The 144,179-nt window shown below is 46.6% G+C and overlaps 1 long non-coding RNA gene across 2 annotated transcripts; it reads left to right on the top strand.

Annotated features, from left to right (window-relative positions):
• The first annotated feature begins 43,547 nt into the window (after positions 1-43,547).
• Positions 43,548-97,719, top strand: LOC146025670 (uncharacterized). Of its 2 annotated transcripts, none has more exons than XR_014454262.1 (5): positions 43,548-43,813; positions 57,947-58,047; positions 62,945-63,108; positions 64,827-64,982; positions 97,658-97,719. It is a non-coding gene; the product is annotated as an uncharacterized LOC146025670 (long non-coding RNA). The 2 variants fall into 2 exon arrangements; XR_014454261.1 differs by lacking the exon at positions 97,658-97,719 and adding an exon at positions 69,852-71,169.
• Positions 97,720-144,179: the final 46,460 nt, after the last annotated feature.

The raw sequence follows: 144,179 nt of genomic DNA, 5'->3' as shown, positions 1-144,179 counted from the left end.
CGTTATCAGTTACCTGCACTTGCAATTCCACTACCAATATTACTGTCTTGTAAATTCTTCAATAAAGACTTATTTATTATTTCATCCGGTTGTCCTGGTCACTCCTTCGGGCCCTCCTTTGTGTATGAGTGGATGCCTAAAACCCTTTACGGGCTCCCAGGGTAATACGCCTGAGACTTACCGCCTCAGGGGTGACACAATGGTAGCCGCCTCAGCGTACCATGGCCAATCACAGTGCAGGCACTGCGGCCAATCACAAAATAGGGGTCAGAAAGGAATTTGAAGCGTGCCCGTGATGTTCCTGTATAGAAGTCCTGTATGAGGGCACACATGTCCTTATTGTCCCATTTGGGTATGTCTATGCTGCAGGAAGGGTCAGATGCCAACTAGACAGTGTCACTGTGCGCCAGACACAGCAGTCAGCATAGTGCAGCGTCCCAATACTCACTAAGGCTGGCTCCCGGCTCCGCTGCCCATGGGACCCGGCCGCATCACTAAGGGTGTCCGGGCTCCAGCTACATCTCTCATTAGTACATAGCAGCGCAGCCAGACCACACCCCCTGTCACTGTAGTCACGCCGGTCACCGCCTCCCAATCCGATTCCACACCGTCCCCTCACTACCATAAGAACTGCTTTGTGCTGGCTGAGCTTGCTACCTCCAATTAGCAAGCAAAGATGTAATAGTAGTAAGAGTATCTCATGTATAGTAATATTATAGTTTAAAAGTACCGCCAACAAGTGCGCAAACAGCTGTACAGGCAACGGGACCGGGGGCAACTGACCGCACCATCAGCATAAGTAACCGGGGGAAATCCATGGTCGGTGCAGTAGTTGGTGCAGTGTAGATTACACATTCGGAAAGGGGACGTGGTTAGACTCCTTTTGCCCATGACCACGCCCCTTCCTTCATGGCCATGCCCACCTTCCTCAATGTGTACCGATTTCTTCTCTTCAAATGTTGGAGGGTATGTGTTTATCATTTTATGACTTAGCCCCTGGTGCACTGAGAAGGGCCTTTTGGTGCGAAGGCAGCAATAGTGAATGAGGTCACAGAAATGTGATATCAGCCTTCAGTTATAGCTTCTGAGATAAATAAAATAACGGAGTGTTCAGGAAACAGGTAACAACAAGCAGATGTTCCTGCAGAATGATCTGCTGCCTACTTACCTGCTGTGAATCAGAGCGTGCCGCTGTATATTTTGAATAGATTATTGCAGTGTAATCATTTTCCCTCATTTCTCTCCTGGCATCCTGGGGATGTGGTTATATTAATAAGGCTTGTTACATTATACTCATATGCTCATTCCTGGGCTGACTGGGATGGGAGCAAAGCTATCATTTGGAGAAACTGTACACCTCTGACCAATTTTGGGGCAGATGTAACATGTGCAGAGAGATTTAGGTGCATCATCGATGTTGTTTCAGGGACTAAATAATAACAAATGCCTGATGTGGGCTCATTAGATTCAACCAGGCCATGCTGAACTTTCCCTGACTTACATTAATCTGATGCAACCAATCCGAAACAACAGCTCTGCAGCTGCAGGAAGCACATAGGGGGCGGTGCGGGGGTGTGGTGTGGTGAGTCTTTGTTGGAGGTGTGGCTTCAAGATAGCATCATTTTGGCCACTCCCCTGCTATTCAGTGCTGAGATTACTTGATGTGATAATATCCGTCCAATCCGCAATGCGATAATTGATTACATAGCGTGGATGGATGGAGCTTGAGGGAAAGCTTTGTCCCTGCGATGCCACTATGAAGCCAAATTGTGGAATTTTTGTATGAAAAATGTGCTTCGCAAGCGACACCGCTGGACATCTCTGCCACTACCACTGCCATTGACGCACCTGTCCCCATTGTGAGAAACACGGAGCGCCATGATCCCCTCAATCCTGATCATACTTACCAACACCTGGGGATCGGTGATTGGACCTTTTTCACATTATTTTTGTAAACAAAATAATAATACAAATCTGCCCATATAAGTAAGAGATCATTTTATACAGTATGTCTTGCCTTATGTTTTAATACAACTATCGCTGTCACCACTTATAGTACACTCCTCACAACTAGAGATGTGCTCTTTTCGTGTTTTGGTTTTGGAGCTGGATCTCCCATTGTGTTTTGGATTTGGATCGGTTTTGTTCAAAACCACCCATTTGGGTTTTGTATCTGTATTTTTTTTGGAAAAAAATCATAACAACTGCTAAAATTACAGAAGTTGCTTTTTTCTTGCTCCTACGCTATTATTAACCTCTATAACATTAATTTCCACTCATTTCCAGTATATTGTGAACACCTCACACCTCACAATAATGTTTTTAGGCCAAAAGGTTGCACCGTGGTAGCTGGATGAGGCCCTTTGGGTGACCATAGAAACAGGGGAGAAACAGGGGAGAAGGCGATTCTTCGTATAGGGATGATCTACAGACCACCAGGTCAGGAAGAGATACTTGACACGACCCTATTGCAGGACATCAATAAAATTACGTAGTTACATAGATTCCGTTACAGCGTCTTATATAGCGCAGCATATTCCGTTACAGCGTCTTATATAGCTCAGCAGATTCCGTTACAGCGTCTTATATAGCGCAGCAGATTCTGTTACAGTGTCTTATATAGCACAGCAGATTCCGTTACAGTGTCTTATATAGCGCAGCAGATTCCGTTACAGCGTCTTATATAGCGCAGCAGATTCCGTTACAGTGTCTTATATAGCGCAGCAGATTCCGTTACAGTGTCTTATATAGCGCAGCAGATTCCGTTACAGCGTCTTATATAGCGCAGCAGATTCCGTTACAGTCTTATATAGCGCAGCAGATTCTGTTACAGTGTCTTATATAGCGCAGCAGATTCCGTTACAGTCTTATATAGCGCAGCAGATTCCGTTACAGTCTTATATAGCGCAGCAGATTCTGTTACAGTGTCTTATATAGCGCAGCAGATCCTGTTACAGCGTCTTATATAGTGCAGCAGATTCCGTTACAGTGTCTTATATAGCGCAGCAGATTCCGTTACAGCGTCTTATATAGCGCAGCAGATTCCGTTACAGCGTCTTATATAGCGCAGCAGATTCCGTTACAGTGTCTTATATAGCGCAGCAGATTCCGTTACAGTGTCTTATATAGCGCAGCACATTCCGTTACAGTGTCTTATATAGCTCAGCAGATTACGTTACAGCGTCTTATATAGTGCATCAGATTCCGTTACAGTGTCTTATATAGCGCAGCAGATTCCGTTACAGTGTCTTATATAGCGCAGCAGATTCCATTACAGCGTCTTATATAGCACAGCAGATTCCATTACAGCGTCTTATATAGCGCAGCAGATTCTGTTACAGTGTCTTATATAGCGCAGCAGATTCCGTTGTGCTTTACAATAGTAGACAGTGATAAAACAAACTGGGTAACAGACAGACTTGGAGGTAGGAGGGCCCTGCTGCAAGCTTACAATCTATAGGGATATAGGTGGGAAACACAAGGACAGGCACCAGTAACAGCACAGCAGTCCCACCAAGTTACAAGTCCAGACGAGAAGCTATATTATACATAAGTGCCTCAGAGGGTTATGTGTGTGGTATATATAAATATGATAGGCTTGCCTGAAGAGTTGAGTTTTCAGGGAACGCATGAAAGTTTGGAGGCTAGTGGAGAGTCTTATTGTGCGTGGAAGGGCATTCCATAGGATGGGAGTAGCCCGATGAAAGTCCTGTAATAGTGAATGGGAGCTAGTGAAAAATGACCTTCAAAAAAATGGCTGCCCCTAACAGCAGACCATAAGGTGTCTGCTGTAAGGGGGCACGACGGCGGTGAGCAAGGGGGGTAATAGGTAAGCAGGTCCGACTGGCAGTGCTGCACAGCAATAGCCCCGCAATAGCAATAGCCTATAGTTACGCCACTGGACATGGGGTACACACGAAGTGTATGGTCGGTGTACGCTTTGCTAAGGAGCTTCGTCAGGTCCCATACCCCATTGAATGCATTTTGATCTGTCTTTGCTTTTAGTGGTGTGCTCCAGCGGTCTCGGCATCCACGAGTCCGTCTGGCCAGAGGTGCGGTGCATGACGTCTGTCACCGTGACCTCTGATGCTCCGAATCCCAGGCTGATCAGCGGTGTCTCAATTGCTGCACACCTCATTCTCCCCCGGGCCGGTCAGTGATGCTCTGTGTCGGCATCCCGATCTGCCTCCGGGCTACACGCTGATAGTGGACCTGTGTCTATATCAGGCAGGGTACCGGTATGGAGTAGGAGATTACCTTCTATAGCACACTATCATCCAAACGCTCTGGCATTACAGAGTTACAGTTAATCTGCCCATATACTACAGTATATATTCTATACTGATTGTGGGGATCATAGCCTTAGTTGCTGAACCATAGGAATACTGGTTTAACAACCTTATATTCTAGTCCATTCTCACTTTTCCCCTCTCAGGGGAGGTGATTCCAGGAGTTAATTGAAGCCTGCTATACCATCGGAATCTATATGGCTGGCCTCAAACTAAAGACTTAATAAGTACATTAAGACAGATCTAAGCATCATATACACCACCATTTAAGTGAAATATAAAGTCTATCAAAAGGATATTGGGCCCCATAATTAAAGGGTAGCACTGGTGTTGGTGCACTTGTTTTTTCTTCTACGTGTTATACTCTTGACAATCACCATTAAGGTAGCATTTAGCCACTAAAAACCCTTTGTGCCCTAAAACTTTTTAGAGCTCCTGTTTTCACCTAATCCGGACAGTGGTGTAACATAAGCCCCACAGACCCCACAGTGGCAGGGAGGCGCTGAGTAAGTGTGGGCGCCGGGGGTCTGTGGGGGCTGATGATGCACCACTGCCAGGACCTGCAGATATACTTGTATGCGGTTCCGGTGCTCCTTCTGCTGCTAATGAAAAATGGCCCTCATAAAATGTCCGCCACCTTACAGAAGACAGATTTTGAGGATGCTAGAGGAGGCGGCGGCCTCCTCTAGCATCCTTAAAAACGGTCTGCTGTTAGCGGCAGCCAATTTGTATGGGGCATTTTTCATTAGCGGCAGGAGGAGCAGACAAGTAGACTTTTGCAGGTCCTGGACACAGACCCCGTGGAAGTGACATATGGAGGGGTGAGAGGGTTTTTTGGGGTTATAACTTTATTGGGGGGGGGGGGCGCTGCCAAACTCTTCTGGTGGGTGGCTCATATTTTGTAGTTATGCCACTGAATCCAGTGACTAACTTATAACACTAAATACTGTTGTAGTTTAATGTAGTTTAATAAGTCAGTGAAGGTCATATTAAAAATATCAGTAACATACAATTCATAAACTGTGTCAACGAGTGTTTGATACACAGTGTTGCAGTTCACTTATGCCCCGCATGGTGTCTACATGAGACAAAATCTGCAGCTGTCCAGCAATTGGCAGACGATCTCATAAAGGCATTAGCCTGGGGTTAGAACAAGGGTTGGGGGGTGGGGGGAGGGCCTGTATGTATTATTAAATAAAGCTGTTTTCTCTTTATTTTATTTTTTTCCTTTTTTTTTCTATTTGGTACTTAATATATGTTATAATAACCACTGAACTCAGTGGTTCCCAAACTTTTTTGAATCACGACACCCTATACTGTAGTATCAGAATTCTGTTCAAAAGTTTCTTATTGGAAAATGTAGAAAAAATATAACAAATTAAGTAAATTGTGTGTATACTGTATGTCTTCCTTAGGGTCAGTTACAGTATATGGTCAAAGACAGGATTCACTTCCTCATACCTCCCAACATTCGCAGTGCTGGAAGAGAGACGGTGCTTTTTTCGGGGGCGTGGCCTAATTTGGGGGCGTGGCCTATACTCGCGGCTCTTCCGCGAGGCCACGCCCCCATTTTGCCGCTATGGGGGCATGACCCAGAGGCTCTGTGAGCCTCTAGCCATGCCCCCAGTCCCCTGGCTGCGGGAATAGACGCTGTGCGCATGCGCACAGCGTTTATTCCCCGCTGTTTAGCAGCTGACAGTGGGGACTCCCAACAGCCCCCCCACACCGCGGGACACTGCCGCCCGCGGGTGGGACATCGGGACAGGCCCTGGCAATCGGGACTGTCCCGATAAAATCGGGACTGTTGGGAGGTATGTAGTTTGTCCACAAATGTTTGTTATTTTGGTTCACTCCTTCTGGAAAATTCCTTCTTAGATGGACAAAACCTTGTGCACTGCAGGTGGGGTAGATGTTACTTGTGCAGAGAGAGTTAGATTTGGGTGGGGTTTTACTTCAAAGTGATATTCTATCTACAGTATATTGCAGTGTAAAAAAAGAGCAGTCAGTATTTTCCCCTGCACAGAAAAAAATACCTCACCCAAATCTAACTCTCTCTGCACATGTTACATCTGCCCCCCCTGCAGTGCACATGTGTAAACACCCCAAAGGGGAAAGAGTTACCTTATAGGACGCGGTGGGGGCCGTGCCTCCCCAAACTCACGGATCTCAGTCTGGAGTCTTCTCTTGATACAGGAATGGGCACAGAACACTCGACCACTGGGTTAGGTTGACCTTTTATTTTCAAAGCAGTCACTATGGACGTCAACCTCTTTTTGTAAGTGCGTCACAATATTTCCACTACAAGTGGGCAACAGTGTAGAAATGTTCTACTATGCAATAATCATGCAAGTAACAGGAAATGTTTTACGGTGCAATAAACATTCAAGTAAAAGGAAATGTTTTACAGTGCAATAAACCTTCAAACAACAGGAAATGTTTTACAACACTTTTCCCTTGCCACACCACACTTTTCTCTAACATACGGACGGCACTTAGGTGTGGTTCAATTACCTGAACAATACACAGATTTACTATTAACGTATCCAACCTAAGCTAAGGTCACCGGTAACCACATTAACATGTCATACATGAACCTATCAAAATACCTATTGTCCTGAGTTACAGGTCCTAAAGACCTGACCTGTGCACAAGGGTTTGGCTGGGGCCCATGGTGGTGCACATATCCAGTCGTGGTACAGGGGTAGGGTCTGCCTAATGTCTTGGGTATTTACTGGCCCTCTACCCAGGGTATCCTGCATTGGGACAAAGAGTACTCCACGTAGTTCTCGGGGAAAGAGGGTAGGCAGTCCTAGCAGCAGTGAGGAGGCCTTCTCGGCCCTTATAGTGAACGAGTTTCCTCACTGGGTAGGGCGGCCCGGGGAAAGAAAGACCGATGGCCTGGAAGTTGCGGGCAGGCCACTAACGGGGGAGTGTCCAACTCCAAGGATGCGGGGGCTACCTCTGTGTTGGGTATGGCTCTGGTGGGGCTATAGCAGGTGCAATGTCGGATCCCTAAAGGGCCTCAAAGGCAACACTCACGTTTAGTTGCAAGATGGCGGCAAGTCCTTCTCCCTCCTAGAACTTCAAGATGGAGGCCGTCTCCCTCAATGGCCTCATGGATTTAGCCAGATGAGTGCGGCAACCTGCAGGGCCCCTCTCACTTCTTTGGCTGGCTGCGGCAGTGGAGTCAGCGCCTTCTGTGCGGCCTCTCTGTTGCTGGGGCAGCACACTCTTGTGTGCTGTTCTGTCCTCTGGTGGATGTCTGCGGTGCAGGGGTCGGTGTAGGGGTCGGGCGCCTCCGGGCTGCTCCCGGCGTGTCTCTGGCGCTGCTATATCGGGGAGGTCAGCGGGGGTCACCACCTCTCCCTCTGTCTCCTTCTGGGGCTGATGGGTAGTGGGGTCAGCGGGGGTCACCACCTCGCCGCGCTACAGGTGCGGCTGGTGGGTGCTGGGCGCTGAGGGATTCTTCCCTCCTCAGCCCCTCAGTGCGTGGCCAGCGCGGTGCGTGCTCCTATTTACTGTGGGGGTCAGCGGGGGTCGCCGCTCCATGCAGCGCTGAGTAGCCCGGCTGCCTCCCGCCCTCCATATATGCCACGTCAGCTTCCTCTTCCCGGCGGGGGTCACCTTCTTCTGGGCGCACCTGCGCCTCGACTCGGGAGTGGCTGCCTCCGCGTACTGTCGGTGCGGCGGGACAGGCGCTGCTCCACCGCGCCTCCCGTCTCACATCCCCGCTGGAGGTCGGCGGGGGTCACCGTGACGTCACCCGCTTCCTCCGCTCTCCTCCGGCGCTGACTGCGGGCACACTCTCCAGCTGGCTGGAGTCCACGCTTCCTCCTGACCTTCTCCAGGAACCCCTCCTCCTTTTTAGCCTGCCTCTTCCTGTCACCCTCGCAGCGCTGGGTCGGGGTGCATTAACCCCTTCTTTCCTGGGGCTTACATCCGCCCGTACTTTTTCGTGGTCGTGTCCTCACGCCACGTTACCGAAGGAACCAATCCAAACTGTTCAAAGTCCTGAATAAGTAAAGTCTCTTTCTCACACAAGGGTATAACATCACAACAACTGTAAATTAAGAGCGGCATCATAAATAACAGTAGAACATATCTATATACAATAATGACAGGCCCTTAGGGCTTGGGAATTTATTGTTGGTATCGGGCTGGTAGTGTACCCTTAGTACTTCGGGAGAACCGCCTCACGGGTAACGCTGGCGCTTCTTCTGCTGGCGCCGGGGTCACGTAGTCTTCTACAGGTTCTGTGGTCAGTATAGCCGGGATGGACGGTATGCTCCACCCTACGTTCAACAGCAGTTCCTGCGGGCCCCTGGGCATGCTCCTGGGGGCGACGGTAGGGGCCTCCGTCTGTCGAGAGTACGACTTAGGCTGGTTGCGATGTACCCAGTGCAGTCGAGTCCCGTCCGGTTCTCCGCTTTGGTGGACTTCGATTTCTGCTGTCGGGCTCTTGGTGGCCATGTAGGGCTCGGCCTCCCATTGATGGTGAAATCTACGCCGTGGGTGACTGTTAACGATAGGGGCGAGGGGTGTCCATTCCTTTTCTGCAGCCGGCTTCTCTTCTCTATTGGCGGAGGCAGTGTTCACTCCTGAGGGTGGATGCCGTGGTACTGGGCTGATGGGAATTGGCGCTCCTATCTGCCAACTGACATCCTCCACCGTTTCCCCTGGGTGTAGAGTCCAGTGGGAGGGGGCATTGGCGTTGGTGCGGTAGCGCCCACCTCGACACCGGTAAGAGCGCCTGCGGGAAGGACGCCTATCGGGGACAAACCGGTTTCCCTTTTCCGGCACCCCACCTGGGGCAGTTACGTTCACCGCTTTGGCACCCTTTTCTTCTTCTACCACATCGAACTCCACCGCCTCGCCCTCTCTGATACTGTGCAGGAACCTCCTTGGGTGGTTCCTCTTCATGGCCGTCCGATGGACAAAGACATCAGCTCTCGTGTCATTCCGGTTAACAAAGCCATATCCCTTTCGGACATTAAACCACTTGACCGTTCCTTGGATACGTGCGGTCAGTGCCCTCTTCTCCACCTGGCTCCCCTGGACGCAGATGATGTGTTGCAGGTTGATCTCCCCAGCCTGATCTTGGTTCACTTGCTCTTGCTTTAATGCCGCGATCAGCTCGTCAGGGCAATTTCTTAGTATGTTCATCCCCAGGATGATGGGGGCAACCCTTCCTTCCCCACAGGTGATCACTAAATACCCCTGTTTGGGTAAGTCTGTTCGTCCGATCTTCAGGTCGGCTTCCCAGTACCCGTTGCAGTTGACCTCTCGGCCGTTGGCAGCGACCACTTTTACTTCCGTGGGGGGCTGTCTAAATGGTACTTCTTTTCCCCAATACTTTTGGAGAATGGGTAACTGTATCATTGATACTTGTGACCCGGTGTCGATCGTGGCCACTGTCTCTATCCCGTTGATCGCCACTTTGATCCTCGGGCATCGTCCTACGTATTGGGCCCACCATTCCTCCGGGTCTGAGTCTACTCCCGGTGTTCTCCCCGAGGTTCGCCTCCTATCTTCTCGTGGTGGGTCCCATCGATTCCGGTTCGACTGCTGTCCTTCCGTCTTCCATCTAGCCTCCCCGCGGTTAGACGCGGTTTGCTGTGTCAGCTGGCGTATGTCTCGCTCCATTGCGGCCATCACGAGGGTCAGGTCTTCCACCTGGCGCTGGAGGGATTGGTCTGAATTTCCCGCTGGCGGTTGGCAACTCTGGATGGTCCGGTCTTTTAATCGGCCGACTTGTTCAGAGCTCGTGGCCACAGATCCTCGATCCCCCGCCATCTCCGGATATTCTGCTTCGGGGTCAGCGTGATTCCCGATGGTCAGGATGGCGGTGTTCTTAAAGTCGGCAAAGGACTTTCCCGGCATCTGCATCTTTAGGATCCGTAGCTGGGTCTTGATGATGGGGTTCGACGCTCCCTCCACGAACTGGAGAGTGAGAGCCTCGTCACTGTTACGAACCTCATCTTTGTCGGCCGCTTGGATGAGCTTCAGGGCCTTCTGTAGGCTAAGGGCGAAGTCCCGGAGGGTTTCGCCTGGTCGCTGTTTCCGACCGTAGAGTTGCATCTTCAACTCTGGGAGGGTGGCGGTCTCGAAGATCGTGGCCAGCCGGTTCAAGATCTGTTCGGTGTCTGTCTTTTGGTCGTCTGCCCACGATTCGACCTCGCTGAGGGCGGAGCCCGTGAGTTGGCCGATGAGGATCTGTACCCTCTGCTCTTCTCTCGGGGTGTAGAGTTGGGCCATGGACTTCATCTGGTTCTTGAAGGCCGTGAATGTGGCGCCCTTGTTGGGGTCCCCACTGTATGTCAGCATCCATGGGGCCCCGAAGTAGTAGGGTAGTGTAATGGGAGCGTGAGGTGCCGTTGCGGGTGCAGGTATTACCACTGGGGCGGCCATCTGTTGATCGCCGCTGGGGGCCACGACGGGTGGTTGTCCACCTCCGACCTGTACTGCGTCCATCCTGGTATCGGATTATACTCCGCGTTGACTAGATCCTGTTCGTGACGCCAGAAAATTGTAAACACCCCAAAGGGGAAAGAGTTACCTTATAGGACGCGGTGGGGGCCGTGCCTCCCCAAACTCACGGATCTCAGTCTGGAGTCTTCTCTTGATACAGGAATGGGCACAGAACACTCGACCACTGGGTTAGGTTGACCTTTTATTTTCAAAGCAGTCACTATGGACGTCAACCTCTTTTTGTAAGTGCGTCACAATATTTCCACTACAAGTGGGCAACAGTGTAGAAATGTTCTACTATGCAATAATCATGCAAGTAACAGGAAATGTTTTACGGTGCAATAAACATTCAAGTAAAAGGAAATGTTTTACAGTGCAATAAACCTTCAAACAACAGGAAATGTTTTACAACACTTTTCCCTTGCCACACCACACTTTTCTCTAACATACGGACGGCACTTAGGTGTGGTTCAATTACCTGAACAATACACAGATTTACTATTAACGTATCCAACCTAAGCTAAGGTCACCGGTAACCACATTAACATGTCATACATGAACCTATCAAAATACCTATTGTCCTGAGTTACAGGTCCTAAAGACCTGACCTGTGCACAAGGGTTTGGCTGGGGCCCATGGTGGTGCACATATCCAGTCGTGGTACAGGGGTAGGGTCTGCCTAATGTCTTGGGTATTTACTGGCCCTCTACCCAGGGTATCCTGCATTGGGACAAAGAGTACTCCACGTAGTTCTCGGGGAAAGAGGGTAGGCAGTCCTAGCAGCAGTGAGGAGGCCTTCTCGGCCCTTATAGTGAACGAGTTTCCTCACTGGGTAGGGCGGCCCGGGGAAAGAAAGACCGATGGCCTGGAAGTTGCGGGCAGGCCACTAACGGGGGAGTGTCCAACTCCAAGGATGCGGGGGCTACCTCTGTGTTGGGTATGGCTCTGGTGGGGCTATAGCAGGTGCAATGTCGGATCCCTAAAGGGCCTCAAAGGCAACACTCACGTTTAGTTGCAAGATGGCGGCAAGTCCTTCTCCCTCCTAGAACTTCAAGATGGAGGCCGTCTCCCTCAATGGCCTCATGGATTTAGCCAGATGAGTGCGGCAACCTGCAGGGCCCCTCTCACTTCTTTGGCTGGCTGCGGCAGTGGAGTCAGCGCCTTCTGTGCGGCCTCTCTGTTGCTGGGGCAGCACACTCTTGTGTGCTGTTCTGTCCTCTGGTGGATGTCTGCGGTGCAGGGGTCGGTGTAGGGGTCGGGCGCCTCCGGGCTGCTCCCGGCGTGTCTCTGGCGCTGCTATATCGGGGAGGTCAGCGGGGGTCACCACCTCTCCCTCTGTCTCCTTCTGGGGCTGATGGGTAGTGGGGTCAGCGGGGGTCACCACCTCGCCGCGCTACAGGTGCGGCTGGTGGGTGCTGGGCGCTGAGGGATTCTTCCCTCCTCAGCCCCTCAGTGCGTGGCCAGCGCGGTGCGTGCTCCTATTTACTGTGGGGGTCAGCGGGGGTCGCCGCTCCATGCAGCGCTGAGTAGCCCGGCTGCCTCCCGCCCTCCATATATGCCACGTCAGCTTCCTCTTCCCGGCGGGGGTCACCTTCTTCTGGGCGCACCTGCGCCTCGACTCGGGAGTGGCTGCCTCCGCGTACTGTCGGTGCGGCGGGACAGGCGCTGCTCCACCGCGCCTCCCGTCTCACATCCCCGCTGGAGGTCGGCGGGGGTCACCGTGACGTCACCCGCTTCCTCCGCTCTCCTCCGGCGCTGACTGCGGGCACACTCTCCAGCTGGCTGGAGTCCACGCTTCCTCCTGACCTTCTCCAGGAACCCCTCCTCCTTTTTAGCCTGCCTCTTCCTGTCACCCTCGCAGCGCTGGGTCGGGGTGCATTAACCCCTTCTTTCCTGGGGCTTACACATGGTTTTGTCCATCTAAGAAGGAATTTGCCAGAAGGAGTACAGAATAACCCCCATAAGTTTTTGATAGCAAGCCACAAGTACTGGTCTTGCCTATTACATTAGCCACAAATAATTTTAATCAGTTTGGCTCCTGCCTTTAGACTTAAGGGGGGCTGCAATTTCCTGGGTGCTGCTTATTGCAAACAGTCATTCATTATTTGCGAGTTATTAGTTTGATTTGCTCTGTACCAGTGTTTGTGTGCAATTACTATAAATAAATGATGTACTCATATGCACACAAACACAGGTACAGAGAAAAATACACACTTTTAATAACTTTAATATTAATTAAAGTGCACAAAATGATACTCTTAATAAAGATCTACACACAAATATTATAAAAAAAAAAAAAAAAATTCCAAGCACCTCTCTGGTGCAATGCATACCTTCCTTCAGCTGCATCACACTAAGGGCCTTATTATAGTCCACTCTTTCTGACAAAATCCTTCTTAGATGGACAAAACCATGTGCACTGCAGGTGGGGCAGATGTTACTTATGCAGAGAGAATTAGATTTGGGTGGGGTTTTTCTTCAAAGTGAGATCTATATTGCAGCGTTAAAATAAAGCAGCCAGTATTTACCCTGCACAGAAACAAAAATACTCACCCAAATCTAATTCTCTCTGCACATGTTACATCTGCCCCCCTGCAGTGCACATGGTTTTGTCCATCTAAGAAGGATTTTGTCAGAAAGAGTGAACTAGAATAACCCCCTAAGTGACTCACTGTAGTCTGGGCATGCTCACTTCAGAGGAATTGCTTCTGGGCTGCACAGACAGCAGCCCATAGAAGCACTGTAGCTCTGGAGATTTGCACAGAATGGCTTCCTGTTGGAAGCGATTGCTGTCATCACTCCATGTACTAGCAGCCCAAGAGGGGGAGGAGTTTCCAGCTCTGTGTATGATGAGCAGTAGCAGCTGCCAATAGGAATCTACTACATGCTGAACTCCTCCCCACAGGGTTGGGCTGTTGCTCTGTCTGCCCTGCTGCTTCATGGAGCCTGGTGAGAGGAGGTTACCAGCGTGTCAGAGACACAGACAACCAGCACCAGAGCTCCGGAGGTGTGTGGGGGAGGGGGGGGGGGGTGCCCATGGGGGGAAGCATCAGAGTTCTGGTGCTGTCTGTCTGTGTCTCTGGTGTTGTGATTTTAACTGGAGGGGCTGCAGTCCTGCAGCCCTATAGCAGGAGCCGCCACTGATTTTAATTTTTCTTGGACAACCAATCAAAGGCACCCCTTGCATGTGTCCCAAACACCCCAGGGAACACAGCATACAGTTTGGGAACCACTGACTTAACTGAAAATATTCCACCAACTTGTTGATTTTTTTATTAACACGTTATGTAAAAAATCGCTATTTAAACCACATTCAGTACCATTTATTATAAATAGGCAGATGCTCATACAGCAGTTTGGCACAGCTATAGTGCACTGTCGTGATGACTGAAGCCGGCTCCATCTGTACTAAGCCTTGGAGAGAGATAAAGTAGAGAGATAATGCACCATTCCGCCGGGAGTCGGGACCGCATATCTACTACTCTGCATCCCGGCCCCTGGCTCCTTATGAGTCCAATGTCCATTACAAAATGGCCACCTCCTTACAGCAGACCGTTTGTAAGGATGCTAGAGGAGGCCTTCGCTGCCTCCTCTAGCATCTTAAAAAACGGTCTGCTCTAAGAAGGCGGCCATTTTGTAATGGACATTGGACTCATAAGGAGCCAGGCGCCGGGATGCAGAGTAGTAGATATGCGGCCCCGACTCCCGGCGGATTACAGACGCGGCAGGGGAGGCAGGGGCCGGGCACAGTAAGGAGAGGGTAGGAGGGCAGTGGCCGGTGCCAGCATCCGGCGCCCACGCAGCCCCCGCTCCCCCAAGCAGCAGCGGGGGCTGTCTTACGATATCTACGCCACTGGGCTGCACTGATACTGTACACCAGCTTCTTGCTATAAACTGACTGTCCTCTCACCCCACAGTCCTGGGAAGGGGTGTTCTCTGTCTGGGGACCGGAAATGCTGACCCCCTTATTGGATCCCAAGGTATTACTGACTGGGGTGTGCTGAGACCACACTGCTCATTATTATTCATTGGCTTAAGCCCGTTCCTACAGGCTGCGGATTGATCAGATCCCACTATGGCTCTTGCAGTGTTCATTGTGGAATCTGTGCAGCACCTTTCACATTCAGTCATTGTTCTCACTGACTGTGCGTCTATTCCCCCAACAATTAAATCTTAATTACTAAGAAGGGTTCTATGTACTACGTCGTGGAGAGAGATAAAGTGGACAGAGATAAAGTACCAGCAAATCAGCGCCTAACTGTCATGCCACAGATCATGTTTGAAAATTGACATTTAGGAGCTGATTGCTTGGTACTTTATATCTCTATGTTTTATGGCTTAGTACATACAGTAGACCCCTGATTCCAGTGGTGCAGTGGCTTCGGGGAGCTAACACCGCGTGTGCGCAGAGTCTCTGCAGATTCCATGCAGTTTGGCCATCTGCATGGAATCTGCTGAAATGTCCCTTTAAAAATGGCCGGCGCCTTGGAGGAGATGGATGCTAGAGGTCCTACTGGACCGGTGCATTGGGGGTCCCAGTGGCCTGAGAAAAACAGAGGGCCCCATATCCGTTATTTTATACTTGGGCATAGAAATTGACACGTCTGCTGTTCGCCTTCGTTTACCAGCGGATAAGGTCAGTAAGCTGTAAGATTTGATAGGTGACTCTTAACATAAAAAGCGAGTCAGGCTGCGCCAGGTGCAGCCCTTGCTGGGGTTATTTCATTTTGCTTGTCGGGTAATCCCCATGGGGAGGATTTTCTGCCGTAAGTTTGCGGGGGTCAGAGATCCTCATCATATCATTACATTGTCCTGGGAGATTCGCGACGACCTGGCAGTCTGGTCCACTTTCCTGGTTCAATTTAATTTAATGGTGAGTTGCTGTGGCCTTCTGAGCCGTCCCCCAATTCCAGACTGCAGCTGTTTACTGACGCTGCAGGATCTTCTGGTTTCAGGGCATTTTTTTTCAGGGCGAGTGGTGCAATGGCCCCTTCACAGCGTAGCATGTCTCTAGGGTTGGTAGTGGCATTGCTTAAGCTTCAATTTTGCAAAATTTCAGAATTGGACCCCTGGATCTGCACCCTTCGGTCTCACTAGTCCACGTTCTGTATGGCAAATTGTAGAGCAGGTATGACGGAGCTAGCCTTGAAATCCCTGGCCCCTTCGGCTATTAGGGCCTATTCGGCTGCTTAGCATGACTGGCTGGCCTTTCAGATGTGTCTCAGAGGGCAGCGGTAAGTCAGTCGATGACTGTTTGCTGACTTTCGTGTGGGCTTACTACACAAGCGGTAGGTCCAATTTGGCCATCGCGGGTGTCTTTACCGGGATCTCCTTCCATGCCTGGCTGCGATCAGAGCACGACCCTACAAGATCTTTCGTACTCACAAAGGCTAAGGAACGGCCAGTTGGAGCAGACTCTCGCAAGCCTATTGATTTGCAGCTGTTTCGCAGTTTAATAATGGGATTACCCAGGGATGCTGGGAGTGAGTTTTAGGCAGCATTTTTCAGGTTGCTTTTTCCTTTGTGTTTTTTGGCGCCTTTTGCATCAGTGGCAGCTAATAAAAGGGTCTGCTGATGGGTTGGGATCATTTGGTCTACAGCATTATGGTCGACAGTCATTAGGTCGACATGGGAAAAGGTCGACATGGGTCTAGGTTCGACATGGGAACAGGTCGACATGGTTATAGGTCGAAAGATCATTAGTTCGACAGGTCGTTAGTTCGACAGGTTATTAGTTCAACAATGTCTAGGTCGAAAGTCAAAAGGTGGACATGGGGTTTTTCACTGTTTTTTTACCTGAATGTCAACACAGTTTAAAGTGCACCGCATCCCCTTGCATCGCTAGCTGAACTCGCAATGCGTCGGGCACACTATATTATTCTCCCACCACTGCCGGCACATGTCGACTCAAAAACAGTGAAAAAACCCCATGTCGACCTGTCTAACTAGACACTGTCGAACTAATGACCTGTCGAACTAACGACCTGTCAAACTAATGACCTTTTGACCTAGAAGAACCATGTTTCCCTCCTCTCATGTCGACCTAAACCCATGTCGACCTAATGGTGTCAACCTAATGACTGTCGACCATCATGCTGTAGATCAAATGACCGCATCCCCTGCTGATACGGGTCTTTTGTTTGAAGACACAGTCTTGTAGGATGGGCTGGTGATGTGCAAGATCCGCCATTCCAAGACCGGTCAGTTAGGCAAGTGACCCCCCCCCACTCAAGTCCACTGTAGGTTTTTTTTAAGGTGTTCACTTTCATTTGGGTCTTGTTTCTGTTAAATAACATTTTTTAATTGTGTATGCTAACTTTACAGTTTAATTTTTCTGATGTTCACCGATTAGGGTTTTTTTTTTTCAGCCCCACCTTCAGTACAGTAGGTTACCAAGATGTACCGTAGTGAAGCACAGTAGGTTACCAAGATGTACCGTAGTGGAGCACAGTAGGTCACCAAGATGTACCGTAGTGGAGCACAGTAGGTTACCAAGAAATACTGTAGCAGAACACAGTAGGAGGATGGGACAATCCAACAAACATGACTTGTGGTGCAAGTTACTGGAATAAAACCAGATTGAGCAGATATGCACAGCAGAAGACCAGGATGATCCGTCTAGCAGAGCAGGAGGCCAGGATCATCCAACAGAGCAGAGCAGGAGGCCAGGGTGATCCGGCAGACAAGACTTGAGGTTTAGGCTTCCAGAATTGAACCGGATAGACCAGGGTTGAACAGCAGGAGGCCCGGATGATCCGACTAGCAGATCAGGAGGCTGGGACGATCCGACAGAAAGGACTTGTGCAGGATACCAGGATTGAACCAGATTGAGCAGAGGAGCACACCAGAAGCCCGGGATGATCCGACAGAGCAGAACCAGGCAGTGAAACAGGTGGCTATGCACAGGATTTTTTAACAACCAGGAACTGGACACAAACTGCATGCAGGTAGTACAACATCAAAGCACTGGCAATTCCCCAGTGTACAGATACTGAGTTAAATACCTCTGGATAATGATTGCCCATGGTAATAAGGTGGCAGCTGAGTGGTTCTGGATTGGACCCAGACCAGTCAGCTGATCTGGACTGTTTTTAGTGACACCATTGGTTTATGCATATGCCCCAGGAATTGGTAAGTCTTGCTATACCATCTTCTTCACCTTTCATTGAATGAAACACAATAAAGAACCTGAGTAGTCACTACAAATGGTGTAGGATGATCACAAAAGCCAGGAGCTGCAACCAGACAAAGATTTACAAGAAATCTGATGGGAATGTAACTCTATACTGTAGGTCTGGTTTGTGGAAGCACAGTGCAGCCTTTGACGTTACCCATTACATTATGCACAAGGAAGACGCACGGCATAAATCTGTCACCTATCCCAGTAACCGCAGCGGCTGATTCTCCATTTTATTATCACTAGATGTAATTATGAAACGCTCTGTTTTCCTCACCCAGCCTGAATGACAGCCAAGCACATTGTGCTATAATCTCTTCATACTCGCCGTTAGGAAATAAATACAAGGGAGTAAATTATAATAAACAACGCTGAGCCCCTGGGAGGGGGAGAAACACATTCACATGCGTGGCAGACGATTCAGCCGCAGCAGCTGGGAACGGCTGCCAGGGGGTCCGGCAGATTTAGCAAAATAAAAAAAAAGAAAGAAGGGAAAAAAAGCAAAACACCTGCTGCATTTCCAAATGTAAAATTGTTTTTGTTCTCTGACATGAATTTTAAACTTAATTTTAATAGTTAATATAATCTCCAAGGTGACGATGGTTTTTTGCTCTGGAACCGTGCAGAGGCTTGCACTTGACACAAGCCCAGGTAGAACACCTGCTTCGTTTCAGTATATTAGATTGCTAGAGGGCTAGGGCACTTTCTGCACCATGTCCCGTCTTGGCTTGCACCCAGGCAGCCAGGACATGTTTAGCATGTTTCCAAACCGCGCACTGAATCCCCTTCTTCAGGAACCGGTATCAGGTTATTGGATACAGAAGCACCTGCAACGCATAACGGATAATTGCACCGCATTTCCACTCTAGCAGCAATTCAATGTCTTTCATAGTCGTCTTATCAAACGTACCTTGTAGTAAATGAGCAGTAAAGCTCATGAGTGGCCAATGCATGCCAATATGTGACGGAATACAGATTTATTCAAGCTGTTACTGGGGGCCTGATGTAAAGCATAATCACACAATTGCAGCCCTATGTAAGTTTCGAGCTGCAGGAAGCTACTCTTGAACTTACAGGGCCAGATGTAATAGGGTGTGGTTTGGGATAGAATGAGATTTGTTACAAAAAATGCGGGATGACATTTAATAGGATGCGAGTTTTAGTAACATTTCAAAATCTCAACTTATCGCACCTTATTGCACCGTATCGCAGCTTATTGCACCGTATCGCAGCTTATCGCACCGTATCGCACCTTATCGCACCGTATCGCACCTTATCGCACCGTATCACACCTTATCGCACCGTATCACACCTTATTGCACCTTATCGCACAAAATCGCATCTCATCGCACCGTATCGACAGTGGCATGTGGGGAGTTTGACTGGGGCTGTACACCTGTCAAACCGTAATGCAGGTGTCCTAAGACGAGCTCAAGGAAGACAGAAACCTCCGTGGAGCAGGGAGCATTTTTTTCTCCAAAACCGATTATTCAATGGGATGCGCTAATGTGGCCAAAAAGTGCGGTGAAGTGCGAAGAGATGCAATGTGGTGCGATATGGTGCGATGTGGTGCGGTTTTATGACACATTAATGTGCGTTTTCCGGTGCAGGTCATGTGCGATTTTATGACCAACTGGAATGTGACTTACAACACTGCCTCCGCATGCCAAATAACCCACTAACCTATTGGCCCACCGAAGTCCCCTACAATATGCATCACACCCCCTATATAAAGGGGTACAGGTGCCATTTTGACATTTGAAAGGTAGTAAGGAGCATGGAGACAGGGCCGGAAACAGAAATATTAGGGCCCCATACATTGATATTTCTGGGGGCCATCCACCCCCTTAAGCACTAGTAGTTGTGTGTAGCAGGGAGGGATGGTGGGCATATTGGTGGCAAGAAGTCCCATTTAATAGCTGCCCCCAGTGCAGACAGTCTCACTTCTGAACTGACAGCTACTACACATTATGCCACACACCGTAATGTCTACTACACATTATACCTCACACCATAATGCCCATTACACATTATGCCACACACTATAATGCTCATTACATATTTTTCCACACACTATGATGTACATTACATACACCATATGTAATGCCACACACCATAATACCTATTACATATGATGCCACACACCATAATACCTATTACATATTAGGCCACAAACCATAATGCCCATTACATATTATACCATACATGTAAATGCCCATTACTTATACCACACACCATAATGCCAATTACACATTCTGGGTGGGATGTATCAACATACATCTCCGCCCTTCGCACGGCAGCCGCCGCGATGCTACCGCATATGTACTAACATATGCGGCCAGCATCGGGCTGCGGTAACGGAGACCCCCGCGATACCTGTGATGTGGGCTGCGGGGGTCTCCGTCACCTCCCGGAGGCTGCCAGTGTCCCCCTGCGTCTCCTCCTCCCCCCTGAAGCCGGATGTCCTGCCGGCTGTGACACCAGGGGGAGGAGGAGGTTAAAGGAGGACGGGAGGGGGGGGCGGCGCGCGGACGGCGTACGGCGGGCGGCGAAAGAAGCCCGTAGGCTTCTATAGGGTATCGCCACCCTCTGGGTGGCGATACCCTGGCCAGCGAAAATGGGGCGAACCGGTGATGATACATAGGAAAATGCGGTAAAACGGGGGTTTTACCGCATTTTCCCTTTAGTACATCCCGCCCTAGGACACACGCCACCATGCCCATTACATATTATGCCACACGTCGTAATGCCCATTACACATTAGGTCACACACCATAATGCCCATTACATATTATACCACATGCCATAATGCCCATTACATATTATGCCACATAAGTGCCACTTACCTACATGCTCTTTGCCAGGGGTTGCATGCTCAAAGCCAGAGGTTTCTTGCTCAGTGCCAGGGGGGTTACATGCTCGGTGCCAGGGGGTTACCCTTGCCTGGGTTTTATGTTCCTTGCCATAGGGGAGTACATACTTGTTGCCATGGGGAAGTACATGTTCATTGCCCAGTAGGAATTACCCATTCAATGTCCAGGGAGGATTACATGCTCATTGACAGATGAGTTAAATGCTGGTTGCCCAGGGGGATAACATGCTTGTTGCCAGGGGGGCTTAAAGGTTTGCTCCCAGGGGAATTTACATGCTTCTTGCCCAGGGATAACCTGTGCATCAGAGGGGCCCCAAATTCAGCCATGCGTCCCTTCATTCAGCTACCTGGCACTGGACTGCTGTGGGCAGCTGGCACTTAATATCCCCCCCAACAAGAATTTTTGCGGCCTCAGCACTGCAGGGACTCAGGAGGGGGCGACTGACATATAAACCACCCCCTAACAAGAATTTTTCCAGCCGCAGCGCTGCAGGGACTCGGTAGGGGGCGACTGACACATAAACCACCCCCCTAACAACAATTTTTGCGGCCGCGGCACTGCAGAGACTCAGGAGGGGAAGCTGCCTGGGGACGCCTGTCAGGACGCACAGCTTCCGGCTGCCACTTACACACACTGACATGAGCCGGCACTGCTGCAGCGCTCATGGCAGTGTGTGTAAGCGGCAGCCAGAAGCTGTGCGTCCTGACAGGCATCCCCAGGCAGCTACCCCTCCCGAGTCTCTGCAGTGCCGCGGCTGCAAAAATGCTTGGACAGGGGGGTTGGTTTATGTGTCAGCTGCCCACAGCAATCGAGTGCCGGGTGGCTGACTCCAGGGAGGAGTGGCTGATTCTGGGGCCCCTCCAATCATTGTGGCCCGGGTCAGCTGTCACCTTTGACCCCCCCTGTCGCTGGGCCTGCATGGAGAGGAGGAATATCAGGGAGTAGAGGCATGTCTGGGAGTGCAGGTGGTAGAGGCAGCAGGAGGCCAGTGACAGTCAGCACTAGCAGAGGAGCCAGGGGAGAGCCAGCAGAGGCACAGCAACACCAGCAGTGTGAGAGGGAGAGGCAGCACTTTGGCAGTAGGCATGGCCACATCAACGCCTGGGCCAGGGCGGACCCCGGAGGAGCAAGCACAGCAGGAGGAGGTGGAGGACCCTCTTGCCTCCCCATCTTATCCCCTCACACAGGAGGACCTGTTCACCACACAGCCAAAGGAGGATCTGCAGGAGGGCCACATCTCTGAGGTCGACTAGCCTGAGGTGGAGGAAGATAGAGGTGAGGAGGAGGAGGGTGATGTGGCCCTGGAGGAGGAGGGGAACATGGCCACAGAGGATGTTGAGGACTAGCCAGAATGTGCCCGCACCTAAAGTGGCCGTAAGGTGCGTTTCTCCTACGAGGAAAATGCGGCCCTTGTCCGCACCATAGTGCCCATATTTCACAGGCTGCTGGGGAAACATAGCAACAGGAATCCATCACTGGTGCAGTCAATGCCACTAGCAGCCCCAAAAGAAGCCTAAGAAATGTCAAGAAACGCTTTAATGACATCAAAAGGCTACTCAAAGCCAAGATGGCCACCGTAATGAAAGAGGCCAGCCGCACTGGAGGAGGCACCACCCAACCGGCCACATATACGTCCTACGAGAAGCAACTCAAAAGAATAATCCCACCAAAAGGTCCTTCCTGGGCTCCATGTTGCCAACACTGATAGGCCACCTACACCGCCGCAAGCTGGTTTTTCATGTACATCAACCGTTGCAATGTTTTATAACTGTAATGCTCTCTTGTAATGTTTGCATAACAATAGTGCTGCTGTGGAACTACATATCCCAGCAAGGGTAACTTATGTAAATGTAATGGTCATAAATTGCAATTGTTGGTGATGCTGGTCATGTAGTTCCACACCTGCTGGTGTTGGTAAAATGCCCAACAAATTAGGTTACAGGGTTAAATTGCTCAGGCCCCAAACATACTTGTAATGTTGTCATAGCTAAAACGCCTCCATACAGCATTATTGTTTTAAGTTTATAAAACCCTGACCCTGTCGACCTAATGATCCTGTCAACCTAACCCATGTCGACCATGACTCATGTCAACCTTTCTACATGTTGTCCTAGACACGTCCACCTAAATGCATGTCTACCTAATGATGTTGACCTACTGTAATTACTGTCTAACAACTTGCTGGTGACCCAATGACTGTATCCCATTGCCAAAGCATTAACCCCCTATACTAGTCAGTCTTGGTTGGGATCCTTGGGGAGTGGGGACCCCCACAATAAAGGAGTCTGAATTCCAGGGCACCCAAGCACCAGAGTTGAAGCCCAGGACTATCCCGGCATCACTGGGCTGTAGGTGCAAATTGAAAGTCAATTTAGTGCAAAAAATAATTAAGATTGTCTATTATGGGGGGACCTACAAGTCCCAGCAAGCATCCCCCACATGCTGGTACTTGGAAAACCACAAGTAACAGCATGTTGGGCATAATAGGGCTCACTGGCACCATACAACATTGCCCCAAGAGGAGGTTGGGCCCCCAGGCTTTGGGGCCCTTTGGGTATTTCCACTGTGCAACTGTGACCCAGTCCAACCCTAATGCCCCCAACTGTTCACGTTTTCCAGGTCTCCACACAGAATCACAAGTGAAATAATTAGCTCCAACTGTTTCAAAATGCATCAGTGAATAATGAGTGCACCTGTGCACCTGCTGGGTGACCTGGAAAATGTGCACCGTTATGGATAGTTGAGGACAAGCTGGGAACCACTGCTTTAGCCCAGTGGTTCCCATCCCTGGTCCTCAAGTACCCCCAACAGTGCACATTTTCCGGGTCACCCAGCAGGGGCACTCATTATTCAGACACATTTTAAAAGATCCACAGGTGGAGCTAATTATGTCACTTGTGATTCTGTGTGGAGACCTGGAAAACGTGCACTGTTGGGGGTCCTTGAGGACCAGGGTTGGGAACCACTGCTTTAGCCGATCAAAGGTCACCTGATTATGTTTCAGTAGACCATACCTCCCAACATGACTCTTTACAGGAGGGACACAATGCTCTGCTCCTGGACTTCCTCTTAATTTAGAATTGCCATCACCTGTTTTAAACAGGGTCGTTGATAAGAAAGGTGTTTCACCACAGGTGATGGTGATCCTAAATTAAGAGGGAAGTCCAGAAATAGAGCATTGTGTCACTCCTGGAGAGGGTCATGTTGGGAGGTAAGCCGGAGACCCAGAAAAAAATTGGTGGTTGCTGATCTGTGCATCCCGTCATGTAGGGGGATTGTGACCACTGGTGTGTGGGCACCTTAAGAAAGGCAGCTCTTTTTCACCAGTAACTGGCATATAGACCTGTAATCGCTTCTCAGACAATGCAGAACATAGCACGCACTGGGACACTAACAGATGGCAAACCATTAATAGAAAGTGAAGTACAAAACCCCCTAGTAGACTAAAGATCTAACCCTAAGGGAGCTGGATCCCAGGTTTTATTATGTGAATTATTGATTTTCACAGAAGACATTGAGAGATAAATTATCTGCCACCTGTAAAATGCCAGCCGGGCATAACGTTGATAAATGAGTCTCCTTCCCCCAGCTGTTGGGTGGTTTGTTCTATGTATGCTATGAATGTAGATGCACATTTGACTTATTAATGGCTATATAACACATCCTAGCATGACCTATATCAGCTGGGGTTTAAAGCACTGCGCCCTCTTCTCCCACAGACTTCCCAATGGGATCAGCCTGAGCTGAATTATCTGATTTATAAAGGGATTTCCTAAATATTGCTGTTTGTCTGGGAATGACTCCCATAGGGGACATGTATCAAAGTACCAAACAATTAGCCCCAACTGTCATTTTTCAAATACAGCCTGTAACATGATAACGCCCAACTGATTGGTCAGTACTTTATCTCTCTTACTTTATTACACAGAGGGGTAGGTTTATTAGGCTCGGTGAAGTGATAAAGTGTCTGGTTTTTATCATCTGCCAATTAGCTCCTAAATGTCAGTATTCAAACCAAGCCTGTAACTTCCCAACTAGGAGCTGATTGGCCGGTGATAAAAAAAACAGACACTTTGGGGGAAATTTACTAAAGGAAATTTGTAAAAAAATAGGTGTATTTGTATCCAGAAATACACTTATTTTTGACATTTACTATCCCGAAAATACGGCAATTTGTAGTCGAATTGATGTGCTATCAATACGAATTGCCGTATTTACGGGATAGTAAATGTCAAAAATAAGTGTATTTCTGGATACGAAATACACCTATTTTTTACAAATTTCCTTTAGTAAATTTCCCCCTTTATCACTTCACCGAGCTTAATAAATCTGCCCCTCAAAGCTTTGATACTTTCTGTTACTGTATTAGCCACAAATAATTGTCTAATAGTTATATTGATATAATTGAACAGTAAGATTGAATACGATTTTGCGCTGTGTGATGGAAGGATCATGTAGTCATGAGGTCTGGCCACCTCTGAAGAATCTGCGGAAAGCGGCCCTCCAAAAAATGGCCACCGCCTTGGAGGAGATAGATGATAGAGATTCTACTGGGCTTCTACCATTTGTCCTATGCTGGTTTCAAATCAAAATATTTGCACTGATGGATAATGCTAATAAAATATGGTCATGATGTTCAAACTATGGTGGAGTTTGTATTGTCTCCCATTGTTTTTGTAGGTTTCCCACACGAGTTTTTCCCCACAGTTCCAAAACATAGTTGTGGGTTATTTGGTATACATTCATTTGTCTACGTGCAGCAATGTTGCTGCATGGCGTTAATAGGGGAGCCTCTGGCACTGTTGATTAGTCCTGATAGATATTGAATGGCAGTCAGTCCTGCTATACCAGGGCTGGGCAATTGCGGCCCTCCAGATGTTGATGAACTACACATCCTAGCATGCCTTGCATCAGTTTCAGCATGGCCACATAGCAAAACTAATGCAAAGCATCCTGGGATGTGTAGTTCATCAACATCTGGAGGGCCGCAATTGCCCAGCCCTGTGCTATACCATGGTTGCCTACCTGACTGTCTCCTTCAGGGAGAAAATGCTCTGTTCCTGGACTTCCCTGGTAATGTAGGATTGCCATCACCTGTGGTGACACCTTTTTTTTATCAATTACCTGGCTCCCCACAGGTGATGGCAATCCTACATTACCAGGGAGTCCAGGAACAGAGCATTTTCTCCCTGAGGGAGAGGGCAAGGTAGGCAACCATGTGCTATACCCTGCCGGTTTTAGTGTGTGCTTAAGTACAAACTGCTGGTCCATATTCCAGATGCCCTTATCCTGTACTCATCCTGTAAATGCTCTGCCGGATTCAGTAGCTGTCAGAAGTCATGCCTAATGAGTCAATGGAGATCCTGACTCTGACTTACCTCATTCCCAGTGGCACTGATTATTGGGGGGTAGGTACTATTTACCTTGACCGGGATCTGTTGAAGGGGCCCAGTAGCAGGTCATATTGCTTCTACCCCACCTCCCCATCCCACCACCTGCCCATTACAGGAAGAAGCACTTTTGGCTACTCTCCCCTGCAAAGTGCATGTTACTGATGCTGTTGCAGAAGCAGTAACTCCTCTCTTCCATTATGATATGCGGGAGGGGTAATCGAGCTCACTCCACCACACCACTCCCGATACACAGGTTATTCCACTGGCATCACCTCCTGTGCAGCACACGTGGCCATTTTGAAACCTTACATACAGTATAGTTTAAATTCCTCCCAGAGTCGACCACGCATGCTCTCAGTAATGGGGCCCCACCGGAGCTGTCGGAACTCCTGTCATTTCCTGTGCTCAGTCTGTACCTCTTGTGTTATGTACTCCAGCTCATAATCTGTTACCTCCAGCCATTTGTGCAACCCCATACAGCTAGATGTATAAGTACTGGTGGCAACCTAAGTACCGGTGTGCAAATCAAACACCTGGTGGCTGTTATAGGCCCAAGACCATGTTCTGGCTTCTAGGGGTCTTACACAATTGAGCTGGAGTTCCCAAACAGTTGGGATATTAAGAACATGATATATCAAGCACTGAAAAGATAAGAGGACCAGTGGAGAAGTTGCCTCTAGCAACCAGGTAGCATGTTTTACATCCTCACTATAAAATCATAGGTTGACGATGATTGGTTGCTGTTTTCTCCTCTATTCACTGCTGCAGTGGAGTATGCACTGGGGAGTATATTATCTGTACTAAAATTATTTTATTAGTTTTAAGTAATAGTAGTTATTATTATTATCAATAATAATAATAATAATAATAATAATATTTACCATTTATATATGTGTGTGTGTGTGTGTGTGTGTGTGTGTGTGTGTGTGTGTGTGTGAGCCTTTAGCTAGGCTTTACTCACTGCCAGCAAAAATAATTCAAAGTTTCTGACAGTAAAGCAAGAAAATAACAAAATAATTTAAAAATAAATGGAAAAGGAACTTTTCAGGCCTCTTTCCGCCATGCTTCTTTACGCCCCATTTAGCATTTTACTAATGTGCCAATGTGTTAAGTGTTTTGGTACATTTCTTGCTTCTCGGATGGGCTCTCTGCAGCACATTATGATGAAGGCAGAACGGCATGCTCAGACAAACGTGTGCCTCTGGTACTAGAATGTCTAATACAATGAGACACCTCTAGAACGGCACAAGGGCCTGAGTCTGCTCCGTGTCACTGTGTTTGCCAGAGAGAGCTTAATTCAGCTGCCAAAGATTTCCAGTTTGTGTTCTGCAAAATTCATATGTCGCACAGATTTTGTGCACGGGGCCTCCAAGTCATTCCTGCTTTATTTGCTTAAAAGTACCTGTCAGCATGTAAATTGCCTGCTTTATAAAAATACATTTTCTTTTGAAAGGATACTGTTCACGAACCAGGAAGATACAGTACATGTATCAAGCCATGATTGCATTTATTTACATATAGTCGGGGCGACAAGGTTTTTTAGGGTGGGGTGGCAATGTATCCTTTCATTTTGGTGCCCTTAAACTCCTGAATGTCACCCCACAGAGGCAGCTGGACTTACTTCCCACTTACCTATGTTTCGGCACCCCCCATTGTAACTTTTCCTTCATCTAGTAATGCCCCTTAAGGTGCCCATACACACACCGATATGTGTGCTGTGAGTTTTGTACATTATTAGTGCCTTGCGATTTTGGCACTTGTAGGGGGATGCGATGCGATGTACTGTACTTTGCGGGTGCGATGCGATGCGATTTTAGCCACTTTTTTTTAAAGTTAATAGGTACTAATCGCATCGCATCACATCGCATGTACTCCTGTACTGATGCGATGCAATGAAGCACAAAAAGTACTGCCTGCAGATACTTTTTGTGCTTTACAATATTGTACCTGCGGGTTTACTTTAAAAGTACAAACCGCATGCCATAATCGCAGTGTGTATGGGCACATTAACACTTTATACATTAACCCCTTCACGACATATGACGTATATATACGTCATATGTCGGTTGCGGGGGAATCAAGCCAGCTCACGGAGTGAGCTGGCTTGAAAGAGAGCAGGTAATGGCTGTATATTACAGCCAGGTCCCTGCTCTCACGGCCACGAGCGGCGAGTTCGCCGATCGTGGCCGTTTAACCCTTTAAGCACCGCGGGCAAAGCGCCCGCAGTGCTTAAATAGCTGATCGGAGGGGGGGCGCCCCCCTCCGGCGCCGATCGGGGCCCCCCGCAGCGAGATCGGAGGGTGCCGATCGGTTGCCATGGTAGCCAGGGGTCTAATGTAGACCCCTGTGCTGGCCGTGTATGCATACCTATTACATCCTGCCTCAGGCAGGATGTAATAGGAAGTGCATAAAATCACTACGTTCAGCCATAGAGCTCTATGGCTGAACCTAGTACAGGCGATCGCGCCCCCTAGTGGTCAAGTACACTAGGGGGCCTTGTAGTAAAAGTAAAAAAAAAAAAAAAATAAAGTTTAAAAATAAAAAAAAAATAAAAAAATATTAAAAGTTCAAATCACCCCCCTTTCCCCATTTCCCAAATAAAAAAAAATAAAAAAAAAATAAATAAACATATTTGGTATCGCCGCGTTCCTAAAAGTCCGATCTATTAAAATATAACATTAGTTATCCCGCACGGTTAAAGGCGTAAACGGAAAATAATCCCCAACGCCAAAACTACGTTTTTTGGTCGCATCGCCTACCCAAAAAAAAATAGCTAAAAGAGATCAGAAAGTCGCCCATATCCCATAATGGTATTAATTAAAAAGTACACTTCAGCCCGCAAAAAATGAGCCCTCACCCAGGTCCGTAGGTGGAAAAATAAAAAAGTTATAAGCCGCAGAACATGGCGACGCGACGCAAATTCGAAAAACCGTAACATATTCTATTTTTTTTTTAGTCGTAAAACGTAACGAAAACTATATAAGTTTGGTATCACCGGAATCGTAACGACCCATAGAATAAAGATAACCCATCATTTTAAACGAACTATGAACTCCAAAAAAACCGTAACCAGCGCAAAATTGTGGAATTGCGTTTTTTTTTCTTTTTACCCCACATTGAATTATTTCCTGATTCCCCAGAATATTATACGGTATAGTAAATGGTACCATTAAAAAGTACAACTTGTCCCGCAAAAAAAAAGCCCTCATGTGTCTATATAGCCGGAAAATTAAAAAAGTTAAGCTTATTTGAACGCAAGGAGGAAAAAAAAAAAAAATTACCTTAAAAGGCAATGTCGTGAAGGGGTTAACATTTAATAAACATACATAAGAAAATACATATATAGCATACGAATTAAAAATAAAAATAAAAAATTTAAAAGCAGCGGTGCATTTTTGAGTAAATAGTCACCCGTGCCTTCCAATTCTGACTTGTGCAATGTTAAATATGAGTCCAAAAATAATGCTTTGTTTATGTTTATGTTATTTATGTTTATGGGAATTGCAGCAGTCTGTTGGTACCAACGTATTGCAAATTCCTCAAGTGGGTGGCGAGGTGTCGTTCCTCTGGTGAGAAGGCAGAAGCTGGATGGTAGCAGCAGGCTGGATATGCCGGCCTCACTATTTGTCAAATGTTTGAGGATAAGTTCCTGGTGCAAAAACCCAAATGTTGGTGTAGATGAAGTTGGACTCTTTCGTAGTTAGCAATAGAGGGCAACAATATCTGGGTGACTCAGTAGAATAGCACCTGTCCACCGATGCGTTTTGCTGTATAATGTAAGTAGCTTTCTCACACCTTGAAAAATCTGTTTATACAGCGAAACACGTAGGGGTACACAGCATACCACCCCTTTTCTTTGTATTATATTATTGTTTAAAAGGACTTAACACCCCTTATAAATTGCTGCTGCTTGATTAAGACCACTCACTTCCATTAGCGCCCTACCGATATCTTGATATCAAACCCCTGCTCCCTTACACATTATGCCACACCATAATGCCTATTACATATTATGCCACACACAGTTATGCCAAAGACACAAATGTACCTTTCAATAAGGCTACTAATTACTCATTGTCAGGGGATTCTTGGCAAAGATGCCACTCTCTGTATCCTACCCAGGGTTCCCAGCACTTCCAGGTAAAGTTATACATGCAAATGCATAATTATAAATCATAATCATAATTATAAATTTTGAGCCCCCTATCTCATGTCATTTTAGTGCCACTTACACATAATGCCTGTTGGAGTGCTGTTTACATACATAATGCCCCACATAGTAGTGCTCAAACAAATAATGCCCCCTCTAGTGCTGTTAACACACATATAATGCCCACAGGAGTGGAGCAACCTAATGCCTATCCAATGGCTTTTTAGTGACGCTTACACACATAATGCCCACAGGAGTGGAGCTTCTAAAGCACATAACACTCACAGAAGTAGCGTAGCCTATACATATTATGCCTACAGGAGTAGCGTCGCTTACGCATCTAATGACCACATGAGTAGCATATATAGTGCCCACAGGATTACAGCTGCTTACACACATAACACCTACAGGAATCTGATGGTCACTGCTCCTACAGACGGATGGTGGGTGCTGCAGCTGCAGAGTATTATGAATGGCCCCTGTTCTATAAGGATAGAACAGGGAACTAGAGCAATAAAGTACCTAGAGCAGTTGCAGGATGATCCGAAATAACAAATGGGTAAAACTAAACAGAATATAGGACTCACAGTTGACATGAGTAACTGGCAGTAACCAGGAGCATAGAGGTGAGAATGAAGATCACATGACTGGGGTATGGATGTATGAATGGAATATGGGAATAACAAAAACCAAGATGCGACCAATGTAAGGAAAAGGTCACAGCATCCTACTCTAACAGCTAACTCTATTATTTACCTTAAAAACCACTGGATACCTGCTGTGCTACGGCTTCCCATTTAACAGCCAGTTTGAAGGGGCAAATTAGGTCCACCCCAATTCTGGTGCCGCCAGGTTTTACAGGGAAACATGGAACCAGTGGAATCTAAAGGAAGACAAGAGGAAAACTAAAAGGCTACCTGAAAAACTAAGGAAAAGTAAACAATAACAATGCACACAAAAAACAGACACGACCTCGTCACACACCACAGAACAATAGAATTCTCATTGCAGATAAGAACCAGAGGAGGGCTAATATACGAGTACCAGAAGCGACCTTGTTGCATACAAAAGAACATTAGTGACCTCACCAGGCATAAGAGCCCCTATTAACAAGCAAACATAAAATAAACAACCCAGACACAAAGTATACATAGAACAATATACAATAGAACAGAACAGAAGACCAAGCGCAATGTGCTTTAGGCCGGCAGTAGTGACTCGTGGACCGGAGCTACAGATGACCAAGAGCACCAGGAAATGCAGCTTGCTGTAGTGGATACCAGCTGCAGGTGTAGAAATTCCAGGTTGGGAACTCAAACAGCGAATGCAGGCTGAGGTATGCTAGAAACAGAAGGCTTGGCCGCAGACACACGGCTTGGAGCTCAGGCTGGAAAAATGAACCCAGGAGCTGCACCTTGTACAGCTAATGCTGAACACTCACTAAGAGCTAAACAGGAAGTATCACCAGTGGGGAGCAGCTGATCAGAATCCCTAATGAAGGGTAACTAGCTAATGAGATATCCAGTGCAGGTGGACTACTGCACAGAGAACCCAGTCCAGGATGTTGTACAACAGCTTCATAACAAAACCAGCAGCAGCAGCACACCTGGCACAGAGAAATTGCGGGTGCCTGAGCATACTTTTTGCTGCAGTTGCCCAGAATTGAATTGACCGACTTAGGATCAGACTTCGGATCAGACCAATAGTGTAAAGGGTCCACTGTAGGTAGAATGTGATGATGAACCAGCCAGGTGCTGGTTAATACATTCTCAATGTATCTTATTATTGCCGCCTGCTGCCACAGGAAATTGTGTTTAATAACACAAATTAATTTTTTTTTGTGTTTTTAATCAAATTAATCTTTTAAATGGTGTTTTTCTCTGTTGTATGCAAAGTATAAATATTATACAGCTACCCAGAATTCTGTGACATATCAATGCCTACAAACCTAGGATGCTCTGCAGGAATAAAGTCTAGCATCTGTACTGTAGATAAGTCTATCAGTAGTTACCAGTAGTGACGGCTCCTAACTTGTCTTGTTGGGGGTTTGCACACCTCTCCTCCCTGCTCTTCCAGGGATTGATGGCTGATGTTAAATGCCAAGAGCGGGGGGAGGGGTACTAATTACCCTGGCCCGGGTCTGATGGAGGGGACGAGTGGGACCCACATTACTTGGCAGCAGCCGCTCTTAACAGTTTCTTCTGTATTTTATGCTAAGTGTGCATGATCACGCCTCTCACAATTATGCTATAGCGCCTTAAAAGTTCCTGGGCCTGGCCAGGCTATCTACTGCCCAGACAAGGAGGCGGGGCTTATGTAAAGGGATATTGTCAGTGGAGCAGAGCTTAGACCAGGTGTGGGACGTGGAGAAAAAAATGTTCTTTATTAATATCAAATCAGATAAAATGAGCAGGCTGTTCCACCATTCCTGGGCTGACTGGCTTCTCAGGGGTCCAGGTGTGGGACGTAACCAGTGATGGCTCCTGAGGTGGGACTGCAGCAAACAGTGGCGTAACTATAAATTTTGCTCCCCCCTGCCAAAAAGTTTGTGGCGCCCCCCCCCCCCCCCCCCCATGGCATTTTATACATACATACATACATATATATATTTATATATGTGTGTGTGTATATATATATATATATATATATATATATATATATATATAAATATATACATATATAAACAGTGCCAACAGAGAACAAACCCAGATCGCTCCAATATATATTGTAATAACAAGTAGTGAGTGACTGTCGGCGGGCTCCCTGCTCCCTCTTTACTGGCTTCCCGGCTCCTCTCCAGCATGTTTCACTCTCTCCTGCGTGTGACGTGATGATGTCACACGCATTACGGAGAACCCGGAGGGAGGCAGAGAGACCTGTAGTAGTGTTCACTCTAGGATTTTTTAAGGGCAGGGTGCTGACCACTGTGCACGGCACATTTTTCAATTGGGAGGGCACAACAACAAAAAAAAATCATATATAAAAAAATTGCACACACCGTAATGCCCATTACACATGATGGCACACACACCGTAATGCCCATTAGACATGATTGCACACACTGTAATGCCCAATACACACAATGTCTCACACCTTAATGCCCATTACACATGATAGCACATAATAGCCTCTTATTTACATGATCGCTGCCAGGGGTTTCTTACTTGATGCCAAGGAGGTTTCATGCTCGTTGCCCAGTGGTATTATATGCTCATTGTCAGGGCCATATTAAGCCTTCAGGGAGCCTGGGGTACTTAAGACAGAGGGGCCTTAACCTCTTATTGGCTCGGTCAGTTAGTCAGTCGCTCAGTCAAAAAGATAAAGGTATGAGGTTACTACATGTTCTGAGCAAGATAATATTAAGACACAAACATGTGTAAATCTCTATATTACAACTATATTGAGTGTGGGCTAAGTAAATAAAGAATGAAAAATAAAATCCCATAAAAAATAAGAAATAGTAAACTTGAAAACATAGTAGGAGAATATCTCAGTCACCTTACACTTATATTATCTAGTACTCTCCCAAAAGAAATCATGTAAAACAGTTCACAGTATTCTCTGCATCACTGCATGAGTTAATATAGTAAGGACAGGATGCAAACCATATACCGGACAAAGCAGTGACCCACACATACCCATACAATAAATATATACTATATACACATAACACAGGCCCCTGCCCCTCCCGAAGTGTAAAGAATGCAGTTAAAAATGCCAGTAATGGGGTGCGGTGTCCAAAATATTGGCGACAGAATCCTAAACGGAGGCCACAACACCAACATTAGAATCCCCATTGTAAATATGTTGGGTGTTGTAACATTAGGCCTGGAAGGGTTAGGGCTGGTTAGGTTTTGGCCCTAGGGTTAGGGTGCGATTGGAGTAAGGTTAGGGTTAGGCTGCGAGTAGGGAGGGTTAAGTTCTATAAAGGGGGGTTAGGCTGTAAAATAGTGGGGTTAGGCACTAAGTGGGGAGGGCTAGGTTGTGAAGGGGGGATGAGTCAGGGTTAGGCATTAGGTAGGATGAAATACAGTGTAGGAGGGTTGGGGGAGAGGGTTCCGTTTAGCGGGATGCTACTGCTGTCTACTGAACACTAGCACTCCGCCCACAGGTCAAACATACTGATCCCAACTGTAGCAGTGTAGTAAGTGACTGTTGAGGATAACGCAACACACACACATTTATACCATACCCACATGGGCACCCTCTACCACCATACACACACACACACACACAGGCACCCCTCTCCCACATCATACACACACAGGCTACCCCCCTCCCTCCATACTCATACATACAAACACACAGGCACCCCCTCCCATCATAAACACACACAAGCACCCCCTCCCTCTACACACACACACAGGCACCCCCTTCCCACCCACTCCCCCCCCCCCCCCCCCACACACACAGAGGAACCCCCTTTCCCACCACACACACACAGGCACCCCATTCCCACCATACACACAGATAATCTCCCCTCCCCCCTGCAGTCACAGCTTACCGGGTTTCTGAAGTTCTGAAATCAGCCATGCATATGAGCACAGAAAAGACAGGAGACACAGCCTGGAGAGGACGCTGTGGGACACAAGAGGGCAAGATGGGAGGCAGGAGAGGCGAGGCCAGTCTGTAAAGAAGTGCAACTTATTGGTGGCTGGTCCCAGGGGAGGGGCCAGCCACTGTACAGCACAGCACTACTGGGAAAGGAGCTGCTGGGTCTCTGGTGGATAATGCTGGTCTGGACACTGACAGTAGCAGTAGCAGCTGTTACGTGGCAGTGATCCTGCCTGGAACCTGCAAACTCTGCCCAGCGCTGCACAGCCAGAAGTAGCCCTCCCCCTGCTATACAATGGAAGAAGGAAGCTGGGAGCCCTGCCCAGGGCAGCCGAGAGGAATGCCGGGCCCCGGTAAAATGTTGGGGGCGTGGCCTAAGTGTGTGTGTTGTGGGAACCTCCCACACTTAGACCACGCCCCCCAAATGTTTAGAGGAGGGTGAAAGAAAACTAAAAACTGTAATCTCAGAAGCAGCACACACCTACAGCATGTGCTGTGCTGACTGCAGGCTCAGCATGACCTCTCACGCTGTCAGTGAGACACTCATGCTGAGCCTGCTGTCAGCACAGCACATGCTGTAGAAGTGTGTGCTACTGTTGCTACCCGGGAGGGATGGAGGGGAAAGGGAGGGGTCAGACCAGGGCCCCTGCGGGGCCCCTTCAGCAAGCCTGGGCCCGGGTAATTAGTACCCACTCCCCCCCTCTCTCGGCTCCCCTGGCCCTGCCTGTCAGGAGCAGAGCTCCGATTGTGCTGTAAGGAGAGCAGGGTACATAACCCCTAACCTACCCCTACCTACTACCACCTCCCTCCCCTGCCCCCCCCCCCCCCCTCTTCCCGGAAGCAAAACCCAGTCAGCCCTACCTGTCTGTGTGGGGAGAGAGCTTATCTGTGGGGAAGAGCCGACTGACAGCTGCTGCTAGCAGAGAGCTCAGCGGAATGTCAGTGCGGTGGGGGGCGTGCTACACATGCTGCTCTCAGGACTTCAGCATTGTGACAGCGCAGCGGGGGTCGGGCTACAGGTATAACAGCAGCTGATACCATGCTCTCAGCAGAGAGAGAGGAGTTCACAGTGCAGTGTCGGCTCAGCCTGCGGCGCCCACCACAGACCCCGCTGGTGCTGCTCCTCCAAGCCACCGCGGGGTCTGCCACATGCTAGCTACGCCCCTGGCAGCAAAGTTGAAAATTCAAATATGGGAGTAGCACAAATGGCCACCAACTGACATTTCTAACTGACTCACTGACAGTTGGTGTGGATCCCCTATTTGAATTTTGAACTGTGCTGCAGCCCCACCTCTGGTGCCTCCCCTGGACTTAAGGCTGCATCTACACATCGCCTTTTAGCAGGATGCAGTTTCTTGTGCCTGCACATTGCATTTTAGCAGGATGCAGGATGCAGTTGAACAGGATCTTGTTTAGCAGGATGAAGCTTCTTGTGTCTACACATTCCGTTTTAGCAGGATGCAGTTTTTGGCAGGAAAAAAATCAGTGGGGGTCCCCCATATTTTAGGAACCAGCACCAGGATCCACTAGCAGTGGGCCAGGGGACACACTTGATGGGGTCCCATGACCAAAGCATTTCCCACCCTAACTAGTCAGCCCAGGCTGGAAGTTTTTGGGGAGGTGGGAACCCTCCAATTAAAAGGCTACCCTAGGCCTGGACTGAAGCCTGGGGCTATCCTCCGCACCCCTGAGTTGATAGCTAGTTTATAAAGTAATATTGTCCTCTACAGTGGGACTACAGGTCCCAGCAAGCCTGCCCCACATACTGGTACTTTGGATAACCACAGGTTCCAGCATATGGTGCATTAAAGGCCCGCCAGTACCTAAGCCACCTGTAAAGGAAATACTAATATAAAAACACAAACATGGATTTTAAAACATTTTATTAAACTGCTTTTTCTTTCTTAGCCCAGGCTCCCACCCCCAGGGCGGGTGGCTGACATCACATGAGGTCAGTGCCCACTCCCTATTCGGCCATCTCCGACAGCAATAAAAGTCAGTTCTCGTATGTCCCCTCGAATGGTAGAGAGAGCGGTGACCTGTTTGATAGGTTGCAAGAGTAACTCTGCCTGATTCTAGTTATGCTGCACAGAAATATACTGTACATGTGTTTTATGCTTTAGGACTCTTTATACCCTTGGTATAATAGTATACAGTAGTGTCATATACATAATGAGATAATCCTGCAATAACATAATGCGTTCCACGCACCATTAATCCAAATATTGGGCACATTCCACTTCTAGATCGGATGCACAAAGTTATCCGATCTCAACATATGAAATGGACACGCGTGATGTACAAAGTAGACGCAAGAGAAATGAAAGTAAATATTTTTAAGAAGCACAAATTGTGGAAAAGCCACAGACTTGTTATAATTAAAAAAAAAAAATAGCATTAAATATTATTTCCCAGAAGCCCAGGCAATGTAATTGGATTTGCAGAAATTGAGAAGGAACAGTAGGGGCTCACTGGAATGATATTGTTCTTTTCACTGGAGCTAATTTTCAGTAATGACTTTTCATTTTGCCATTTTCTGTTTCCTGGTACTAAAGGGACTCTTAAAAAGTTTTGTCCAGAAATTGAAAGGTTAATAAAGCTTTTGAGCACAAAAAAAAAAAAAAAAAACATGAAGAGCCACTGACAGGGCAAAGGTTAAATGGTTTGCTGAATTAGAAAAATGTGAATCTATTCTTGCAGACCTAATTATCACATATTGAAAAATATGTTTGAAGTTTTGATTAAATGAATGTAAACACCAGGAGTGTCCATATATATATATCACTACTGAGATACTCATGCATAGGATTAAATGGGGGGGGGGGGGGGGTGTTAGTCGCCCGGGACCCCCCCACACCCTCTTTGCAGCTGGTGAAAATTATGTCACCTGTGGCTCTGATATATGATTTGGGTACCAGAGCTGCTTATGACCATTGGTGGCAGCTTCTTCTACCAAGTTTGCTGTGTGTGTTTGTCTGAGTCCTCAATCAGTGCACTGGACCAGAGAGCAGCTTCCATGAAGAAGAGACAGGAGCCTTACCACGAGGTGGGAGAATGTGAGCTTGGAAAGTGCAGTATCGGTTCTATTATGTTTGTTTATTTATTATAGTATGTTTAAACATTTCCTAGTCACTTATTTATATAATTTAAATGCTAGATACATCCTATACTATAGACCATAAATAGTGTTACATATTAATACTGTATTCCCTACAATATCTAGTGTATAAAAAGACCACGGCTTACTAGCATGTATTGCAGCATGTGACTTGCAAGTTTTCCCAAATGGACAAAAAAAATAATAATCTCACTTCTCACTGTGCCTGGTAGCTGGAGTGTCATTCTATGCTACCGCGGCAGGATATCCGAGTTTAGGCATGTACAGTATACACGCTTTGATGTGGTGCCCATCGATACCGATGGACACTGGGACCCAACATTGAAAGAGAGGGAAGACAAGCAGAATAGGACTGACAGTCTCCGGCTGCTGTTGATTAAGAGGAATCTCGCAAGAACTACCGACCTCTCGCAAGAATTCCCCTGTACTTGACTCCCGGCAAAGCCGCCAGGTTAGTGGGCGGGCCACTAAGACCGGCTACGGGAGCCTGAGGTTCCCCACCCCTGCTTTACGTGTAGGTTTTCTAACTATAATAAAAAAAGCCCCCTTTATTTTCCCCCAAAAATAAGTTATAATGGGATGATTCAGACTGAGAACGCAGTCTTGGCGATTCCTGTTTACAATGGTTGGCTGACGCCACTTGCCGGCAGCACCCACAATTCAGCGGATAGTGGCCGGAATAAAAAGGCAGTCTAGGCTGACATTTATTACCGAAGCGGAGAAATGATTTCTCTCCCGTTTAGCTGCTTACGAAGAGATGTGTTCGGGTCACTTGATCGCATGCTAGCGAGGGGATATGTGCTCCGGTGGCAGGCGTTCGGCCGGCATTTACCTGAGATTACACCCAGCCTAGCAAACAACTCTGAATGAGGCCCTAAATGTACACATCCCAATAAAATCCACAGCATTTTCCAATCATTTCCGCTATGGAGGCTTTTATTAACATTACACATTGGTGGTTATTCTGGTGGATTCGCTCTGATGCGAATTTGCACACTTGCGAGTCAACCAGAACCGGCCCTGCGAATGCGTACATTCGCACTGGCTGCAAATGGATGTTTTACATAAACATCCATTCACATGCCAGGGGGAACCTCCCACATCTTCCGATGGTCGCCAACCATCGGAAGATGTGGTACGCGCACGCATATATAAAGGGATTTTCAGGTCACTTATATATGTGTGCACATTCAGGAGGAAATGGGCGGGGCAGCTGTCATCCAGTGATGTCAGCTGCCTGTCCACGTTACCCGGTGATCTCCATGGCAACGCCCAGCGTTTTCATGAGAAGTTGGAACTATCCGTCGCCGCCCCAAACGCCCCACTTGCAGTCTTGGGTGTCACTTCCCGCTGTATATTGGGGTTATTACTGTACAGGTTTAGACTCTGGCTGATATTTATTATATCTGCAGTGACCGGCACTTTTTATTTTGCCAATAAAGCTTCACTTAAGGTTCAAAAGATCCATCTCCAGCTGTGATGAGGAACTGGAGCAGAACGTCAGCTACTTGTCGCCCTCTTATACAAATGATAAACACTTTAAGGTTGTGTGAAGAAGCTCCGCACAGCAGGTCGGTACTTAACGTGCTCGGCTGTCATCATTAAGCCCGTGTCTGGGAAACTCATTCTAAATGGGCTGATTCTTCACGTCTGTGATGCACTATACAGATACTGCAGGCCCCAGCACTGTACAGCAAAGCTTGTCATGCTTTAAGGCCAGCTATGTTCATTTAAGTAGATGTCAAAATCAAAATCATTTTGCCAAGTGTGACCAGACCTATTTGCCTTTTAACGTGGGTGTATTTGCATTGCTGAAGGATGAGCTACTCTACTATTGAAAAGTGACATAACCGTGATTGTACGGAATCGGGACATCTGTCAGAATGAACTTAGGTCTACAGTCATTAGGTCGACCCCACTAGGTCGACTGGCAGGAAGGTCGACCTGACTTAAGGTCGACATGGGCCAAGGTCGACATGACTTAAGGTCGAATTTGCATAAAGGTCGACATGAGGAAGGTCGACTGGTCATAAGGTCGACATGGGTTTTTCACTGTTTTTTTGATCCGGATGTCGACACAGTCGACATGGACACAGTTGGCAATGAGAATCGGACCCTCGCATCGCTCGCTTCGCTCGCAATGCTTCGGGCACGGAGCCTCGCTGCGCTCGGCACACTATTTTATTCTCCCACCACGCCCTAGTGGATGGTAGGGCATGAAATACCGCCTGTCGGCACATGTCGGCTCAAAAAACAGTGAAAAACCCATGTCGACCTTATGACCAGTCGACCTTCCTCATGTCGACCTTTATGCAAATTCGACCTTAAGTCATGTCGACCTTGGTCCATGTCGACCTTAAGTCAGGTCGACCTTCCTGCCAGTCGACCTAGTGGGGTCGACCTAATGACTGTAGACCTAAGTTCATTCTAATAGATGACCGCTTCCCGATTGTACATGGCTGAGATGATAGAATTATGATCAGGTGATTATAGTCAGATTTACTTTAAAACAAAATAAACCCTATTCTAATCAGCGGTGTAGCTAGGTGCTATGGTGCCCGGAGCAAGGACATATTTTGTCGTGTCCCCCCCCCCCCCCCCCCCCGGTAATGAATTGGGGGCGTGGCTAACATATGTAGGCATGTTACATTTGAAAAGAAAAAAAGTAAAAAATAAGACACTATATAAGACGCTGTAACGGAATCTGCTGCGCTATGTAAGACACTGTAACGGAATCTGCTGCGCTATATAAGACACTGTAACAGAATCTGCTGCGCTATACAAGACGCTGTAACGGAATCTGCTGCACTATATAAGACGCTGTAACGGAATCTGCTGCGCTATATAAGACTCTGTAACGGAATCTGCTGCGCTATATAAGACACTGTAACGGAATCTGCTGCGTTATATAAGAACAGGGGCGGATTGGCCCACCGGGAAACCGGGCCATTTCCCGGTGGGCCGGCCCATAAGTGAACAAAATTGGCCGCTGGTCCCTCCTGCACGGGCCGCGGACCGCGATCTCGGCGGTTTAGCGGCCGCAGCATCTTGCCCACACCAGTGCCAGTAGTTAAAATGGCTGTGGGAGGGCTGCTGCGCATGTGTGGCCGGAGCAGCTCCTCCCGCGGTACTTTCGTGTGGCAGCAGTACTAGTGACAGGGCTGGAAGAAGAGCAGCTCCCCCCTGCATCGAAAATATATAAAGATGTGGTGGCCAACATCGCTGAACTGCCAGTGTCTTCATTTCCAGTGTCTCCCAGATTGCTGCAAACTGCATTCTGGGAGAGCACTCAGAGAGGACGGAGGAGCACTGCAGCCAACAGCTGAGAACGCTGCTGCTTCCTCCCAGACTGAGTCTGCCTGCCCCCGGAGGACTCAGAGAGAAGACCTTACTGGCTGCTAGCAACTTTAGCAGGTATTGGGTGTCTCATGTGCCGTCTATATACACTGAGACGTGGTGTGAGGACAGGTATTTGTGTCGAGGAGGGGTTTTGTTTATGTGGGTTTTGGGCTGTCGGTGAGTAGGGAGATATACATGTGATGATGTGAGAAGTTTGAGGTGGGGGCCGGGGTTGTAAGGTTGTTGTCACTGTCAGGGGGAGGGGAGGAGGATTTATGAGGTATCTGTCTGAAGGAGATCTTAGGGGGTATATGTGTATCTGTGTTACATTTGTTTGTGTGAGGGTGGGCCCCTTCCTAATACATACACACACCACTTACACCACTACATTACTGACCCATACCGCCCACTACATTACTGCCACTGACACACTCATACATACATGCACTGACACTCATACATACAGTACATACAGTCACTGACACTCATTCATACCTACATGCACTAACGCACTCATACATACATACATACATACATACAGTACATACAGTCACTGGCACTCATACATACATGCCCTGACACACTACATACATGCACTCTTACATACATTAACTTACACACATACATACATACTGTACATGCACTCTTACGTACATTAACTTATAAAAATACATACATACATACAGTACATACAGGCACTGACATTCATACATACATACATACATGCACTGACGCACTCATACATACATACATACATACATACATACATACTGTACATGCACTCTAACATACATTAACTTACACTCACATACATACATACAGTACATACAGGCACTGACATTCATTCATACATACATGCACTGACGCACTCATACATACATACATACTGTACATGCACTCTTACATACATTAACTTACACTCACATACATACATACATACATACATACAGTACATACAGGCACTGACATTCATTCATACATACATGCACTGACACTTATTTATACAAACATATATTGACACTCATTCACAAATATCTTCTGACCGCTAGCATCCCCGTCGCCTGTATTATGTATGTATCCCATGATAGGGGTATGGGGGATGTCAGCGGTAAATCCCAGAAAAGAGATGTGATCTCACTACAAGGGTTATAACCTCATAGTATATGCCATTGTCATGATGTACACCAGTTACCAGAGGGGTGTATATAAAAACACAGGGTGATAATGGGGCATACACACAGGGTGACAGAGGGGTATATATACACACAGGATGACAGATTGTCATGTACATAGGGTGACAGAGTGGTATATATACACACAGGGTGACATAGGGGCATATGCACAGGGTGACAGAGGGGCAAGTCTACAGGGTGACAGAGTGGTACACACAGGGTGACAGAGGGGCACATACACAGGGTGACAGGGGTATATATACACACAGGATGACAGATTGTCATGTAAATAGGGTGACAGAGTGGTATATATACACACAGGATAACAGATTGTCATGTACATAGGGTGACAGAGTGGTATATATACACACAGGATGACAGATTGTCATGTACATAGGGTGACAGAGTGGTATATATACACACAGGATGACAGATTGTCATGTACATAGGGTGACAGAGTGGTATATATACACACAGGGTGACATAGGGGCATATACACAGGGTGACAGAAGGGCATATACACAGGGTGACAGGGGTATATATAAACACAGGATGAAAGGGTCTGTGATCACTAATCCACACCGACACCCACAATTAATAACCTTAGGTGAGCAGTGCTGATAACTCACCTTCCCCTGAAATTAGGACCCCTGTTGTACCCTGCACCTCCTGCTGCCGCACATGTAAATAAGCACCTTTGTGAGCAGCAGAGATCCTTACAATAACCACATCAGCTTTCACAATGTTGTTATTCCTCCATCTGTTTCTCATAATCAGTCGCCAGGGGCGGATTGGCCCACCGGGAAACCGGGCCATTTCCCGGTGGGCCGGCCCATAAGTGAACAAAATTGGCCGCTGGTCCCTCCTGCACGGGCCGCGGACCGCGATCTCGGCGGTTTAGCGGCCGCAGCATCTTGCCCACACCAGTGCCAGTAGTTAAAATGGCTGTGGGAGGGCTGCTGCGCATGTGTGGCCGGAGCAGCTCCTCCCGCGGTACTTTCGTGTGGCAGCAGTACTAGTGACAGGGCTGGAAGAAGAGCAGCTCCCCCCTGCATCGAAAATATATAAAGATGTGGTGGCCAACATCGCTGAACTGCCAGTGTCTTCATTTCCAGTGTCTCCCAGATTGCTGCAAACTGCATTCTGGGAGAGCACTCAGAGAGGACGGAGGAGCACTGCAGCCAACAGCTGAGAACGCTGCTGCTTCCTCCCAGACTGAGTCTGCCTGCCCCCGGAGGACTCAGAGAGAAGACCTTACTGGCTGCTAGCAACTTTAGCAGGTATTGGGTGTCTCATGTGCCGTCTATATACACTGAGACGTGGTGTGAGGACAGGTATTTGTGTCGAGGAGGGGTTTTGTTTATGTGGGTTTTGGGCTGTCGGTGAGTAGGGAGATATACATGTGATGATGTGAGAAGTTTGAGGTGGGGGCCGGGGTTGTAAGGTTGTTGTCACTGTCAGGGGGAGGGGAGGAGGATTTATGAGGTATCTGTCTGAAGGAGATCTTAGGGGGTATATGTGTATCTGTGTTACATTTGTTTGTGTGAGGGTGGGCCCCTTCCTAATACATACACACACCACTTACACCACTACATTACTGACCCATACCGCCCACTACATTACTGCCACTGACACACTCATACATACATGCACTGACACTCATACATACAGTACATACAGTCACTGACACTCATTCATACCTACATGCACTAACGCACTCATACATACATACATACATACAGTACATACAGTCACTGGCACTCATACATACATGCCCTGACACACTACATACATGCACTCTTACATACATTAACTTACACACATACATACATACTGTACATGCACTCTTACGTACATTAACTTATAAAAATACATACATACATACAGTACATACAGGCACTGACATTCATACATACATACATACATGCACTGACGCACTCATACATACATACATACATACATACATACTGTACATGCACTCTAACATACATTAACTTACACTCACATACATACATACAGTACATACAGGCACTGACATTCATTCATACATACATGCACTGACGCACTCATACATACATACATACTGTACATGCACTCTTACATACATTAACTTACACTCACATACATACATACATACATACATACAGTACATACAGGCACTGACATTCATTCATACATACATGCACTGACACTTATTTATACAAACATATATTGACACTCATTCACAAATATCTTCTGACCGCTAGCATCCCCGTCGCCTGTATTATGTATGTATCCCATGATAGGGGTATGGGGGATGTCAGCGGTAAATCCCAGAAAAGAGATGTGATCTCACTACAAGGGTTATAACCTCATAGTATATGCCATTGTCATGATGTACACCAGTTACCAGAGGGGTGTATATAAAAACACAGGGTGATAATGGGGCATACACACAGGGTGACAGAGGGGTATATATACACACAGGATGACAGATTGTCATGTACATAGGGTGACAGAGTGGTATATATACACACAGGGTGACATAGGGGCATATGCACAGGGTGACAGAGGGGCAAGTCTACAGGGTGACAGAGTGGTACACACAGGGTGACAGAGGGGCACATACACAGGGTGACAGGGGTATATATACACACAGGATGACAGATTGTCATGTAAATAGGGTGACAGAGTGGTATATATACACACAGGATAACAGATTGTCATGTACATAGGGTGACAGAGTGGTATATATACACACAGGATGACAGATTGTCATGTACATAGGGTGACAGAGTGGTATATATACACACAGGATGACAGATTGTCATGTACATAGGGTGACAGAGTGGTATATATACACACAGGGTGACATAGGGGCATATACACAGGGTGACAGAAGGGCATATACACAGGGTGACAGGGGTATATATAAACACAGGATGAAAGGGTCTGTGATCACTAATCCACACCGACACCCACAATTAATAACCTTAGGTGAGCAGTGCTGATAACTCACCTTCCCCTGAAATTAGGACCCCTGTTGTACCCTGCACCTCCTGCTGCCGCACATGTAAATAAGCACCTTTGTGAGCAGCAGAGATCCTTACATCAGCACCAGTCCCTGCTCTCCCTGTTAACTACAGGGGGACACGCACCGCAGGGGTTCCCCCTCAGTGAGGGAACACAATGCGCTGCCCGTTTGTCTTCCAGCCTGCCCTCAGTAAAGCTACGATCCACCCGGTGCTCAGGGGGGACATGACCGGAGACTAGCCAGCAAAAGGGGTGGATATAGCGGGGTGGGGACATGGAGGGAGCGGGGTGTATGGGTCCAAAAAACTACTATCTAGCTCACCCCAGCACCAGTCTTCTATGGTCCCTCCCCCCAACACCATCAGGAACCGGTGATTGGCAGCACCTCCTGCATTGTCCAATAGCGGAAGGAATGTGGCACTAGTTGAATCCCAACCAATGGGAGTCGCACTTATGAATATATATGCTGCGGCTGCTCCGACTAAGTTCAGATCGGCAGCCTGGCAGAATCTCTGTCAGCAATGCATCAATTACAATTTAAGTTCCGCCTCTGTGTACAGGGTTAATACTGACCTGCAGATGGTCGATAGTGAGATATAGGGGCAGCCACACTGACATTGTAGAACACTCCTGTAGAATGATGACAGTGACTTGGAGTGGGGAAATCCCACAATGCTCCGTGAATTAAGCATTTTGAATTTGGCGGTGCCACTGAAGGACCACCAGCCAATCAGAAGTGTCCACTTTTGATTGGCTGGCTGTGTGTGAAGTGATACCTCCATTCTCCAGGGCTGGCTGGCTGCAGGTTTCCAATGTACTGCCGGGCCTGCTGTCAGTGGTAGGGCGTGGGAGGGGCTCACGGGAGATGGTCAGCAATATGGTCAGGTGGTGGGTAAAATTTTTGGCAAACCCCGTCCCCGCTCCCAGCTCGTGCGTGCTGCAGCGGCTATGCGGCTAAGAAGCCCCAGTGATGTCTCTGCAGAGCATCCCACAGCAACATCACAGCAATGGATCTCCCCGCAGACTCCGCCAGTGCTGGCTTCCTCAAGTCACCGCGGGGTCTGCGGGACCATTGTCATGCTACTGCTTGGGCCGCTAGGATTATGGGGCCCTTGGGCAACTGCCCATCATGCCCATGCGTTAAGAGGGTCCTGTGTGAGGGTAATATATGTTTTGGATGATTTTCAGTTGGGGGGGTGGGTTCATATTTTAGTGTTTTAATATTTTTAAGTTAAGCAGGATTCTTCATCTGTTTCATACACTACTGATGATGGGGCCACGGCAGTGGCGCAAATACCATCAGGCAGTCCCCTAGGCAGTTTAAAGGAGGTAGCGACAGCAGGGTCTGTGGCGAGCGCCCGGCGCACTGCATGAAGCTGCTGAGCTGACAGTCAGTGACAAAACAGTCTGATGCCCGGCCACGGCAACGGTGCACAGCATGAAGTTGCGCTGCCGCTGGCCTGGGCATTGACTGACTGTCACTCAGACAAATTGGGCCAATCCCACTGTGCTGCTGTACACAGCCTATTGGCTACTGTGTACAGGTTAGGTGGGCTGGCTGGGATGAATGGGAAGCAGCTGCTGTGTGTGACGTCATCAGGTCACACGCAGGGGAGATACGCTGGACTCGGAAAGTATGGGACCTCTCGTGTGCGTGTGTGTAGTGGCGAGTATAGCGGGATCAATGTTGTAATGGCAGGTATAGTGGGGTCAGCAATGTAGTGGTGGGTATAGAAGGGTCAGTAATGTAGTGATGGGTATAGAGGGGTCAGTAATGTGGTGGTGGGTATAGAGGGGTCAGTAATGTAGTGGTGGGTGTATAAACCAACAGAGTTATTATTATGACGCCAATTTATCTATTGCAGAGTACCAGGGCCAACTGCATAAAAATTGAATGAAGTCCGCAACTGCATGCAACTCTATGCAACTCTGAATCAGATTCTTTTAGTTGGGATTCGCCCCCTCTTGACAGACTCCACCCCCTCAGCAGACCCCGCCCTCAGGGCTGCTTCCGTATATTTCCCGGGCTGGTTTTGCATCCCAATCCGCCCCTGTATAAGAAGCTGTAACGGAATCTGCTGCGCTATATAAGACGCTGTAACGGAATCTGCGGCGCTATATAAGACGCTGTAACGAAATCTGCTGCGCTATATAAGACGCTGTAACGGAATCTGCTGCGCTATATAAGACACTGTAACGGAATCTGCTGCGCTATATAAGACACTGTAACGGAATCTGCTGCGCTATACAAGACACTGTAACGGAATCTGCTGCGCTATATAAGACACTGACGGAATCTGCTGTGCTATATATATATGTATATATATATATATATATATATATATATACATACAGATAAAGAATAAAGATAAAGACAGCATGGCCGGGGTGGCAGCAGAAGCCAGAGAGATTCACTCCCCCCCCCCCCCCCCCCCACAAATCCCAAACCCCAAGTTTATTATGTTTATTTCTATTTTTAACGACATTAATTAGCTGTATAAAAAAAAATCCACCTTCAATAAGGAGTAACAGGGCGGCAGCAGCAAACCTTCTCCTACTCCAGGCTACAGCCAGCTCTTGGTAAGGCTGATGATGCTGCTGTAGCCAGGGAGGAGGGGGTGAGTCTGGGAGGAGTCAGTCTTTGGTGCTGCTACGCTGCGCTGCCCGGAAGCCGGACCGGGCAGCAGCAGCAATTTAGAGAAGATAGAGGATTCAGCCCGCCGCCCGTCCTCACCGTCTGTGACGCTTGGCGGCAGGGGCCGGGTGTGCAGGGCAGGACGGAGGGAGGCGCCGGCTAGGGCAGGGCAGCCACCGGCGCACGCTGCCCTACCCGGCATACTTGAATGTGTGAAGGTATCATTTGCAGAGGGGGGGCCGGTGGCGCCATTCCACCAATCGACGCCCGGAGCAGGAGCTCCGGTGGCTCCGCCCTCCCTACGCCTCTGATTCTAATGGTGCCCATACATGGATGCAATGCAACATACTAATGAGATATCTCATCGCATCTAATCTCCACTTGGGCGCCCCAAGTGCTTTTTTCCAGCACCTGATGCCGCAGAATTTGAAAAATACTATTTAAAACACTGGGCAGCCCTCTGATTAGCTGAGAGAGCTCTCTCAGCCAATCAGTGGGCTGCCCAGTGTTTTAAAATGTCTTTTCAAATTCAGCCGCCCGCCTGCACAGCTCTGCGCTACAATGACTCCCGTCGCCAGCACTCCTGACGCCCGTTAAAACCGACAAGCGATTGCTCGCGCAATTCGATACATATTATGTGCACCACATAATATCTATCGACGCAACATTCGGGCCCGCGCATCACGTCGGGTGACCCATTCGACGTGCACGCAATCCCTTGATTTATTGCCCTACTGTATGGGCAGCATAAGGGGTAAATTTACTAAGGATTCAGGATTCGTGTTTTTCGATGGTGAAACCATTTGTGTTTTGGTTGCCGAGTTTGCCGGCAGCCTGTGGGTGAGCATCCACATCATTCGATGTGTTCACCCTCGGGAGGAAGTGGGCGGGCAGCTGACATCCGGTCAGACGTAACACGTATTTCCACAAATAGGCAGAGATAGCGCTAGACCTGGGCCAGGTATGAGTCATAGGGTTGACAGTAATAAGTCAAATGGTCGACCACTATTGGCCGACAAATCACAGGTCGACACGTGAAAAAGGTCACATACATTAGGTTGATATAATCAAAAGGCCGAAACAATGAAAAGGTTGACATGGAAAAGGTCGACATTAAAAAGGTTGACATGCGGTTTCCTATTTTTTGTTGCCTATGTCGACATGGACATTGTATAAGTATATCCCGACTGATCGCCAGGATTCGGGCGCGGTGCCTCGCTACACACTATTATATTCTCCCTCTACAGTATGTTCACTTAGATGGTAAAGTACAGTATGAAAAAAGTCCCTTTTTTTTTAAATAAAAAAATGTGAAAAACTCATGTTGACCTTTTCCATGTCGAACTTTTGCCTGTCGACCCTTTGGCCATGTCAACCTAAGCCAGGCATGTGGCTCTCCAGCTATTGTGAAACTACAAGTCCCATCATGCCCTGTCACTGTTTTGCTATTAGAGAAAGCTAAAACTATTGCAAGGCATGCTGGGACGTGTAGTTTAACAACAGCTGGAGGGCCACAGTTTGAACATGCCTGACCTAAGCTATGTCAATCCATTACACGTGTCGACCTATTGACTGTCGAACTGACGACCTTCCACGCATCCCCCTGGGCCTGTATATTGTGAAGTCCCCAAAGAGACACACTAGTATTGCCAAAGTTAGTTTTCTGTCCCTTTATTACATGCCAATAACATACCTCCCAACAGTCCCGATTTTAGCGGGACAGTCCCGATTATCAGGGCCTGTCCCGCTGTCCCTCCCGCAGCCGGCAGTGTCCCGCGGTGAGGGGGGGTTGTTGGGAGTCTCCCCTGTTGGCTGCTAAGCAGCGGGGAATAAACACTGTGCGCATGCGCACAGTGTCTATTCCCGCAGCCGGGGGGGGGGCTGGGGGCATGGCTAGAGGCTCACAGAGCCTCTGGGTCACGCCCCCATAGTGGCAAAATGGGGGCGTGGTCTCGCGGGAGAGTATAGGCCACGCCCCCGAAATGAACGCCCCCCCTGCGGCGCGCAACAACTGCGTCCCGCCTCTGTCTCCTCCAAAGTTGGGAGGTATGCAATAAGGGACAAATAAATGACTGTGCTATACTGTATTTTACATAATTCACCTTTTTCTGCCATAGCGACAGTACTGTAGGTGTACGGGCCCAGGGATATGACAGGGGAACTCCACTTGACATTTGCCGTCAGTTAATTGTACACATTAACATCAAGCGATGCAGATTTAAATGTCATAGCTCTGCCTTACCTGAGATTACAATGATCTTCTCCTCCGCCCAGTATGTGTAACTGCTAAGTGCTCGAGTTTTTCCTGCATTCAGTTAATGATTGCATTGTGTGTTTTTGCCATTCCAGCGGTCACCTAGAAAGTTTTTCGTACATACTGTACTGTATAAAATTGTTAAAACCAGCATGAAAATGATTAGCCTTCCCGAATGCCCAATTTTGTGAGTATATATTTGCGATGCTCATCTACTGAGCTAAAGTTATTTTACTATGGTATAAAAGCAGCATACACTACCCATTGCTCAGATCTCCTAGCGGCATTTATGATGGTATGAGCATCGTGCTAGATGCCGGCTTCTTAATCAGAATATATGGGGTCCATTTATTTCCTCCGCCAGAACGGTCCTAGATTTATCCATTTTAATTTGCTTTACCTGGCACTGCTTCAAGGCTTTTTGGATTTGCAGCTGATTCACATCTGCCGGCTGTGTCAGGTATTGCTTAGATTTGCATAAAGTGCATTCTGGTGAATAAGGCAATGCCTGTCGGGTGCTGGGTGATAGGATGAAGGCCTTTGTTTTATTGGCTGTGGCAAGTTCATGATTGCTGTTCTCGGCTTCTCACTCAAGTGCTTATGAAATAAATGTGAAAAATAAAGCACCAGCCAATCAGCTTCCGCCTTACATTTTACATGTTACATTTGACTCTAAAACCCATACCCGTTATTGCCAGCTGTTTATATAGCGCACACATATTCCACAGCACGTTACAGAGAATATTTGGCCATTTACATATTTCCCTGACCTAGTGGAGCTTGCAATCTATATTCCTGACCACATGTACGCTAGGGTGAATTTTCCTGGAAATAAACCTACCAGTATATGTTTGGAGTGTGGGAGGAAACCCAAGTCCTTAGACCAGTGGTAGCCAACCCTAGCCCTTGAGAGCTACCAATAGTTCACATTTTCCAGACAACCTAGCTGCTGCACAGCTGCACTCATTAATCACTGACACATTTTAAAAGATACAGAGATGGAGCTAATTAGCTCACTTGTGATTCTGTGAGGAGACCTGCAAAACATGCACTGTTGGTAGCTCTCGAGGACTAGGGTTGGCTACCCCAGCCTTAGAGGAAAGCAAGTACGGGGAGAATATACAAACTCGGCACAGTTAGGGCCATGGTGCGAATGGAACCCATGACCTCAGTGCTGTGAGGCAGTAATGCTAACCATTACACCGTCCGTACTGCCCCGTATATATAACACATGGTGGGGATAGAACCCATGACCTCAGCGCTGTGAGGTAGTAATGTAACCATTACACATCCGTACTTCCCCGTATATATAACACATGGTGGGGATAGAACCCATGACCTCAGCGCTGTGAGGCAGTAATGCTAACCATTACACCATCCGTACTGCCCCGTATATATAACACATGGTGGGGATAGAACCCATGACCTCAGTGCAGTGAGGCAGTAATGCTATAACCATTACACCGTCCGTACTGCCCCATATATATAACACATGGTGGGGATAGAACCCATGACCTCAGTGCTGTGAGGCAGTAATGTAACCATTACACCATCCGTACTGCCCCGTATATATAACACATGGTGGGAATAGAACCTATGGCCTCAGTGCTGTGAGGCAGTAATGCTAACCATTACACCATAAGTGCTGCCCCGTATATATAACACATGGTGGGAATAGAACCCATGACCTCAGTGATGTGAGGCAGTAATGCTAACCATTACACCATCCGTACTGCCCCGTATATATAACACATGGTGGGAATAGAACCCATGGCCTCAGTGCTGTGAGGCAGTAATGCTAACCATTACACCATAAGTGCTGCCCCGTATATATAACACATGGTGGGAATAGAACCCATGACCTCAGTGATGTGAGGCAGTAATGCTAACCATTACACCGTCCGTACTGCCTGGAAACTCTGTTTTTGTATGCTTATTTAAAGTGATTTGGATGTACTGTATATTGCATAGCGATATTTACACATCCTATTTCATGCTTTCAAGAAATAGATAGATAGAGACAAAGTTGTGATTAGAATACAAATGACCATTAAGTAGCCATTTATATTAAATGTCAATAATGAATGCATTGCATAAAACTAACACAGAATAATAATAATAATAATGGAATAATGCGTATGATAATCTCTTATATATTTAGCCAGATCTGTCACTCAAGGCAGTGTAGAGAACGGTGGGCGGGGTTACACAGGTGATTGACAGGCCCGTCCACCGTTATCCACACTGCAAAACCTGCGACCTAACGTTCTACACAGCCCTGAGTCCTACACAACACTACTCCCACACTATCCGCCCCCTCCTCGCCCACCACTCCCCATGTCCGCCCAAGTTCCTGCCCACACTCACGCACAAGGGCCGTCCCCCCACAACCGGGTGATTGACAGACTGCCTTACACACATACACAGATCCGGCCCCCCGCACAGTGTTACCACCCCAGCCACCGCCACTTCCCCTGCCCAGTACCTGAGCAGCCGGAAATCCAGCGGGACCTCCCGGAGACTAGCCGGAGTACATCCTCTTCATGCCCTGAGAGCAGGGAGCACCGCGCCTGATCATAATGCAGACCATCTGACTGCATACCTCCCAACTCTCTATTTGCTGAAGAGTGACACCCGCGGGAGCGCCCGAAAAGGGGCGTGGCTTATGCAAATTAGTCGTGACTTATGCAAATGAGGCCACGCACCTTTTACGTTCAGTTTGCCTCTGATTTGGCACTCCCCACTGCCACCCCCCCCCCCCCCCCCCTACAGTGGAACACTGCTGGACACTGGAGGGACGTTCCCATAACGTTCCCACGGGTATGCGCCTTCCAAGTAACACACACACACACATACACTACAATACATATCATACATACATACACACACACCTACCTACCTACATACATACAACACTGTGCAATACCTACACATACAGCTGTGTGTATATCCACCACCAGCTACCACAGTCCCTCATCAATCCACCAACAGCACCCCCACCACCTTCCCCTGTCCCCAGCAGACGCAGACCCTTAATCCACCATCAGCATCCATAGCCGCTAGCCCCCTTCCCCCCCCCCCCCCCAACTCCCGGCAGTGTCCCCATCCCCTCCTTAATCCCCCAACAGCATCCCCGGAAGCACACTCCCGAGCCTTCACTTCTTCCCTCCTGCCCCACCCCCACCACGGCTAGTGTCCCTAGCACCTCATCCTCTGCAGCAATCACCATACTGCCACACAGCCCCATAAACAGCACCCGTCCCGCACTGCCCGCTACAGCCACAGTCCGCCCCTGCTGCCTGCTGACACTCACCCCCTGGAAGCGGTAGAGAACACCCACATCCCTGCCTGCCAGTGCAGTGAGCCTGCGCTACACAGCCCGCCTCTCCTCCCTGCTGCCACAACCAGACCAAGCGCCACCCCGCACTGCCTGCAGGAAACAAAAGGCAACACCATCCTGTATTGCCCGCCGCCGCAAACACAGGACCTGCTGCCTCTACAGAGCGGCATTACAAGCCTACAGAAGGTAGGAAAACCTCTGCGGGACTCCAGCTCTGTAAAGGACGGTAAATATTGCACACTGTGTATGCTGACACACTCTTGCACACTGCACCTTCCAAGTGACACAGGTGCAGTGAACACTCACCCCTACCACACCCACAGTACCACTGTACACTGAGCCACCTCGCATACCACACTCCCACAACCGCGCTACTAATGCACCCACACCACCCCCAAAACACCTGCAGCACAGCCAACCCTACCACACCCGCAGGTCCACTTTACAGTGAGCCACCTCGCATACCACACTCCCCCAACCGCGCTACTAATGCACCCACCCACACCACCACCACACCCAAACCTCCTAACACCCCAGGACCCCTGCAACCAGCCGCCACAACACTGCACCTGCCCATCCCCCAACCACATTACACACCCACCCATCCATTCCTCCCACGCCGCCACCGTCCCCACACCAATAAGCACCCTCCCCCACCCACAGCACACGCCTGCACTACACTCACACCCCCCATCCAACTGCCTGCATCCTTTTTTCCGTTCCGCAGTACCCCTGCAACCAGCCGCCTCAATACAAGATGGCCATTCCCCTCCTACATTACACATGCACCCATCCGTCCCCCCAGCCACACAAACCACCACCACCCCCACACTTCACACACCCAAGCAACTGCCCATAACGCAACCAGTCCACCCCCCCACCTAACCAACATACACCACCCACACCTTACGTGGTACTCTAACACCAACAGAATCCCCCCACCTGACACTTTCCCACCCACAAACACCCTCACTACACATGGTACACCCTCCCTCACCCACCCACAGCAATAACCCCCCCTGCCACTCCACCACCAATGGTACAGCGGACTTTACCACAGCACACCAAAAACCCCTCAACCCGCAGTATCCATGCACCCACCCATGCCAACACTCGCCCATCACCCACCCGCACTACCCGCGCACCCATCCCTCTCCCAAAAGCACTACCCTTGCTGCTACATCCGCAGCTCCATCGCATATGCACCTTACAAACACGGTGCACCACCGCACCTGACCAACCCACATGGCTCACCTCCCAACATACACTTCACCACACACAGTATCCCCACACCCACCACTTCACAACACACACCAACCGCTAACACTTTTCAACACCCCTAGCACCCTTGCACCCATCCCTCCACCACACCTCCACATCCCCTGCATCGCATACTCTCCCAGCTACAGCTCACCTACACCTGCCCATCCCACACACACAGCATCTTACTAAAGTTGCAATAAAAAACACATCCTTCGTAATGATAAATAAATTATATTTAACGCAATAAAAATATTCACAGTTTAAGAGGGCGCAGCCCCTTACGATGGTGTGAAGAGCACCCGTAGGGCGCGATGAATCACCTAGTAACACATACTTGGCTAGTTTGCAGTTATGTACGTCACTGTTATCTGTTGTGAGTATTGTTTTTTTCTCTTGAAATGAAGAAGAGAAAATCCTCATTCACTGCCAATACTAGGAAACAGCAGTACGTAGCAAAGTGGTGTGATAATATCCATGTAGGGCAGTAGACCATCTGGCACTCTAGACCATTAAAGACCACTACAGCATGGCGCATGGGGCGTAGCCAGAACTTTGTGGGACATGGCAACATTTATAAGGAGACCCATCCCAAATGATTCTACAGAATCCACAGTTGCTCATTTATGCTCCATAGTAGTGTCCTGGTTTATTTTATGTCCCCACAGAATAGCCATAGTTCATGTAATGCCACATAGTAGTGCCCTCATTCATGTTATGCCCTGTAGTAGTGCCCTAGCTCATGTAATACCAAATATTAGTGCCCTAGCACATGTCATGCCACATACTCGTGCCCTAGCTCATATCATGCCACATAGTAGTACCGTAGCTCATGTTATTCTACATAGTAGTGCCCTAGTTCATGTCATGACACATAGTAGTGCCCTAGCTCATGTCATGCCACATACTCGTGCTCTAGCTCATATCATGCCACATAGTAGTACCGTAGCTCATGTTATTCTACATCATGGGTCCTCAAACTGCGGCCCTCCAGATGTTGTGAAACTACAAATCCCAGCATGCCTGGCCACAGTTTTAACACTCCCTTATAGCAAAACTGTGGCAAGGCATGCTGGGATTTGTAGTTTCACAACATCTGGAGGGCCGCAGTTTGAGGACCCATGTTCTACATAGTAGTGCCCTAGTTCATGTCATGCCACATAGTAGTGCCCTAGCTTATGCCATGCCACATAGTAGTGCCCTGGCTCATGCAATGCCACATAGTAGTACCTTAGCTCATATCATGCCACATAGTAGTGCCATATCTCATGCCATGCCACACAGTAGTGCTATAGCTCATTTCATGCCACATAGTAGTGCCTTAGTTAATGCAACACCCCATAGTAGTGCCCTAGCTCATGTTATATCCCATAAAAGTGCACTAGTTCATTTTATGCCATATAGTAATGCCCTAGCTCATGTTATGCCCCATACTTGTGTCCTAGCTCATGTTATGTTCTGTGGTAGTGCCCTAACTCATGGTATGCCAGAGAGTAGTGCCATATCTCATTTTATGCCCCATAAGAGTGTCCAAATAAATGTGCATCACAATAGTCTCTTAGTTATTTTTATGCTACATTATAGTTGGGATGGGCAGGTTCGGATCTCCCCCCCTCAAACCTCATGAACCAAGGCGAGATCCAAGCCTGGCTCAAGGTTTGCCACCAGACTGCCAGATCAATGCAAAATGCCATCATCCCACTGTTGGATTCTCACTAGTTTTGGATCCTATATACGTCCCTGCCAATTGGGGCCATCTTCACTCCAGCAGAGGAGAGTGTGGGATATAGACCTCTGTCTGTCTGTGGGTGGTAGCATCGGGTGGGTCCATGCTGTGTCTGCTGTCTTACTCCAGGGGTGCCCTGTCTGCCGTATAATTGGGTGCAACCTGTCTGCCCTGTAACTGGGTGATGCCACTGTCAGCTATACAATTGGGTGCTGCCACCAGCGGCGTAACTATAGCACCGCAGACCCCACCACCGCGGGGGGGCGCTGTGCATGTAGGGGCGCCGGGGGCTGCGGTGCTATAGTTAACCCCCCCAATCCCCCGCAGACTTACCTATCGCGCTGGTCCCGGCGGCTCCGTTCTTCCGCTGAGGACCACCAGAAAATGGCCGCCCCCATATAGCACACTGTTCTCTGAAACTGTCTGCTGTATGGGGGCGGCCATTTTCTGGGGGTCCTCAGCAGAAGAACGTAGCCGCCGGGACCAGCGCGATAGGTAAGACTGTGGGGGATTGAGGGGGGGTTTGCATGGGCGGCGGCGGCGGGGCAGGGGGGGTAGGGGTGCTTAGCGGGGCGGGGGGACGCCCAAAACGTAGCTACGCCACTGGCTGCCACTGTCTGCCCTATAACTGGGTGCTGCCTGTCTGCCCTGTAGCTGGGTGCTGCCACTGTCTGCCTTATAACTGGGTGCTGCCACTGTCTGCCTTATAACTGGGTGCTGCCACTGTCTGCCAAATAATTTTTGTGCTTCCACTGTCTGCCAAATAATTTGGTGCTGCCACTGTCTGTCAAATAATTTGTTGCTGCCACTGTCTACCCTATAACTTGGTGCTGCCACTGTCTACCCTATAACTTGGTGCTGTCACTGTCTGTCCTACAATTAGCTACTGCCAATGTCTGCAATGTAACTGAAATGAAATGAAAAAGCCCATTGCCATGCCTGGGCAGAAGACCTCTCCGGTCTGGAATTATTTCTATCCAAGTCTGGTCAACAACTGTCTTGCCACATGTAGCCTGTGTAACAGCGTAATAAGTAGGGGTAAGGACACTGACCACCTAGGAAGTTCCTCCCTTATACAGATAGAGCCATCCTCATATAGCCCTTTAACAGGATTAAGTGAGCCCGGGCTGTCAGACGTAATCCTCTGCTAATCCCCCACTGTATTGTTCTATGTATTGTATTGCAGCTGAGAACAATAGAGGATAATAAACCTTGGTGAGCCATGGCTCTCCAGAGAAGTCTAGTTGAAGAAGACTCAGTCTGTATGTCACCTTTAACACATTCATAGTAAGTAATTTTCAAGTTTCTGAACTGGCGTAAGCAGTCCAGTGACACCTTATTTTTTTTTCTTTTCTTTTGTATTCAAGTGCCTACAATACACACCACCAACTCCCGACTTGTCAGTTTCCATCTCAGTCAGGATCAGGAGTAGTCCTGCAGGTCATGTCTTAGGTATAACTGACTCCTCCCCCATTCGGAATTCCTCCAGTGAATCCTTAAGTGCTACGAATACTGCTGCTGCTGCTGGGAGTCAATCGTCATCCCAGATGGGGAGTCTGACTCGGGATTGAATATCCCCTTAAAGTGTCCCTACACCCCTACATTATATTGTTATGGTTTATGCTAATTGTCTGCCCCTTGGTAGTGACTTAGTTTATTTTAAGAACCATAGCAGTGTCCTGTTTTATTTTACACCACAGATGGCCACCAGTTTATGTCATTCATTTTAGGGGTGCCAGTACATATGTCATGCGGTGCCCCCAGTTCACATTATGCCACCTAGTGCTTAGTAGGCAATTCAGGGAACTTGTTAGACAACTTTAAGTCCTAGGTTCAGTTGATTTACGCTCCAGAGGCGGCACAAATAACAACCGTCACTTTTGTTTTGAGCTGTGGTACAGAGGGAACCCTAGATGGGTATTCAGTATTGTGTATTGGTTTTGGGAAAACCACACCCAAGTGTATTATGTTTTGGTTTGGTTAAATATTGATGAAAAAAATCAATAATCATTGTAAATGATACGATTTATGCAAACCAAAAACCTGAAACTTGAGTGTAATATCCAAATTCTGAACTGCGGAAAGTTCCGAACCAAGTCTCCCCAGATCCACAACGTTCGGGTGGATTTGGATTTCTGGAGAACCAAACCAAATATTTCTAGCATAAAGATGTAGCGCCGCTCATCCAGCGCTGGGGCTCGCCAGACCACCCCCACTGGCGAGCGGACGCACACACACAAGCGTCCCAATTTCCTGTCGGCAGGGGACGGGAACCCTGCCCGTCTCCGCTTCAGGGATATGGGTAGAGTTAGGGGGGGTGAGGAGTGGCGATGGGGGACGGCAACGAGGCGGCGGGGACCTTAGAAACATAGAAACATAGAATTTGACGGCAGATAAGAACCACTTGGCCCATCTAGTCTGCCCCTTTTTTAAACATGTTACCTCAAACCATATTTGATCCTTATTTTTTTGTAAGGATATCAATATGCCTATCCCAAACATGTTTAAATTGTACTACTGTATTTGCGTCTACCACCTCTGTTGGGAGGCTATTCCACTTATCTACTACTCTTTCTGTGAAAAAATTCGGTACTCTTTACCTAGAACGGCGCCCGCGATTGGTTTACCTGTGAAGGTATCCGCGTCCCCTCGCTGCGCTCGCCACGCTTCGGGCTCGCCACACTATTCTATTCTCAACTCCACGCCGACGTGGATAGTGGGGGTATGAAAAGGTCGGAGGACGCGTACCGCCGCCCCTCGCGGGCTCGCTGCGCTCGCCACGCTTCGGGTTGACGTTGATCGTGGGGTGGCGTTAACAATTGTGGGGGCCATTTCAGACTTTAGGGTGACTATTTGGGCTCTGTGGCCCATTTAACATTGTTTCCTATGGAAAAATCGCGGGCATTGAGGCATTGAACACTAAAATCGCGTCCAATCTGACTTTTAACATTGATCCCTATGGGAAATCGCGGCCATCGCGGGCATCGCATCGCACCCGTTTTTTAGTGCATACGATGGTCGCGATGGTCGCGATGGGCGCCGATCTAGGTAAAGAGTACCAAAAATTCTTCCTCACATTTCCCCTGAATCTTCCTCCCTCTAGTGTCAGTGCATGTCCTCGTGTTCTGCTGATCCTCTTCCTGCGAAGAATGTCTCCCACCTGTACCTTGTTAAAGCCCTTGATATATTTGAAAGTTTCTATCATGTCCCCCCTTTCCCTTCTCTGCTCTAAAGTATACATATTAAGATCTTTTAGTCTTTCCTGGTACGTTTTGTGATGTAGGCCATGCACCATTTTAGTTGCTCTTCTTTGTACAGTCTCTAATGTATTTATATCCTTCTGGAGATATGGCCTTCAGAACTGAACACAATACTCTAGACGAGGTTGCACCAATGACCTATACAGTGGCATTATTACTTCTTTCTTTCTACTGCTGATACCTCTCTCTATGCAACCAAGAATCTGACTTGCCTTCTTCATTGCTTTGTTACATTGCCTACCTGCCTTTAAGTCCCCTGAAATCAGTGGCGGAGATACCGTAAGGCAGCCCCCGCCGCTGCTTGGGGGAGCGGGGGCTGCGTGGGCGCCTTGTGCCAGACAAGTGAGTGTGTCACGGCACTCTCAGAGCCGAAAGCAGGCATCCTGCGCAAGCTCTCTCCTCTGCTGCTGCCTGCAGCAGCCAATACGTCCTGTCCTGTACTACTCTGCCTCTGACTGTCTGTCTGTGTGAGGGTGCTCAGTGACCCGGTCACTGAGCGTCCCCACACAGACAGCCACAGAGGCAGCTCCCTCTTACTCCATGCCCACTATTCCTCCTGACTGCGCCAAAGAGCAGCGTCACTCACTCAGCATTGGCTGAGCTCCCTGCTCCCCTTAGCCGGAGCCCGCTCACCTTGGCCCGCCCCCCTCTAGCTGCAGCGCATCCCTGCGTCCATCCTCTCACCCTCCTGGCCGGCTTCCAGAAGTCCCGCGATTCGCGGACATTTAGGGGGCGTGGCCTAATGCCGTGAAGTCCCCACCCCCATAAGAAGTCCCTGGCTGACCTGTGCTCCCACCGAGGCTGCTGTCTGGTATAATGAAGTATTATAGGTATAGGTATTATAGTATTTTAGGCCCCCACTCTCATGTTCTGGTGCTGCCCCCTCCCCCTCTCTCTGACGCTGTCTCCTCCCTCTCTCTCTGACGCTGTCTCCCCCCCCTCTCTGATGCTGTCTCCTCCCCCCTCTCTCTGACGCTGTCTCCTCCCCCTCTCTCTGACGCTGTCTCCTCCCCCTCTCTCTGACGCTGTCTCCTTCCCCCTTCTCTGACACTGTCTCCTTCCCCCTCTCCCTGACGCTGTCTCCTTCCCCCTCTCCCTGACGCTGTCTCCTCCCCCCTCTCTCTGACGCTGTCTCCTCCCCCCTCTCTCTGACGCTGTCTCCTCCCCCTCTCTCTGACGCTGTCTCCTTCCCCCTTCTCTCACGGTGTCTCCTTCCCCCTTCTCTGACGCTGTCTCCTTCCCCCTTCTCTGACGCCGTCTCCTTCCCCCTCTCTCTGACGCTGTCTCCTTCCCCCTCTCTCTGACGCTGTCTCCTTCCCCCTCTCCCTGACGCTGTCTCCTCCCCCCTCTCTCTGACGCTGTCTCCTCCCCCCTCTCTCTGACGCTGTCTCCTCCCCCCTCTCTCTGACGCTGTCTCCTCCCCCTCTCTCTGACGCTGTCTCCTTCCCCCTCTCTCTGACGCTGTCTCCTTCCCCCTCTCTCTGACACTGTCTCCTTCCCCCTTCTCTGACGCTGTCTCCTTCCCCCTTCTCTGACGCTGTCTCCTTCCCCCTTCTCTGACGCTGTCTCCTTCCCCCTCTCTCTGACGCTGTCTCCTTCCCCCTCTCTCTGACGCCGTCTCCTCCCCCCCCTCTCTGACGCCGTCTCCTTCCCCCTTCTCTGACGCTGTCTCCTCCCCCTCTCTCTGACGCTGTCTCCTTCCCCCTCTCTCTGACGCTGTCTCCTTCCCCCTCTCTCTGACACTGTCTCCTTCCCCCTTCTCTGACGCTGTCTCCTTCCCCCTTCTCTGACGCTGTCTCCTTCCCCCTTCTCTGACGCTGTCTCCTTCCCCCTCTCTCTGACGCTGTCTCCTCCCCCTCTCTCTGACGCCGTCTCCTTCCCCCTCTCTCTGACGCCGTCTCCTCCCCCCCCTCTCTGACGCCGTCTCCTTCCCCCTTCTCTGACGCCGTCTCCTCCCCCTCTCTCTGACGCCGTCTCCTTCCCCCTTCTCTGACGCTGTCTCCTTCCCCCTTCTCTGACGCCGTCTCCTTCCCCCTTCTCTGACGCCGTCTCCTTCCCCCTTCTCTGACACTGTCTCCTTCCCCCTCTCTCTGACGCTGTCTCCTTCCCCCTCTCTCTGACGCTGTCTCCTCCCCCTCTCTCTGACGCTGTCTCCTTCCCCTCTCTCTGACGCTGTCTCCTTCCTCCTCTCTCTGACGCTGTCTCCTTCCCCCCCTCTCTGACACTGTCTCCTCCCCCTCTCTCTGATGCTGTCTCCTCCCCCTCTCTCTCTGACGCTGTCTCCTCCCCTCTCTCTGGAGCTGTCTCCTACCCCTCTCTCTCTGATGCTGTCTCCTCCTCCTTTTTTGTTTAACATATAAAACCAGTCACTGAGAACATTTTATAAACAATTATTTTATAAAAAATTACTCAGACCTAAAGCCTCGTTAAGACCTTGTGGCCGCAAGGTGCCAGTTTTAGACATAACATGGCCACGCTTAAATATAAAATCATAGATCATGTGCCCCCAGCGTTAGAGGGGAAAACAGAGCAAAAAAGTTGCTACAGTTAAGAGTCCCATTGGATATATCATTTAGACACCTTGTGGCCGCGAGGTCTTAACGAGTCTTTAGGTCTGAGTAATTTTTTATAAAATAATTGTTTATAAAATGTTCTCAGAGACTGGTTTTATATGTTAAACAAATCATAACTCTGAACCATTCTCCACATAGGATCATACTGTGTCCCTCAAGGTGCTATCCATGATTATTAAGATATACAAGTAATGTCAGCGTTAAGTGTAATAAGTTTGTCTTTTTTCAAAACATTTTTTTACCTATATTATAATCACTGTAAATGGAGCATGTACGCTCCTCTTCTTTAAAGCACTGTACACACGTTTTTTGCAATTTTTAATTCACATGTTATGTGTGCACTCTTGTTAGATGCTGCCGAGGAGATGCCGGGAGAAGAGTCTCTGTATCCCTGACAACGCAGCCACCTCCTGCACGATACAGTCGCCGGGTTATGACGTCATCGGCGCTGGACGGAGATGGAGGCGGGCAGCATGGATGGCCGGACGGATGGACGGCTTCCCCGGCATCGATTGGTGAGTATCCTTATATCTGTAATGTCTTCACTATTGTGTGCCATCTAATGAAGGGGACTAGCTCCCCGAAACGTTATTAAATGCACCCAGTTTCACCTTGATCCGCCGCCTGTATTAAGTCTCAGAGTGCTGCCCCCCACGCCATAATGTGCAATGGGTATTACGTTGTGGCGTAATGTGTATTTGGCATAACTGTGTTATGGACATTACAGTATGTGGCATAATGTGTAAGGGTCAGTATGGTGTGTGGTATAATGTATTTATGGTACTTGTTTCCTAGAACGGCCACAATCGTGAGTGATCGTGGCTCTTAATTAAGGGACACGATCCTCACGATGTGGCCGATTTTTTACAATTTTTTCACTTTGATTGACAGAAATCGGGTCAATCGGTCGGTCGCGACCAATTAAAATCGGCCGCGATGCGACCGACCGATTGACCCGATTTTTCCATAGACTTCAATGTTAAAAAATCTTTTAACATTGAAATCGGTCGGTCTTGTGCCATTATAATGGCACAAGATGAGATGGACTTGATTAAGTCCATCTCACATAGGGAAAAATGATAAAAAAGGTGAAATGGGCCAATATGACCCATTTCACATTTTTTATGTGCCCGCCATGACCCCACGATAGACGTGAACCCGAAGCGTGGCGAGCGCAGCGAGCCCGCGAGGGGCGGCGGTGCGCGTCCTCCGACCTTTTCATTCCCCTACTATCCACTAGGGCGTGGAGTGAGAATATAATAGTGTGGCGAGCGCAGCGAGCCACCGAGCCCGAAGCGTGGCGAGCGCAGCGAGCCCCGCGAGGGGACGCGTATACCTGTGAAGTTAGACGCGTCCCCTCGCGGGGCTCGCTGCGCTCGCCACGCTTCGGGCTCGGTGGCTCGCTGCGCTCGCCACACTATTATATTCTCACTCCACGCCCTAGTGGATAGTAGGGGAATGAAAAGGTCGGAGGACGCGCACCGCCGCCCCTCGCGGGCTCGCTGCGCTCGCCACGCTTCGGGTTCACGTCTATCGTGGGGTCTAGCACACTTATTAACATTTGGGGGGGCAATTTAAACAAATCTGGTGTAAAAAAAAAAAAAATCGGGTGAAAAATCGGCAGATCGGATCGGTCGCATCGTATGCGACCAAATCGCATGCGATGCGATCGATCCAATTTTTTATCTTACGACCACAACGATCTAAATCGTTGTGGCCGTTCTAGGAAACAAGTACCGTATTTATTTATAGTTTCTTATATAGCGCAGCATATTCCGTTGCGTTTCACAATTGGAAACAACAGTGATTAAAAAAACTGGGTAGATACAAACCGATATGGAGGGAGGAGGGCCCTGCTCGCAAGCGTACAGTGTATGGCATATTGTCTAATTCATAAATTCTTTGTGTTTTTCTTTAATTTGGGGGGTGGGGGGGGGGGGCATATTTTTACTGTTCGCATTGGTAACCTAATTGCTAAGAAACGGTTTTTCTTTTAACAAAAATGGGAGGGGGGGCGCCAGAATTTATTTTGGCAGGGGGGAGCAAAATTTCTAGTTACGCCACTGCCTGAAATAGTGACACCTAGATCCCTCTCTTCCTCAGTAGTTTCCATTATAGTGCCATTTATACTATATTGAGTCTTTGGATTTCTGAGACCCAAGTGCATGATTTTGCATTTTTTGGCATTAAACTGTAGTTGCCATTCTCTTGACCATTTCTCTAATCTGCCTAGATCCTCAATCAGCTCACACCAAGTGGTCCTTTGAAGCCAACAAAACGGGGTGCTAGTGCGTCTCGTGCGCGCGCGCATCCACTTCCAGTGGCTGGCGGGTGGCGAATCTTCCACCAGCCCCTGCCTGAATGAGCCCTGCTCCATCTGTACAAACAGGTATGTTGTGCACCGTACGGTTAGTTCGGTCTGTTCCCTGTACAGTTACACTACACGAAAAGATTGTTAGGCTGAACTGTTATTATGCATTAATTCTATAAGACTAGCCCAGGTGTTAGTATTAATGGGTATTAAATCTAAAGTATTATAATCACAACATACCCATACGGTAGCTGGATACAGGCCGCGCTGAAGTGCTAGACTTCTCCTTTCCGCACAACATGGGGAGTAGCGGACAAGGCGGCTGTCTGACACATTCTCTTACTTCTGTTAATTGAATCTACAACTCATTTCACATAGATCACGATCTCCTTAGCTCGCAATGATTTTCTGTCTTTGTACCCTCACCTATATAGACAATGCCATTCTGTTCACTTACTATCAAATTACTGCAACAATTGTCTTTTGTACTTACTTCAGGAGAATATTAAAAGGCAACTCCTTAAACTTCTCCGAAACAGATGATAATAACCACGCTGATCTCCCTATATCAAACAGTGTGATGGATAATTAATGGCCGCAATAATATTCATGCAATTATGGGAGTGGTAATAGCTAACGAGAGATAAACAGGTTCGGATCTCAGAGAACAGAGGGTATGGGTAAAAACCGGACCAGGACAAGACCGCCGGACCGGACATAAAATTCTCTAGTCCCGAGCTTGTAGTGTCCGGTCCAGGGGGTGTCCTGTCCGGGGGTGTCCTGTCTGGGGGGGGGGCTGCCTGTGACACCTGTCAACAGGGAGAGGAGGAGGGGGAGAATAAAGCCTCCCTGTATGGTCCGGGCAAGTAGCAAAAACCGGACGTCCGGACCACACGGGAAGGCTGTAATCTCCCCTCCCCCATGTCCTTGATGATAGCTATCACAGGGAACCCCCCCGGACAAGAAACCCCCCCGGACGGGACACCCCCCGGACCGGACACTACAAGCTCCGGACTGCAGATTTTGATGTCCGGTCCGGTGGTCCGGGGTTTAGTCCGGGTCCGGTTTTTACATAGTCCCGAGAACAGAGTCCAATCGGACTCCGGGAACTGAAGGAATCTGGGTGGAGGTTTTTCCACATGGCACAGATTCTAAAGTAGAGGGGGACAGAAAAGGAGTGCTCTAGCATCAGCCTGTGCAGATTTCTTTCCCCCTTCCCCCTTCTCCCTTGATTAAAACAGATTCTAAAGTCAAGGCAAAACATATTATCCCACCACCTGAGTTTGCTGGTTTCGGAATTCAGGCACCAATTTCAAAGTCTCATTAATGGGCTGACGGCGGTTGGCTTTCAGCCTTATGGCTCCTACCCGTAGGCTGCTGTTGAGCAAACCTGGTATGACAGGCACTAAAAGAGCGCTGTGTATGCTGCAGTGCCCAGTCCATCATCATCATTACAGACACCACCTTGGGGCATTTATCATTGGGGTGCAATCTCCGGACTGCTATCACAGTAAATACACCGTTACTTGGCTATACCTGGCATGTCTGCCCATACTGTAATCAATCTGCACATTAACCCAATGCTATATCAAACCTGCACTGTATCCAGCCAACATTGTATCCGACCCGTTCTGTAACCCACACAATATCCGAACCACCCAGTATCCAGTCCACCCTGTAGCCAACTTGTACAGTATCCAACCCACACTGTATCCAATCTGTTCTGTAAACTGCCCTGTATCTATCCTGCTCTTTAACTCACGCTGTATCCAGCGCACACTACTGTATATCCAATCTGTACTGTAACCTGCACTGTATCCCTTCCACCGAGTATACATCCCACATTGCACCTAATGCTGTATCCAACTTATACTGTATCCAGCCCACACTGTCTGACCTGCACTTTAACCCATGCAGCAGTATATCCAACCTGAACTGTATCCAGCCCATACTATATCTGACCTGTACTATAAACCCACATTGTATCCGACACCCCCCAGTTTCCAGCCAACACCGTATCCATCATTTGCTTTACCCCCGCTGTATCCAACCTGCACTGTATCCAACATTTACTGTAATCGGCACTGTAGCTGACACGCCCTATATAAAACCTGCATTGTATCCGACCCACGCTGTATCATACCCACTCTGTATACAACATGTACTGTAATCGGCACTGTATCTGACACGCCCTGTATCAAACCTGCATTGTATCCGACCCACGCTGTATCATACCCAGACTGTATACAACATGTACTGTAATCGGCACTGTAGCTGACACGCCCTATATAAAACCTGCATTGTATCTGACCCACGCTGTATCATACCCACACTGTATACAACATGTACTGTAATCGGCACTGTATCTGACACGCCCTGTATCAAACCTGCATTGTATCTGACCCACGCTGTATCATACCCACACTGTATACAACATGTACTGTAATCGGCACTGTATCTGACATGCACGTTTTATGATTGGGGGAATTTTAAGGAACTTCTCAACAAAAACGCTGATTGGGGTTTTAACTGGGCACAGATTGCCAGTCATTAGTAGCCCCCAGGAGGGCAGTATAGATCGGACACTACTGTGACTATGCATGTACTGAGGGCATGTGCACCTGTGTAGAGGCATCCAGGTCTGCCGGTGCTATTTTACACATAGTTTAGGGATTTTGTGAGTAATGATATTCTGTCACGGCTGGTGTGTTGGAAAGTCCTGACCGCTTTTTGCCCTCTGCGTCGCAAAATCTATTCCCCCAGAGATATCAGTGTATGGGACCCAAAGATTTCTGTTGCCGGCCCTGGAATAAGGTGCCTTTTAAATAAACATTTGATTACATTTTCTGAACAAGCAGAATGATACATAGGGGTATAGTTACAAAGATGGGAGTTCTGACGGATTCAGTATTGAATCCCGGCGGTCGGGATCCTGGCGTTCAGAATCCCGACCCCGGAATCCCGACAGCCGAAATGCCGACAAGGGGGGGACATGGATCACCCCCCCCTTGCGGGCTCGCTACGCTCGCCACGCAGCGGGCCTGGTGCCTCGCTACGCTCCGCACACTAATTTATTCTCCCTCCAGGGGTGTCGTGGACACCCCAGGAGGGAGAATGTGTCGGCATTTCGGCGGTCGGGATTCCGGCGTCGGGATTCTGAACGCCGGGATCCCGACCGCCGGGATTTTAACTGCATCCCGTTCTGACATATGGCCACTGTAAGAATACATTATTTTAACATGTACTCTAAATCATTACCTGCTATTTATTTCCTATTACTCCTACTCTACTTGTGAGAACTCATTTATAAAGTCTAAAAAGTGTAAGAGAAAGTCTAAAACTCCCCCAAAAAAGTAAAGACGGAATTCAAACCAAGCTGTGTAATACATTATTTATCCTTAGCAAAATTACAAGTTGCTAATGAACTTAATGATTGGCATATGAAGGAATCTCAGAGAACTTGGATATTCGGAACAAAAGATATTCTCCGAGTGATAGTTTTACGGATACAATGGAACTGGTATGTGCACAAAGACAAGAAAGGGAAAGACTCTTGACAGACTAATCCTTTTTAAAATTCAAAATGTAAAATTAATTATATTTTGTCCTACGGCAATGAGCGCCTACAAAGCGAAGTCATGGAAAGGTCTTAGAGATTACGGTTAAGCGTTTGAGTTGAAAGAATCTCACAGGACGGTGAGAGCAGAATTAGGTGTAATCTTACACAGTTGTTTTAGAAGGGGTATGGGGTGAAGTTTGAAACATTCAAGACTTTGGAGTCAATTTATTGACTGGTGTTTAACGTCTGTCTTAGTTACTAAAGTCAAAACAGTCAACATACCATCATGACGTAGGTGAGGGAATAGGAGAGAACGCGGTTTGTTATGTTGTTATTAATAAAATACAGCATTAGGGTTTTTTTTTCCTTCCATATATCCATATACTGTATATATGCTCCTGAGACTTCATTTAGTGCTTAATCTTAGTTGATGATTTTACATCAGCATCAGTGATGTAACGATGCAACTGCAGCCATAACATCGGTGGGGCAAGATGGCGCCACAGGGATGCAGGGTCACTGTAAATTCCATGCTATCTGCCCACCCACAAGGAATCTACTGAATATGTCCATCTAAATATGGGCACTACCTTGGAGGAGACAGATGCTAGAGGACCTTATGTCGGGGAGCACATATAGCACAAGTCGGAAGTTCCAGATTCAAGGAGCACTGGTGTGCTGTTAGCAACAAACATGTTACCCCTGGCAACGAGCATGAAACCCCCGGCAAAGGGCAAGAAACTCATTCCAATGAGCAAGTAGCACCTGGCAATGAGCATGCAACCCCCGGTAACAAGCATGTATCCCCCCAGTAACAAGCAATAAACCCATGGCAGTGAGCATGCAACCCCAGTCAATGAGCAGGAAACCACTGGCAACAAGCAAGAAATCCCAGGAAACGAGCATGTTACCCCTGGCAACACGCAAGTAACCCCTGGAAATGAGTAGGAAACCCAGGGTTGCCAACTCTCCTGGATAGGTGAAAAACCCTCCCGGATTCTGGGGGACCCCCGCTCCACCCCCTGATCGCGGCTTCCTCCCCCGACAGTGGCCTTCAAATACCACAATCCGCAGGTCTCTGAGAAGGGGGAGGGGCTAAAATTTCATAATCATGTCATTTTAACCCCGCCCCCTCCATGTAGATCTACAAACTAGAAAATTACGCAACCCTGAGGAAACCCCTGACATTTTGTATTTATATGAGTTTTTTACAATTGTTTACTTTTTTTTAACTTTTTTTATTTTACATCCACATGGACTAGGATTGCATGGCGAGTGAAGCAATCCAAGCAAAGGGGAAGTGGTACACTATCTGGGCATCCACAATATAAATGTCGACACACCCCAAATACTACTAAACTCATGTTGACATTTTCACTTTTTTCCAGGTTGACTTTCTGCATGTTGACCTAGACCAGGACCGGCTCCACCATTAGGCAGCTTTGAGCAATTGCCAATGGGCTCCATAATTTGGGGAGTGCCCATGAGTCACAAAATTAAGGGAGGACTCGGAGAGAGGCATCATTGTTGAACTTAATGCAAATGGCAGGTTTTGTCCTACTAAGACGCCACCTCCACACGTTCACCTGATGGTCTGGAAAGTCGGTATTGGTGTGTGCGGTGCTGGGAGCAGGAAGCTGAAGTTTTGCCCACAGAGTCAAAAAACCTTGCCCTGGCCTAGGCACTGTTGACCTTGTCATTGTCAACCAAATTAACCAAACCCCATCTCCTGTATAACCAGCTGTGCAGCCAATGCTTTTCTAATACCCCGTTCTCACTGCAGGCAAATTCCCTCGTCTATCATGTCGACCCGGTAATTTGCCTTATAAAACAGGTTTTTCTGCAGTGTGAACGGGTCGCATACCCGGATCTCATACACGGGTAAAACCCTTCTATTTACCCGTGTTTGAGATCCAGGTATGCAGACACGGGTTGACCCGTTCACACTGCAGAAAAACCCGTGATAAAAGGCAAATTACCGGGTAGAACTTCTTCACCCGGGAATTTGTCTTGTAGTGATAACGGGGGTCCGTCCCTGCAGTCCCCGGCATTTTAATGCCAGGGAAAAGCTGTGTATTTCTCAATGGCAGTGAGAACACGGTATTAGCTGCAACATCGTTGGTGGTTTTCTGGTGGTTTTCTGCCACTGAAGTTAAAGGGGCAATCAAATTAAACAAAATCATGATCCCGCTGTTCGTTCTTGATATCATTTATATTATTGCAAATTTACACTGAGCACTTCTTCATTGCAACCTTCCTATCATATAAAATCATATGCCAATGAAACACAAAAAATAAAACAAAAACATGAGCAGAAAAAAAACCATTTTCCACATGAATAAAAGTCCTCAGAGTAGAGAGTGGAAATATTTTGATGCCTGCTAAATCAAAAATGAAAGCGCTTATTTGCATATCGTTATGAGAAACCCTGACAAGACGGCATGGAGGACTGGAGCAGGGATACTTTGGGGCTCGGCCTAGTCAACGTTTTCTTCAGTAAGCCAAAGACCGGATTTCATCATGAGTCATCTCCATCGTAAACCACCGTATGTCATTTTCCACTTACCCCGATGTGACATGTAGATAAACAAACCCTTCAAATGTCACGGATTGGAACTGTCCATGATTTCCTTTTTGTATGTCTGGTATTTATAGCGAATCTTTGCCAATAATTAAACAACAGAAGAAGAGGAAGAGGAGGGGGGAGGGGGGATTATTATGTGGACTGTGGCTATGTTAACAGTCATTAGGTCAATAATGAAAAAGTTGACACAGGAAAGAGGTCTACGTGCACTAGTTCAACACAGACAAACGGTCGACACAAGCAATGGGTCGACACGGAAATGGTGTACATGGGTAAAGGTGAACATGCATTTTTTTTTTTTTTTTGTGATCTATGTCGACATCTGCCAATATGGACGACCAATTAGTGTAATACGTACTTCGCCCACTGTACCAGTCTCAGTTGTAGTAAAGTATGTACGAGTTATCTGAAAATAAAGAAAGCTTGAAAACCTCATCGTTCTTTTTATGCATCGACCACAGCGAGGCGCCATGTCCAAGGCAGGTACGTATTACACTATTTGGTGGTCCATTTGACAGATGGTCGACATATTGCTTGTGTCAACCTTTTGTCACTATCAACCTAGTGCATGTCGGCCTACTGATCATGCTGACATTTTGCCTGTCGACCAATAGTTTACATTTTGACTGTCGACCTAGAAAGAGTCGACCTAACAACCAGTATCAGGAAGAGGGGGCGTAATTAGGATATTTACAGAACTGGGGAAAATCAATTTTTTGGTCCTCTCTCACATTTTGAAATTACACCTGTTCTACCTTAACATTTTCTCTCCGTTGGGGTGTGGAGGCTGGGGGGGGGGGGGGGGGGGGGACATATGTACAGGTACACAGTGCTCCCTTTAATTAACTCCCTAATGGATTGTAAGGTTGCAGCAGGACCCTCCTACCTCCAAGTCTGTCTGTTGTTACCCAGTTTGTTCTATCACTGTCTACTATTGTAAAGCGCAACGGAATCTGCTGCGCTATATAAGACACTGGAACGGAATCTGCTGCGCTATATAAGACACTGTAACGGAATCTGCTGCGCTATATAAGACACTGTAACGGAATCTGCTGCGTTATATAATACACTGTAACGGAATCTGCTGCGCTATATAAGACACTGGAACGGAATCTGCTGCGCTATATAAGACACTGTAACAGAATCTGCTGCGTTATATAATACACTGTAACGGAATCTGCTGCGCTATATAAGACACTGTAACGGAATCTGCTGCGTTATATAATACACTGTAACGGAATCTGCTGCGCTATATAAGACACTGTAACGGAATCTGCTGCGCTATATAAGACACTGTAACAGAATCTGCTGCGCTATATAAGACACTGTAACAGAATCTGCTGCGCTATATAAGACACTGTAACGGAATCTGCTGCGCTATATAAGACACTGGAACGGAATCTGCTGCGCTATATAAGACACTGTAACGGAATCTGCTGCGTTATATAATACACTGTAACGGAATCTGCTGCGCTATATAAGACACTGTAACGGAATCTGCTGCGTTATATAATACACTGTAACGGAATCTGCTGCGCTATATAAGACACTGTAACGGAATCTGCTGCGCTATATAAGACACTGTAACAGAATCTGCTGCGCTATATAAGTCACTGTAACAGAATCTGCTGCGCTATATAAGACACTGTAACGGAATCTGCTGTGCTATATAAGAAACTGTAACGGAATCTGCTGCGCTATATAAGACACTGTAACAGAATCTGCTGCGCTATATAAGTCACTGCAACAGAATCTGCTGCGCTATATAAGAAACTGTAACGGAATCTGCTGCGCTATATAAGACACTGTAACAGAATCTGCTGCGCTATATAAGACACTGTAACAGAATCTGCTGCGCTATATAAGACACTGTAACGGAATCTGCTGCGCTATATAAGACACTGGAACGGAATCTGCTGCGCTATATAAGACACTGTAACGGAATCTGCTGCGTTATATAATACACTGTAACGGAATCTGCTGCGCTATATAAGACACTGTAACGGAATCTGCTGCGTTATATAATACACTGTAACGGAATCTGCTGCGCTATATAAGACACTGTAACGGAATCTGCTGCGCTATATAAGACACTGTAACAGAATCTGCTGCGCTATATAAGTCACTGTAACAGAATCTGCTGCGCTATATAAGACACTGTAACGGAATCTGCTGTGCTATATAAGAAACTGTAACGGAATCTGCTGCGCTATATAAGACACTGTAACAGAATCTGCTGCGCTATATAAGTCACTGCAACAGAATCTGCTGCGCTATATAAGAAACTGTAACGGAATCTGCTGCGCTATATAAGACACTGTAACAGAATCTGCTGCGCTATATAAGACACTGTAACAGAATCTGCTGCGCTATATAAGACACTGTAACGGAATCTGCTGCGCTATATAAGACACTGTAACGGAATCTGCTGCGCTATATAAGACACTGTAACGGAATCTGCTGCGCTATATAAGAATCTGTAACGGAATCTGCTGCGCTATATAAGACACTGTAACGGAATCTGCTGCGCTATATAAGACACTGTAACGGAATCTGCTGCGCTATATAAGACACTGTAACGGAATCTGCTGCGCTATATAAGAATCTGTAACGGAATCTGCTGCGCTATATAAGACACTGTAACGGAATCTTCTGCGCTATATAAGACACTGTAACGGAATCTGCTGCGCTATATAAGACACTGTAACAGAATCTGCTGCGCTATATAAGTCACTGTAACAGAATCTGCTGCGCTATATAAGAAACTGTAACGGAATCTGCTGCGCTATATAAGACACTGTAACAGAATCTGCTGCGTTATATAAGACACTGTAACGGAATCTGCTGTGCTATATAAGACACTGTAACGGTATCTGCTGCGCTATATAAGACACTGTAACGGTATCTGCTGCGCTATATAAGACACTGTAACGGAATCTGCTGCGCTATATAAGACACTGTAACGGAATCTGCTGCGCTATATAAGACACTGTAACGGAATCTGCTGCGCTATATAAGACACTGTAACGGAATCTGCTGCTCTATATAAGACACTGTAACGGAATCTGCTGCGCTATATAAGACACTGTAACGGAATCTGCTGCGCTATATAAGACACTGTAACGGAATCTGCCGCGCTATATAAGACACTGTAACGGAATCTTCTGCGCTATATAAGACATTGTAACTGAATCTGCTGCGCTATATAAGACGCTGTAACGGAAGCTGCTGCACTATATAAGACACTGTAACGGAATCTGCTGCGCTATATAAGACACTGTAACGGAATCTGCTGCACTATATAAGACGCTGTAACGGAAGCTGCTGCACTATATAAGACACTGTAACGGAATCTGCTGCGCTATATAAGACACTGTAACGGAATCTGCTGCGCTATATAAGACACTGTAACGGAATCTGCTGCTCTATATAAGACACTGTAACGGAATCTGCTGCGCTATATAAGACACTGTAACGGAATCTGCTGCGCTATATAAGACACTGTAACGGAATCTGCTGCGCTATATAAGACACTGTAACGGAATCTGCCGCGCTATATAAGACACTGTAACGGAATCTTCTGCGCTATATAAGACATTGTAACTGAATCTGCTGCGCTATATAAGACTCTGTAACGGGATCTGCTGCGCTATATAAGACTCTGTAACGGAATCTGCTGCGCTATATAAGACACTGTAACGGAATCTGCTGCACTATATAAGACGCTGTAACGGAAGCTGCTGCACTATATAAGACACTGTAACGGAATCTGCTGCGCTATATAAGACACTGTAACGGAATCGCCCCTGGAGGTGTAATCCTGCGAGAGCACCTCCCAGGCTGCGTCACCAGCTGACGTAGAGCTCTGTGGAAGAGAGCCAGTGAGCCTGCGGTGCACGCAGGTCCCGGACGAAAACATCAAATGCCGGGGGACAGAGTGGGATGACAAGGGACATAACCACCACACAGCCAAGGAGACCCAGCCCCTAACCTCCAGGAATACTCAGAGGTGCACTGCAGGAGGGTCGGGACGCCAGCCCCCTGCAACACCTCTCTGCTGACTATTCTCTTTCTCTCCGCACTCCGGCTATTGGACATCTGGGGTCCGGAAACGTGGAGATATTAACCATTGCATGCCCCCTTTATCATTTGTTTCCACCAGTTTTGTGTACAATTTTTATGCATAGCTCAATTAGGGGCAGATTTATTAAGCTTGGAGAAGAGATAAACTGGAGATAAAGCGGAGAAAAGGTAAAAGGAGATAAAGCACAGCCAATCAGCTGTGTTTGAAAAAGACAGTTGGGAGCTGATTGGCTGGTGCTTTATCTCCTTTTACCTTTTCTCCGCTTTATCTCCAGTTTATCTCTTCTCTAAGCTTAATAAATCTGCCCCCGACTGTTAACCCTGCTGTAAATAAACGATTTGTTGATAACAATTCCTGCATCACCCATAATTTCATAAAGAGACTTATTACCTTACTGCTCAACCCTTACAGTCACTCTAGTTGATATATTGAATGTAATTGTTTATTTCTTTTACATATTGGGTCACTTATTGGGATACCAATTGATAACCATGCCACCTAGTGGCCCACATATTTCCCACTAAGCGCAGTTTTTCCCTAAAAATATCTTTCCTATAAACTAAACCTTTGAGGGTGGCCCCCTCTGTAGGGAAGCAGCAGCTGATACACAAACCAGAATCCTTCAAGATTGAGCGCAGGATCTCCCCGCCCCCCCACTCTTGCCCAAACTTAAAATGGCCGTGGGAGGGCTGATGCGCATGCGCGGCTGACACAGCTTCTCCTGCGGACCCAGCCGTGCAAGTGTGGCGGCACGGCCATAACAAATGACTCGGAGAGCACTCACTGCGCATGCACAGGTTCACCCCCAGTATCACCACCAACCCGAAGCGTGGCGAGCGCAGCGGCGGTACGCGTCCTCTGACCTTTTCATACCCCCACTATCCACGTCGGCGTGGAGTTAATTTTAGATAGTCTTGCAAGTACAGCGAGCCCGAAGCGTGGCGAGCAGACGCGGAATACAAGTAATACGCGCTGCGCTCGCCTCGCTTCGGGCTCAGTGGCTCGCTGTGCTTGCCACACTATCTAAAATCAACTCCACGCCGACGTGGATAGTGGGGGTATGAAAAGGTCGGAGGATGCATACCGCCGCCCCTCGTCGGCTCGCTGCACTCGCCACGCTTCGGTTTGACATTGATACTGGGGGTGGCGTTGACAATGGGGGGGGGCATTTAACATTGTAAGGACCCATCAGGGTGCTTGTACAATTAAAAATCATATGCCATTGCATCGCATGCCATTGGATGGCATACGATGCAATATTTTATTGTACAATATCGCATTGCATCACATACCATGGTATATCATTTTAGTGGTATGGTATACGATGCGATGGGCGCTGTGATAATACACAGTACCACTACTAGCATGCAGGGCAGCCGAGAGGGGGGGGAGCGGGTACTAATTACCCGGGCCCAGGCTTGCTGGAGGGGCCCCGCAGGGGCCCTGGTCTGACCCCTCCCTTCCCCCTCCGTCCCTCCCGGGTAGCAACAGCAGCACAGACTTCTACAGCATGTGCTGTGCTGACAGCAGGCTCAGCATGAGTGTCTCACTGACAGCGTGAGAGGTCATGCTGAGCCTGCTGTCACCACAGCACATGCTATAGGTGTGTGCTGCTACTGAGATTACAGATTTTAGAGGATTTTTCCCCCTCCTTTAAACATTTTGGGGGCGTGGCCTAAGTGTGGGAGGTGCCCCACCCCCACACTTAGGCCACGTCCCCGAAATTTTACCGAGGCCCGGCATTCCTCTCGGCTGCCCTGCTAGTATGTTCTCCTTCTCAATGGGGAAATTAAAGAAGAGTTCTGTCAAAATCCAAGTTGTTTTCAAAAAGGCAAAAAAAGCTTCAACAGTAGCTACTGTACCATGGCGTTTCTTAACCATAGAAACAAACACAGTAAAAACATGTAAGAATAAAGGCTACTGATATTGCCTAAATGGTGTAGGGTGCAAACATCCAATAAAAAAAAAAAAAAACAATACAAAACTTTTTTAATCTATACTGTATAAAAATCAGGGAACACATTTCCTGTGAAATGGAGGGAGCCATTGTATACTGTTCAGTGTGACATTCAATACATAGCACAAACGAAGGTTAAGAGCCAGACTAGTGGAACACGTCAAAGACGACTAATTACTTCTAGTGTTTCCGCACACTTTGCCAAATGTCACAACAACTTTATACAACACTGAAGTAGCAATAAAAAAGAGAGTGCTGTATTTTGACTGCAACATACTTTGTAAACTCACCAGCTGCTACATGATATACAGGTATTATAGGCAAGTTTAGACATATTTTACTGTAAAACAAATATACATATGGATGCACAAAATGAATTAGGAACCTACTTTATAAACAAAGGCTGTACAGTAGATGAAAATGTAAAAACATTAACAGAGAAAAGCAGGTGAGATGGTTTTTCAAAATCAGATTGTTTTTCTACATCCTGCTGGGCCTGGTAGAGAGAAGTGTATCATTTCTATTGCCCTTAATCCAGATGCAGAAATCCTGATACTCCACCATTACTCTCCACTTCTTTACCATTTCTCTTTACATCCTCCTTCCTGTACCTCCACACTAACCATTTGTCGGAGAAGCCAAAAATAGTCCTTTACGGATGGATGGGTAGTGTTCATTCTAGCACCCGCTATCTTTGAAAACCCATGCAGTTCCTCTTCCCTGCCTGGGGGAATCACTGTCTGCTGTAGTGCTTCTAGCACAGTGTGGTCTGTATAACAGCACTGATATGCAAACCAGACCTGTGCTAGAAACACCATAGCAGACAGCAACACCCCAGCCAGGGAACAGGAACTGCATGGGTCTTCAAAGATAGCGGGTGCTAGAATGAACACTAGATGGGTCCTGGTTGGGGCTAGTGCTCTACAATGGCCAGCAAGTGTCATGTCAGACACTTCATTGACCTCGTAATTGGACTTGCATGCGGTATGTGTAGTCCAAATTTTTAGCTGTTGCCTTCAGCTTGCCTGTATTTTGCAAATCTATTGGTGCACCCACCCCTTTGGCACCAAGAGACTATCAGTACATTCTGTGAATAATGCTCCTTGTTTATGAGGACCTATGCCCTCTTCCTAGATGGTCACAGAACAATACTGTACAGTATGTGTGCTGTTTATAGCTTCCAGGCATGCACGCGAGGCTATAGAAAGCTACCCTTAGCGTTTGTGGATATGACTTTTGGCTGGGGAAGCAGATTGAGGAGTTGAAGATGGTCTTCTGGGTTACCAACCCCAGAGAGAGATGGTCCGAGAATGTTGGCTGATATATTACTACAAAGAGGTATGGAACATATAGCAATCATACGGAAAATTTAAGGTAACTTTCCCCAATAATTAAAAATTTCAAAAATATAAATCAATGAAAACATATCTACTCCAGTTGTCTGGTTAGCGGATTAGTGTCGATGACAACTATTGAGCATAACTGATCACACTTTTGGAGTTGATGATGATTTGAGGCACATTCTTTTTTGCCTCACAAAGATGATAGCTTGAATTGAAAGCTATCCATTAATGTGTACAGCTTAATGATATTTTTTTTTAAGTGTAGAGTACATCCTAAGGACCAGATGTACAGTATCAAGCTTCAGAAAATGATAAAATGGAGAGCGATAAAAAGCCAGTCAACCAGCTCCTAACTGCCATGTTACAGGCTGAGTTTGAAAAATGACAGGTGGCTGGTTATCACTGTCCACTTTATCACTTTTTGAAGCTTATCCTTTCATGTAAGACCAGATCAGGAACATACCATACTTACAATACATATGGAGGAAACATGCATATAATGGAATACCCTACTCTGAGAAAGATTTGAAGAAACATACACTGCAAAGGTTTTAGTTTCTTACATTGCCTCCAATGAGAGATTTTCAGGTATGTATATATAAAAAAAATATTATCCATGTGTAGTATAAATACTTTATTGACCAAGTCGGTAATTCAGACCTGATCGCTGTTCTGCAAATTCCCAATTATTTTGGCACAAGGCAAAATAGCATCAGAAATTGCAAGATTGTGATCCCCTAGCAATTCGCACAGAAAGTCGCCATTTCTGGGAGTACACCTGCCATTTTCTGGGAGTCTTAGGAAAAATACAGATGTGCCAAGGCATTTTAAGAGAGGGTGTGTTGGTGATGTCAGCGCCCGCCTCGATCAGCCTGTCTCTGTCGCAAAGTTGCGAATGGATCGGACTTTCTCACAATTGCAAAGGATGGAAAAATCATTTGATGATGAATACAATGCATTTCGATTTGCAGCTAATAGTGAAAATAGATCCATTTGCGATTCTCTTGCAGATTTGCATGGGGCAGGCTTTCTTTCAGTCTGGGCGGCGGCATCTGCAAATTTGTAGATGAGCGATTGAGTCTGAATTAGGCCCCAAATCCACTAAGAACCAATTCACTTATAAAAGTATAGATCACAGAATTGGTGTAACAAAGGAGATATTAAAAACCTAATAAAATAATTAGAATCTGGCTCTCCAATTAAATTCCAGAACATTCCTCAACAGATGATAAAGTATATCCTTATGGGTTACCAGACACACAACAAGTCCACTCAGTGACTTCACTTGGCCAATGCATTCCGGGCTTTCTGCTCTTCCTCCGGCAATGTGGAGTGAGGCTGGACTGTTCTGCATCTAAGTAACTAATTCTTACCTGGTCAAGTCTGAGTGTTAACTTGTTGGTGTTCATCAACATATCATTAATAAATTGGCTATAGGATTTAATATTATTGTGTCAGCTTTGGGGGTCAGATGTGCTCCATTGGGCCGGAACTTCCGGTATTTGGAATGCATGTGAAACGCTCTTCCGGTCTTTGGAGTGCAAAACCAGAACGTTAGCAATAAAGTTAGGCCAGGACACCAAGTACTTACCCCAAGCTACCCGATTCCACATTTTCTCTTCATCCCAACAGGACATAAACATGTTGGTGTACTACAGCTTGGGGCAAACTTGGTGCCCATGTCAGTACCCAGTTTTGGATGTAATAATTTTGATAATATATACATTAGGTCAACCACTAAAGGTCAGCATGGCTAAGGTCACAGGGTTGGAATGTCGACACAAGTATTCGGTCAACAATGGGAAGGTCGACAGTCAAAAGTTCCGAATATTTACGGAAGTAGACATGGACACCGTATTAGTGTCCATGTCTACTTCCATTGAAATTTGCTTCTTTTTCTTTAAATGTTCAGGGCCGGTGCAAGGCACCGGAGCGCCCCAGGCGAGTCGGGGTGGGGGGGAGTGGTGGGGTGGTACCTGTGTAAAAAACAGTGCTGGAGCGTGCAGGGCTGTCCCTGCCGCCGGGGGAACCTGCGGCGCTGTCATTGTGTATAAGCTGGCGGCGGCCGGCGGGCTCCCTACAGTGAATAGAAAATAACTAGCGCTTCCCGCGCCGCCGCGCGCATAGTGATAGTTATTTTCTATTCACTGTAGGGACCCCGCCGGCCGCCGCCAGCTTTGTACACAATGACAGCGCAGCAGGTTCCCCCGGCGGCACGGACACCCCTGCACGCTCCAGCACTGCAGGGACGCCGGGGACGCAAGTTTTTTACACAGGTACCACAGTTCGCTAACCCTCCATGTTGGGGGTGAGGGGCGAACTGCCGCCCTCCAGGTGCCGGCGCCCTAGGCAAATCCCTAAAACTGCCTAGTGGTGGCACCGGCCCTGTACATGTTAGATTAGATTTATCTTTGCTGTCTTTTTTTCTGATTCTCTATATCTTCTATGACGGATTTCCGAAAGCTCTCAACCGAGCAACTTTTTAAGTGGTTCTGTTAAATGGAGGATTTCTGCTATTTTTATTTTAAGATTCATCCACATCTTTTCTTTCCCGTTGTGATTTTCTTGTCCTTGAAAAACTTCTTTATTGATGTGGAGAAATTTCATATGATTTTCTCCACATCAATAAAGGTATTAAATTGGTTGACCTGCACATTTAGAATTACTTGTTCATCTGCTTTTGTTAATGTTTGTTTACTAAGATGAACTATTTTTTTCTTTGTCTATATTATTGTACTTGCTTTCTTTGTGGGTTTTTTTCATTTAACATTTTTTTTTTTGTTTTGTTCCCAATCTTTTTCCTTGTTTCCTTTTGTTTCTTTGTTTTGATGTTCTCATTATATATATTTAGCAGTGTCTGGTTCCATATATTCTCCTGTATATTAAAGTAGAAAAAAAAAACCTCCATTGTTTTCTTTAGTTGTCCTGTGGATGGTACCTTCTTGCTGTCATGGAAGAACACTGGCCGCACGGCGCACGCTGATTGGCTGAATCTCAGCCAATCAGCGTGCGGCCAGTGTTTCCAAAACAGAAGCGCTTCCGCATTGCCCGGCGGATAGCGCTCGTTATTACTTATTGACTGCAGGGACCCCCCGCTGCCACCGCCGCCAGCTTTATATACGCACAGCGCCGCAGGACAGGTACCCGGGCGGCAAGGGGGGCAAAATACCGCCCTCCAGTGGCCGGCGCCCTAGGCAAATGCCTAGATTTGCCTAGTGGTGGCGCCGGCCCTGAATATAGATCTCACTTTGAAGAAAAACCCCACCCAAATCTAATTCTCTCTGCACATGTTACATATGCCCCAACTGCAGTGCACATGGTTTTGTCCATTTGAGAAGGAATTTACCTCTAAGAGTGAACTAGAATAAGGCCCTATGTTACCAAAATCAATAGTTTTCCATCCTTTGAGGAGTTAATACCTCTTAGGGCTATTTCACACGCTCCAGCTCCTGCCGGGCGGCGAAACCCCACACGGCGAAAAGCTGTGCCGCACACCGTAGTTAATAATGGACACAAATATGTCCATTCACACGGGATGGCCCGGCCGCCCGGTTGCAGCCGGATCCCACCACTGGAAGGGACGGCTGCCGGGCTGTGGCCATCCCCACCATTGTAAACTGCTGTGTGCCGGGTTTCACCGCCCGGCAGGAGCCGGAGCGTGTGAAATAGCCCTTACTATCCATTAACGGTGTCCCTTTTAGGGTATCAGGCTGTAACACAATGCAAAGCTTCCATATTGGGATTAGGTCATTATCTGCTTTTAATTATTCATGTTTGTTTTTTTAAACTTGTAAGATTTAATGTAAAGCCTTAATTTCAATTATATAGTAGCTCTCTGTATCTGTTACCAAGTTTCATCTAAATGTTAAATAAAAATGTAAGTGAACATGTGGATTATTACATTACTACCTGACCCGCCGGGTGCTGCCCGGGAAAACCTTGGGGTTTTTTTAATTTCCAAAAATGCTGTAAAATGTCATAATACGCAGTGCCAAAGACCTATGTAATTTGTTAACGCCTCCACCATAATGTTAGAATGTTTTTCTGAAACTCTCACCCTATTACATTTAGCCCCAATTGTGGTGTTATTGTTTGAAACACACCGCTCCTGGCTTGATAGCGTGTGTGTGTTGATGCTAGGACATACCCTCCAACATCTGAGGGTCAGAAATCGGTAGAGAATCAGAAAGGGGTATGGCCACAGGCAGTGGCGTAACTATAGCTCCGCAGCCCCCGCGGTGGCGGGGGGGGGCGCAGAGAAATTGGGGGCGCCGCCAGGGGGGCTGCGGGGCTATAGTTACCCGCGGTCTGCGTCTCGCCCGGCTCTCTGTCGGGACCTTCCTGACGTCACAGTCCCGGCCGGCTCCTGCTGCAATGAAAACTGACAATTAGAAAATGGCTGCCCCCTTACTGCAGACAGTTTTCTGTCTGCAGTATGGGGGCAGCCATTTTCTAAGAGTGGACGCTCTCGGGGAAGTGGACAAGTGGCTCCTCCAACCACAGCTGAATTAAGCCCGCTGTTTTCTCTATCACTCAGATCACTGTTTTCTCTATCACTTGCACCTCTATCACTCAGTACTGATATAGCTAAGTTCAAGCAGCAGAGGTTACAACTAGCATAATCTATCTCCTAGATATTACGGTATGTATTCTGCTATTCCTTGGTTTGCATCTTGCTTTTTCAGTTTTGCATTTATATATTCATTGGGATTTACATTAACACCCTGTTTAATGTTACTACGTAATCCTAGTAAATGAAAATAAATTGGCTAGAGTAAATGACTACTAAGCTGTAATGACTAGTCGAAATGTTAATTAGTATAAATTAATCCCTGAAAAAATATATTCTTAATGCTCTCTTAAAATGTTTAATAATTGATTATCTTTGCGTACGCACAATGTGCTAGCGTACAATAAATCAGTGCATCCTTAGGTATGTTCTTACTGAGCAATAAATGCAGACCAGGTGGGTCCCTAGGGGCGAAGAGCTAAGATAGTGGATCTCTAATGAGTACCTGCAGGGATAAAGGAATCAGGAGAAGTCGTGGAGGGAATACATATTTGTACGTACATCTCTCCATCTGTTGCTGAAGTGATAAGATAACTAATGCAGCAAGTAAGAGATAATGTTTACTCCAAGTGAGTGTGAATTGGTATAGAGGTAAACATTGAAGTAGATCATTATTAAAAAGATAAAGAAAAGGATAAGCAGTGATCCGTCTTTCAGAACATTGATTTAAATATTGCTATTTTTAATTTGGCCTTTTAACTTGAGCTATTTTCTCATTTAGCCTTTTTTTTAGATTGAGATTTGTTCCACAAAATATTTGGACCCGCACATTTCCTACGTCATTGTTATTGAGATATTTGATTTTTTTTTTTTTTTATTATTTACATAAACATTTTATTCAATCTAATAAATAGCCATTAACTTTATGATTGCCACCAGATTTGGCCCTAACAAATTTGATGCCCCAATTTTTTTTGTCGGTGCCCCCTAGCAGATAATCCCGCTGCAGTCATTGCGGCAGGCCCTGGAGCAATGCAGCGGAGGCACTGCTGGCAGTTTTGCCTCTAACCCAGTACCCTATCCTATAACCCCATGAAACCCCCCAACAACCCTTATCCCACACCTTACACCCCATAAGCACTTACAGCCCAAATACAACCCTTGATGAAGCAATATGGAACAAAAAAGATTTACAGACTGATAGATCGTGCGCTATAAGCAGCTTAGCAGCGGCGTAACTATAGCACCGCAGCCCCCGCCGCTGCGGGGGGGCGCTGTGCATGTGGGGGCACCGGGGGCTGCGGTGCTATAGTTACACCCCCCCCCCATCCCCCGCAGACTTACCTATCTCGCTGGTCCCGGCGGCTCCGTTCTTCTGCTGAGGACCACCACAAAATGGCCGCCCCCATATAGCACACAGTTCTCTGAAATTGTCTGCCTGTATGGGGGCGGCCATTTTGTGGTGGTCCTCAGCAGAAGAAGTACGGAGCCGCCGGGACCAGCGCGATACTTAAGGCTGCAGGGGATTGGGAGGAGTTTGTATGGGCGGCGGGGGATTGGGGGTGCTTGGCGGGGCGGCGTTGGTGGGGGATTGGGGGGGGGGGCACCCCCCCCCTAATGGCAGGGGGGGGGGAGGCGCCCAAAACTTAGTTACGCCACTGCAGCTTAGGGTTAACAAACAATGGAGAACCACTCCCATTCGAACATACATTACCAACAGATGGTTGATAGTTCCCAGAGCGCTTAGAAATTATGCCAATTTCCTCTACTTAAGTGGAGTGAACCCCAAAAAAGTGAAAAAATCTAAATAAAAGTGGTGAACAAATTGATTTTCAACTTGTACCAAATATATTTATGTCTACTCTCAATGTAGACAGAAACGCTTGATTGGGGGGAATGTTATTTCCACCAATGAAATCTTCTCTTCCTACTTGCTCAATGGAATAGATGGAGCACTCAGAAGGATAAGAGAGACAAATAATGGTGCAGTATGTCTTTAATAAAAACAAGATAAAACAAGTATACACAGGAGGATAAGATCAAAAGCCTCTCACCATGAGATATTGTCTATAAGAAGATGCAGACAAAGATGTTAACAGGCGTCCCTGGATGCTGGTCATTAGTGTGGAGCCTTCCGAAATCCCTCTTTGGTGTTTCACAAGCCGACCGGTTTCGATACCAAAGTATCTTTCTCAAGGCAAGTGAAAATAATGGTGTAGTCCTGATATAAATACCCCCTTCCGGGATACTTCAGTAACACCTATTGCCAGACATAGACTTTCTATAAACTAAACCCAAAATACCTAAAATGGAAAAAGGAACAAACAGAGTCTGAGTCCGCTTCTTATTGTTCTTCTCTCCTGGCGTCAGCTGTTTCTAATCGACTGATCGTACCTTGCGTTTCATAATACCCGTACTTCCGGTATCTGGCCGGAAGACAGGGAGGATATGGCGTATTTGCGTTCCACCAGACGGCGCTTGCGTGTCACACTCTTTTTTCAGATCTGAAAAAAGATTTAGATGTTTTTCTCTTTTTTTGGGGTTCACTCCACTTAATGAGAGGATATTGGCATCATTTCTAAGCGCTCTGGGAACTATCAAACATCTGTTGGTATTGCAAATACAACCCTTGTCCACCAAAATACACCCCATATCCCTCTACCCTATATAACCTACTTCCAGTGTCTTCTCACCTACAGCAAATACCTCTCTACCCCCAACATATCCTACTCCTCCTGTCCCCCAAAAAGACCCACATACCATTTTACCCAATACACCCTGCACGTCCTGTCCCCCCAACATACACCACATGATACTCTATTTTTCTGCCACTAGAGGGAGTAGTATTAGACAGGTAGTTAGGTTATAGTTGATCGATGTATCTATGGGGGGGGGGGGGGTGTAATTCAGACCTGACCACATGGCAGCGAATGTGCCTAGCGTTCAGGTACACGCCACCCTGCTTGAGTGAAATCCTGCCTTCAGAATGAATGTGATCACTGTGCGGAAAGATGCGTACGACTACAAATCTCTTAGAAGCCATGCGAATATGTTGAAAACAATTCTTAAGACGCCCACCATCAAATTATTTTTCCACTCGGCACAAATCATAGCAGCCAAAGGCTGACTCGGCGGTGCGATGGAAACAGGAAAATATCCGGCCTGTTCCCAACATCACACACCTTCCCCTAAAACATTTGGGTACTCCTGCATTTTCTGTAACACTCTCAGCATTTTTTTGGCATGCCCACCATTCATCTTGGCGCTCCCATGAAACTGCCGGTTGCCACCCCCAGATGCCTACTTCCTGTCAATCACCTTGTAAACTTCCCCCCCAAAAATGAGGGTTTCATCCAGTGGCGTAACTATAGCGCCGCAGACCCCACGATGGCGGGGAGGCGCTGACTAAGCGTGGGCTCTATTGTTACGGTGCCGCCTGCCGCCGCATATGCTGTGTCCGGGAGTCGGGGCTCGCAGATTTACTAGACTGCATCACGGTGCTCCACCTGGCTCAGGCTTCTTATGAAAAATGTCCCTCACAAAATGGCCGCCCCCTTACAGCAGGCAGTTTTTGAGGATGCTAGAGGAGGCCACAGCGGCGGCATTGTTAAATACTCAGATGAATCAAATGAATCAAATGCTCTGATTAATCAAAGTCAAACAATACAGAATTATTTGTTCTTTCTTGGAGAAGAAAGGAAATGATAAATAATGAATGGTGTGTCTGTGACATTGAAGAATTACTGTCTCATGACATTCACCTGCCAAATCATGTAACGAGGCATTGGCATATAATAGTAATTTCAGATGTAATTAGTTATCATAGCTTTTATGATTTGACATATTTCCCACAAAGGTCTTACTATATAGAGAAACCCCTGTCACAGTTTGATAAAAGATATGATAAAATATCAGATGTTTCATCGTCATATATACTGCAAATATGGGCTAGCCACAAATACATTTCACACCTAGCTCCACAGTAACAAAGGCCTGTAATTAGAGAGGGTGGGCGCATGGGCTGCTGCTCCTTATAGATAACGAAGCTTATATATTTTCTCCAGTTAGTGCATGTATACTGTGGTAATGGGAGCAGCATGTTACAGGAGAACCAATAGTGTTTGGGGGTTATTCTCTTTAATTCGCAGTAGGGCTGCGTTCAAACGGGGACAGATGTTTTTTTGTACTGAGCATTTCTGCCCATGTGCATACGCCGGGTGCACACACCCAGGACAGCGGACAGGGGCGGGGAGGGGCACAAGGCTCTATTAGCATATGGGAACGCCCAGCTTTTCATGGGCGTTCCCGTGAGAATGCTGGGCGTTCTTATGGTAATAAGGGCCTTGACGCAGGTGCAGGGTGCGGGCAGCTGACATCACCGGATAAATGGTGGATAGTATCGCACTCTACCAGGGTTGGGGTACGGGGTGGATTATGTGGCGAGCATGGAATGAGTAGGAGCAGCGGTCCTAGGGTTAGTCCACAACCCTTACTATGCATGTGTTTGAGGAGGAGGGACTGCGCACTCTATCAGGGATGGGTGAGGTGGGGGAATGGGGGGGGGGGGATTGATGGGGATGTGTATAGAGAGTGAAATGCTGTGTGTGTATTGTCTCACTAATGTATGTGTTGCGGGTGTCGGGTATGGGGTAAGTGATCCTGGGACTGGGCCTCTTGTCTCGCAGGAGGGTCTTCACTGGACGTCAGCTGCTTGTCCATATCTCCGAGAGACTTCAGAGTCCCTTTTATACGTGTGCGCATTCGCCATCATTCAATGGTCACTGGCGTGTTATTGCATACGGTGCATGTGCACGTGTGAATTTACGCATGATTGCATATGTCTGTCCTAGTCGGTCAGAAATAAGGGCCTGATTCATTATTGATCGGTTCTCCTAGCATATTAGCACTGCGGACCGATGGTACAGCTATGCGCATGTGAATGCACGTATTTACGCATTTGTAGGGCGCTATATGAACGCCTTTGGCAATTATCACAGTTGGCGGGGCCTTCGGACGGGTAGGGGAGAGAAAGGGGCGGGCAGGGTCCAGAGCAGGGGAATTCCCAGCGTTTTATGGCCATCCTCATGAAAACGCTAGGCATTCCCCTGGGGACGCAGGTGGGCCGATGCCTCCTTGTGGCAGGTGGCTGACATCACAGGACATCAGCGCCAGCCCCATCATCGGTGATTTGCGGAGGAAATAGAAGTCATTTCAGACTGACCTTTATTTCCGAAGACAAGAGAAATCACTCGATCGTCTGCGACCATCAAATGATTTATCCTGCTATCGTCCAGATACGAGGGGATGTGTTAGCTGATGTGGTACCGAGAGGTTCGGTGAAGGGGGGGGGGGGCATTCGCCTGGGCTGCTGGCGGTGTTTAAGCACTTGACATCTTTGTGTGATTCCCAGTAGTCTAGACGGCGAAGAACAGACTGATTCTTATGGTTCTCCTCGACATAGTATGGAGAGGGTCATAGGCATGTGCAGCCCATTTTATTAGGGGGTGCAACATTGGAGGGTGCGTGCCTACCCCCAACTACTGGGCATGTCTATCACCATCTACTTGGTATCAATTCAAAAATAAAGCACACATTAAACATACGCAATGGCACCCATAGTAATAGAAACACAATGGCTCCCATAGTAATACAAATAAATTGATGATAGTTGTGGTCGGTGCCGGGTTACTTAGTGCATTAGGGTGTACATGTGCACACCTGGCACACCCTGTGCGCACGCCTATGGAGAGGGAGAAAGTGAGGAAACTAAGGAGGGCAGTTGTTGCTGAGTTCTAGGGAACTCAGAATCAGGCGCATGATTCCAGCAACTGTGAAATCTCAGTTGAACTCTTGGGGTTTACAGTATATCATTTTCAAAGATATATAAATACATTTTTGGCATTCATTTTTAAACTGATTACATTTTTTTCATTCCAAGTCCAAACTCTAAATTTGTTAAAATTGATGTATGAGTTTTATTTTATTTTGGAACTGTCCCAGGTAGCAAACATGAGGAACACTTTAAAACAACTTCAAGCATTTTTCAATGACATGTAGAAAATGAAGTAAAAAAAAAAGGTCTTGTGTCTGCATCAACTTCAATTGCAACCCACACAAGCAGAAGCATAATCCACCACCACCATACCACCATATCCTCCATTATTGTCTCTATAACTTGTCTCCTTCTCATGGCCACTGGGAAAATGCCTCCTATCTCCAAGCTAAATCTTCTATGCCAGATGCAACTCTGCCCAGCCCAGCTCCCAGTAGCTCTGCCATCCTCACAGCCACCCACCAGCACAGCTCCTGGCAGCTCCCGCCCTCAGGTTAATATGCGGGGCAGCCGGGGCATTTTCTTTATTAGGGAAGCCAATGCCCCAAGATTGGCATCCCTAGTTCAAACTTTAGTAGCTGTGAGTACTTATTTGCCAAGTTTGCCAATACTGTACCTTTCAAGGGTCATATTTGGTTGGTAATGGACCATTCATCATTGTAATTAATGTATCTTGTTGCACCTGAGTCAATATACCAGTAATTTTTCCTGCTGCTATCTGTAACAATCTAAGCTGATTCATTTTGCATATGCATTTCTTGCTTTACATTGAAACCATATTATTTTGCTTGCATACATATGTTTTGTGAAGTATATTGTGACAATTGCAGTATTGGAACTTTAATTTTCGGTACTTATGTATTATCTGGGCTCCCATGTTAAATGCACCCCATTTTTTCATACCCCTACTATCCAACTACGCATGGAGTTGATTTTATATAGTGTGGCGAGCGGACGCGGTCTCATAAGAAAAACGGGAGCCCAGATATTACATAAGTACCGAATTTTCTACCTTTTGAATTGAATGTACAGTAGTAGTCTCAGCACTTGAATCGAAGGCGCACATGTTTTTGGAACTGTAGTCATGTTGCTCTTGCTTCTATGATTGATTTTGCTGTATTTGCCTCCAACACCTCAACTCATCAGCCAAACTTAGGCTTTAAATTCTGTATCATTGCTGTAGCAATGTCATCATCATCTACTTGCACTTCTACAGATGCCAGCTGTTGAGAAACAGTCATTCTTTTTTTCAAGAGACTCACTCTGCTGCTTACAAAAGGGCTCAGGGAACGCTGGGGGAAGGATACTATAGTATCATTTTATAAATACAGTAGGTTGATCACAATGGACTTTTCAACCTTACAAACTATGTTACTTTGTTACTATGACACATTTAATACTATGGGTCAAATTCAGACCTGATTGCATGGCTATGAATTTGCACAGTAGACAATTGCGTTGCGTACAATTCGCAGTACGGATGCATGAGGCCATCCTCCGATGAAAGCCTGCAACTATTTCTATGCACACCACTTGCAAGGTGATTTACAAGAAGTAGGCACCTGGATGTGGGAACTGGATGCTTAGTGGGAGTGCTAAGACAAACGCAGGCTTGCATATTAAAATGCTTGGACTGTCCCGGAAAACACTAGGCGTGTCTGAGCGTTTTAGAGTATGGTGTGTAACATCAGCTACAGGCCGGATATGCCTTTTTTCCATTGCACTGCCGAGTCAATGTGGCCCATCAAGTGGCCCCTATTGGTCAGTAGATATACAGTATATAACCACTGGAATCCGCACTTACAGATATGGATGGTGTAATTGCTCCATTGTCCTCCTCAAAGTGACTATTATCAAAGAAGCAGATGGAACTCAGAGTGAGAACAATGCCTTTATTTCTTTCTATGTTTCAGGGGTCCCCGCCGCTTCTCCTGGAAATATATATAAAATCTAAGCAACTCTACACAGTACAGTAAATAAGATCCCAAAGGCCAGGAGTTCCGGCAAGCACTGTTGTTAGAAAACAAGAAGTACATGAACCGTGCTCCTGGGAGACCTTGGTACTGTGATATATTACAGCGCGAGTATATATTTTCTCCTGTACTACTATATATATTGGTGAACGTGCAGAGGAGTGGATTGAAGTTTCCAGGAATCGTTGCACTGGGACACAGAAAGCTGTTAGCCACAGAACACATTTTGTTCGGAGAACATATATATTTTTTACTTAACTGTAAATTTTGCAAATCACTCTGTCAATGCAGGATTCGGATCATGGGGAAAAATGCCAACCCCTCCAGTGAGCACCGCAGCTACATAGGCCGTTTCCTAGGAACGGTCCCCGCACTGGAAAATGTGGCCAATTAGCATACTGGTAAAATAATCTGTATCCAACAATTCTGCAGCTGCATTTTGCTATTGTTGATTTGGGTCGTTTTTGTTGTTTAATTATATGCTAGGTGCCAATTTAGCACAGTAAATTGCATTTCCTTGATACTGGGTTTATTTGGCTTATTTAAATACCAGAAACATATTTTTGCTTCCAACTCCTGTTCTGAATATCGTTTTTTTTTAAAGCCTTTCGTGTTGTACAATTGGGAAGTAAAATGAAAGCAATTTAAAAGAGTTTGCACCGGTTACTAAGCTGCTGACCTTTACAATACCTTTCCACCCAAAGTGGCGCCAAGTGGACGACCTGTCCAGTTCCCCTCCGCTGAACACTGCATTCATGGTGCAATTAAATAGCTATTACTACAAGCAGCAACATCTTCAAACCTTAAAAATATTCCGTACTGATAATTCTCTTAAAATATACAGACAGAGAATCTTTATAAACTATTATAATCTTTAACCGTTATTTATATAGCACCTACATACACAGAGGGCTGTCGAGAGTGGGTTTAGGCCTGGGTACTAAGAGGAGGGGCATAAGCAAAGCAGGGATGACCATGCCCCCTTTAAAAAAAAATCTTGGTTGCAGAGAGAGGCTGCTGCCCCAACAGATGAAATTTGTTTCATATGCAATCCTGCCATCCAGAAAGCTGTCGTGGTTCAATGGGGATCTTATGCGACTTCTCCCCTCGTAGAAGTCACATAGTATAAGGGCCTTTAGTGGCAGTTCCTGCAGGTGTCACAGACGGGCCAGCCACTGGCACTGAGTAGAATGCCCTACAGAGCTGACAGCCCAGTGGCTACTGGAGTGTGTGAGACTGAGAGATCACCAGGTCTCATTGCTGATCAGTCATATTCAATAACAATGGATTTATATGCGGATCTCTAAGATACAACAAGTTATTGAAGCTCTTGAATGTATTGATGAACTCAAAATTCATAATATGTTTGGTTACTACTGTAGTTATCTATCTGACACACAATAAGGAATAAACGTATTAAGTAAACATCCTGAAGCAGAAGAAGATGTTTCTCTCATAACACAGAATGGTGGTGGAGACATTGCAGCAGTGGTGGGGAGGTACATAGCATTGGCTTGGGGACAGAGCCGGAACATTAGGGACTCAGCACTGCAGGTCACTTCATATGTATTCTGGGTTCCTCTCTCCCAGTATACGGGGAGCAGGATAATGATAACATTAATGATTTCCTTTAAACTGGCTGGAACTCTCTGAGCAAATGATATATTGCATACCAGTAGCGTAACTACCGATGGTGCAGGGAGTGCTACTACTATGGGACTCTGGTTGACACAAGAGCCCGCTGCTACTCCTGCACCTAGTCACTGTCTGCCTCCAAGGCCTGCTGACACCACTTGTAGCATAAACACTGCCCCTTCCCTTCATTCCCCTGAGGCTGCAGTGCTGCATGGAGCATATAGCAGTGGGGAGTTTGGGCTCCGAGTGCAGCGCTTTGTGATATTTTTAGGGGTGTGGTATAATACTATCTACCTGGCGTAATGGGTGCTCTACATGGTGTAACAAGTAATGGGAGCTCTACCTGGTGTAACAGGGGATTTTGCTTGCATAAGAGGTGTAACGAGGGCTGTGTCTGGTCTAACGTGCAATGGGGGCCTTGCTTGGCATAACGAGTATAATGGGGACTTTGCTTGGCAGAAAATGTATAAGGGGGTTCTACCTGGTGTAAATGTTTATAAGGGGTCTCTACCTGGTTTAAATGTGTATAAGGGTTCTCTACCTGGCATAATGTGTAAAGGAGGACCTACCTGGCATGATCTAAATGAGGGATTCTACTTGGTGTAATGTGGGCTTTACATGATGTTGATTATAAAGGGTATCTACCTGGTGCAGTGTATAAGAGGGGCCCTATCAAGATTTTGCTATGGAACCCACATAGTTCTAGTTATGCCTCTGTCCTCGCCCCCCCCCCCCCCTCTCTCTCTCTCTCTCTCTCTCTCTCTCTCTCTCTCTTTCTCTCCCATTACCCTCGTTCTTTAATTGGCATAAAGTGTAACAGGGGCTCTACCTGGTGTAATATGGGCTCTAACTGGCTTAATGTGTAACAGGGGCCCTTCCTGGCATGAGAGTCGTCCTACCTGGTTTAATGGGTACTTTAACTTGCATACAGTAACACGTAAAGAAGCTTTACCTGGCATAACAGGGGCTCTACTTGGCATAATGAGACTAAGGGCTCTACATGGGATAATGGGGGCTCTACCTGTCAGAACATGTAAGGGGGCTCTACCTGGCATAACTTTTTAGAGGGCTCTACCTGGTATAACGGGGGCTCCTGGGTGTAACATGTAATGTAGGCTATACCTGGAATTATGGGGGATCTACCAGGTGATAAGGGGGTACTAACTGGTGTATTAGGCACACTTCATGGTGTAACATGTAACAGGAACTCTACCTGGTGCAATTGGGGTCCCTGCCTGGCTTATCAGGCTTAATGGGGGCTCTGTCTGGTGTAACATGTAATGGGGGGCTTTGAATGGGGTCACTGGGTGCTCTGTCTGGTATAACATGTATAAGGGGCTCTACCTGGTGTAATGTGTAAAAGGGGGCTCGATCTAGGGCTTTCAAGATTTTGCTATGGAGCCCACAAAATTTGAATTTAACCCTCGGGTGCATACACATTAAGCAATATTGCCCGGTGGCCACATACTGGAGCATGCGGTCATTGACAATATACTGTAGTGTGAATTTTATTGCATGTACAGATGACAGGGGGGGGGGGGTCGATAAAAACCTGCAGGGATGTGTTGTTAATGATATAGTGCGTACCCACTAAACAAGATGCACAAAAATACTGTTAGTGATATCTTTAACATATGCATATCCTTGGGAAACATTGTCTAATGTGTAAACAGATTAAGGTTAGAGAAACCCTGTGCTTTGGATCACAGTAACTATTAAGACAGCAAATAAAAGGCAATGCACCAGACCACGATTCCAACCTGTGGTATCATCCTGCTCACATGCAGGAAGCACTGCTTGCATCGGTAATCATTACACAGTGATGCGTGGCTTACCTCTCAGGGTGCCACAAAACTACAAGGCTGCATTTTACCAGCCGGTCTGCTCCCTGGAAAGCAGCAATGTCTATTTTTGTGTCTAAAACTCAGTGACAGAGAAAATAAAAATAAATCATCTCTGTGACAGCAGCATTCGGATTCAGTTTATATCCAGATGAATAACATCTACAAGATGTATGTGGACACATCTGTATGTGCCGTGTGCCTTGCTAAAGTCATATTATATAACTCATTAATCTGTAGGCTGTGTATGCTGCCTCCATCCTGCAAAAAAAAAATCCTGTTTTCTTTTATGACTGACCGCACTCAAGTTGATCGACAGGAATCCGGCGTTTATGGTAATTGGATGTTAGGCGGGCAGTGGTATGCAGGCAGGAGGTGGTATGCAGGCAGGGGGTGGTGTGCAGGCAGGAGATGGTATGCAGTCAGGGGGTGGTATGCAGGCAGGAAGTGGAATGCAGGCAGGAGATAGTATGCAGGCAGGAAATGGTATGCAGGCAGGAAATAGTATGCAGGCAAGGGGTGGCATGCAGGCAGGGGATGGCATGTAGGCAGGAAGTGGTATGCAGGCAGGAAGTGGTATGCAGACAGGGGGTGGTGTGCAGGCCAGAGGTAGTATGCAGGCAGGGGGTGGTATGCAGGCTGGGGGTAGTATACAGGCAGGAGGTGGTGTACAGGCAGGGAGTTGTGTGCAGGCAGGTGATGGTATGCAGACAGGAAGTGGTATGCAGTCAGGGGGTGGTATGCAGGCATTGCGTGGTATTCAGGCAGGAGGTAGTATGCAGACAGGGGGTGGTATTCAGGCAGGAGGTAGTATGCAGGCAGGGGGTGGTATGCAGGCTGGAGGTGGTATGCAGGCAGGGGGTGGTATGCAGGCTGGAGGTGGTATGCAGGCTGGGGGTGGTATGCAGGCAGGGGGTAGTAGGCAGGCAGGAGCTGGTATGCAAGCAGGGGGTGGTGTGCAGGTAGGAGATGATATGCAGGCAGGAAGTGGTATGCAGTCAGTGGGTGGTATGCAGGCAGGAGGTGGAATGCAGGCAGGAGATAGTATGCAGGCAGGAAGTGGTATGCAGGCAGGAAATAGTATGCAGGCAGGAAGTGGTTTGCAGGCAGGGGGTGGTATGCAGGCAGGAAGTGGTATTCAGGCAGGAAGTGGTATGCAGACAGGGGGTGGTGTGCAGGCAGGAAGTGGTAAGCAGCCAGGGGGTGGTGTGCAGGCCAGAGGTGGTATGCAGGCAAGGGGTGTTATTCAGGCAGGAGGTAGTATGCATGCATGCAGGTGGTGGTATGCAGGCAGGGGGTGGTGTGCAGGCAGGAGATGGTATGCAGGCAGGAAATGGTATGCAGTCAGGGGGTGGTATGAAGGCATTGGGTGGTATTCAGGCAGGAGGTAGTATGCAGGCAGGGGGTGGTATGCAGGCTGGAGGTGGTATGCAGGCAGGGGGTGGTATGCAGGCTGGAGGTGGTATGCAGGCCGGGGGTGGTATGCAGGCAGGGGGTGGTATGCAGGCAGGGGGTAGTAGGCAGGTAGGAGGTGGTATGCAGGCAGGGGGTGGTGTGCAGGCAGGAGATGGTATGCAGGCAGGAAGTGGTATGCAGTCAGGGGGTGGTATGCAGTCAGGGGGTGGTATGCAGGCAGGAAGTGGTTTGCAGGCAAGGGGTGGAATGCAGGCAGGGGTTGGTATGCAGGCAGGAAGTGGTTTGTAGGCAAGGGGTGGAATGCAGGCAGGGGGTGGTATGCAGGCAGGGGATGGCATGTAGGCAGGAAGTGGTATGCAGGCAGGAAGTAGCATGCAGCCAGTGGTGGTGTGCAAACCAGAGGTGGTATGCAGGCAAGGGGTGCAATGCAGGCAGGGGGTGGTATGTGGGCTTTTTACCTGCTCATTGCCTCCCCATCCCCTCTGGCCATTTTGTGATAGACATTTTTAATGTGAGCAGGAGCGCCAGGATTTCAGACAAGCAGTTCTGCAGGTCCCCGGCAGCGTTGCAGCACTTAGTCCCCGAAGACCACCAGTGCCCACACTTACTCAGTGGATATTGCTATATACAGGAACATACTTCGCTAACAATATAGTCAAAGCTTCTGCATGTTCAGATGACATGGGGGGGGGGGGGTCATTACCGATCCGTGGGAGTGTGCATCATAATGATATAGTGCCAGCACACTAGACGATATGCATAAAAATATCATTATAGTGCATATCGTTACCAAGTCTCGTATGGTGTGTGTGCACCTTAAGAATGGCTCTGCACCTTTATGCTATAAATATGTGGTATATACAGTATACTGTACTTCCTACCTGTGCTATATAGAGGCAGGGCTGCATTGATCTATAATGCAGAACCTCATTTGTCCTTTCCTTTAAATCCTTTATCCTGAAACCTGAGCGAGCAGTATACACAGAGTCCTGAGCGAGCAGTATACACAGAGTCCTGAGCGAGCAGTATACACAGAGTCCTGAGCGAGCAGTATACACAGAGTCCTGAGCGAGCAGTATACACAGAGTCCTGGAATACTATTTGACAAAGTACCTAAAACACGATCCTTCCCCATGAAGGCGGCTTAGTAAAGTAAATGTTTCCATTGACTCTATAAAGAACTTATTCCAGTTTATTTGGCTGATTGTGACAGTGACACCAATTTCATGCCTGTCTATTTTCTCAGCGCCCAAAATTCCCCGAGATGTTGCCTTCCCCTCTCAGAGTTCCACTTTAGTAACTGCATGTGACTCGAAAGATATGAAATCAATTTTGGAAAGTATTTCTGTGAAATGCTGTTCACCAGAATGAATGGCTATAAGCCTTCGGAAATTGTCACTGCTGGCTTATTCCGAGGGGCGGTAAAGCTGACGCTTAAAAAGTTTTGGAAGTGTCACATTTACAGTAATGTCTAAGAAATACTTTTAAAATAAAGATCACATGAGTGCAGAAGCGCCGCGAGTCCGCGGAAGGAGGCAAATAAATATGTTATGGTGCGTGATAAACACACTTCTGAGGTTCTGCAAACAAAATGGGAGTTATGACCCTTGTGAAATTGATTTGCTATTAGACTGAAACGTTTCCGCAACCCTGATATAGCATGGACTGCCTATAACACTAATAATCCCAGGAAGATATATGTGTCCTATAGACAGTAAAAGCAACAGTTTGAATTCAAACAGAAAATCATAGTTAATGTTCAAAGAATGTTGAAAAAAACTAAGGCTGTCTCTACTATACGATGTTGATAGATATTTAAAGTTACAGTAGCTGTGGATGTTTAATTCATAATTATGTAATTGATCAGAATAATTAAGAAAGTTATTATTTTTTGTTTTTAAATCGACCATAATTTTTTGGTCTTTTCAAATATTTAAAGTTTAAATACGTTTGCAAAATATTTTTTTTAAAGATTTTTAACTCGTCATCATCTTTGTCCTCCTCCTCCTCCCTTGTAGAGATGCACCTCAGACTGACATCACTGCCTGGGGATTGGAGGAGACCTGTTCTGTCATCCTAATGACCATACCCGATTGAGAAAATGAGTGTTTCTTAAATGCTTGGACTTTTTTGTAAATCAATTTCAATTTGATACAATTTGTATTTTTTTCCTGGCTGCCAAGCTTCGGCCACTCTTCAATCTGGACTATTATTTGGACTATTATTATTTGGAAAATAAGGACTAGTGGGCCTGATTCAGATGCTAGGCTGCGTATGTTCGCAGCTGAAGACCGCCCCACTAAACGCCCATTCCCCCGTGGATCAAACCTCTCACTAGCATGCGGGATGAGGTGAACGGTCGCTAACACATGCACTCACATGTGGCCATAAGGGGGGAAATCAAATGATTTGTCTAGCCTTCATTAAGAAAAGTCAGCCTGGACTGCATTTTACAGCGCCAGCTATCCATCAAATTCGGGGTGGGCACATGCCTGTGTCTGTAGGGGTATGCCCAGTGTTTTTATGGCCATGCCCCTTTCCCTCCCCTCCTGCAGAGTAGGGCGCGTTGAGTTTGAAACTCGCCAAAGCTGATCGCTCCCAGGGTTTGCACATTTGCATATTCACTCATGCACAAACCAAGACCATCGGGGACGGTGACAAATTTGGCCCGCTATGAGCACCGGTGTTCTGTGTCATTCACAAGACTTAGGGATCCATTTATCAATGATCGCAATTACAATGGGCTATTGCCATCTCAGAATGGCGGTAGCCCAGGTATGCGATGCGCTGCTGCCTGATGTTGATACATCGGGCAGCTTCGCATCCCCCATAGAAATCTATGGTGGAGGCGGCCGGCGGCAGTGCAAGAAGGATCGGAGATTCCTGCTGCGGTCCCTCCTGATACATTTGGGTGATACTTAATATTTGCGCCTAACCTCCAAAAACAGGTGTTTTCAGGGATTAAGCCCCTAATATTGATTGATAAATGTGGCCCTAAAGATACAAAAGAACTGAAGACTGTTGTGTTCTTCTATTAATATTTAATTAGACAAATACTCCTTGGACGCATTTCGCTGCCTTCCCTACCTGCAAGGAAATGTTATAGGATCATGGAACATGTAGTGTACAGCACAAAACAGACATAAACTGCGGAACTCCAGTAACCTCAGACCAGAAGGAAGCGCAGCAGTGTTGGGGCAAAACACAGATGATTTTCCTATTATTTCAGTTTAATTCTTTATTTCCAGAGTTTTAATGGAAACATAAAAAAAAAGGTAACGATAAACTCAATGAGCCAATAAATAGGTGACCATAATCTAGAAGGAACTTTAGAGTATTTAATTAGCAGTAAAATACACAAATAATAGTTTTTAAATCACATGAGATGGAAGAGGAATCATCACGCACTTTATAGAGCACTGTACATTTCTGCCAGGAATCTGAATATCTGTCTAGTGAAATTACACAAAGATTCTCCATAATATAGAACGTGAGACTGCCCTCGTTGACCACTTGCAGAGCAGGATGATGACCTTTTGAGATGCTACATGTTTCAGCCAAGTCTTGGAGAATGTGCCACGAGTGCCTTGTATATTCACCTGCGTCCGGGAAAGAGGAAATGGAAAAACCAAAGATCATGATGGAAAACATTTCTACTGCAACATTTCTAAATTGAAAACACTGACTCTATCAGACATGGTTCAGATATTTATGCGTAAAAGCAACAAGTGCAAGCTTCCTATATTAAATAAACCACAAGTTAGAAACATAAGCATTATATTTAACAATATAGAACTTTTTAAGGTACATCATGAAAGCTGAACATTGAGTCATGTTGCAAAGTGTAAGTAGAAATATACTGTATATACAATATGCCTTGCAAAAGTATTATAAATTGTAAGTCACCATCAAAGTATTTGTCCTCTGTGTGGGCTCTGGCAAACGGATGTGCACCCGTACATACGTTCATCTTCAGTTTGCAGCCCTGGGCATGGGTTCATATAGCAGGGTGACATGCATTCTACAGGGCCGTATTAACCTAATCACTGGGCTCCGAACACATGCAGCCCAGCAAGCAGGGCCCATTATACCAGACACCGTTATACCACATGCCTGCATTACCCCCGTGCCTGCAGCCACCATCAGCAATCTCTCTGCCTGCTCTTAGTTTGGGCATCCAACGCATGGGACTTAAATGCATAGGATGACAATGGTTATACATTTAATCTAATTCTGGTGTTTCTAATCCCTGTACCTTCTTACTACCCGTGCATTTACTTTGGGACTCTGACAAACTGTACTGTCCCTCTGTGATTTACATTACACAGAACTGTAACACACAACCCCCGGATCTACTCTGGTGTTCGTGTAATTCCCTTATGTCACCAGTTAGACCAACCGAATAGGGGGCACATTCATCCCTCTAAGAAGGGCCCTCCTATCCCTTTCATTCTTTCGGTTCTCTATTTCTTGAGTTGAGCACTACCAGATTATTACTCTCAACCTCCATCCAATATATCCATAGGATGGAGGGTAGTAGAAGGATTTGGTTACTGCAATAATCTCAGTGCTTCCTGTCCTCATAACTCGTTGCTCTCTCATCCACAATCAGGTCGGACCTTTCCTGCAATACTTAGTGTAACAGGCTGTAGTCTCCCTCTGTCTCTGGAAAGCAGAAGTGACACTTGTCCCAAATGTTATCCCTGTGTTGCTTCACCCAATAGAGTATACGACCATACATTACTGAGCCGCCTGATCTCGTCTGATCTCAGTAGCTAAACAGTTATTGGCCAGATCAGTACCTACCGGGTGACTGATAGGGAATATCTGGTGCCGTATCAATAACAGGTGACCGCACAACACCAGGTATCTCAGGAAAGACCATTTTTCTGTTCTTTTCCCTTATTCCTTCTATCTTTCACGTCTTACAGTATGTATCCGCAATTGTTGTGAACGTTTACCCGTATTACTCCGTACCACATGTTACCAATATAACATCCGGACGTTTATAATACACCAATCCACAGGGGGTGGTCCCCCAGGTGAAAACATTTTCGCCAACCCATTGTGATCCATTGTGATTTACTATTGCTGCTATTTAAGTTTATTATGTCTATTATGTTTCTTTGAATTTATATATTCTAATTTTTCATATCTTTGACGCCGCATTTAGACGCACATATATTTTAAGTAAACCCCAATAAAAGTTATATATTAACTCAATCATTATACATCTTTTCACAATTTTGTATAAAGAGTGCCCCAAAAACCAGTTTTGTTCTTCCTTGGTCCTTTCTTTTGGACACCTATCTTCATATTACATGCTCATTGCCAGGGGGATACATGCTCCCTGCCACAGAGGATTACATGCTCATTGCCACTGGGATTACATGCACTTTGACACGGAGGGGTTACATGCTCATTGCCCAAGGGTTTACATGCTCATTACCCAGAGGGGTTACATGCTTGTTGTCCAGGTATTTTACATGCTCATTGTCCAGCGGGCTTACATGCTCATTGCCGATGGGATTCATATGCTCGTAGTTCCGGCAGCGACCCTCGGGTATTGGAAATTCAGTCACCGATTGGCTGCCAGGCCATGATCCTTGATTGGCTCCTGAGCCGGTGCCGCATTTCACATGGCTGAAGACTGTCAGAGGCCCTGTAGCTGAAGCACTTTAGGGGCAGAGGGTACAGGTGGGGTCATCATGAATGTATGCCCAATTGCCGCTACAGAGATTCAGCTACAGGGCCTCCAGTGGCCCTCAGCCATTTAAAATGCGGTGCCGGCTCATTAACCAATCAGAGTTCATGGCCCAGCAGCCGTGGTGATTGGCCGTCAGGGTCACTGGAGGGGGAGGTTGCATTAGGGTGTGCACAGCATTAGGTTCAAATAACCAATATATGTATAATACTGTATCAGTTTTTTTAAATTGTAGTCTTGAAAGAAACAGCAATATAATGAATAATAATAATAATAATAATAATAATAATAATAATAATACAAAGATTATAAAAACTAATTTATAATTTCCTTAATCTCCATAAATGTTCCTAACTACATACATTCATTGACTCATAACCATATTATACGCTAAATGAATAACATCTATAACATATTAGTGAAACCTGAAAAACATGATCTCTTCAGAGATCTTTGACTGGGTGGAATGATTTCCTTTTATTCCCACACAATTCATCCACAGAAATTTGCATTCACAAACTTGTGTCCTTAATTAAATGCAATGATAAAAGCAATGAACTGTCATTTCACATGCAGCACTCGGGTGACCCCTGCGCGGTAGGTTATACGTCATTGTTCACAACGATTGGAACAAAGAGCCTGAATTAGACATGAAAGCTGCATCTGATGACACTCATTTCAATGAGTTTTACAGTCATGCACCGCACTTATTCTGCATATTAATTGTCTGTTATCTGCTTATTTGGGACTTGTGTGTTTATTAGAGATGTGCACTGGACACTTTTCGGGTTTTGTGTTTTGCTTTTGGATCTGGATATGCGTTAGTGTTTTGGATCTGGATTGGTTTTGCCCAGACCACCCTTTTGGGTTTTGGTTTTGGATCTCTTTTTTTTTTAAACAAATCATAAAAACAGCTAAAATAATATATTTTTTTATTGTTCGTACAGTTTTATTGACCTCAATAACATTTATGTCCACTCATTTCTAATCTATTCTTAACACTTCGCAATATTGTTTTAAGGCCAAAAGGTTGCACCAAGGTAGCTGGATGACTAAGTGACACAATTGGGTGGCACAAACACATGGCCCATCTAGGAGTGGCACTGCAGTGGCAGACAGGATGGAATATTTCAAAACTTGGCCACAAAAAGCACATAATGCAAAGAAAAGAGGTGCAAGATGGATTTGTCCTTGGGCCCTCCCACCCCCCTCCCATCCTTATGTTGCATAAATAGGACATGCACAGTTTAACAAACCAATCACTTCAGTGACAGGGTCTGCCCCCTGTGGCTGAATAATTAATTAGTGTGTTTGGGCCCCAACAAAAAAGAGGTGCTCTGTTGGTTGTATAAATCCAGAGATGCTGCTGCATCTGTGGTATTAGTCTATGGATGCGGGTGTGGTATGGGACTCTGACAGTCGGGATCCCGACAGTCATTATCCCAACGTTGGGATCCCGACTGCCCGGAGTCAGACAGCATGGCGAGTGCAAAAAAGCCCCTTGCGGGCACGGTGGCTCGCTACGCGACCCACCTATTCTATTCTCCCACTATGGGGGTCGTGGACCCCCACGAGGGAAAATAGCGGGTGGCCGTCGGTCACCCGGCTGCCGGCATTTTGACAGTCGGGATGCCGACCTCGGGTAAATGACTGTCGGGATCCCGACTGTCGGGAACCCATCCGGCACCAAATGGATGCTACTAAGTTTAATGTATCAGTCTAGGGGTGCTTTGTTTTGATAAAAATTGACGACAAACAATTAAAATAACAGGAACTACATCCCACTACTAGAGCTGAAGCTGCTGCCACCAGTCATCACAATGACGATGCGAGTCCATCAACGTCATCTACTAAGGGCGATGCTCAATGTCGTACAGAGCATGAAACAAAATAAAAAAAATTGTGGAGAAACATAAAATTGGCAATATGTCATTTACAACACGAACTGGCAAGGCAAGGCTAATGTTCATGACTGGTGGTTCCGATTCTCATGAAGATGGAAGCCCTCCTCCCTCTCAAAAAAAATATGTTTTTTTAAAGAACGGGAACCAAGGAGAGTCCAAGTGTGTCCACGGTTGCGATGTATAGGCCTGACCTTGCCAATACTGTACACAGTGTACAGGAAGAGAGGATGTCACTGTAGAAGTACACCAGGATTATATTGGTGTAGCTGGCGCTATTGAGAATGGTAAAAAAAAAATATATACACTTGCGCTTCTGCGCCTCTACACCAATACAAGAAAAAGTTAGAGAATAAGTCCCTTAATTTGTCCACGTCTACAGATGGGATATTAATCCAAACTTAAGTCGATATCCTTGTGATTACATACAAGATGAGAAAAAAACATTGATCGTAGCGTAACACAATTTAATATTCTTCATGTACCATAAGTAGTTCCCATAGAAAAGGAACAATTACCAAAACTAGTACAGAACCTTTCTTAAAATACTTCTCAAATAAGCACATCAAAACAATCATACAGGAATCCTAAAACTGAAAGTGGAGGGCAATTACCGAGTCCAGTGGAGAACTAGAATAATATCAGTTCTTAAACAGGCTTTAGATGTCCGGTCCAGTTACCAGTCCTGACCCACTGACACCGGGCTTGGTGTGGCACCCACGACTTCCACCGGGCTTGTTGTGGCACCCATGGCTTCCTCTGGCCGATGTGTTTCAAAAACAGCTGTGGTGTTTATCCATACAAAAAAGCAGATGAAAAATCCATTCATTGCTCAGGTTTAAATAACGCTTCTAATGTTTTCAATTATTGCATCTGCTTGACAAACAGGCAGGTGGACCAATCTCCGTCTGTCCCAGAGGCCATATGACTGGGTTCTGTACTGACAGTCATTGGTTAACATCCAGAAGTTGTCATCCGCTACTATGGGCGTTTGCCCTTACCAAAGATGGCTATTGAGAATGTCGATGATGAGGATTCTGATGATGGGGATGTAAGTAGGTTTTATTTATATACTGTGGCGCACTTTCTCCAACAGGGCTCTAGGCACTTTAAAGACATCAAAACAATGCACATAATACATAGGATTTGGTGAGTACAGCAATAGGTAGGTTACATAGAGATAAGAGAAAACTCTAAGAGTAAGCAAAATGCAGGATTGGTGCAAACATTCTGGATAATACATTCCACCAGTGTTGTATGTATTAAGGTATCAGGCTAGGCAGCAATCTTAGGCACACTGTGTAGGATTACCCTGGATAGAATAGGTTAGCCCTAGAAGAAATGACACAACACGGAGTGATTGCAGTGTATGGTAGAGAGAATGTGGTTTGTTTAATTAATGCAAAAATGGAGACAGTTGCCCATGGGATGAAAAAGAAGCCCATTGTCATGCCCGGGTACAAAAATCCACCTCATCTCTCTCAAATTATTTCTTTTCTACCCAAATCCAGACTACAACTGTCAATCCATACCGTATGTAATCTTTGTAGGACCATAGTAAGTAGGGGTAATGACATCAACATCCTAGAAAGTAACATTCTCCCTTATACGGAGATCATTCATCAAAAGTTATTTTCAAGTTCAGAAACTTTGGCTTAAAGCATTATCAGTCCAGTGACACCTACAGTAGCTCCCTTTTCTATTTTGTGTCCAAGTGTCCTCAGAAATGCCATTGTACCCATTGTCCACTTAACCACCGACATGTGGACAAGTGGAACCTAGGACTACATAGCTGTGATGGCCCTACAGCAACAGCACCTCACAAACACCAATTATTCCTAGGGTGACTACAATGGGTGTCACTGGTTTCAGTTAGAGGAGAAAGCTGAGAAACTCTTAGAAAATCTGAGGGACATTGTTGCACAATGGCTTATCCCACTTGGTCTCTCCTGGAGATATGTGATATTAATTTATTTTTATTTATTACCATGTATTTATATAACACACATTTATTCCCCAGTGAAGCTTATTATCCATATTCCCTTACCACATGTATTGTACACAAACACATTCATTGTAGGGATCATTTATGTTCGGATCCAAATAACCTACCAGTATATTTTTGGATTGTGGGAGAAAACCGGAGTACCCGGAGGAAACCCTTTGCAAGCACCAAGAGAATATACAAACTCTATACAGTTAGGGCCATGATGGGAGTAGAACCCATGACCTCAGTGCTGTGAGGCAGCAACGCTAAACATTACACCATCCGTGCTGCACTATCTAACAATGCCACCAGTCCCATGTTTTCCTCACACAATTCGTTTTATAGCAGTGCAGAATTTTTTACAAAAATTGCAGGAATTGCGGTTGGAGGAACAAAAAGGGTGGGGAAGTTGTTGAAATTAGATCATTTTGGCCATGGCTCTTAGGGCCTGATTCTGGTTCACTGACAAAAGCAAATTCTCTCTCTAATGGACAAAACCAGGTGCATTGCAGGTGGGGCAGATGTAACATGTGTAGGGAGTGTTAGAGTTGGGCTGGGTTTGTACTTCAAACTGTTATCTATTTTGCAGTGTATAAATAAAGCAGCCAGTATTTACCCTGCACAGAAACAAAATAACACCCAAAGTGGTAGATGAGAATATTGCTTGCTCACCATGGGTCTGATTCAGACCCGCTTGTAGCGGGCCAAGTTTGGCCCCTTCCCCAATGTTTATGCGCATGTGCAAATGGCTTCGGAGAGTTTCACACTCATTGGGCCATTGGCTCCTGAAGGCGTGGGCGGGGGCAGACAGGGGGTTGTAGAAGGGGATGCCCAGCATTTTTAGGGGCCTCCCCTGGCGTGTCCCATGACGTCAGCACCCTTCCCGTATTCGGTGATCTGCAGCGGATATAAAAGGCGGTTCAGACTGAAATTTATTGACAAAGGTGAGAAAAATCATTCATGGTCAGTGCCCAGCGAATGATGTATCTCCCCTTCGGTTGCATGTGAGTACGCATCCGCTTGCTAGCTAGTGAGGGGATTTGGCAGCGGGGGGAAAGCATTCGGCAGGGCGGCGCTTACCTGTTTGCTAGGCTGCGAGTCTATGTAGCCCATTGAACAGGTCTGAATAAGGCCCCGTGTGTAGATCACTACATTGCTGGTCTCTCGTATTCTGTTTCCTCTCTGGTTGTAATGTGAGTGGGAGTGGGTGGATTTTGATAAATGGATTTTGATAAATTACCTTTTTAATAATTAAAATAATTTATGCTAAAATTATTTACAACTCAGCCAAATAATGTATGTAATATGTTTACCGACGTGTGTAGTGTTAACCATAAACGTTGTGCTACAATATAAGTCAGTGGTGGATGTTACACATTTTGTCACTCCTCCTGAGCTCCTCAGGGGTGTGGTTATGCACCCAGCTTGTATTCCCCGTATACTAGCTATCCACTTCCCATTGGCCTTTCTAACTATCAAAATTGCTTATCCTCACTTCTTCCCTCGTTATTCACCTGTGATTGGTCTCTTTTGATACCATTGTAACTATAGTCACTAGCAGCCAAAGACAGACAGATCACATTGACTGTTAGTTAACACTACACCAAGGTACCCATGCTTATCTGGGTGGGCGGGGAGAAGGGGGCCATGTCCTGTTCTGCAGGGGTGCAAACACAAAAAGATAGAAACCACTCAGGAACAACTTTAAAAAGAGATATCAAAATGCGTCACCATCAGTGGCGGCTCCAGAGGCGGGGCTGCATCCCATTTCAAAACAAAATATGGGAGCCACACCCATTGTCAGTGAATCAATATGGAATGGTAGTTGGTGGCAGTGGGCGTGGCTCCCCTATACGAACTTTGAACTGTGCTTCAGCCCCGCCTCTGGAGCCTTCGCTGGCCACCATGCACATAACTAAGAACAATCAACAAGACAAGACACAGAGCTTTATAACGCTCACTTTAAAGATGGTCCTCACCAGTTGGCATGTGAAGACAATTATAGGTAACAATTATAATTGATTTCCGTGCAACCTGTACCAGGACCATCTTTGAAGTGAGCGACTCAAAGAGATTGTTGACGGTCCTTCAGAATTTCCTTCAGAATTTACCTCTTATTGATGTAGCACCTTTTTGAAGATAATACATAGTATCTGATTGGTTGCCCATAGCAACATACCATGTGAAATATAACTCCCATCTTAGTAAATCCCCCCTGTGTGGCTGAGTCGCCGGGGACTTTGAGTGCCAACAGTGACTATTTGACATGTATGTGCGAGGACACTTCTGTCTAGTTCAGTTGATTGTTTTTCCTTAGAAACATGGCCGTAACTCATAATTTGTCACCCAAATCTATTTCTACAAAGGCAAGTGGAGGCGCACATTTCAGGAATCTATATACTGTATATCTATACAAATCAATGTGTGTACAGATGGGGCAGGTCCCATCTTGGCCGCCAGGCCGCCATGGCAGAGGTTCTGGCGCTCCGATATTCTTCTTGCGACGGCGTTCCGCCAGCTGGCGGAACTCTCGCCATAGGTAGCCAAGATGGGACCTGCCCCATCTGTATGTGTGTATGTTCCCTATGGACTCCAAAAAGGCTTGACCGATTTTGATGACATTTTCAGGCAATCTTCAGATTAGCCCAGCGGGTGATCCTGTGAAGTTTGGTAGCGATCGGATCAACAGAAATTTGGGGGTTTTTTTTCTGGCAATTTTCCCCAAAGTTGTGCAACGAAACCAGATTGACCATCAAAAAATTGCCACCAAATTTTATTGAGGCAACAATCATCGGTGGCAAATTCAAAGGCGAAGACGTACTGATTCCACAGATACCGATGATTTCCAACGATTTACTATTCAAATTCAAGCGGCTCCAGTTCCCTTTGCGTCTTGCCTTTGCTATTACCATCAACAAAGCACAAGACCAATCGTTGACTATTGCTGGCTTCAATTTGGAAAATTCATGTTTTTCACACAGCCAATTATATGTGGCTTGCTCCCGAGTTGGCACACCGAAAAATGTATACGTTTTTACTCCAAATAAAAAAAACAAAAAACATTGTCTATCCGCTGGACATAGCATGAATTAATAAAATAAATATAATTTCCCATTTGCCTTAAATACATGTGTTTTTTTTTTCTTGAGCGTAGCAAGGCACTGTACCTATAGAAAGTAAAACTTCATCACATGACCGCCCCCATCCACCAGAATTCATCTGGCTATAGATAATTAGTGCTTCCCGTGCGAAGACGGGGCGGGTCGCTAGTACTCTATAAATATACTATATGATCAGTGTGATGATGTTGGGAGTGTAATTGTATAATGCACTGAACCGGAATAAAATGTCTAAATCACAATTTTCATGGAGTTTAGCAGTGAAGGTTAAAAACAAATAGCGTAAAATAAAGATGAGATTGAATAAAAAAGTGAAAATAGAACCCACTAAAGATAGCAATCACCTTGGTTATAAATAAATCTGCCATAACATAAGCATGAATTCCCATTCAACAGTATAATAGTGAGACCTTGTCACAGACACCTGGAAATAAATAACAGGTACGGTACTGTATATCGCACTGTTTATTAACACGTTCTTCTGTAAAGTTGCCAATGTGTCTATCCATCCTCAGATGTACAGTAGGTACAGTATGTTATCATGGCTTTCTCAGAAAGGAACTGATTCTGGTTCACTCGCAAAAGCAAATTCTCTCTCTAATGGGCAAAACCATGCTGCACTTCAGGTGGGGCAGATGTAACATGTGCAGAGAGAGTTACATTTGGTTTTAATTGCTTTATTGAAGTGATGTCTATATTGCAGTCTAAAAATAAAGCAGCCACTATTTACTCTGCACAGAAACAAAATAACACCCAAATCTTACTCTCTGCACATGTTGCATCTGCCCCACCTGCAGTGCAGCATGGTTTTGTCCATTTGAGAGAGAATTTGCTTTTGCGAGTGAACCAGAATCAGGCCCTTGGCTATCTGTCAGGGACCAGGAATTTATGGCGCGTTGTTCAGAGACGTGTGCAGCACATCACGGTTACGCCATCGGTGAATGATCTGCCGTCGGAGATCTGTGCGTCCAGTCCCTCTGAGTGATAATTGCAGAGGTCGGACATAATAGTTCAAGCTGTATTATACTGATCACAAAGCAGAAACAATCTTGACCTTCAGTATCTTAAGAACTAAATACATCTCAGCCCTTCCCTTGAAATTAAAAATCTTCGGGTTCTGATCATTTTTTGAAAATAGTCATTATAATTATGTTATCATTGATGGCTCAGTTTCATAGAGTATTTGAAGAGCATGTAAATACCATTTGAAGACCTGTAGCTACGTACTGTAGATAATGTATGTCTACTGTATGTCTACTCTTAAATTAATTTAACATTTAATGTGTGACTTCCCTTATTACAGTTATTGTATTCTGTTCTTAGTTTTATGCTGGTTAATATATGACAATGGACAGGCTGCTAACACACAACAAAGTAGTATGTTGGGTTTTCTTTGTGTTATAACTGTGCAGTACCTGTACCCTGGGCCGCACTCCGAGCTGGAGCAGACACTGTACCCTGGGCCCCACCCCCAGCTGGAGCTCACTAACATTGCTAGCTCTCCCTCTTGTGCAGCAGCAGAAGGAAGACTCATGCAGCCAGAATGCAAGCAATCCAAAATACATCCTTGCCTTCGGAACACACTGTTGCACTTGCACTATCCAGTCCCATAGTAAGCGTGGGCAGGGTAACAAGTTGGGGGCAGTGCTGGCACGATATGGAGCACCATAGGAGTGGGATCAGGCCCACAAGGTGAAAGTGCCCCCAAGGGTTAATCTGGCCCTCAGTGGCTGGAAAATGAAGCCCAACTGATGGAACCAATTGCCCCACTAGTTTTGGTGTCACCCAGTGATCAATTCCTCCAGTGATTTGGTATCCACCTCTATTCCCCCCCCCCCCCCCCCCCCCCGGCCCCCTTTGTCCACCCCCACTCCCACCAAATTATAAATAAGCCAGTGGATTTAGTAAATTCCTTACACTTTACGAATCCTTCTTTTCCTAGGGAATATCAAGGGTCACATCTGCGCCTGGGGCTAAGACAGCACCCTGGGCCCTAGCATATTTGTTTAAATTATTATCATTTCATCTTTTTTTTTTTTATGGCTTTAATTGGAAAATTACATATAAATGTAGACATCAGCAGATGAGACGTCAAACTCACAGTTTGGTAATGGGACATCGATGTGTTATGCACAGAATCCTCAGCATCTTTCTGTCATCTGTATAATTTATTAAAAGTGTATAATTAGTGCGTAATGGTGGATAATTATTCCTTTACAGCATTTTAAGAATGAAATTGTTGTGTAAATCAATTCTACATTTCCTCTGCAATTTTTGTATTCTCAAGGTGCATAAGATAAATACAGTAGTCCCATTATAATTTAAAGGTGCATCATAATTAAGGTCTTATGGGTTTATTTAATTACATGCAATGTATAGAAAATTTCTGTCACCCAGTTCAACCACTCAGTGGTGTCCTCTTATTATTTTATTCAGAATTGCACTTACCAATAACGGCAATAATCTGCTGGTATCTATCTGTAGGAGTATGTTTATAGATAGTGTATAATGGTATTAATTTGGCCCCTTATTCTGATATTTCTGATTTAAACTGGTGACACAAAGAGCATCACTATTGCTTAAATAAACATCTATTTATATTGAGAGCATCTGTTACATCAGTTACACAGTGAAGGCAGCCATTTTGTGAGCTGAATCTGTGTTCGTGTCTATCATTTCTGTTACAGCCAGAACCTCAACTTTATAATTGTCTATGAGGGGAAACCACAAATAATGTAGGCCTCTTTTACTTAGTATAGGTTACAGTACAGTACAATCTCTAGCATATCTGTAATGAGTGCAAGTTTGCACCCATTAATCATACTGACCTATTTGTAGGTCCCGCACTGGCAACGCAGCAGCAAAAGTCACTTAAAAAATGGCCACCATGGCCATTTCCGGGGATTTGCTCAATAGAGATGTCCTTTGGGAACACGGCATGGGCACCATGTTCCCAGAGACCTGTGCATGTGCACAATGCCACAGTCTTCTGCACTGCCAGAGAGTAGTGGGACCAATCAGATCATGCACACAGGCCCTCTTTAAGCTCCCCTGACTACTGTATCTCTTTAAACCCATTCCTTAAATAGTTTAATATGTTTTTCAGTGATATGAAAACGTGACTAATAAGGGGGCCATTAAGACATATGGGGGCCCATGTGAAATCTCAGTATGGACTCAATCCTCTTGAGGAACCAGGCCAGTTGTGCCTACTGCACATTAATTTTTCTCCTGGAAAATGGTGCCTGTACCATTTTCCATGTGAGTTGTGCAGCACTGGTGCAGACGCGGGCCTCTGGGGATTGGAGTATTAAACATGGGTTCAGGGTGTGTGGTGTGGGTTCCCCTATATAAAAGATTGGGGTTGTGTCAGATCATACTAACCTATTTTATGGACACTCGCCACAGGTTCTATTCTCCCTCTATAGGGGTCATGGACAGTTTCTGTCTGCTGTATGGGGGCGGCCATTTTGTGGTGGTCCTCAGCAGAAGAACGGAGCCGCCGGGACCAGCGAAATAGGTAAGCCTGCGGGGGATTGGGGGGAGGTGTAACTATAGCACCGCAGCCCCCGGCGCCCCCATATGCACAGCGCCCCCCCCCGCGGTGGCGTGGGCTGCGGTGCTATAGTTACGCCACTGATCCCGACATCAAGATACTGACCGTCAGGAACCCACCTGTCGGAGCGCCATACCACACCCTTCAATAGCTGATCCCAATGTAACTCCAGATGCTTAGTGTGGCATTGGAAAACAGGCGGCTCGCTACTGATGACAGATTGCATCGCTGGGCCCCAACTCCGTCAACCTCATTAGGATCTGAGAGGGCGGTCTACTCATATCAGGTTGTATTCAATTCAACCTGATTCAATTCAATAAGCTTTGATCTAGATTGCTTCTTAAATGAGGTATCCTATTGCACTTTACGAACAAACCTAACTCAATCTCACCTACATCACAATAACAGTCTTCCTAAGGGAGTTTATACCTTGTCCCCAATAAGCCATTGCACATAAGTCATAAACAAATGGTTGCAGTCTCTGTATGTAATGAACTCTATTTGTTGGCCAATATACTGTTGGTGAACAATAGGGAGCCCGTGTTCTTGTGGCTTATCATTCAGATACTGACAAGCTCTGAGATTTATATTACACTGGGAGCAGTTACGCCAGTCAGCAGTGTTACTGCTTCCTAAAAGTTGCCGCACCGACCGCTGCCGATAGTGTTAAGAATTGCATTGCAATATGTGATTACGCCGGGTGAATGTATAATGCAGCACCCGTTGTGCTGCATTATAGTTCCGGGTGAACCCTTCACTTACTGATTATGCAATCTGCAGCCCATTGACTTCAGTGGGCTACCAGATGGTGATAGCTTTGGGGAATGTATTGTATGGGGGTGTGTGTGTGTGTTTGTGGGGGAAGGGGGGGGGGGTATTGTGCAAAACATTCCCTTGCTCTAGGCACCATGTCACCTAGCTACACCAATGTATTTAGACCCCAAACCTGGATCCTCACAATCAAGCACGATTTGTAATGGTCAGTGCTATAACAAACTATAGCAAGGGATTAAATTGACAACAGTAGCACAGAGTATTTCAGCCCATGTGCATGCCTTTTTGCTGATATAGCTGATGTCCTCTGGGGATGATGGGGGCAACTTCAGTGTTAATGCAAAATATTGTACTAAGGTCCCTGAAATCTGTTGTTTGTACAAATTAATAAAGTCCATGATTTAACCAATTTGTCAAAACAAGATTTTTTGTCAATTTTCTATTGTTTGGGAGCAAATGATCGATAGTCATTTGTTCAAATCCATTATCAGTTTTTCTTTCCAGCCACAGCCCTGATTTTTAGGAGCTGTCCAGGAAGCAAGTGCTGAATATGAAGACACATTGGGGGAAATTTACTAAGAATACGAAAACAAAAATTGTTATTCATAATCTTGCTACGAATAACTACGACTGCATACATCGTATGCAAAGTCGTGTTCCGGAGGGGAATTTACAAAGCAGTCAAATACGACTGCTTTGTAACCCTCCGATGTCGTATTAATTCGTATTAGCTGGCCGTATATATGGCCGTTAATACGAATTAGTGGAGGCAGTAAGATCCGTGCAGGCTGCAGAGTGTAAAAAAAAATAGAAAAAAATAAATAAATAAAAAATCGGCGTGGGGTCCCCCCCACAGCCGTAACCAGCACCAGGCTGAAAGAGCCGGGGCCAGTAGTAAAAAATAAGGAAACCCAACAAATAGGGGTTCCCCGATTTTTTACAACCAGCCCCAGGCTCCAGGTCCGGGGCTGGTTCCCAAAATACGGGGGACAAAATGACCCCCTCCCCCAATAAAGGGATCCCTCCTCCCGGACTTACCTGACCAGGCTGAAGACTGGTGCTGTCCCCGGTGGCCCTGGAGCGGTGGCCACCGGGCTGATTTCAGTGTAAAAAAATAGAATAAAAAACTATTGTTTTTAACTGTGGAACTATGAGTCCCAGCAAGCCTCCCCCGCAAGCTGGGACTTGGAGAACCACAAGTCCCAGCCTGCGGGGCATTAAAGGGCCCACTGGCACTTGTAGTTCCACAGTAAAAAAAACAGTTAAATAAACACACACTGACAACACAGAAAAATAAAAGTTTAATACATATATTACACACACATACTGATACTTACCTATCTTGAGCCCGTAGGTAGGTCCCGGGGTCTGGGGCTCCAGGGCTTCAGGATCCGATTAAATCCATAGGGGGAACCTGTGTAAGGAAATCCTACTCACCAGGTCCTGTGGCAAAGATCCCGTCATCTTCTCTGTCTTCGCCGTAGTCCACCTCATCTGCCGCCGGTACCCGCTCACGGACTGAGAGGCGCAGAGATCTTTCATCTTCCGCGCCTCTTCTCTGAATGATTCTATTGGCCGCCTAGCGGCCAATAAGGAACCGACTTTCTCAGCTCCTGAATGGCCGCTAGGCCAATGGAGGAGAGGATACCGTCGGCACCCCCTCTCTTTTTCCTGGTTCCTGGAGCTTGAACTCCACCAGAGTCACCCTCCCTACGCCTCTGACTAAATACAGGGGGTGCTGCAATATTGGTCAAATGCACAGGCTCTATGGACTTAACGCAATAAAATTTGTGTTTGGTGCTGGGATCCTTTAAATTTCCAAGGTATGCTTCTCCCGCATTAAGAATACAAATTAGCTTCTGATATTATAATTGATGTTTTACATAAAAAAAATAAAACGGTCGCTTCTGACAAACACGGAGCTTTCAGACATATAAATATTCAGGAGCTTCCTCCAACTGGACATCTTGCATGCACATCAGTGAACCATGACAAGTCAGGCATCTGAACAAGTAGACGGATAATTAGTCAGCGCACAACAAGAACACGTAAATACCTCATTCATCTCCACTGCAAGATAAATAATTAATGTCTTTCATCTTGTACAGCTGTAGAGCCGCGATGAGGGGACTTTTATAAACTATATATGAAAACATGAAGCCTGTGTAATTCATGTCGCTTTTTCTGCGCCGTCTTTTATTTGGTACCTGAATGAATGTAAATCAATGTGACAAACTCTCCCTGGCATCAGAGCAGCGCCGGCTTTAATCAAAAGATTTCTTCTTAACTCGGCATAAAGCGTTGTCCGCGGTTACGGAGATGAGCGTCTTTGTGTCTTTGTATTTCATGTAGAGATACGGTATGGATATTTCCACACACATGGAATAGATTGAGCACTTAAATCATAATAAAGTACTATAGAAATATAGAACACTCCGGCTGTAACCTGTTCCACCTGTCTCAATGGGAATTTTCCATCAGCCTTGAGTGGGCATACTTCAAAATTCAAATAGGGGAGAAAAACCAACTGCCAATGAGTCCACTTGGAATGGCAGTTGGTGTGACTCCCCTATTTCAATTTTTAACTGTGCTGCAGCTGCAACTCTGTAGCCTCCCCTGGTGTTGACAGTGACTTTCTTTAAAAACAAGTGCAGAGAAGGTCCGTTCTCAATTCTGTAACCTTTATGTAACTTTGGAGACTTGGGCCCTTATTCTGGTTCACCCGCAAAGGCAAATTCCTTCTTAACTGGACAAAACCATGTGCACTGCAGGTGGGGCAGATGTAACATGTGCAGAGAGAGTAAGATTTGGGTGTTATTTTGTTTCTGTGCAGGGAAAATACTGACTGCTTTATTTTTACACTATTTTTTGCAATATAGATTTCACTTTGAAGTGAAAACCCACCCAAATCTAATTCTCTCTGCACATGTTACATCTTCCCCACCTGCAGTGCACATGGTTTTGTCCATTTGAGAAGGAATTTGCCTTTGCGAGTGAACCACAAAAAAGGGCCTTGGAGGAAGATGTATCAAGCATTGGTAGACTTGTGCTCAGCAACTACCGGTGGTCTGTAAATAATGCAAGGTAAGCTTTTTCCTCTCATGTTTATTATACTGAAAACAGGGCAATTAATAAAAAAAACCAGCTGATTTACTGTGAGTAAATATAGTATAAAGTCTCTGGTAGTTGTCTGTATGTCCGTCTGTATTAATCTCAAAAACCTCTGGGTAGATACTTTAGCGCAGTGGTTCCCTAACTGTGTGCAGTGGCACCCTGGGATGACTCAGGACACTTACACGGGTTCCTTGGCTTTGTAGTCCAGGACCCAATCAAATTATTTCTGGTCAATGTAATAGGCAAAAACAGTGCTGGTGGCTGCCAACCATACAATGGGCCTTATTATGGTCTGTGCGTACTTTCCCGAATTCTTACGGATGGCGTTTTTTAGCCGTCTGCGCATACGTGGGGAACGCTATGCGCATGTGCCACGCATGGTCTCCGTACTTGTTCTCACTAATACCGTACAGAAATGTGCACCGCAATCACTCGGGAAATATGGGCGTATTATGGGCGTCATTCGGAAATACACAGGGGCGTACTTTCAAAGTGGGCTAAACTGGGCGTAAACATGAGCGGACACGAGGGAGTGCACTATTTCTGGTAGGCGTGCATTTGGACAGCACACCGAATGCACGCGAACAAAAAGGCTAGAAATATGCGGTGTTCATAAGCAAGTATTGCTTTGCGGACACCACTCGTTCATGCGCTAGGCAATCGGAACGCCCAATCAGTACAACTAATGTCAGCTGAACACAATACAATCCACTCCTTTACTCATTACTCATTAATTACACTCTTCTCATTGCTTCAATTGGAACCATTGCAGCTTAAATGGACCATTACTAAACACACACATATATGCTGCAGTTTTCAAACACTTTTACACTGCAACCAATGGACAGAACTTACTATCACTAATAGAAATAGACGGATCCGATACGATTTCCCGGCGGTCGGGATCCCGGCGGTCGGAATCCCGACACTGGAATCCCGACCGCCGAAATCCCGACAAGGGGGGGACATGGATCGCCCCCCCTTGCGGGCTCGCTGCGCTCGCCACGCAGCGGGCCCGGTGCCTCGCTACGCTCGGCACGCTATTTTATTCTCCCTCTATGGGTGTCGTGGACACCCACGGAGGGAGAAAGTTTCGGGATTTCGGCGGTCGGGATTCCAGTGTCGGGATTCCGACCGCCGGGATCCCGACCGCCGGCAAATTAACCGCATCCCGAAATAGACATGTCACTTCTACATGTATCAATTAAACCACACATTTCGGGATAAAAATATACATTTATTACAAGAACTTAAAAAATAAAATGGAAACCGTAACAAATTAAAAGGTACCATGCCAGGAATGTTCAATAATAATATACTGTATAATAAATAAATGAATTTGTGACATACATAACCACAGCAGAATCATTAGGAAAACACCAGGTGGCTTCACAACAAAAGTATAGCACCAACACTTCAAGTACAGCAGACAGTAATGGTAGCCGAAAGAGGCCAACAGGGGAACCAAACAAGACATTCGAAACAAGGAAAAATGTGGGTACCCTCTGCACGGGATTGGACACAGAAAGCTGACACACACAGCTCGATGAAAGATTTGGGAAGACATAAGGGTGGAGATTAATGCGGACACAAGTTCATTTGCGGGCATGTTTAGCCCTGGTAGGCTCCTTGCCACGTGCAGCAGCTCTTCGGCCACGACCACGGCCACTTTCGGATGGTGGCCCAGGTGGAGCAGATGCTGGTGAGGGGGGGGGGGGGGGGGGTGTTCCCCCTCTGCCAGCAGGGAGTGCTGCTGGTGGGAATGCACCAGAAACGGATGGCAATAGGACCCTATTGCTGGAAACTAGCTCCACCATAAGCTCATTATGGTGGAGGAGGAGGTCATTTTGCCGCAGGGCTTGATCTGCCAGCACCTGCAGGCTTGCAGCAATTAATTGCAGGGTGGCAGCCATGCCCTGCTGGGCCTCAGCCATAGCCTGCAGGCTCCCAGCTATAATCTGCTGGGTGCTGACCAAACCCTGCATGACCTCCTCAGTCCTACGCATCCGCTCTGATGCTAACTCTCCCTGCTGGTGAATCTGCCCAAGCACCTGCACCCACCTGTCGTATTCGGGGTTGGCCGGTGGCTGCTGCTGCTGCACGTGCCTGGCACTGGTGGCAGGTGGCACAGACTCCGCCACCTCCTCAAGAGATTCTTCACCAAGCGGTGGGGATGCTGGTGAAAGAGAAAATTTCAATTACAACACATTCCAAGAAAATTAGTACCAACTACTTATGCCATGGCAAATAATTACCTTCAACAAAAGCAGCAAAGACTTCCGCTGGGGCCTCGCTATCCATGGTGCTCACCCCCCGGACCTCCTCTACTGCAATGCAGCACTCTGCCATCTCCTCCAGGGGGGTGAGCTTCTGCCGGGATGGCATGGGGCCAGCCCCAGAGGTGTGGCTGTGTTCCTACCACTTGGTCAATTTCTTCTTGAGGTTGGTTTTGAAGTCGTGCCACCTGCAATCAAAGTTTACATATTACTACATGTCACTCCTCATGTTTGCTGTAGCACCCATTGCAATCTGCATCTGAGTACAAAATGTGCTTCATTACACCAAACTTACATAATATTTAAATCGAAAACCAACCCTTAGAAGATACACTCACACTCACCCTACAATAACTATCGATTAAATGACATGGCAATCATGTCCGTGGCTCCAGGCAACGTGACCGGCCATTGACCAACTCCATCTAACATGTAATGTAAACATTACTGGTCTTGTACTACTCAAATGTAACACACATGAACTTGCCTCCTCTTAATGTGCTCCACCTCACGAACTTGTGGAGCTACCGCATTAATCTCCGCAGTTATGTCCTCCCAAATCTTCCATCTCCTTGTGTGTGTCAACCTGTCCTGTGGACACTCGATCCAATCCCGTGCACGGGGTACCAGGATGGCAAGCTCCTGCGCTTCGAATGCCATGTTTCTGCTGCTTGGTTCCTCTGTTGGCCTCTTTCGGCCACGCCCACGCCCACGGCCACGCCCACCTGTCGCTGTACTTGAAGTGCTGGCCAGGCTACTCTGTTGGGAAGCCATCTGTTGTGTTCCCAATGATTCTGCTGAGGCCAGCTGCTGCTTGGGCTGATGTGGATGGACCAGCAGCCTGCTCATCTGCCCCTGGCTGGTCTGTGCTGAGGGGCACATAGGAGGTGCTGGAGTCCATGCATTGGAAAAGTTCCTGGCACTCCTGCTCTCCTTCAGATTGTGATTCTGCCATGTTTGCAACAACATTTTGGTTTTCTAGCACACCTTTATATCCTATTTCTGTAATTGGCATACATCAGCGACACCCTGCGTTCCGTACGGCAGCGTAGACCGTGCGGCCACGCCCATATCAGCGAAATTAAAAAAAACAGGCAAACTTGCTAAGTCTGATTTAGTAGCTATTTGCTGATTTGAACACCAATAAACACCTCAAACTGTGGCCAGACATGAAATGTATATGTGAATGTACATTTGTACTGTGCACTTGTTTGGTATGTACTACAAATGACACTAACCCATTCCATATGTAAATCCAGTCCACCACTCAGGCAATAGTAATCAGTGCTTGCATCCAAATCACATGTGAAAGGTCTCCAAATACTAGCTTGATGCTAGGTACATTTCATTCCACATCTCTAGTGAGGGCCGGTAGAAGGTAAGTGTTCACATGGCACCATGGCCTAATATTGGGAAGAGGTCTTGCACTATTTGCTATGTTTCTGCTGTATAGCTTTCACTATAATAAAGCTGTTTAGTACCTTGTAGAGTTAGGTGTAACTGGCTAGTGATGCAGACTATTTTACCTGTTGTTTTCACCCATGTTTGGTGAATGTAATAGATTATATATAATGGGTTACAAACTTCTTTCACCCTGTCTGTTTAGGAGATACTAAGTAATGGCATGGTCTGCTCAACTATGCAAAGGTACAGCAAGTGTGGTTTGGCGATGCAATGGGTTAGCCGTCTGTTGTGGCGCATACACGCTGTTAATGACAAAATGAACAATAAAGTTAATACCAAATATCACTCTGATCAACCAATGACAGGACATGATTGCTTGAATTGTGCCATTGCTAAGATGGCGGCCTATGGGAGAGCAGCACCCTTCTCGCCCGCGGAGCTGAGGACACTGGTCTCCGTTATGGAGACCAGGCTGGGGCGTGCGGGGCCGTTCATAACTAACCGCCAGAAGCGCCAGGCGTATGCCGCTGCCCGCAGGCGCATATTCGCGTGCACCCAGGTGCGCAGGACCATCGCCCAGCTTGAGCGGCGATGGTCTGATCTGAGGCGCCGGCAGCCCAAAAAGCTCCAGCAAATAAGGGCCAGCATTGCACGATGTAAGTGTTTACACATTAAATGGCCAATTGTACATTAATGCTTCCATGACCTTTTTATTGGCAATAAGGTAACCTGGTTGATCATGAGTTAAACATGGCATACACTATCTGTGTGGTACTTCATGTTTGACATGCTGTAATGTGGGTCTAATATGTCATTGTTTTTGCTGCATGATGAATGAACAAATCATGTGCCTTATTTAACACTCTGCATTTTGATTTTTCTTACAGCACGTGACCGTGCAAGACAGGCCCGTGAGCAGGGCAAGGAGGAGGAGGCCGCGGAGGAAGTGGCCCAGGAGGAGGAGGCCTCAGAGGAAGTGGCCCAGGAGGAGGTGGCCTCAGAGGAGATGGGCCTGGAGGAGGTGGCCTCAGAGGAAGTGGCCCAGGAGGAGGTGGCCTCAGAGGAGATGGGCATGGAGGAGGTGGCCTCAGAGGAAGTGGCCCAGGAGGAGGTGGCCTCAGAGGAGATGGGCCTGGAGGAGGTGGCCTCAGAGGAAGTGGCCCAGGAGGAGGTGGCCTCGGAGGTCGTAGACGAGGAGGAGGCATGTGAGGTGGTGGAGGTAGAAGGAATTGGTAGGTAAACATAAGGCATCATTAATAATTGGTGGTACTACTATTTGTTATGTACCACTGCTGAATCTAGTGTGTTTTACTCTATTATTAATTAATAAACAAAAGTGGGTTACAACAGACACACTAAGGGGGTATAGGCCCAAGCTGAAAACGTGGAATCTGGAGGCTCACGTAGGTGAGGAGTGTTTATTTATGGAGGGCCTTTCTATACAAGCACAAATAAAACATCAATGGAGTATGGTCAGGCGTGATTTATAATGGAGTCACAAGTGGGCAGTTCCCCTGGGCCCCCCTCTAGCCAGTTGGCCCGTGTTGTTGCCATGTATTTTGCAAAGCTATTTTGTAGGATGGATTGACTTTAGAAATTGTTTGGTGTATGGAAGCGGATTAGTGCTGCAGTTTCACCTATCTGCCAATGTGACAATGATTCAGGAAGTAAGGGGTAGAGGCACTAGGCTAGCCTTTAAATGTGGTATCCATCCATCCATCCATGTATCTATATATCCATCTATGTATCTATCTATCATGCAGTTTAGCTATTAAGCAGTGACATGCAGGTATATATGTATGGCAAAATGTGGCATGTTGTATTGGATGTAGCTTTCTAGTAGATTGGTGAGTGTTAAGGCAGGAGAATTGTGAGTGAGGCTCAAGTGTTGTTATGATTTTGATACATACATTGCCAATTTTATCACTCACATATTCAGTAGTGTAAGCCACTGTGTGTGTGTGGGCCCATTTTTTTTGGTAACATTAGAAACAGTATTGCCTATGTAATTGTTTGTATATATGAATTCTCATGCTGTAGGTAGTTAGGATTGACTGTACAAGGTAAACCTGAATAGCATAATTAATGTTGATCCCCCTTTAACATGCCCACAGATCACCAGAGGCAAGAAGGCGAAGGCTTGAGAGGGGCCCGACTCAGGCTGCGGCAGCACCTTCTGGACATGGCTGCAGAGGTGCAGACCGTTTGTGACCTCCTGCTTTGAGTTTTTATTTTGGGTTAATCGTTTGTTATTTAATAATAAATTGTTGTCATAAAAGTTAGAAGTGGTGTGTGTGTTATTGTTTTATTTAACAGTATAAGTATAACTATAAGTATATAAGTATAAATAATGCTGTTTATGTAAGGTGCAAAAGGTATATACATATGCATACATAACACATGGGCATAAAGGGGCAAGAAAGAATGTTGTGAACTTAGCATGATGAAAGGGTTAATCTAAAGTGGTATTAAAGTGTTTAATTATCAATTAGATAAATAATAGATGACCATTAAAAACAATCCCTTTTTAATGCGGTTGCCTAATTGCATAAGCGGGTCATGTTACAGATTTGGGTGTTCTGATAATAGTGGTGATTTGTGCGTAAATACACCGCATCGGTGCGTACGGCCAGGTTCCCGTACGTTCTGACGCGGTAAGACCGTGCTTACGCTGTAAGACCGTGCAGAATCTGTTCGTGTCCACCGCACATGCAAGGTTTGTATGTCATCCGTACACACGCCCTCTTCTTAAAGAGTGAGTCTGTCCGAATGCGGAGGCTCGGTGGGCGTTTCTACGGACGATGTCCGCACAGCGTGGCGAGTGGACCGCTACGTAAGAATTCGGGAAAGTACGCACTGATCAGAATAAGGGCCAATATGTGGACAAACAGAAGCAAATCTTGTCCCTCACTACATCATTTTTTTCTACATTTCTGAATAATAAACTTTTGGCTTAGGGGTGCCGTGAAAAGAATTCTGATACACTAGGGCACCGTGGTTCAAAAAAGTTTGGGAACCACTGCCATAGCGCATTTGCAGAGGAAGGTTTAGGTGTATGAAACAGTAATCTATTGCAAAAGGGAGCCAAGCAGTGCCAATTTTGGGCCCCTTTTCTGGTTCATTCACAGCGGGTGCTCATTCCCACGGGGACCGATGTTTTGCGTATGTGCAGCAATTTTTCTAAACATGTGTAATGCTGGGTGTGTGTGTGTGTGTGAACTCGGCGAAAAGTGTGGGCGGGGGGGGGGGTGGTGGAGAGGGGTGTGGGGTGCCGGGCTGGGCCATTAGCATATGTGAACATCCAGCGTACACATGCTATGTGTCCGTGATGCACGTGCGGGGGCGGACAGCTCATGTAACCGGATGTCAGCTGCCTGCCCAATTCTCTGCAATTCTACATGCATATGTAAAGGTGGGCTGGACCAACCTTAAATATGCATACACCATCACCATCATTCACCATTGTTTGGTAATCATCGGAAGATGGAGGAGGTTCCCACTGGCATGCAAATGGATGTTCATGTAAAACATCCATTCGCAAGCCTTACGAGCGAATGGGTGGCGCCGGCAAACTATGCGCAATGCAGGGTTAGGGTGATGCCACAAGGATGCGAATTCGCAACTGAGCGAGTCAACCAGAATAAGGGCCTTAATGTAGCATGTCACCCCAAATTAACACTAGGTTTCAAACTGACTGTTTCAGATTGTAATGAAATGTTGTCTATTAACTGATGCCTTTGGTAAGAAACATAGAATTTGACGGCAGATAAGAACCACTTGGCCCATCTAGTCTGCCCCTTTTTTTAAACATGTTACCTCAAACCATATTTGATCCTTATTTTGTAAGGATATCACTATGCCTATCCCAAGCATGTTTACATTGTACTACTGTATTTGCCTCTACCACCTCTGATGGGAGGCTATTCCACTTATCTACTACTCCTTACTGTGAAGTAATTCTTCCTCACATTTCCCCTGAATCTTCCTCCCTCTAGTTTCAGTGCATGTCCTCGTGTTCTGCTGCTCCTCTTCCTGTGAAGAATGTCTCCCACCTGTACCTTGTTAAAACCCTTGATATATTTGAAAGTTTCTATCATGTCCCCCCTTTCCCTTCTCTGCTCTAAAGTATACATATTAAGATCTTTTAGTCTTTCCTGGTACGTTTTGTGATGTAGGCCATGTACCATTTTAGTTGCTCTTCTTTGTACAGTCTCTAATGTATTTATATCCTTCTGGAGATATGGCCTCCAGAACTGAACACAATACTCTAGGTGAGGTCGTACCAATGACCTATACAGTGACATTATTATTTATTTATTTCTACTGCTGATACCTCTCCCTATGCAACCAAGCATCTGACTTACCTTCTTCATTGCTTTTTTTACATTGCCTACCTGCTTTTAAGTCCCCTGAAATAGTGACACCTAGATCCCTCTCCTCCTCAGTAGTTTCCATTATAGTGCCATTTATACTATATTAAGTCTTTGGATTTCTGAGACCCAAGTGCATGATTTTGCATTTTTTGGCATTAAACTGTAGTTGCCATTCTCTTGACCATTTCTCTAATCTGCCTAGATCCTCAATCATTTGTTTTACCCCTCCTAGTGTGTCTACCCTGTTGCATACCTTTGTGTCATCTGCAAAAGGGCACATTTTACCCTCAATTCCATTTGCAATATCACCAATAAAGATATTAAAAAGCACCGGTCCAAGTACAGATCTCTGGGGTACTCCACTTGTAACCTTTCCCTCCTTTGACTGTACTCCGTTTACTACAACTCTCTGTTTTCTGTCCTGCAACCACGCTCTTATCCATTCAACTATCTTAGAATCCAATCCCAAGCTTTCAAGTTTATTTAACAGTCTGCGATGTGGGACAGTGTCAAAAGCTTTACTAAAGTCTAGATAAGCTACATCTACAGCCCCACCTTGATCTATTACTTTAGTCACCCAGTCAAAAAAGTCAATAAGATTTGTTTGACATGATCTTCCCCCAGTAAACCCATGCTGTTTTGGATCCTGTAAATTGCTGGTTTTGAGATATTCTACAACTCTTTGTTTTAACAGTGTTTCCATCAATTTCCCTACTACTGATGTAAGGCTCACTGGTCGATAGTTGCTTACCTCTTCCTTGCTTCCACTTTTGTGCAGTGGGACTACATTCGCTGTTTTCCCGTCCTCTGGGATTACTCCAGTAGCTAGTGACTGGTTGAATAATTCTGTTATTGGTTTTGCCAGCTCCCCTTTAAGCTCTTTTAGTATCCTTGGATGTATCCCATCTGGCCCCATTGATTTATCCACTTTCAGTTTTGAGAGTTCTATGAGGACTTTCTCCTCTGTAAATGTACTTGTCTCTCCCTCAATTTTCTGACTATACTTGCAATTTAACTGTGGCCCCTTCCCCTCTCTTTTAGCAGTGAATACTGAGCAGAAATAATTATTAATATTATCTGCTATTACATTGTCCCCCTCAAGAAAACTTCCACTCTCTGTCTTCAGTCTAATTATTCCACTTTTTGTTTTTCTCCTTTCACTTATAAACCTAAAAAAAGTTTCACCCCCTTTACCCACTGACTGGGCCATTTTCTCTTCAGCCTGTGCTTTTGCACATCTGATTACCTTCTTAGCATCCTTCTGTCTAACAAGATACACCTCTTTGTCCTCATTCTTCTGCGTCTGCTTAAATTTCTTAAAGGCCAACTTTTTTGCTTTCACAATACTTGCTACTTCTTTTGCAAACCACAATGGCCTCCTTTTTCTTGTGTTTTTCCTAACTCTTTTGACACAAAGTTCTGTTGCTTTTAGAATTGCACTTTTTAATTTTTCCCACTTATCCTGCACTCCTTCCAAGTTCTTCCACTCTGCCAAAGAATCCCTTACAGAGTTTCCCATCTCTACAAAATCAGCCTTCCTAAAATCTAACACCTTTGTTTTTGTGTGCGATGAGTCAGTCTCTGTCTTTATTTTGAACCATACTGCTTGATGGTCACTGGATCCCAGATTTTCACCCACATTTATGTCAGATATTCTGTCACCATTTGTAAGTATTAAGTCTAATATTGCGTCCTTACGAGTGGGCTCCCTCACCAATTGCTGGAGGGATGCTCCTTGCAAGGAATTCAGCATGTCCCTACTTCTGGTGGAATTTGCAACAGGCAGCTCCCAGTTTACATCAGGTAGATTAAAGTCTCCCATGATTATCACCTCTCCTTTTAATGCCATTTTATTGATGTCCTGCAATAGGCTCTTGTCTAGTTCCTCTTCCTGACCTGGTGGTCTGTAGATCACCCTATACGAAGAATCGCCTTCTCCCCTGTTTCTATGGTCACCCAAAGGGCCTCCGTTTTTTCTTCAATACTTTGTATTAAGGTAGTCTTTATATATTTGGGATAAGTTAAAAATCTTAGGCTGATACACAGGCTGGTCTTGAAATTATATATTTTTAAAGCTGCATTTTTTGTAACAAAAAATAGCTTTGAACATTTTTTTAAATTGCATTTGTAGCTCCCCAAACTGAGCTAGAGTTGGACAAGGTATCAATTTAAATCTTTATGGGCTTTATATTTCACACAGCAGTATGGTGCAATAAAAGAAAAAATGCGAAATATTTTAAATAACATTTCTAGATTTTCTCAAAAAAGCCCATATCTAAACAACTTTGAAAAAAAAATATAAAAAATTGTTTATACTGTACTGTAGTTACTAAATCTCAAAAGTTTTATTTTGAGATCACGATGGGATCATCAGTAGCAAACGCAGAGGGATCCTTTACTACAGATCAAGGTTATTTATGCTGCTTTCCCACTGCAGACCAGTTTAAAGTACTGGTAATCTTAAATGGTATTTAAAACGGTATTAGCATTCCCACTGCAGCAGATTACCGTTTTAACTACCATTTAAGTACCATTCCCATTGCAGTGAACCGTGTAAAATGTAGAGTGCCTAACCCCCCCCCCCCCCAGTGTAAAGAGTGCCTAATCCCTCCCCCCCCCTAAGTGTAAATAGTGCCTAACCCCCCGTACCTGCCCTGTGCCCCCACCTCCCCTCCCCTTGTACTTACCTGCACGGGGATGCAGGGCAGTGGGGAGGCAGCGGGGGTCCATGCAGGGTCCATGCGGGGTCCAGGCAGTCCCAGTGCCTGATGAGAACTAGTAGTTCTCACTTTGCGCATATGTAATGAGTGCACGTGCATACTAATGAACCGTTCATTACATATGCGCATATGTAATGAGCGGCTCTTTATTATGCACGTGCACTCATTACACATGCACAAAGTGAGAACTACTAGGTCTCATCAGGCACTGGGACTGCCTGGAGGCTAAATAACGTTTAAGAGGCATTCCCACTGCCTCTTAAACGTTATTTTTTTTTTTTTTCAGATTTCAGGGGAACTTTATTAAACATTACAAAGAGGAAAAATGGAGATGTTGCTTATATATACCTATCCGATTCTAGCTTTCATTTTAACGTGTAGGACTCTGCTTTAAAAACGGGTTGAAATACCATTTAACTTTAAACGGTATTTCAACTCTGTCATGCTGCTTTCAGACCGCAAAACTGGCCTTGACCCTGTATTTGGAAACGTTTCCAAAAACGGGTCTGCCAGGTAAAACCCCTTTCACACCGCATCTCTTAAACGGTATATTACCGTTTAAGTGCGTTTTTTTTTACACTGGCAGACCCGTTTTTGGAAACTTTCCAAAAACAGGGTCAAAGCCAGTCTTCAGCGCGCGCCGCCCCCGCCCCCCCTCCCCCGGGGGTTAACACCCCCAAATCCCCCCCACGGCTAACAAACCCCCCCCCCCCCCTGTGCAGCCGGTACCTCCGTTGCGTGATCCGGGCACTGCAGTTGGTCGGGGAAGCACTTATGAAAAAAAGCGTCTTTCAGAAAATGGCTGCCCCATAGGAAAATCAGTTTTAAAAAACTGTCTTTCGTATGGGGGCAGCCATTTTCCGAAAGTCACTTTTCTTATAAGAAAAGTGACTTTCGGAAAATGGCTGCCCCCATACGAAAGACAGTTTTTTAAAACAGGTTTTCCTATGGGGCAGCGATTTTCTGAAAGACGCTTTTTTTTCATAAGTGCTTCCCCGACCATACTTCACTGCCGGGATCCACAACGAAGGTACCGGCTGCACGGCGGGTGTCGACACACGCACGCGGGGGGGGGGGGGGTGTTGACACATGCGCGGGGGGGCAACACGCGGGGGGGGCAGCGGGGGGCGTCTCCAGTGCTGCGAATATTTAATGAGTGCTCATTAAATATTCGCTGCTCTGAATTTAGGACCCAGCTCATTGGCTGGGTCCTAAATACTGTTTCAGACCCGATTTTGATCCCAAAATACCGGGTCTGAAACGGGTAGGACCCTGCATTTTAACCGGTTTGAAAAAACTGTATTTTCAAACCGGTTAATTGGATCTGCACCTTTCAGACCGCACAGATTACAGTTTTAAAACGGTAAAAAAACAGAAATATACCGTTTACAAAGTGCGGTCTGAAAGGGGCATCACTTTCCCACTGCAGCCTTAAAACGGTAAATTGCGCTGAAAATCGGCAATTTACCGTTTTTTTAGCTGCAGTGGGAAAGGGGCATCAGATAACCTCAGCTCTTCAGTATATAGCAAGGTTAGATAACCTCAGGGATACAGTACTTTCAGTATATAGCAATGTTTGATAACCTCAGGGATACAGTACTTTCAGTATATAGCAATGTTAGATAACCTCAGCTCTTCAGTATATAGCAATGTTAGATAACCTCAGGGATACAGTACTTTCAGTATATAGCAATGTTTGATAACCTCAGGGATACAGTACTTTCAGTATATAGCAATGTTTGATAACCTCAGGGATACAGTACTTTCAGTATATAGCAATGTTAGATAACCTCAGGGATACAGTACTTTCAGTATATAGCAATGTTAGATAACCTCAGGGATACAGTACTTTCAGTATATAGCAATGTTAGATAACCTCAGGGATACAGTACTTTCAGTATATAGCAATGTTAGATAACCTCAGGGATACAGTACTTTCAGTATATAGCAATAAGCATTGGCCTTTTAAAAAATGTATTTTCCTATGCAAGTAATGTGGGATTAATTGTGCTAATTGTTTTTCAACATGTAAAAATGTTCATTTTTCATGTTAATTAATTGCCTACGTTTTTTGATACATAATACTTCAAACATCTGGAAAAACTAACAACGCTTTAATTGGGAAAACTGAACAATATAATTTACAAAATTCAGACGGCAAATAACATAAGGTCCGATTCAGACCGATTCGTTATGGGCCGAATCCAGCCTCGTCACAGATGTTTGTGGTTTGCGCGTACGCAAATATGCGCTGCTCTTTCGCTCCAGGAAGAGAGGGCCGGGGCGAGAAGGGGGTGGAAGAAGGGGAATGCCCAACATTTTATGGGCGTCCTAATAAAAAGGATGGGCGTTCGCCTCTGAGTGCAGGCGTGGCGATGACTGCTCGGTGCGGATTGCTGACATCACATGATGTTAGCACCACCCCTTATTTGGCGGATAACGGCCGAAATAAAAGTCAGTCAGCAACCATCAAATTATTTATCTCCCATTCCACCACATATGAGGGGATGTGTTTGTGAAAAACACAGGGCTGACAGGAAGATGCTGGGAGCGTCCGGGAAAATGCTAGGAGGGTGCGTGACGTCACACCGCTGAGTACGTTTCTGGCTACTCTCAGCCTGCGATGACTGGGTCCCAGTGTAACAGTCATTAGATAGTGAGTCTTGGACATATTTGCTCATCCGTGAATGGGCGGGAATTCACTATAGCAGGGCGGCGGCTTTACTGAAAGGTGGGCGTGTGAATTCACAGCGGTGCAATCAGGTCTGAATTACCCCTAACGTGACAGCTGGAGAATTCAGAGTCCATATTGATGGAATTTGGTTGCAAACACTTGTCTGTTTCCTACGGCTGGGAATCTGCGTTTCCCATGTCCAGCACCTCACTATCACGATGAACGTGGAACTGAACAGAGAAGGCGGTTTGCGGAAATTGATCACTTTCTACAAATTTGTTTCCATTGTTTAGACTTTTTCTTTTTCTTTATGACTAAGATACTTATTTGATACAATTATTACTCTTTGTCATTTATATGTTTTGTCACGATTTAGGGCCATTTAGGGGCATGGTGTATTCAGTTGTAATTTCTATTTGAAAAACAGCATTTTTTTCTCAAAGCCACAGAACAGGTGCAAAATCAGTTAAAAATTGAGATCTTAAAGTTATAGGGCGAAATTTACTAAGCCAAATACGTCTAAAAAAATTGTATTTGTACTGCAAAATATGATTTTTTTTAGATGTATTTGTATTTTCAGGATTTACTATCCTGAAAATAAGAACTTGTAGTTCCACATCAATACAAATAGTTAAATAAACACACGCACCAGAAGAATAAAACGTACTTATGTTAATCTCATAGGTAGGTCTACTTCCGTCCATCCATCCGGTCCTGAAAAAATCCAGGGGGAACCTATGGAAGCAAATTATACTCACAGCGGTCCTCCAGTGTAGATCCGTTCTCTTGGTTACAAGTAGGCATCCACGGTCTTGGCAAATAAAACGCTAAACCGAACCAGCACGGACTATCAGGAGAAGCCGCACGGTGTCTCAGGACCGGCTGACACACACAAGGAGATGGAAGATCTGGGAGGACATAACGGCGGAGATTAATGCGGTGGCTCCACAAGTTCGTGAGTAGAGGCAAGTTCATGTGTGTTACATTTGAGCAGACCAGTAATGTTTACATTAGATATTAGATGAAGTTGGTCAATGGCCGGTCACGTTGCTTGGAGGCACAGACATGTTTGCCATGTCATTTAATTGATAGTTATTGTAGGGTGAGTGTGAGTGTATCTTGTAAGGGTTGGTTTTCAAATTTAATATAATGTAAGTTTGGTGTCATGAGGCACATGTTGTATTATGTTGCAGATTGCAATGGGTGCTACAGCAAACATGAGGAGTGACATGTATTAATATGTACACTTTGATTGCAGGTGGCACGACTTCAAAACCAACCTCAAGAAGAAATTGACCCAGCGGTGGGAACACAGCCACACCTCTGGGGCTGGCCCCATGCCATCTAAGCTGAAGCTCACCCCCCTGGAGGATATGGCACAGTGCTGCATTGCAGTAGAGGAGGTCCGGGGGGTGAGCAACGTCGACAGCGAGGCCCCAGCGGAAGTCATGGCTTCTTTGCTTGAAGGTAATTATTTTCCATGCCATAAGTAGCTGGTTCTAATTTTGCATGGAATGTGTTGTAATTGTAATTTTCTCTTTCACCAGCATCCCCACCGCTTGGTCAAGAATCTCTTGAGGAGGTTGAGGAGTCTGTGCCACCTGCCACCACTACCAGGCCCCTGCAGCAGCAGCCACTGTCCGCGACTGAATTGGCCACGTGGGGGCATGTGCTTGGCAATATTCAGCAGCAGGGAGAGTCGGCATCAGAGCGGGTGCGTAGGACCGAGGAGGTGTTGCAGGGTTTGGTCAGCAGCCAGCAGACTATCGCTGTGAGCCTGCAGGCTATGGCTGCCACACAGCAATCAATTGCTGCTAGCCTGCAGGTGCTGGCTGATCAAGCCCTGCGGCAAAACGACCTCCTCCTCCACCATAATGAGCTTATGGTGGAGCTAGTTGCCAGCAATAGGGTCCTAATGTCATCCGTTTCTGGTGCATTACCACCATCAGCACTCCCTGCTGCCAGAGGGGGAAGACGATCCGCCCCCCTCCCCAGCATGTGCTCCACCTGGGCCACCATCTGACCGTGGCCGTGGCAGAAGAGCTGCTGCACGTGGCAAGGAGCCTGGCAGGGGCAAACGTGCCCGCAAATGAACTTGTGTCCGCATTAATCTCCACCGTTATGTCTTCCCAAATCTTTCATTGAGCTGTGTGTGTCAGCTTCCTGTGTCCAATTCCGTGCAGAGGGTACCCACATTTGCCCTCGGTTCGAATGTCATGTTTGGTTCCCCTGTTGCCCTCTTTTGGCTACCATTACTGTGTGCTGTACTTGAAGTGTTGGTGCTATACTTTTGTTGTGAAGCCACCTGATGTGTTTCTAATGATTCTGCGGTGGCTATGTATGTCTACAATACATGTATTTATTATATATTATTTACTTTTCTTGCTGCTATGCTTCCTTTTATTTTGTGGCGAATTATAATTTTTTTGCTAAGTTCATTTAATAAATGTTTTTTTGTTTCCCCCAAATGTGTGGTTTAATTGCTACAAAACCCAGTCAGGGTTGAAGTGGCCTGCAGAGGGAACTAGGTATTAGGCTGTTCACTTGAATTCTACATTATATATATATATATATATATATATATATATATATATATATATATATATATATATATATATATATATATATATGTTAGCTCATACTGCACAGGACTATGGTGTAGCTAAAGGGCAAATGGTATACGGCCATTTGGTCGATCACGGGAAGATTGAATGAACTTAGGTCGACACCACTTCACAGACACTGTAAAGGTCGACACTTACATTACATCGAAACCTTATAGGTCGAATGTAACATAAGTTGGAGGGATCCCAGGGGTGGAGCCCTTCATGGGTGACAGTGTAATGGGTGTTTGCAGCGCTGCACAGTGCCAGGTCATTCTGGCACTTGTAGTGCCACAGTAATAACAGAGCCCGGCAAAGCGCTATCAACTAGCGTGGAATAAGCTTCTACATGTAGACGGGAGGCTGTGTGAGTTGGGGGAGTCTGGATTTAGTCAGGTATAGGGGTGCTTAGGGGTGACGTCTTTATTGGGTGCAGCTAGGGAGATGGAGGGATCCCAGTGGTGGAGCCCTTCATGGGTGACAGTGTAATGGGTGTTTGCAGCGCAGCACAGTGCCAGGTCATTCTGGCACTTGTAGTGCCACAGTAATAACAGAGCCCGGCAAAGCGCTATCAACTAGCGTGGAATAAGCTTCTACATGTAGATGGGAGGCTGTGTGAGTTGGGGGAGTCTGGATTTAGACAGGTATAGGGGTGCTTAGGGGTGACGTCTTTATTGGGTGCAGCTAGGGAGATGGAGGGATCCCAGGGGTGGAGAGCTTCATGGGTGACAGTGTAATGGGTGTTTGCAGCGCTGCACAGTGCCAGGTCATTCTGGCACTTGTAGTGCCACAGTAATGACAGAGCCCGGCAAAGCGCTATCAACTAGCGTCGAATGAGCTTCTAAATGTAGACGGGAGGCTGTGTGACTTTATGGGGAGACTTGGGGAGTCTGCATTTAGGCGGCAATAGGTGTGCTGTATTTAATGGGTGCAGCTAGGGAGATGGAGGGATCCCAGGGGTGGAGAGCTTCATGGGTGACGGTGTAATGGGGGTGTGCAGCGCTGAGCAGTGCCAGGTCATTGTGGTACTTGTGGTGCCACAAGGACCGGTATAAGTCTTCTTAGGCACCAAAGTAGGGAAGTATGCCTCTAGGGAAAGTGTGGGGGAGGTCTCAGAGGTTCCAGAGCAGCCTGCTGCATTAAGTACAACAGGGATCCTCGACAGAAATCCTCGAATATTTGATAGGCAGACTTTAGCGCCCCCCGAGATCCCGGCACCCTGGGCAGCTGCCTACTGGGCGCCGCAGTCATGATAGGGCCCGGCAATGCGCTAGAGTGAAGTAGAGCTTCTAAATGTAGACGGGAGGCTGTGTGAGTTTAGGGGAGACTCGGGGAGTCTGCATTTAGGCGGCAATAGGTGTGCCGTATTTAATGGGTGCAGCTAGGGAGATGGAGGGATCCCAGGGGTGTAGAGCTTCATGGGTGACGGTGTAATGGGGGTGTGCAGCGGTAAGCAGTGCCAGGTCATTGTGGCACTTGTGGTGCCACGTCAGAATACTGCTGTACAACGTGGTTTATGTGTCAACCTATTAACGGTGAACCTTGTGTAAGGCGTCCTAAATGTGCTCAAATTATAAACAGTTGACTTTGCACTTGTTGACCTTATAGCGGGCCACCTATTGTTGATCGACCTTGTAATTTTCGACATGGAAACGGTCGACATATTTAACGGTCAACCTAATAGCGGACGACCTAGCGATTAACGACCTCGTACTTGTCGATAAAAATGCGGTCGACCTAGATACAGGTCGACCTAATAGCGGTCTACCTTTCTGCCATTCGACCTTGCATATTTCGATCTAACTATTGATGGACCATATGCTACTGTCTATCTATACACTTTCGATTAAACCGTACAGTCTGACTAACGGCTTCGACCAAAACACCATCGATCTAATACTCGGCGACCATATAATCCCATTCCGATGGCGCAAATTATTATTTTTTTTATTTTTCTTAAATTTCTATGTTTCTTAACATTAATAAATAGTTAATTACAGTTCGAAGTTGTCTGTGTGCTTTTTAAAAATGGAAAAGTATATGTGTAACTTGTTTATAATCTTTAAAATAAGCAAACTGTACATACTGTATATAGATTATGTTATGTTCACATGCTGTAAGGGTAAATGTGTGTAAGGAATATAGTAGTAATGTGTTTCAGTATATATTAGGATTTAATTGATTCAAATAGACAACAATCACTTTTTAATGAGGTTGCCTAATTGCATACGTGGCTCATGTGTTCGCTGTGTGTGCTCCGAAAAATACTGTTGTATTGAGCGTAAATACTCCGCATCGGTGCCTACGGCCAGATTCCCGTACGTTCTAACGCGGTAAGACCGTGCTTACGCTGTAAGACCGTGCCGAATCTGTACGTGTCCACCGCACACGCAAGATTTTTATGTCGTCCGTACACACGCCCTGTTCTTAAAGAGTGAGTCCGTCCGAATGCGGGGGCTCAATGGGCGTTTCTACGGTCGATGTCCGCATAGCGTTGTGTGCGGCCCGCTCCATAAGAATTCGGTAATGTACGCACCGATCAGAATAAGGCCCTAAGTGTCCATGTGGACTTGCCTACATTGGCAAGACCACTTGTAAATTTAAAGACCGCATGGCGCAACATAGAAGCTCCATCAGACTGGCCATTGAGGGCAAGGACACTGAACAACCTGTGGCCAGGCATTTTCAGATGAAACATGGTCCCTCAACTATCCCCTTTAAGATTATTGACAGCGTCCCCAATAACATCCGTGGAGGAGATCGTGGCAGGATCCTTCTCCAAAAAGAGGCCTGTTGGATCTATAAATTGGACACTGTCAACCCACACGGGCTGAATGAACAGATGAATTTGAATTGCTTTTTTTAGGATTTTTTAGGATTTTTTAGGATTTTTTCCGAATTTTTTTTCCTATTACTGAAATATTAATTTCTACTTATACCTGTAATGTTTTTCTCCTTTTTCTCTTTCTCTTTTTTTGCTCGCTATTAATATAAGTGATCATGATTCACCTTTTCTTTTCTATAATTATTATATTTTTTTGCTCCACTGTGTCTCTTTGATGCTGATTAAGTACAGTCCTTTATATATTGTTTTTTTGTTTGTTTTTCCCTCAGTCTGTGGTTCCCTAGCAACCGGCCGACGCCTCCTACGTCATTCGTGAGACTGTGAGTATGCTCTCTTATGTATTCAACAAGGACGGAAGCCCTATATTACAGGGGCGTGTGCACGGGAGCCTGCTGAAGCAGCCGTGGATTGTTTGTGGTTGCTTAGTAACCGGCCGTCATTCAATGACGTCATCGGGGATGCGCCGCAGCGCTCCGTGTGACGACAGGAGAGGCAGAGACGGGAGTAACGGACGTACAGCTGACCACCTCCGGCTCTCAGGTACTTAAGCGTGTATTTGTTGTATTGTCAATTGCTTCTGAGGAAAATTCTTCTATTTTGAATTGAAACGTCAAGCTACTACTTGCGTCTGAGTCTCTTGTTTCCGTGAGTGCCATCACCCCATTGGAAGTATATATATATATATATATATATATATATATATATATATATATATATATATATATATATATATATATATATATGTATATTACTATATATATTACTCAGCAAACTCGAATGAAGACGGAGCAGCAATATAGCAAGGCAATCGCACCGTGCGTACACCCCTTAAGTGGGATGTACGCAGGTATCTGAAGGACTGAATCCATACTGCCACAATGTTGCTGAAAATACACTGAAGAAAAAGAACAACCACAATGTGATCTTTATATAATAAAGAATTGAGTTCTGTGATCCCTCTCACCTAACAAGCGACTTTCCAGATGTAGCAGATTGATTCCATGGAACACGTAGAACTAGATGAGAGAGACCGTTCAAGTTAACACTGAAAAGACCTTTTACGTTGCCATGTCAACCAAGTTTCGGACTATTTTACTGTAGATGTCAGAAGATAATAATAAAAACAAAGTTTATATACAGCACAGCGAGAGGTATGGTGAACTTCTCTGAGACAATTTACATTGCATTAAAGGTTAGCGTACACGCGCATATTTTTAAGGGGCATAGAGATATTATCCAGTGTGCAGTATTGTGGTGTTTTGTTGTTGTTTAATCAAAATCATCCGAGAATTGTCACTGACATTGAAGGAAGAATTGTCACTGACATTGAAGGAAGAATTGTCACTGACATTGAAGGAAGAATTGTCACTGACATTGAAGGAAGAATTGATGGTGACACTGAGGAAAGACTTGTCACTGACACTGAGGGAAGAATTGTCACTGACACTGAGGGAAGAATTGTTACTGACACTGAGGGAAGAATTGTTACTGACACCAAGGGAAGAAATGTCACTGACACTGAGGGAAGAAATGTCACTGACACTGAGAGAAGAATTGTCACTGACACTGAGGGAAGAATTGTTACTGACACCAAGGGAAGAAATGTCACTGACACTGAGGGAAGAAATGTCACTGACACTGAGAGAAGAATTGTCACTGACACTGAGAGAAGAATTATTACTGACAATGAGGGAAGAATTGTCACTGACACCAAGGGAAGAAATGTCACTGACACTGAGGGAAGAAATGTCACTGACACTGAGAGAAGAATTGTCACTGACACTGAGGGAAGAAATGTCACTGACACTGAGGGAAGAATTGGCACTGACACTGAGAGAAGAATTATTACTGACAATGAGGGAAGAATTGTCACTGACACCAAGGGAAGAAATGTCACTGACACTGAGGGAAGAAATGTCACTGACACTGAGAGAAGAATTGTCACTGACACTGAGGGAAGAATTGGCACTGACACTGAGGGAAGAATTGTCACTGACACTGAGGGAAGAATTGTCACTGACACTGAGGGAAGAATTGTCACTGACACTGAGGGAAGAATTGTCACTGACACTGAGAGAAGAATTGTCAGTACTCTTTACCAAGAAGGGCGCCCATCGCGGCAATCGCAGGCATCGCATGTACTAAAAAATCGCATGCGATGCGACCGATGACCGCAATTTCCCATAGGGAACAATGTTAAATGGCCCAATTGACCCGATTTTCCATAGTGAACAATGTTAAATGGCCCACAGAGGCCAAATAGGCACCCTGAAGTGTGAAATGGCCCCCCCAATTGTTAACGCCACCCCACGATCAACGTCAACCCGAAGTGTGGCGAGCGCAGCGAGCCCGCGAGGGGCGGCGGTACGCGTCCTACGACCTTTTCATACCCCCACTATCCACGTCGGCGTGGAGTTGAGAATAGAAAGTGTGGCGAGCGCAGCGAGCCACCGAACCCGTAGCGTGGCGAGTGCAGCGAGCCCCGCAAGGGGACGCGGACACCTTCACAGCTTTACGCGTCCCCTCGCGGGCTTCACAGCTGTCCGCGTCCCCTCGCGGGGCTCGCTGCGTTCGCCACGCTTCGGGCTCGGTGGCTCGCTGCGCTCGGCACACTTTTTTTTCTCAACTCCACGCCGACGTGGATAGTGGGGGTATGAAAAGGTCGTAGGACGCGTACCGCCGCCCCTCGCGGGCTCGCTGCGCTCGCCACGCTTCGGGTTGACGTTGATCGTGGGGTGGCGTTAACAATTGAGGGGCCCATTTCACACTTCAGGGTGCCTATTTGGCCTCTGTGGGCCATTTAACATTGTTCACTATGGAAAATCGGGTCAATTGGGACATGGAACAGGAAAATCGGGTCAATTGGGACATTTAACATTGTTCCCTATGGGAAATCGCGGTCATCGCGTCGGTCGCATCGCATGCGATTTTTTGGTCGCATCCGATGCGACCGGCGCAATTTTTTTCCCTAATGATGCCCACGATCAAAATCGTGGGCGCCCTTCTAGGTAAAGAGTACCGAATTGTCACTGACACTGAGAGAAGAATTGTTACTGACAATGAGGAAAGAATGGTCACTGGTACAGAGGGAAGAATTGTTGATGACCCTGAGGAACGAATTGTCCCTGACACCGAGGGAAGAATTGTCACTCACACCAAGGGAAGAAATGTCACTTACACCGAGGGACGAATTGTACTTGACACCAAGGGAAGAATTGTCACTGACACCAAGGGAAGAAATGTCACTGACACTGAGAGAAGAATTGTCCCTGACACTGAGGGAAGAAATGTCACTGAGACCAAGGGAAGAATTGTTGATGACACTGAGGGATGAAATTTCACTGAGACCGAGGGAAGAAATGTCACTGAGACAAAGGGAAGAATTGTCACTGACACTGAGGGAAGAAATGTCACTGAGACCGAGGGAATAATTGTCACTGGCACCGAGCGAATAAATGTCACTGGCACCGAGGGAAGAATTGTCCCTGACACCGAGGGAAGAAATATCACTGACACTGAGGGAAGAAATATCACTGATGCCAATGGACCAATTGTCATTGACACTGAGGAAAGAATTGTCACTGACACTGACAGAGGAAATGTCACTGACAGTGATGGAAGAAATATCACTGGGTATAGGTTGACACAACTGAGGTCAACATGGTCTTAGGTCAACATGGTCCTTAGGTCAACACAAGCATTAGGTCGGCATGGGCACGGTTGACAGTCAAAGGGTCGACATGGGGTTTTCACTTTTTTTTTTACACAAATGTCGACACCGTCAACATGGACACCGTATCGCTACATGTCGCACAATATTTTATTCTCCCTCTGCACTTTAGTGGTTGATAGGGCATAAAATACCACCCATCGGCACATGTCAGCTCAAAGAAAAGGTGAAAAACCCATGTCGACCTTTTGACTGTTGACCTTGCTCATGTCGACCTAATGTTTGTGTTAACCTAATGACACTCTCGACCTAAGCCCATGTCAACTTTCTGAGGTGTCGACCATGTTTGTAAGAAGAACAGAGGGTGCCTTGAAAAACGCAGGCATGCTGTGGCCATTTTGCAGTGTTGCACTGCTATCTCATACGCTGGTGAAGAGGGCCTGGTGTCTTTATCGGTGGGGAAAATTCTAGGACTGCATACAAGGCCGCCGACAGGGGGGTGCTGTGGGTACAGCTGTCCTGGGCTCCAGGCCTCTGGAGGGGCCCGGGCAGCTGCCCACAGCCACAGCGGCTCAGTGCCACCCCTATGGATGCACACCGCCTCCCCCACCCGGCGCCCCCCCAGCAAGGCACGCACGATACATAGTGCAACCTCCAGAGCACCGAGCCTAGGACACAGAGGGTATCGGCTCTCTGCAGGCTGCACTGTGCAGTGTGCGCTCCTGACGAGAGGCACACAGAGAGTGGAGGCGTGCCGGAACAAGGGCGATGCCGCGCTGCTGCAGCTAGGTAAGTAATGGTACTCGGGGGGGGGGGGGGGGGGCGTAATGGTACTGGGGGGGGGCGATGGTACTCGGGGGGAGGTCAATGGTGCACCGATGCGCAGCCGGTGTTCAGAGTGTTCCATATTTTGGACGTCTGTGGCAGATATGATATGCCGTGGTGGATATCTCTGAACAAGACATTAACTAAGTCATTAGCAGATTTTAGCAAGTCCATTGTGTCTGAATCACCTCTGAATCAGGCCCTTGGTGACAAAATGGATTCCGTAAAGTTAGTACTGGTATGACAAATAAATTCCATAAATAGATAAGTAGAATCTGATTTGGTTGCTATGGGCAACATCTCAGCTTCAATAGAACTCTCCTCTTAGTAAATGTACCCCCTTTGTGTTTATCAAACACATCTTTAGTTGAAAGGTTCAACTCTAATTAACCTATTAGAACAATCACTATATTTTTTATTGGTAGCCAGACTACAGGGAATAGGACAAGGACGACATACTGTACATTATGTGTATATTACTTACATTCCTTTTATGTGCATTACTACCAAATACCAGAGTTTTTAGCTATAAATCTGTAAGTCGATATTACATTGCGGCTTAGGGATTCGGTCGGGCGACGGTCCTAAACGTCTCCAAGCTTTGATCAGGGCCGGCTCTACCATTAGGCAGCTTTAGGCACCTGCCTAGGGCACCCGGTTCTGGGGGGGTGCCACCAAGTCTGCCTATCAAAAAATCATGGCTGTCTATGAGGAATGTGCAACTTCTAAGACATCACCCCCATACTTTCCCTTGAGATGTACTCTCCTACTTTACTGCCCCCTCCTCCTTGTACTCTGTTGTGGGTGTCAAAGGGAGGCCTCCAGGGAAAGCAAGGAAAGCAAGGGACTTGTTCATCTTCCCAGGAAGGGCTGGGAGGACCAAACAATTTTTGGGAGCCTCTTTGGAGGGGGTTGGGGGGGGGGGGGGGGGCAGTAGGTTAAAGTTTTGCCTAGGGTGCTGAGAAGCCTTACAACAGCCCTGGCTTTGATACATATGCCCCAGAGTATTAAAATTGCACCAAGACCGTTTTTCATTACGTGCCATTTTTGAAGCTATTTCTTCATCCTAATACTCGGATTCTTTCTGGGTATAAAATATTATAAAAGGAAATTGGTGTCCAGCAGGTAGTGAAGGATGCAGGAGAAGTAATTACAGCCCCAGCTCCGCGAGTGTGCTGATGGTGCTCTGTGAAGTACGGAAACTTTCTGAACTTATTTTTGATAGTTGGAGCAGGACTGAAAATAAAATTAATGGCAGGGAAATTGTGAGGTGACACCGCAGTTCTTAAAGTATGCTAAGTGGAGTTAAAAAAAAAAAAAACCTGGAGACAGGTTCCATACGGTGATCAGTTACAGCAGCACTGCAGGCCCTGTCAGAGTTACTTACTGCTATGCAACGGAACGCTCTGCTTAACAATTATTAATACCACGTTTTAAAGTTCACTCTGCTTCATGAGCATGGGGGGACATAGATTCACGCACGAAAAAACGCTGCGGCCCCAAAGACGGGAAGAGTCTCGTTAATATCAAGTGACAACGATTATCTTGCAAAAAAATGAATCCCAGAAATTAAAGTTAACTGGTAAATCGATGCGCTACTTCAGTATAATAGCTTTGAAGGGTCGTGGTGCACTGTAAGTATAGCACAGGCGTGTTCTCCTGGTATAGCGATAATTAGATGGACATTTATACAAAGTTGCTTTTACAGTATGTTATGGTTGCCATCCTTGCTGGCGGGTCGCCAGAACGTACGCGCTGGCGACCCGCCAGCAGCCACGCCAGCGAGGAGACTGAGACGCGCGTGCGTCTCACGCGCACGCGCGTCTCAGTCTCCGTCGCTGGCGCGACGGAAACCCTGTCCGTCTCCGCCTCAGGGAGACGGACAGGGTTAGGGGGGGTTAGGGGGGGGGTGCGGGCAGGCGGCGGGGACCCCGGGTTACCGCCGGCAAGCCGGCGGGGACCCGGGGAACGGATGGAAGCGCCGTCGGAAGGGGACGCGCGCGCCACTCGTGCGCGCGCGTCTCCTTCTCACCATCGCCATCGCCATCCCCTGCAAAGATGGGACCTGACCCATCTGTAGCTAAGATGATTTGAGGATATATTTCGGAAAAGTCTTAAGCGATATACATACTTTCCACTACCAGACACCATGGACGTCAAGGTGACTTGGTGGGGTGGCAACATCACCAAGTGCATACACACATATATAGGATCAGGCAGCAGGGTGGAGAGCCGGCTGCCGGCAGGGACACGGCAGTAGCTGGGGAGAGCCGGGTGCACTACATGTGGATGCATGGCGAGCGGGGGAGAGCCAGCAGGGACACAGGAGTAACAGAGGGGAGCCAGGCAAACTACATGTGGACGTCCGGTGCTGGGGGGGGGGGGGGGCAGAAAACCCCAGCAGCAGGGAGAACCAGCATGGACCCAGCAGTAGCAGAGGAGAGCCAACACCTGTTGGGGACCCGGTGGGAGCAATTGAGTCAGTACCCCTTTAGGCCGGGAGCCCATTGAGAAATGACTCCATTGCCTCCCAGAATTCCGCTACTGCATACACACTTCCCGCTGCCGGGGTTCTGTGACCATGCTACATTCTTCAGCATGGCCTTCATTGATGATGACCTCCCTCGTTTTTACATGAGAAGACAAGGGTGGGTCGTTAATGACCCGTGGAAGCGCGCATCATTTCTTGGGTATAGCCTTCAATCTGGGTGATATAATGAACGGTATAGCTCATTTTGGACCTTATGAGCGATATTGTTTATAATATTACTAAGTGAGGATGCATCTAAAGACAAACGGTGCTCGCTCCTGCAGTTTGTTAATGACCCCCGCTGTTGTTTTTACATGTACAGATGATGGAGCTCATCGTTTCCAGCTTCAGACAGAGATATCCTGGATTCCAGAACGGAGCTGCAATGGGCGGTCTGCATACCCTGAACGTTACTTAGCTGATGGTGTCGCAGCTAAGTAACGTTGGGCAATGTTTTGGATCTGGATCTGTTCCAAAACACCACCATTTTCGTGTTTCGTGTTCTGATTTTTTTTTTAAAAAAGCATAAAAACTGCTAAAATTGCAAAATTTGTTGCTCCTACGCTATTATTAATCTCAATATCATTCATTTTCACTTATTTCCAGTCTATTCTGAACACCTCACACCTCACAATATTGTTTTTAGGGCAAAAGGTTGCACCGAGGTAGCTGGATAACTATGCTAAGCTACACAAATGGGCGGCACAAACACGTGGCCCATCTAGGAGTGGCACTGCAGCAGCAGACAGGAGGGCTGTTTCAAAAACTAGGCCCCAAAAAGCACATAATGGTCAAAAAAAGAGGTGCAAGATGGAATTGTCCTTGGGCCCTCCCACCCATCCTTATGTTGCATAAATAGGACATGCACACTTTAACAAACCAATCATTTCAGCGACAGGGTCTGCCACATGACTGTGGCTGAAATGATTGGTATGTTTGGGCCCCACAAAAAAAAGCAAGTCACCTCTCCCTGTACAAACTGGCTTTATAGAGGCAAGATGTCATCCTCATCCTCATCCAATTCATTTTGATGAACATCATCTCCACATTTTGCGGAAGCAATCTGCTACACTGCTCACTGACCAGGGTCCCCGCTACACTAAAAACTCTTTCAGAGTACACACTGGAGGGGGGACAACTCAGGTAAAATAGAGCCAGTTTGACTTTGTACAGGGGCTACATAACTGCTTTTTTTGTCCTGCCAGTACAGGTAAGGACTGTCTGACATGTCTACTTGGATGCTGTCACCAAAGTAATCCTCCACCACAGTGATGAGGTCCAGCATCTCAACCACCAACACCCTTTGACTCTCCTTGGGGATCTGTGATAAAATGTCTTTAGGAGGGTGCGATTGTTTGCAGTTGCTGCCGGCAGTTTGTGCTGTGCTCGGTCCTGTGCCCGTAATACATGTTTAGCATGGATGTAGTAACTGATACTAGATTACTAACGAATGTCATTGGGAAGGATATCAAATTTACAACCACCAATGGATGCTTTCAGGGCATGCCATTGAGTATTGATGCGAGCCGTACAATCACTTTAAGAAAAGTTAAGGATTTAGCAACTGGGAAAGAAGTGCCTGGAACAAAAATCCTCTTTGGGCATACCATTCTGAAAGTGGAACCAAGAAGAATCGTCTGGTCCTTCAAGTCTAGAGCCAGAAACTACAGCTAATGAAAGAGATAAAACCTTATCACTAGAGAGCGTTGAAGATGCTGGGAAACCTGCCGGGGAAGTGAGAGAGCCTGATCTACCTGCACAGCATTAAACGGGCAGTTGAGGATGAAAATGCAGACAATGTTGTAATAGACCAGTTCCAGCCTATGCTTGGTCCTGCAATTCGACATCTACAGAGCCAGAAAGTCCTGAGCTCAGGTGCAGTGGGACTGAACTTTTGTCGCCATGGAAAGTTGTGCTGGCTGCAGGTGGCTACGAAAAGATGCGTATATATCTTTTTGATGTCCTTCTCTTGGAGCCTGGGGTTTTCAGAAACGGGCTACAAATTGTGCTATAAGACAAAAGCATTCTGAACGTGGTCCATGACTGTTGCTGGCTGGCGGATGTCTCGTCCCATGACTATGGGGTGGTTCTGCAATGTCTTTGATACACAGGTAGGATATGTATACCTGTTCTTCATGGAAACCTGGGGCTTATTTCCTAATCGTATGTGTTCACTTAAGGAATGTTCTTAACATGCCGTCTTCACAAGTTTCATTCCTGACTTACAAGCAAACTTTAATAAAGGATAACCCAACTATATAGCTTGATCGTCCAATGTCTACACATTTGCTCAAAGAATTGGCTCTGGAAGTCTTACACCGCTTAAATCTGCGCCGAGCACTGTTGGATACCATGTTAGCTGATTTTACATCATTGGTTGATAGGTATTTAAATACATATAGCCAAGGAGCACCGGATGATTTGGCCACACTGAGATCTGCTCGGAGCTTCCAAAAGAAATTGTT

The sequence above is a fragment of the Crinia signifera genome, chromosome 1, assembly GCF_055691185.1.
Source record: "Crinia signifera chromosome 1, ASM5569118v1, whole genome shotgun sequence".
NCBI lineage: Eukaryota > Metazoa > Chordata > Amphibia > Anura > Myobatrachidae > Crinia > Crinia signifera.
The sequence above is the reverse complement of the archived record's forward strand: the minus strand, read 5'-3'. Positions and strand labels throughout refer to the sequence as shown.